Consider the following 144,179-nt stretch of genomic DNA (forward strand, 5'->3'; position numbering starts at 1 on the left):
GGTGCCCAGGCCCTGGTGCCCTGGGGGATAAGGCATTCTACTCCCGGAAACCCACACGGCCGTTCTAGCCTGTCGCCTGGCGTCACTCTATGTCAGAATTAACTTGATGGCAGTGAGTTTCGGAGGGTAAGAGGAGTCCTGCTTTCATGGGGCTTATTTTTCGAGGGGCAGGGATAAGCAGTATAAAAAAGAGTGAAATTCTCTTGACAAAGAGGACACACGGTTAACACTGGGCGGGAAACTGATGGGCAGCAAAGACCGCAGGAAAAAGGGGCCATTGAAGCAGGTTTCCAGATGACGGAGGAGCAAGCCAGGGCTGGTGTCTGAGAGGAGAGCTCTCAGCAGAGGGAATAGGAATTACAAAGGCCCTAACTAAGTCAGTGGTTCTCAACCTTCGTAATGCCACCACCCTTCCTTACAGTTCCTCAGGTTGTGGTGACCCCCAACCATAACATTATTTTCGTTGCTACTTCAAAACTGTAATTTTGCTACTGTTGTGAATCATAATGTAAATATCTGATATGCAGGATATATTTTCATTTTTACAAATTGAACATAATTATAGCATAGTGATTAAACACAAAACAATATGTAATTATATATTGTTAAATGTATGTGTTTTCCGATGGTCGTACGTTGAGAACCACTGCCCTAAGCGGACCCATGGCTGGAGTGTTCAAGAAACACTGTAGCCTCTGCAGGCTTCTAAGAGCCAGAAGTATTTGGCATGGTTAGTTAGTCTCTGAAGAACTTTGGTGTGTTCATCCAATTGTTTTTTTTTTTTAATTTCCACCCAGAAAAGTACGTGTAAACATAGTATCTGACAAAACTGGGAACTAAAGTTATTTTTAGAAACTATGGTAATAGTAAAAATAAAGTAGCCCTTCTCAGCTACAAATATGTTGGCATAAAATGCTACATCCTTGCCTGAACCCATTCTATAATCCACAGCCCCATAAACAAACACACAAACAAACCCATCAAGTAGACACCGAGACAGGGCAGTGCCCATGGCCATTTTAAATTGCACAAAACCTTGAGCTCGTTAAAGAAGTTGGGTAATTAGTAATTCCTCTCTTGTGCCATAGTTTGCAACTAATAATTATGTTCTACACTTCAAAGTGATCAAAACCACTGACTGGACACAATGAAACTTGAGGAATTCCCAAAAACTATTGCTTGGAAACAACGTTTGAAACTTGGGTCAAAATCATCCCACAAAATTACCTTAGAAATTACCTTAGTTTATTAAGTAAAGGCAGCCTTTGAGAACTGCCCCTACTGAAGTTACCTGTAGGAAATTTAAAAGAAAACCCAAACCAAACTCATGCTATCGAATCAATGGTGACTCATAATGCTCTTATAGGACCGGGTAGAACAACTCCTGTGGGTTTCTAAGACTCTTTATGAAGAGTTAAAGAAAAGAAAAAAATCAACCGTCTTCATTCAGTTGGTGGCTTTGAACTGCTGACTTTCCAGTTAGCAGTCCAATGTGTAACCACTTTGGCACCTGGGCTCTGAAAAAGATAACTGTAAACTACAGCTAAGAATATTAAGGGACTCAGCATGTTAACAGTAGTGAGACAAGGGCAAAGACAGTGAGAATGGAACCCGATGTGACCCTCGGTAACCACTTGAACTCGACATATGAAAATTGCATTTTATTGTGCCAAAAAAAGGTCTAAATTATTTTAAATTGTATTGCTAATAAAAACCTGTAAAATTCAGTGGAAAACTAAAGCAAGTCAGAGTTAAGTAATGTCAGTACTGGCTAGATACCCAGTTGGTCCAAACACTGCCTGGCCCTGCACCATCCTCAGTCGCTGGTGTCTGAGCCCATTGTTGCAGCCACTGTGCCAGCCCATCTGGCTGAGGACCTTCCTCAGTTCTACTGACTCCCTGCTTATGTCCTTCTTAAAAACACATCCAAAGTATGAGAGATGATGTCCAGCCATCATTACTTCTCTTGAGCATTCTTGGCTATACTTCTTCCAAGACAATAATGCTCATTGTTCTGACAGTCCATGACATCTTCAGTATTGGGGGCCAGTATATTACTCAAATACATCAATTCTTTGGTCTACCTGACTGATTGTCCAGGTTTTCCTGCACACCTAAAAAAATTATAAACCATGACTTGGGTCAGCCTAATCTTATCTTTCATGGTCACGTTTGCTTTTTAACACACTTTGAAGAGGTCGTTTTAACGGGTCTGCCCAATGTGATAAATGTGATTTCTAGTCTGTTGTTTCCATGAGATTTGGTTGTTGTCCAAGTAAAATGAAATCCTTGACGACGTCAACCGTTTATCAAGATGTTGTGCTTATTAGTCCAGATGTGAGTAGTTTTACTTCCTTTATGTTGAGGTAAAATACTTAAGGACGTAGTCTTTGATCTTCATCAACAACTTCAAAAGTCCTCTTTGCTTTCAGCAAGCACGGCTGTTTCTATACATCAAAGGTTGTTATTGAATTTTCCTCCAATTCTGATGTCACATTCTTCATAGTCCAACCTCGCAGATTATTTGCTCAGTATACAGACTAAGTATCATTACAGGATACAACGCTGACACAAACGTTCTCTGGTTTTGAACCATGTAGTAGCCCTTGCTCTGTTCAAATGCCTGCATCCTGGTCTGTGTAGAGGTTCCGTGTGAGCACCACGATGTGTTCTGGAACTCTCATTCTCTGCGATGCTCTTCATCGTTTGTTATATCCACACAGTTGAATGCCTTTGCACAGTCAAAAAAACACAGGGTCCACATCGTTCTTCTATCCTCTTTCCGCCAAGACCGATGTGACATCAGCAATGATACCCCTCATTCCATGGCCCCTTTTAAATCCATCTTCACTTTCTGGCAATTCCCTGCGACTGTACTGCCACAATCATTTGAGTTATCGTCAGTAAAAGTTTACATGCATGTAACATCCTGTAATCTGTCCGATAATTTTTGCATTCGATTGCAATCATCTTTATTTGAAATAGGTCCACACATGGATCTCTTCCAGTTGGCTGGCCAGACAGCTATCTTCCAAATATTTTGACCTAGGTGAGTTGGTTCCAGCATTGCAGCTGTTTGCTGTAACATGTCAGTTGGTACTTCAACACCCAGAGCCATCTTTTATGGCATATATTTTCACAGTGCAGCTTGGACTTCTTTTTCTTACTACTCCTGGCCTGTGATCATAAGCTCCCCCCCCCCCCGCATTAGTGCAATGGAGACCCCTTCTTGGCACGGTGGCTCTGGGTCCCTCCCAGGTCCTTCTGATGCTTCCTGCTTTGTGCACGCCTTGTCCAAAGAAGCCTTTAATGTTGCAGGTGGAGGCTGGAACATGCTCTTAATTTCTTTCAGTCTAAGAAATGTCCAGTGTTCTCTTCTGGGTTTCTAACTCCGGGCTTTGCACGCTTTACTAGAATATTTACTTCTGCCTTCTCAAGCCACCTTTTGAAACACTCTTTCATTCCATCATCTGTTCCATTTGTTTTGGTTACTTTACATTTTAAGACCAGGTGCCATTGTCTCTTGCGATAATCATTTGTCTGTTCTTTCCTACCTCTATAACAACTTTTTGCTCTCTTCATGTATTACGTTCTTAATGTCATCCCACAACTCATCTGGTTGTATTGTTTTTGAGATAATACCATTACAAACATTAAATTAGCAACAACAACAACATAAGTGTTTTCTTGAATTCAAAGGAAAGGCAAGCCATTTCCCCAAAATGTTATGTAGAAGTGCACAATATCAGCATTAAAAGGTTAAATTTGATATTGTCTTTACCACTTTGGATCTTCTGAACAATTTTATTGAGCAAAATAAGATAAAAGATTACATGTTTATTTTATATTCAGGAATGTAAAGGTCTAATTATTCAAACAGTTTTTATTATAAAACTAAACTCTGAAGTTGTCTACAGAGTTGGCTTTATTTTTATCTCTTTAAATCAGTAGTCTAACAAGGATTAGAAAAGACAAAACTCTGTTCAGTGTTTCTGACAAAGTAGAAAGGGTGAAAACATAAATAAGGCTTTAATTTGGCAAAATATAATACAATGCCTTCTGTTATCCTTGAACGAACAGTTTCCCAATTACTTCATTCTGTAAAAGATCAGAAAGAAAGACATTCATTCAACAAAAGTACATATTACATTTGCTCTAACAAGGCCCAATTCCAACTAGGTTTAAAGCAACTAATAGAAATGATAAATCAAAAACATGAGAAACATCTCCAGAGTCAGAAGAGGCCAGATTTTTAAAATTTAGCTCAAGCACACACAAAAAAACTGAGAATTATGTAGAGACTGTTTTATATCTTATTAGAAAATATTTAAAAGCATGGTATTAGATTTTTATTTCCCTTACTACTAGTCAAGAGAACATGAAATAAAGTAGTACTTGCCAGGAATCAATAACTTTTACATTTCAGACATTCAGTTTCTAAGGCATATGATGCTTTCCAAGTCAGAGAAAGACTAAAAATATTGAACTTCAAAAGCAATTAGACTAAACGGGCTTAAGTAAATGCAAAATGTGAATAGTAATTGGATCCTTGGTCAGAAAAATAGTTGAGAGGTATTTTTGATACTACCAGGAGTAATTTAAATATGGAATATCAAATGATACTAGAGAACTCTAATTGTTTTGGATGTGCTAATGTTATTATATATTTATAAAAGAATAATATTATTTTTAAACAGTTACAGGAGTAAACAGCCTCATCTTTCTCCCTTGGAGCAGCAAGTGGGTTTGAACTGGCAACCTGTGGTTAGCAACCCAACATCTATCTACCCCATAGTGCTGCCAGGGCTCCTTATTAATAAAGTGTGAGGGGAAATGAATGAGGTGGGAAAAGAAACAAGTAGGCAGAATTCCTCCAGTTATACAACATGGAGCCCAACAAGTTAATAATGTAAAGCTGAAAAGAATCACATAACTGAGGCAAAGAACGAAGTGATCATCCTATCAGTTAGTGTGACCGCTCTTGATTCCCAGGGGAAGAGGACTGGTGTTACACAGTGGAGATAAAAGTACAGTACCTCTGGACTACAGGGGACCCCACAGGAACTCTTAGTACTCTCATGCCCTGGGATGAACGGCAATCAGAAACCACAGCCAGGCAATTGCAACATGACTACAGATGGCCCAGACTATTCAAAATGGTTTGGGTTTCCCTATCAAGCAAAGAACCATTGTCACCTGAGGGCAAAGGGAAGAACCAATGGACGGATGTAAAAGGTACTTCCAAGTACCAGTTGTAGAAATGAGCAATATAATTGTTTTTGAGTATTTCTTCCTTGCTTTGTGGTTGGTGTGTACGTGCCTATATGAAAGAGTTCATTTTCATCTCTCATTCTATTACCTATTACAAAACATAAGCTAGTATGTTTTCAGTTATATGCATGTTAGTTGTGTAGTTAGATCAGAAGCTCTCAAACTTTATCTGGCCTACTTTCCTCTTTTCAGGAAAAAAGAAAATGACTTAGTTCCCCTCTGCCAATTAAAAGCTTTTGTACTATAGCTGATTATCCAGGATAAAGTGTAGGCATCTCCTTCCAGCATCCCCCAGGAGACAGTATCACACATTTTCAGCAACCCTGACATCCGGAACAAGGATGACTTTATAATTGCCCTTGCTTAAAGATAATGTACGCAGGCACCAAGCGGACAAGAGGTAGAATGTGCTGGTTCATCTTATGTGTCACCTTGGTCTGGATATAATTCACAGGGTCTTGGCAGGTATCACAAAAAGGCAGTTCCTGATGTAAAAACAAGTCCGATTCCTGAATCTTTCCGTGGAATCTGTGCTCAATTCACAACCGTTAGAAACCGTTCATTGCCAACCATCAGTGAATCAGCATTTGTCTTACTATATAGGATACAGCATACCTTTTGATGCATAAAAAATTTTAAAATCCCTTCTCGGTCTTTTGGCTAAGATCAAGTGTAAAAAATTTTAAAGACACACTTCCTGATACACTAAAACATCTCTAACATAATACAGGAGTTTGGATGTGTCACAAAGTAGTGCATATTTGTTATTAAAACCACAGTATATGCCTCAAAATTTCAAGATATAGGCTTTTTTTGGGAGGGTTCATAATTATGGGTTAAAAGTAAATCAAACTTTCTTTTTCAAACTTTCATAACTCAAGGATTGCCTTTATAATCATCCTCTGCTTTATGATCTGATAGAAGCAGCAAATCAATTGAAAGGGGTTTTCTTTCTTTTTTCTTTTTTTTTGGTTGGGGAAGAGGGAGGGTTTGGCCAGGCTACCTACAGGGGTGTTTCAAAAGTTCATGGGGAAAAACGAAGGATTCTCTTATGTGGGTCTTCTGACAAAGCTCGCCCTTCTCGTGCTGTGATCCTGTAGCCGCTCATCCTCTGACCTCTGGTTCTTGAGATGTGAGCCAGCAGCCTGCTGGCTGACCTGCAAATTTCGAGGCACCAGCTCCCACAACCTGCTGAGCCAGCATCTTCTGCCTGCCCTGATAGTTTAGGGGTCATCAGTTATGCCAATCACAAGTTGGCAGATGCCTCCAGCCTGCTGCCTACCTATAGCTTTGGGACTTGCCAGCCCCTAAACTATGGGAGCCATTTCCTTGAAATGAATTTATATATTAAAGTGAGTCCGAAATTATTGCTCTACTTCATATTCACACAGGCTTATTCCAAAGAGGAGCCCTGGTAGCCCAGTGGTTATACATTGGGCTCCAATCTGCAAGGTCAGTATTTGAAATCGCCAGCCCCTCTGAGGAAGAAAAACAGAGCTTTCTACTCCTGTAAGTTACAATCTGGGAAACCTACAGGGACAGCTCTCCCTGTCCTACAGGGTTGCTATAGGTAGGCATCGACTCAATGGCAATCAGTTTTTCATATTCCAAACAAAATGTGCTACGCACGCATGTCTCTGTGATTGGTGGGCAGCTGTATACAAGTTTTCTCAACAATACACTTAGTGTTAGTCTTGTTAATGTGACTCTCTCCCACCCGCAACCCCCCAGAAAAAAACAAACCCTAATGGTTCAATCAAAACAGTAGCTTTCCAAGAGGATCTACTGAGTCACTTAAATTCAAGGCAGAGGGGTCAACTCAAAAGATTCCAGTAACTACTTTCTGGCACTTCAAATGAGTTGTATCTTGATAGTTTTCTTGAATGACACAGGATGATCGCAGGCACTTATTAGGGGCACGTTTAAGAAAACTGAAAACTGCACTGGTGAGGAGAAAGCTGTGTAGAATGGTCTCATCAGGACAAGGCACCTACTCATTCTTTGCAGGAGACAAGGGCTGGCCTACAAAAATGTTAGCCCTCATCTTGCTCCTTGAGACTTCCTTTTGTTCTTAAAACTCAAGGAATGTTTAAAAAGGAAAACCATATGAGCTATTCACGGATACCCCACACTGCTGTTTTAATGGGGTATGAAATTTAAGAGTGCAGGGTAAGAGAGATGGATAAACCACCTTCGGAAGCACCTATGGACCTGTGGGGAGGATATGTTGGCAAATAGTAGCTTCATGTTTTGATATTTGTAATAAGGCTCCTATGAATTTGTAGAAATATTTTTTGAGTTGCTCTCATCAATTCACACATATGCTTTGCCGGTTCAGCTCCCTGAGAGAAGGAAGTGCAATGGTTAAATCCGGCAATGTGCACAAGAGGGTATGAGGAGAGAAAGGGATTGAAGTGAAAAAACTGTACTAAAGCGACACAGAACATCCTTGTAACACCTTAACTCCCCACATAAGGCACCTGGGGGTGGTAAGCATTTAGATCTTGGGCTGTGCTAACCACAAAGTCTGAGACAAAGATAAGGCTTCTGTTCCCTTACTTACAAGTCTCAGGACCTTCAAAAGACGTACACATACAGATATAAACACAGCCGGCACAGAGGCAACGGCCCTTGTACAGACGGCAATCCTTCAACGGCCCTTACCCAGTATCTGATCGTGTTCTTGCTCCTTCGTGAGTTGTTGGTTCACGACCTGCAGCAGCTGCTGTAGCTGTGTGACAGTCTGGTGGAGACTGACAGACACGGTCTCCTTCTCAGAAGACTGCCAAAAAGAAGACAGAAGTGATTGAAGAACTCCTAGCCATGAGGAAAAGGCATTTAGACCAAACCTAGAACATATTTTGTATTTTAAATATAAATACAGAAAGATCTGAAAAGTGGAATAGAAATCAACAAAAAAAAAAACCATAAAGAGAAATAGTGTATGTTAATTAATGGGGCAAACTAGACAGAACTCAAAACAGGTAAGTGATACATACAGTCACTGGACTACAAAAGGAAAAAAACCTAGAGTCCATAAATATCAGAAATATTTTTCCGCCTTGTAGGAAAAAGTTTATTGACCCAGAACCAAAAGAGAGCACACTCACAACAGAAACAGTAGAGAGCATCATTAACACTCATTGCATCTTATAAACTGGCACAGGCTGTGGAGTAGCGCAACCCCACTATTCTAAGGGTTTCAGGTGTTTGCTCATTTTATTTCTTTCAACAACCCTAAAGGATAGGCAACATAAGCACTGCCTCTTACAGAGGAGGGAACTAAGTAAGACAGAGAGAGGCCAAGGAGCGGGACCTGTCAGTCTCATGGCAACCACATGATGGCCAGGGTTCCAACAGCTTGCTCCAGTCTATATTTGTAACCAGTGACCATGCCGCCTCTACACACGTCTTCATTAACGAATCCCCTCGCCAAGCTAAAGGTAAAAACAAAATCCCCACCCACCCACCCCACCGCCCTTTTCCTCAGGGCAAAGGAAGGCACTGCATTCCAGAGGTAAGATATTGCTAATAAAAAATTATCGTCAGTTACAAGTGAGACAGAGCTGACGCAACGCATTGCATAGGCATCTTTCCAGGGAGAGACAAGTCTTGCACAATTTTATTCTTTGCATAATTTACATTACTCCGGAGGTTCTAGGTTAAAGAGAATACATACCGATTCTGGAGAAACATCACTATTCTCAATAACAGTGGTATCTCCAGCAGCTTTTACTATTTTTGATTGGATAAGATCCAATGACTGTTGCGCCTAAAAGAAAAATAATATGGTAATAATGAATAAATTAATGAATACATGAAAGAATACATTAACATGAGGGAAAATAATGAGAAATTTTGGTGCATATTTTGGACAAATCAAAGTTATTCTTAAAATACAATGTAAAGCTAACCTATGTATTCAAAGTTGTTTCCACCACCCCCCACCCCCCGAAAATTGCTTTTCTGCTTCAGGTTATAATGTAGAATAGAGACAATGAACTAGTATATTTATTCCAAGGCTCAGAAAAAGAAAATAATTGCTGACCCTCTTCTAAGTCAATCTCTCACCTGCACGTGCTTGCAGAAACTGGTCATGCACACAAAAAGAGAGATCACACAAATATGCCTGAACACAGAAGGGCCAGTCAAAATATCATAGAAACCTCCGTTACACAAAAATATCAAAGCTTGAAGCTGTGGTCTTTCAAATATATTTAGGGCATTGTTTCCACCTAACCCTTCCCAAAAGATTCTATATTCCTCCATTTACATCCTGTCAGGAGAGCAGTTTTGGCATCCTACAATGAGACGGTCTTGCTCCGTTTCAATGCTCTTTTGAGTTGCAGGAACAGAGAGCAGCCTTCAGAGCGGTGGGGGGGATGAGCTAAGGCTTCTGAAAGAAATTCTCATACTACCCTGAAGAAGAAGGAACATTGTCCTGATAGGGAAAAAAATCCCTCAGCTCAATTTTCCTGGCCTTTTTCTCACCAACAAAAATTCTATTTCCTTAAAACTTCATCAAACTTAACACTCATGATTGTCTTGTATCCCATGAGAAAATCCCCTTTGTGAACGCAAAAATACAGTTATCAACTCTGGCTTGAATTGGCTTAGCAGATCCCCTCGGCATTCAGTTTTGATTTGATCTTGTCCTCTGGATCATATTGGTAAACTCAAACTAGTTCCTGGTTATGATTCATTCCATGAAATTGTCTTCCTTAAAGAGGGGCCAGACTTCAACCCAGTGCTCCAAGATGTGAATGCAACATGCCGGCATGGAGTAGGGAACCAGTGGAGACGTCTGGGAGGCTGGCCCCAATCCCAACTACTAAGTGGACACCTGCCCCTCTACCCAGAAGAATTTATTTCAAAAGACAGCATTGAATCTGCAGCTCCGGGAGAGGGACATATCTGATCAGAGCACATGGGAGCAGATGAAGGGGAGGTGAGGAGAGTGGAGCACATCCTGGGCCACCAGGCCTTGAGGACGATGATCCCAATTTTAGCAGCCAGTGCACAGAGAAGACCACATGGCCTGGGCCACTGAGACATGGCACCCCTCACTCACCCATAGCCCTACAGGGGACAACACCAGAGACACAATGTGGGAATTGCACCCAATCGGATCCCGCAAAACACTAAGGGGGTACAACAGAACAGCAAAGGAATGGAGCAGCGAGGTCCCCAGGGAATGCTGAAGTGGACTTTGAGGCCAGGGAGTGGTGCCCCAACAGACTGGACTGGAAAACACTCCTAAAGGCCAACAAGCGATCCTTGAACTAACTACAAGCTTTTCTTTCTTGTTTTGTTTTGTTTGGTTTTTTGTCATTGGTTTCTTGTTGTTTTGTTTATATTGTTACTTGGTTTTGCTCTGTCTTGTTTTTTGAGCATGTTATTATCTCCGTAGGTCTGTCTAAATAAGATAGGCTGGATGAACAATCTGGAGGAGAAAACAACAGGCCCAACAGTTCCGGGGGGACATGAGAGAGGGGATTGGGGGAAGGAAGCGGCCTTAACAAGCCCAGGGACAAGGGAACAACAAGTGATCCAAACTGGTGGTGAGGGCGGTGTGGGAGGCCTGGTAGGGCATGATCAAGGGTAATGTAGCCAAGAGGAATTTCTGAATCCCTGGTGGGGACTGAGCATGATAATGGGACAGGAGGGAGGTCAAGGGAAATAGAGGAAAGACCTGGGAGGCAAAGGGCATTTATAGAGGTCTAGATAAAGACATGTACATATGCAAATATATTTATGTATGAGAAAGGGGAAATAGATCTATATGCATATGCTTATAGGTTTAGTATTAAGGTAGCAGAAGGACATTGGGCCTCCACTCAAGTACTCCCTCAATGCAAGAATACTTTCTTCTATTAAATTGGCATTCTATGATGCTCACCTTCCTGATACAACCGCTGAAGACAAAGCGGGTGAACAAGTAAATGTGGTGAAGAAAGCTGATGGTGCCTGGCTATCAAAAGATACAGCATCTGGGGTCTTAAAGGCTTGAAGGTAAACAAGCGGCCATCTAGTTCAGAAGCAACAAAGCCCACATGGAAGAAGCACAACAGCCTGTGCAATCACGAGGCGTCGAAGGGATCAGGTATCAGGCATCATCAGAAAAAAAAAATCTTACCATAGTGAATGAGGGGGGAGTGCAGAGTTGAGACCCAAAGCCCATTTGCAGGCCACTGGAGATCCCCTGGCAGAGGGGTCTCGGGGAGGAGACAAACCAGTCAGGGTGCGCTGTAGCAATGATGAAAACTACAACTTTCCTCTAGTTCCTAAATGCTTCTTCTCCCCCACCCCCCACTATCATGATCCCAATTCTATCTTACAAATCTGGCTCGACCAGAGGATGTAACCTGGCACAGATAGGAACTGGAAACACAGGGAATCCAGGGCAGATGATCTCTTCAGGACCAGTGGTGTGAGTGGCGTTACTGGGAGCGTAGAGGGAGGGTGGGTTGGAAAGGGGAACCAATTAAAAGGATCTACATGTGCTATAGTTTATTGTGCCAGCCTGGCCGATACATGTTGTAACCTCCTCCCTGGGGGACGAACAACAGAAAAGTGGGTGAAGGGAGATGTCAGACAGGGAAAGATATGACAAAATAATAATTTATAAATTATCAAGGGTTCATGAGGGAGAAGGAGCGGAGAGGGTAAAAAATGAGGAGCTGATGCCAGGGGCTTAAGTGGAGAGCAAATGTTTTGAGAATGACGAGGGCAATGAATGTAGAAATGTGCTTTACACAACTGATGTATGTATGGATTGTGATAGGAGTTGTATGAGCCCCTAATAAAAACGGTTTAAAAATAAAAGAGAGGCAGGAGGAGTCCTAACCCAGAGAGGTTTCTCCCTGGAGATGTTGGACCTGCCCTTTTCCTCTGAGATTCAACCATTCTCAGTTCAAGTTAGGCACCTGAGACTGGCATGGCGGTGCCCTCGGCTGTTCTCTGAAGCTCTGTGTGCACTTGCAGTGTGCACCCTGGTTTGGACGGGTCCCAGTCGCTTCCTTGCTTTGAGCGCCTTCTCTTATTCACCCTTACCCTATGGGCTCTATTCATCACAAAGGTCACCCTCTAAATAAATTACTTGGGTTTTGAAAAAAAAAAAAAAATTGTCTTCCTTAGCTTCAATATAGCTTAAACACATGATGGGCAGATCAGCAATTTCAGCTCGCTTATTTTTGTATAACACTGTCAGCACCTATGGAGCAGAAAGCTTGCCGACGCCAAGGTTTTTGCATAAAATCGAAAAAATAGTCACGTCAGAGCCTGTGTGGACTACTGCAGCTATTGTACCAATGGTAATGAATTCTTTGGTCTTCTTCCATTAATTTTTGGACTTCAGTCCCAGTTTCTTACTTCCCTGAAGCTGACAATCTCCGCTCTCTTGGCTCATCTTAGCTCACCTTTATGGTGATCCCAACCTTTCAATAAAATGCTGGATCCATATAAAATGTTATTGTATATTGGGTAGCATTCGGACAAACTTGCCGCAAAGCTTCAATAATCTGGGATGGTGTTCACTTGAATTTGTTACAAATTTGATATTAGCAATGACCTAGAACCTTTCTTCCAGGGTACGAGCATGTCTTTTTGTGAAAGCACCCTAAGGTAATCAAGTGCACTCCTCTGCAGCTAGCCACCGACCACAGAGACATGTTTAAACACAGTTTGGGGAATCAATGTTAGCAGTATGAACTGGAGCCCTGACAGCAATATTTTGAACATACTTAGAGATGCTGCTTTCTAGTTTGTTTGCTTTCCTGGGTACTTCGCTAACTTGATTCTTGCTGGTGGGTGAGTAAGAGATTTTCAAATGAGGTGTTGCACACAATTTCCACGATATAGGCATTTCATTTAACGGCCATCGATGATTGTCATTTTTAGCTATCATAAATGATGCTTTTATAGTTGCTGTTGTTAAGCACTTACTTAATATATTCACAGTACTTTTGGAGTAATTACATTGTTAAGCCAAAGTTACACATTTTATATTTTAATCCAGGGATCAAAACCAAAGTCATGTGTGAAAATCAGATTGCTCTGCCTTGATTGTGTATCATTTATTGAAGCTTGTAGTCCTAGGATTTCCCTTAAGATCACATTTTACCTAGTGGTAATAGTGACCCAAAAATAATCTAACACAATTCTAAACTCCTAGACTTTTGCACAAAACCAAGTACAGCTACCTCTAACCATCCAACATCACTTTCAACTTAAAAAAAGTACCAAATCGAATTGTGTTGTTAATAAATGTATCTCCCAGAAACAGTACCAAAGCTCTAGTGCAACTTTGATTAAAGACATATATGAATTATACTACTATAAAAATCCCAAAGCAAAACTGTAATATCAACTTAACACAAAAACTACGTCTTTGGTTTTATCCAAAAAAAGAAACTATGATGTATTTTTTAAATGACTACATAAGCAAATTCTAATGGGGGAATTTGGGTTGAATTTTCTTCAACCCCACCTAAAGATTTAACACCAATTAAACTTAAAATTTTACATTATATCTCATAAAAATAAGTATATAAATATAAAATGATTATGCAAATTTGACTCAGAAACCAAACTGAATGTTTAGTTTCAAAATAGTAACTTTAAGTAATGAAACTTAAATTTTTAAGCAAATTAATATACTGGTACAAGACCACATATCCAGAATCAGCAGCTTGCTAGAGCTTCATGAGAGGTAGCATCACAATATTGCATCTTCGACAAGGGTCTTCTTACCTTATGCAAGTCACCAGCTACCTTCTGTCTTTCATTTTGTTCAGTTCTAAGTTTTGTGAGCGTTTCGTTTAACTGCGCCTTTAACTGTAAAAATAAATCAACACTCTTGTCAGCTTACTATGCACCTTTTCAATTCTGCTGACACCTCTAGGGCTAAGAATGAACGAATGAGAAAGAATGAGTTTGCTAACAGAAGACACAGCGGGTTAGCCAGTATGCTGTACCGATGTATAGAAAAGCGAAGCAGTGGAAATCCCCATCTGCAAAGCTAAATGTGAGTCACAGAAATGAACTAGCATTTAGGGTGGGAGTGTCTATGCCCCAAAAACCCAGCACATGCTAGTGAAGCGCCTAAGGGAAGTACTTTCATTCAGTGCTCATAAAACACTTTATATTTACATTCTTCCAAACAAAACCAGCAAAATCTTGTAAAGCGCATTCGAAAATATCATTCATTACATGTAGAGCATTTTATAGTCATATTCTTCCAAATAGAAATCAGAATAAAAATTTTAATTTACTAACCCGTCTTTAAAGGCTCTCTGATCTACTGTTTAGCTAAAAAAGCCAACTGTTAATGTTTTAAAAGACATTGAACAGATTATATATTCAGTAAAATGAAAACGTCACACATTTATATGTTGCTGGTCCTGATTTCCAGAATACCACATTGTATAGACTAGTTGGAATCATACCAGCCAAAATGCCCTTAGGTGCACATTTCCCAACAGCCAACTCACTAAAGCACGTATAAAATTCTATCACACTGTTGTGTCCACTCCAACAAATTTTCTGCTTAAACGTGAGTGAAGTAAATGGACTATATTTGACAAACAATACATTTCTTACTAAACTTATCCAGTTAATCGTTTTAGGAATCATTGTTTTAGAGAAGAAAAAAAACTCCCAGCCCTAGGTATAACTTTTCAAATCATCCAGAAACCCAAAAGGAGGAAATACGCTGACAATTCACACTGAGCGAATTAGTGGAGAGTATTTCATTTGGAAATGTTTCTTTTAGGAATGCTATTTAAACACCCATATGATACAGAATTTGCTCTGTTACTTCAACTCTTTGAGTTTACTGTTTTACATTAGAGGCTTATTCATTTGGCCCGTAAACACACAAAATGCATATATGTATATAAAATTGCTTTATAATGTAGTGATTGTTAGCCTGAACAAAAAAAATTAACAAAGATTACAAACTCCAGGCATCATTTATTTAAAAAATCATATACCTCTCAAAATGGTCCCATAAAAGAAATAAAGCGGTAAAAAAAAAAAAATTCAGAGCACAGCAGGCTGACTAGAGATATCACTATAATCAGTGAGCTTGAAACTACTATGGGAACCTGCCACTGATTCCGAGTTCAAAGTCAAATCCTCCAGCAAAAGACATCTGGAAAAGACTTTTCCAAACATACATATAACTGGTCTTGGGTTGCAAAGAGCGTGGATTCAATTAAATAAAGTGAGAGGTAAATAAAACAAAGGGTAAAATACATACATCTTCTGTGGGTTTATTTCCAAGTGCCCTACTCTAGAACTGATACCCATTAACCATTGCCATTGCATAGAAGACCAATTACAAATGAATGGATCAAAGTTTTCCTTGGCCTATGTACCAAAGGCAATGAGAAGATTCCATTCACTACACAAGGTTAATGGGTAAGGAGAAAATATTTTTGGTCATTTTCTTGAGTTTAGTCTCAATTCTTTTAAAATGACCCAATTCTGTGTTATAATTTTAAGTAATGGGAGACATAACTATTGTCATTCAAAACAGAATAAGATAGTTATATGTGTCTGACAACTACTCCTGTCATCACCAGTCTGAGGGAGCAGGAAAACACGAGCACGGGCATGCTGCTGCTGCTGCTGCTGTGGAGCCGATGCTGATGCACAGCGACCCCTCCACATCAGAGCACCGCAGTCCCACAGGGGGTGAAGGTGCCAGTTTTTCAGAAGCCAATGCCCAGGTTTACCTTCCAAGGTACCTGCAGGGGGGTTGCGAATATCGAACAAGCTAGTAAGCTATTTGTATAGCGCCAAAGTTATAGTTTTCGTTACTATGCTCATAAATAATATGTTGCTGATAAAGAATTTCACAAACTTTTAAAATCTCTAATCATTTTTTTTAAGTTAAAATAAGAAACTGGATTGGATCATTGCCTTTGAATGAAGGCTATACATCTTCAAACATGAAGACTCTTATCTAGGGTTAGAAAATAGGAGATACAGTAACTCTGAGAGCCTGAGAAGAAATCTGTATCTGCTTTATTTCATTAGTCACTGAAAATAATGCTGAAATGTTCTGAAAAACAGTTGGAAGCCAAGCATGCCATTATTAAGAGCTAAGAAAAGGAGGACTGTCGTAGGAGTCAAGAAAAGAAAGGTCATCTTAGGAGCCATCAGAATATGAAGATTATCATAAACTTGCAAAAAATGCCAAGCTAAAGAGGTTAGCAAGAAGGAAAAAGTTTGGGTGGTTTCTCCACATGTCAACACAAGTGTTTTCAGAGCCTACTTGACACTCAGTGGAGAATAAGCTTCTTACCAAATTTAGCTCTTCATTCTGTCTTACTGCTTCAGAATATGAATCATCAAGTTTTTTCTGCAATTCAGTCAACAGATCTTTCAGCTGCAATGAAGTTTAGAGTTTAAGGTTGATCTCCTTTTGATAGCTCATGTTTTGTATGCTACCCAGAAGCTCTGCAGCAAACCACTTCAATTGAACATTTTATCACTGTTAATAAATGTAACTTGAATTGAGAATTTGGGGGTGAGGGAGGATTAGTCATATGTACCTCTCTGACTTCAGTAACATAAGTAGATCGTTCCATTTCTGCCTTCTCTAGCTCCACTTCCAAATGCTCTCGTTCTCTTCTCAACTAGCAAAGCAACCCAGAAGGAAGAGTTAACAACATACACGATTCCCTTTCATGATGCTTCCCCCACAGTGCAAAGTTATCACACTTCCCAAAAAAAAGCTATCATTTCAAACACTCTCCCAGATACGTTCTGAACAGCTCAGCAACTATATTATTAGATAAATCTTAAGACAAAGATCTTGGGATGTCCCTTAATCCTAGGCTACAAATCAAATAGCCAAATAACTTACATTTTCAATATCTTTATTTTCTCTTCTTAATCGTTCTAGCTCTTGTTCTGAAGAACTGAATGACAACTGCATCTGAAATGTTAAAAAGATGTAAGACCGAAGTAGACAACAAAGGTTTAAGCCTCAAGTTTTTCACGTGTAGTTAACTGGATACACCCAAGGTTTAGAACTACATCCTATTTAAAGTCAGTCTGAATTTTAAGAGACCTTTAAAAAGTCATATTTCACTTGACTAAAATTGTGATCTGCACCTACTCCATTTCCATGATTTAGTCCAACGAACAGTGCTTACGTTTCCCTTAACCATTTCATAATCATTTATGTGTAAGTCCCAGATGCATGCACACACAGTTCCTCAATTCTACAGTCTGAGCCAGAAAAGTTAAGTGGGCAACAGAGTCTTGATTAATTTCCCTTTTGACACACCATGAAAATTGAGAGAAAAACTAAGACTGCAATAACCTTCAGGTTCCAAGAACAACAGAATAATCTAATACCCCCCCCCCCAATTCATGGATTAAACATGAATGGTTTTAAAACCAGAATTTATCTGACATTATTATCACATAATATTTCAATAATCTCCAAAGCACTTAATATACTTCCTGGTGGTATAGGGGTTGTCAGTGGTTCAAGCCCACTAGCTGCTCTGAGGAAGGAGAAAGCTGGCGTTATCTACTACTTAGACTTATAATATCAGAACCCAAGACAGCTCCACTCTATCCCATGGGAAACCCAAAGAAGTCGTCGTCTGTCCTACCGGCATCAAGTCCAGGGCAATGGGATTTCTTGTCCTACAAGCTATATCATGATCTTTAGTCGTATTCTAAACCAGCTGAAACCTGAGTGGGCCATCAGGATTACCTGAAGGCCGGACTGAAGCACAGGCTGCTGGGTTCCATTCCAGTTTCAGACTAAGGACATCGGGGTGGGGCATTTCGCTCAGGTGCTTAGGTACACGGTTCTCAACCAGTGGGTCAAGGCCCCTCTGGTGGTCAAATGACCCTTTCATAGGGGTTGCCCGATTCATAACAGTAGCAAAATTACAGTTATGAAGTAGCAACAAAAATAATGTGATGGTTGGGGGATCACCACACCATGAGAAACTGTATGAAAGGGTCACGGTGTTAGGAAGGTCAAGAACCACTCTGTAGTACATGGAGCTGACAACCAGGTTAGCCCTTCTGCTCGCCGTGAGCAGGGTCTCCACCCACAGATTTTAGAGAAAGTTACTTGTTCTTCACACCCTTTAGCTGTATGTGTTCCTATCTCCATGGGAACACTTCCCTGATTATTTACTTTTATACACTATTAAGAACACTTAATGACAAATTTATGGATTTATTGTCTTTGTTCTTCTGCTTAGGGCACCTGCCAGGTCTTTGGTTCTGGCTGTACGACCTGTTATTCAGGTATTTCAACTATTGGCTGCATTTCTGTGTCTTTTATGTAGAAGCTAGGGGAATGGGACAGGGGGTCCGAGTTACTATTTTTGGAATGTACAATGATCTACTTATGTCAAGTGAAAAACACCAAGTGACAGATTTGCCTTTGCCTGGACTGCCTGGGAGCTACTTTTGGTTTTTCCAGTATTTTCTCATTGGCCAATTTCAACTTCCTTTACCCACTTTATGATGTGAGGTGTTTGGAGACAAAGTTTTTTTATGTCATCCTTCTTCCAGAGGCATGTCTTCACAGGTCCTCATGAAGCCCAAAGCTGCAGGAGCAGAATGAACCCCGGGGCCACGGTTGCATAGAGTGAGACTGCTCTGACCCTTCCGCGAGTGTCCTCCTGCCTGAGTAGTGCCCTCACACGTGAAGAAAGGGAAAGGCAGTGGAAAGAGCTCCAGAGCGGGGATTTTCATGGTTTGAAATACTACCATCTCTGCTAAGGATAGGAAATGTCATCTTGAGTTCCTTTACAAAGTTTTATCTTATGAATCTCATATTGTTCCGAGATGTGTTGGAAAAGAATATGGCTTTTAGAGTCTATTATACTACCAGAAACCTTAATCTCCAGGCAAGATGAGAGGTTCTTCTGCTAACCATTGAATAGCAGAGTGCTTTGATTGGTGGAATTAATGACTTTTTAAGTGCCAGTGTGAATAGAATGAGTTTTTGAACTGAAAAATGGTGTTGAAGATCCATGGATTGGATTGACATGGGCATTTAGTAAGGCTTCTGGTAGGGGCAGGAATGGGAATCCTAAGCCCACAATGTTGTATTTGAGAGAACAGTGATTAGCAGCTACCGCTTTTAGAATAACTCAATCCTATCTCAATCCTCTTGATCAGTGGTTCTCAACCTGTGGGTCACAACCCCTTTGATGGTCGAACGCCCCTTTCACTGGGGTCGCCCGATTCATAACAGTAGCAAAATGACCGTGATGAAGTAGCAACGAAAATAATGTTATGGTTGGGGGGTCACCACCACACGAGGCACTATCTGAAAGGTGGTGGCGTGAGGAAGGTGGAGAGCCCCTGTCCTAAGTGACGCTGGTGCTCCAAGTCCAGGACCCACACTCACAACCACTGCTCTACGCATTTCAGTTTAAATACCTGTTTAATAGTCCTCTGTGATTCATCAACCTTAACTTTCCACTTGTTTTCTTCTTGCTCTACACTTCTCTGTAGCTTCTGTAAAATTCCCTCCTACAGACAAAAATAGGGTTACTTTGAAAATTCCATGTGTAAATGCCAACATAAACTAGGTCACTAGGGAATATGTTAAAGATTTTTAAATAAAGCTAAAACTCAGATTAGAATCATCTCTCACTGTTTCTGCAAGGACAGACTTGTATTTTTCACACTCTAACTGTAACAAGGTGTGCATTTCATCAGCCTCTTTCAACTTGTGCTCTAGAACCTGCAAAAAATGAAATAAGAAAAAGTTCCCATTTAATTTCACCAGAAAACTTTGTACTTCAAATTTGTTTCAATGTTTAATGGCATAATATGATAACTGGTTTCAAAATATTTTATAATGAAACACTACATTACTACATCCTATGTGACAATGAAGTTCAATGGCCTTTGGTTTTTATTGCTGTTGTTGGCGTTATAATGAAACTGATTAACTCCGCTTACTAAAAAATGTATCACATCACTGTGTAATAGGTTTTCACTCTAGCTGGATAGTAAAATCAGAGGATACAAGTGAAGTAAGATCACAGTGCCTACACTACACAAATGGGAAAGAATATTATTTATGCTACTCTCAATTTAAAAAGTAAAATCTCCCAAACCTCAGTTGGCAACTCAAAAAAAACAACCACACACACAATTTCTAAACACTCCTAATGATGGTATTTTTGGATGTTTCAGCAAACTAATCAGGTTCTACAAACCTATCTTAACAGATCTTTACTTTTTAAACTTAGGCTAAAAGGATATTAGCATATAACTACATACTCAGTTTTAAAACTGATTAAGACACAGAGTAAAGGAGTGTTGACCATTAGTATTATATACAAATCAAATTGCAAGGAAGACTTAACAGGATGTATTTCCACTTTTTCACAAGATAAACTATATTACACCTGACCAAAAGATCATTATTCTTCTCACATCAACCCTGTATCTTCCCCAACTTCATAAAGACAAACCGAGTTACTTCTTTTTTCCATGTTTGATTAAAATACAGACCCTTCACTTCTTGAACTAACCTTAACTTCCTCTGAACTTGAAGTTTGAGTCACACATTCTTTTGCCTTCTTTTCAAATCCATGTAACCATTCACTATAACTCTGGCAGGGGGAGAAAAGTCAAAATAATCAATTTCCAAAAATATTTCAATGAGAACTGTATGTAGACACAGCACAGTCTGAGAGAGCAAGTAGCTAAGGCTCACACTCTACACAGATCAGGCCACTCTGTTTGATTAACAGGTCATTCCCCACCCCTTCCCTGTCACTCAGTCCAAGGAACCTGAGCTCTTCAGAGAATGGTCAAGTCCAAATTTGTGGCAGGACATGAATACCAAAAAAAAAAACACCAAAAAAAAAACAGTAAGAAACACCTTGTCCTACTACAAAACAAAGACATGATCAGAGTTTCATGTCAAAAAATACCCACAGCCAGCCTAAAAAATTCCAACTGTGCAACACCCAAACAAAACCCAGACCAGCTGCCATCTGGTCGATGCCCATTCCTGACACCCCACAGGCTGCATTCCATTGCGCTCTCAATGGCTGCAACCCTTTCTTCCAAGGTGTCTCTGGATGCGCCCCACCCTGTAAACTTTTAGAGAGCAGCCAAATGCTACCCATCTGTGTGACGTCTCGGAGCTCCTGCTGCCACCCAGCCAACCCCAACAGTGAACTTGAGTAGGATCGAAACTTCTACATTCAACTTCTAATGGATGAGCTATGCACAGGAGAAGATTCCCTGAACCACTGGTAGACAGTCAGCTAAATCCACACTATGGGAAACCCTAGGTCAAAAGAGGGTGCTGTGGGTGGGGAGCAGGGGGTGTTTTGGGAGGGAGAGTCTGAGGGAAAGCAAGGAAGACCTAAGAAATATCTTAAACCAATCACAACACAGTGACGATATTTGGATCCTGATTAAAACAAACCATAACTATTATTTAGTTAAAACAAAATAGACAATTTATGTAAGTATGAAATGTGAACACCAAGTCATTATTAAGGATTTAAAATTTTGGTGGTTTGGGTTATATTTTGCTTGTTGAAAGGAAATCCGTATCTTTTAAAAATGCATACTGAAAATAATTGCAGGTGAAACCTTCTGCCATCTGATGCTTACAACAAGTCATCTCAGATGTGTGGGGTGAGAGGTAAAACTCACGTGTGTATTGACGCATGCCACATGCTGATAACTGCTAGGCTGGGAGACTGGGTACACCGGGCTTATTCTGCTACTCCGTATTCTAGAATACGTGTAACAATTTTCCAGTCAAGTACTTGAAGGGCTATACCATCAGGTACGGAAACAAGCGTTTCCTTCCTGCAACTAGTTGCTTGATGAGTTCTCTGAACCGAGGTAACTTTTCTCTCAATGAAAATACACAGAACCTCAAGTAAATGCAGGTGTTCTACATGAACTTCAAGAATTGTGCTTGGTAAGTCAATGGTTGATAAGGCTTTGAAATACCAAAAAATCTGGCTCATAGTATTTAATACATTTAATGTGAAAATACGGTGTTCCTAAAAAAATTTTTTTAAAGCAATCTCTTAAACCTACCTTCTTTTCCTATTGAGAACTTTACTGATATAACGTTAATGAAATATTGTTCTTAAATATATTTATAATCCTCCAAGTAATGTCTCATGCATAATGTTTTCACAATAAAATATTAGTATCAGTGGAGGAAATGAGAAATAGTTTGGAGCCAAGTTACTGACACGAGGTACTCAAACGCACTCAGGGTAGCAGGAGGGCCGGTGAAGGAGTGCAGGCACCATCAAAACCACGTGCAGAGTCCGAACGCGGCTGGTCCCAGGTCGCTGACCCAGCTCACAGACTCATGGGGAAGACTTCATAAATCTTACCAAATGAGAAGGGACAGACACCTTCGGAAATAATTTTTTCAGAACTTCTTTAGCTTCCAACTCCACCGCTTCTAAATGTTGTTGTCTTTCCTAAAGCAGATGATAAACCAAATCATGTTTCCAAAATTACAGAATTTAAAGAGGCAGGTGCTAGTCTTTTAAACCTCGAGAGGTGAAAAGGTCATAGTATTTAAAGCACTGATTTCAATACTGACAAATGTCTAACATTTCCCATTTTAATGTGTCAAAACGACTTCTTAAGAGAAATATTTGCATGCAACTAACATTATAAAACAAGATGTTTATAAACTGCAGGGTGAAAAACTGTATCTGCTCTGTAAATTTTCATCCAAACAGTAATTTTAAAAAAAACTGAAAAAATCTATAAAGTATCTTTAAAAATTGTCATATCCACTAGATTAAAATAAATCTGATAATATGGACATTTTTATTTTCCTTGCACTAGAAATCAAGTAATTTTCAGGCCCAGGATTAACACATTTAAAAATGAAAGCATTTCTTACAGCTAAATGTCAAACTGCATGAACTAAAAAAAAAATCTGCACAACACAACAGTGGCTCACCGGCTGGCAGATATCTCAACAACAACAACAAAACCGCCCACAATACTGAGGGACCATATGCTATGGGGACTTTGTAGTCACTATGCATTCACTGTTGGGCTGCTAACCGCAAGGTCAGCAGTTTGACACCACCAGCTGCTCTGAGGGAGAAAGATGGGATTGTCTACTCCCTATAGAATTACCCTGGCCTATAGGTTTGCTGTGAGTCGGTATCAACTCGATGACAGGGAGTTTGGGTTTGGGATTTGGGGGTGTTTGGTTTTTGTTTTTCACTTTTATTCATATTCAGCACCACAGACATTTGAAGTTGTTTACGCTGCTGAAATGACGCAAGAATCAGCCACAATTTGATCAGTGGCACATATGGAAAACAAAGGCAGAGGATTAAGTTGATGGTACATTATTTCACCAATGCCAGGCAGCATTTTGAGTATGGCCTCTCTCAGTTGTAAATCCAAAGAGCGATAACACAGATGTATATACAAGGGAAGCGTCAAAAAGTTTAAAGAAAAATGTCACTGTCTCTTCATTTCACTTCCTACCAATTTTTTAAAGTCCCCTCATGTCTAAATTTGGTTAATTTAAATTCAAGCCTAACAGAGATCCATGATAAATTCCAAACCATAGTTTGTCAAAATTAGGGTAATGATTTAATCACACACCAAAAACCAAACTACCTCTACCAGAAAAAAGCATACATTTTATGAAAATGTACATCTAAACAAATCACAAAAATCATCTCAAAATAATACTTGACAAGTTCAACAATTAGATCTCAAGCCTATCTTTCTCCTCTATAAATGTGATCTTTGAAATCGATTACCGATTAAGATGTACATGCCTCAACTTAAGCAAATCCAACCACATGAAAATCTAAATTTATAGAAAAAAAGGCATAAGTATTTTCTACAAACACATAAACTGTCATTTAATTAAAAACCAGTGAAAAAAATAAAAATAAACAAACAAAAAAAACAGTGGCAACATTTTCTAATTGGAAGTTTTAATTGAGTCATTTTAATAATTCAATAAAGACCATTATTTTCCAGGAATACATTTATCTGTATTCAAAACAGTAATTAGCTGCTATTTCACAGATAACAAATAGGTCGCTTTTAGCATTTGCTCACAGAAGAGGGAGAGCAATCTTTTAAAATAATGAGTTTAAAAAGAGAGAGAGACCTGGAATAGAAGACAAAAAGTGTCTAACTTATGAGTTGTTTTTTATGGCTGTTTTAATATATAAGTTATAAATTTTTGATTTGACATAATAGCAATTTCCATTGAACTTTAAGCCCTGGGCAATATTAACAGTTGCTTTATTCTATTTCTTTACCGTCTTTAAGTTTAATATACAGTCGTGCTTTGGCACCTGTGGGGATTCGTTTCAGGGCCCCCTCAGACACCCAAATCTACAGATGCTCAAGTCCTTTTATAAAATGTTGTCATATTGGGCTATCTATTAGGCACATTCTCTGGCGTACTTTATTATCTAGATCAGCGGTTCTCAACCTGTGGGTCGCAACCACTTTGGAGGTCGAATGACCCTTTCACAGGGGTTGCCTGACTCATAACAGTAGCAAAATGACAGTTATGAAGTAGCAATGAAAATAATGTTATGGATGGGGGGTCACACCATGAGGAACTGTATGAAAGGGTTGCGACACGAGGAAGGTAGAGAAGCACTGATCTAGATTATATAATACCTAATATAATTAAGTAGTGTGTAAATAGCACTGTATACTCCTCCTAAGACTTTGAGGGACTGCCTGGGCCACTTTGCCCCCACTTTCCCCTCCAATATTTTCATTCTGGCTGCTTAAATCCACAGATAGAGAACCCACAGATACATGTAAAGTATCGCTCAGTTAGCCTGTCAGCTACGACAGCTTCTCAAGACTATTTCTACTGACAACCAATCCTGAAAGTCGGTATATATCATGTTAGCTAGGATGACTCTTCTTTCTCTGCCCATAGTGCTCCTCCTTACTGCAGCTTGTGGCACGAGGGCAATCACCAACACTCTACACTGAAGGTATTTGAAGAATGGCTAAAATCCCACTGAAACACAGAGGATGGAGAATCTCGTCTCCAGAGATCCTTAGCTATCAAGGCAGCTCAATGGTGAGTTCTGAGATATGGCTACATTCCAGTTTTCTGTTAGAATTTTAAAATACGTAAGAATGCATATACACAGGTGGCAGATAGCTGCTTGCAGGATTGGTAATATTAAATAAGAGATAAGCACCTACTACTGGATGTAGGCTAGCTCATTGGCAAAATAAATGCTAAAAGGCAGCTTTTGATAGTGAAAAGCAAAGGTGTAGAAACAAACTACACGAGGCCTCTCATTGCTATTAGAATTGATCGTGCAATTACAGCCACTCACAAAATATTAATCCCCTAGTAGGTCCAGATTTCTCTGACCCTAATACCTGTCCACATTCACTAATAGAGAAAATTAGGACTAGGTGAGTAGTATTTAAAATCCAGTAATTACCTTAGCTCAATAAATGCTTCTAGAATGCTGAACCAAATCACAGTTTCTTTCATTCTGGTCATGGACATTTGATTTTTAGAAGAACTTTTTTTTTTTTTTAGGGCGCCAGGACCAACGATCACTAGCAGCCCAGGTAGCAAAAATTACGCTTCCGAAATCTCTTGATGTCGATTCCGCACGTAGAGCAATAGAGATGCCGTACGTGTGCCACTTAACGACAGAAGCCCCCTTTTTTTTTTTTTAGAAGAACTTTTCAATGATCAATCATTAGAAACTGCCACAACTATGAAACAACTAGATCCCAGAGAGAGTACCCGTCCTCATTTTGAAGACAGAGGGGAACGAACATATAGCTCCAGAGTACTTTAAGTACTCTGGTCAAGAGAAGTATCACTTGATATTGCAATTTCATACAGCACAAACACAGGTGATTCACTGCTGTCCAGCTGCCTCAATCCCAAAAGTTCAAGTCTGTCTCATCTGGAAAACCATCTCGAATAACACACCCAGAAGTGATCCCTTTCCTGAGGCTTTTAACTCTTCCTACCTCTGCAGAGGTCTGCTGGTGTGCTCCAAAGAAACTAGGTGAGCTTGTTGCACATTGTAGGTATATCTTAGGTATTGATTGTGCTTATAACTGGTTTAGGTTTTTGAGGGTTTTTTTGGGGGGGTGGGGGGGATTCAGGGATTTCATCAAAGTTCTTTCTTAAACAACCTAGCAGGCACACATACACTCTGACAAGAGCTCATATGGGTAGCACACAGGTGGTCTTCTGGGATTCTCCAGGTTAAAGTAGTACTCAGCAAAACTTAAACAATTAGGGAACCCCAACACATAGGCATGCCCAAACGTAAAGCTGCAAGGAGCAGATGAGAAAAAGCAGAGATGATAAATGTGGGTGGCAAGATGTGGTATTTAAATTGCAGTAAGACTGAATCATTTCGTCTGAGTGTCAGACGGCTGCAGATTTCCTCTGAGCAAAGGACGGTTTCTAGGAGCGAGCATTACAACCTTGGCAGTCTTGTTCACTTTGTCCTGCAGCATTTTTTCAGTTGATGCCAATGCTTCCATTGCTTCCCAGTTTTTCTCCCGAAGGTCCTAGTCATTTTTAGAAAGAATGATTTCAGTTTATCCATTATTGAAAGATTTTTGTTTTTACTTCATCAGTGTTTCACACTGCATTTAAATGATGGTTACTGCAAAATTATTCCAATGGGAAAGTATGTATATTAGCAAAAAATAAAAATAAAAGCCATTTTTAGAAGTTTGAATGAGGAAATAAAGAAGTCCACTTCCCTTGTATTAATATACACAGCACATGCCAGCCTTAAGGAAATTATTGTGTACATGTGACAGAGCAGAGAGCATTCAAAGGTAAACTCACAAATGAAGATTACAGGTACATTCGCAGTAGAGGATTAAAAAGAAAGTTAAGCACTCAAGTATTGCAAAAAGTTTTACATGTAACTTCCAGACAAGGCTCATTATCATTCATGGGACTTAACACAACATATTTTTCTCTCTAAATATGGTTTAATAAAGTTAATACATTTTAAATCTACCTAGGAATAGCATACTAGCTCACTGTTGCGTCTACATCTATCTGACCATGGTCACATGTGTGTGCCCTAAAGTACCGTATGTACTCGGGTATAAGCCGAGTTTCCCAACACATTTTTAATACAGTTTTTGTGGTAAAGTAGGTGCCTCGGTGGATATTCGGGTTGGTTTATACTCAAGTATATATGGTAGCCCGACTCAAATTGCATTAAATAATTGACTAAGTCAAACAGGGAGACTGAAAAGCTCTAACACATTCTCTTGAAAGAGAAACACAAGGCACACATTTCAGTCTTTCTTCAGTTAGAAATAACACAAAAAACAAAAACAAAAAAAGCAACCCACAAACTCACTGCCATCATGTTAATACTGACTAACAGCGACCGATTATGGGTTGCTGAGACAGTTGTTTATGGGAGTATATGGCCCAGTCTGTCTCCCACGGAGCTACTAGTGGTTTTGAACTGCCGACCATGTGGATCTCAGACCAACATGGTACCACTACACCACCAGGGCTCCTCCAAGAAATAAAAGTAACGCAAAAATAAAACGCCAACAATCGCCATCAAATGATTGCTTACTCATGTGCCAGACAAGATACTTGGCACTTCACATCAATTCTCATTAATCTTCCTGACAACCTTTTCTTTTCCCGTTTTTACAATGGGCAGCCCACAGCTCGAGTAGGTTCAGAAATCTGGCCAACTACATTCAGCAAATCAGGTGATGAGAATGGACTGGCACTGCAACCCGTGAAGGTTGAGGCAGCTTCTCCCACACTTGCAGGCCTGCAGCCCGGCCACTGCATTCGACAGCCAGGACCATGCACCCTCATCTCAGAATCCAATAAAGAAACACAGTCACAATGTTAGCAGTACACTGGCAAGTTCACCTCAAGTTCTGTGAATAAGCTGTCCTGTTAGTAATGTTACACAAGCACACACAAAGGGCTGTTCACATACCTAATTTTGACAAACTCAGGGTGCAGGAAAATGCCAATTTGTCAAATTAATGACTTAGTACAAACTTTGAATGTTTTAACTTGCATTAGGAAAATGTACATTGATTATTATCAATATCCCTTTATATTAGCCTTCCTTAAAACTCCTTCTCTACAAAGAAAGCATGGATTCTACTCAATCAATTATCTATTTGATCAGAACCTTAGGATTCATAGTTTTTAAAGCACTAGCATATGATTCGAATTCTGAGTCCCCTAAGACACATATGTGAGAGGAAAGAGGGAGGCTCTCAGAGCCGTGGAAGACTCATTTCAGTGTTGGGTAGCTGCGTGGGAATACTAGCATTACTTTTCATTTACAAAAATCCAGCCCATTCAGTGTAAGAGGAAATACCTTGATTTTAAAACATTGGGTTAATAAAAGTTCTTTTCCTAAAGAGTTCAATAGCAATTCTACTATCTTTTTGTTTTAAAAAACATGCAAAATCAGCTAAATCTGTAATTATATCTTCCAAATTTAAAACAATATTGACAAGTTAAGTTCTTTTCATTTATTCATGTAAAAATAAGCGTTCTAATAAAATTACCCTCAAGTAGTCCACCCTTCCCCCAAAAAAGGCTACACACAGAAAAATAACAGACCTCCCCTAAAACGATTTAACAAGTCTGAAGTAAAAGCAGTTTCAATAAATAAATGTCCTGATTTCAAAGTTCAAGTAATAAAAATAAACACACTGTGCAGATAAATATTTGCTTACATTGTTCTTCTTCCTCTGGTGTTCAACAGCATCCTTCAAAGAATCTAACTCACTCTGGAGACCAATTATTTCTCTCTCTCTCTCTGAAATTCTAAACCAAAACATGAATACATACAGCAAGATCTTCAGGCAAATAGTGAATGCAACTTAAATACTCACATATCAACATTGGTAACTGCAAAATCAAATCACCGTGTGGATGGTGCTTCACTAATGCTGTCTCAGAAAGCCTAGCCTATGAATTCTTCTTTTCAGAAATCTCTCTTCAAATAGGTTTTTCACACACAATCTGACATGCTGAGGGTTGTGCTCGAGAGAAAAGAACACCATCTCCTAGGAACAGCTCATGAACACAAGCACCGCTCCAGCTGGTCAACTGCAGGAGCTACTGTCAGGGGAGATAGATGGCAAGGAACTCAGGTATGACTCTGTGAGGCTGACCCACAAGAAAAGCCTCATTTCAAAGTCGGCTGTGGAGTCTTACTCTCTAACAACCAAAGAACTCACAATTTTCTCGTCCAGTCTAATGAGTTAGTTATTTTTCAGAAATGCGAAAAGGACAGCAGCAAAAATGTGCAATTCTAGCTTACAATAGTGGAGAGAGGATTGGGTAGCAGGCTAGATTACAATAGCTCTTCCCTAAGACTGGGTTCTATACAGACGGAGTTGTGAAAATAGGGCCAGTCCACAGCCAAAGCCGAAACTATTTACTAGCAGGCTCTTTACTGAAAAAGTTGGCCACCCCCCTCTACATGGTCTAACCTACGACTCAATGTAACAATAAGTAACGCTATCCTTGTCAATCACCAATCTGTAAAGACGTCAGGGTAGGAGAAGAGCTAGGTCACTTATATTACTAATTTAACTCACATTTAACGTGTTGAAACATGCTATCTTAACTGAAATGATCAAAATTGTAGTCTGTTAGGAGAAAATAACAGCCTGGCACAAATAAGAAAAATATAAAATGCTTTTTAACAAATTACCTTCATAAAAAAGAGGAGTCATAGATGACTGTTGAGTTTAAAATAGTAAGACAGTACACCAAAATCTGTATCATTCAATTCCAGAATGAGATCAGGGTTGAGATAACTTATAAAAGTAATTTAATAGTTTCTGAATGCTTGGAAGAGAAAAATAAATTCAAGCATCTTTCTCATCAAAATATTCAGACATCCAAATACTCAACTCTCCCCTAGCTCCAGAAGTAGAATTAAGCTCTACTGACCCACATGCAACTGTAACAATTAAATGGCCATCTGCAGTTACATTTAATGGCTTACTGAAAAACTGTAATTTATAGCACCTAAGAATAGTTGTCACTTTCCAAGTTGTGAAAAGAACGTGTTACTCACATTTTTAACAGTTCTTCCTGAGGGAAGGGGGGAGACACCTGTTAAAGAGTTAAAAGTACTTTCAAAACACAGCTTTCTAGGAGTCTTCACACAGTTGCTTTTCAGATCTCTATTAAGACAACAACAGAGGGGTAGGGACACCAGCCACTCCGGAAGTGCGAGCCCTCGGTGCTGGGCGCCCGGGACCCAGTCCCATGGCCACCTAGTACAACCCTGGGGGCTCTAACCAGTGACCTCAGTGAGGCACGTACAAGCTGGTACAACATTACGGAGTGGTAAGTCCCATCTTCACTGTCACAACATACTTACACAAACTTTTCATGGACCATTTGTCAATTTCCTACAATGGGCAAACACCTAGCAGACACCTTAAATTTTCATACTCTAAATTCAACTGTGTGAACGATAACACTCTATAAACAGCGTAGCGAAGAACAGAAAATTCCAGAACACTTCATTGTGCTCAGGCAGACCTCCTATATGTGGGTCCAAGGGAAGCCATTCAAGCAGAACAAGGGAATACAATACTGCTATGGTTTGAAATCAAGAAGGGGTGTGTCCGGGTTTCCCCTCTCACCACGCGGATTGAATCTGTGTGTTGAGCAAATGGCCTCAGGAGCTGGGTCACATGAGGAAGAATGCTGCATCAGGATCGGAGGAAGGTTTATTAACAACCTTCGATGTGTACATAACATGACTTGCTTGCTCAAATTGAGGAGGACGTGAAGCACTTGCTAATAAAGATCAAGGATTGTAGCACTGCGACTCAAATACAAAGAATTGCAACTCAAATAGAAAGAAAACAAAAATTCGCACAACTGAACCAACAGTAACATCAAGACAATCCTGTCGCTGTCAAGGATTCTGTGTTGTTGTATCCATGGAAGCAGAATGCGAGAGATCAAAGGACATGTTACATTGGATAAAGCTGCCACACAAGACCTCTTCCAAGTGTTGAAGAGCAACGATGTCACTGAGGATTGAGACGCACCTAACAAAAAAGCCATGGTATTTTCAATCGCTTCATATGCATATGAAAGTTGAGTAAGAAAGACCGAAGAAAAATCAATGCATTTGAACTATGGTATTGGTGAAGAATACTCAAAGTCCCATGAACTGCCAAAAGAACAAACAGATCTGTCTTGAAGAAGTACAACCAGAATGCTCCTGAGATATGAGGATGCTGAGATTTCATCTCACATACTTTGAACATGTTATCAGGAGAGACCAGTCTCTGGAAAAGGGCATTGAACAGCAAAAAGATAGCACGATCCTTGATGGGATGGACTGACACAATGGGTACAACAATGGGCTCAAACATTTGTGATGATTGTGCAGGTCTAGACAGCCTTTCATTCTGTTTTCTGTGGGGTCACGGTGAGTCAGAACCACCTTGATGGCACCTAACAGCTGTTCAGTGTGAAATGAATTCATTCGACTGTGTGAAAACGCCAATCTCCCCGTGGCCCCTTGCCCCAGGGGGGAAAAAAGCCACCACTAATCATAAAAGAAAAATCCATCACTCATTGCATGGATTGAATTATGCAGCCCAAAAATATGTGCTGTGAATCTTAACCTCTCTGCCTGTGGCTATAACTCCATTTCCTAAATGGGTTGTCTTTGTTATGTTAATGAGAACAAATTAGCTCTGTCTGTGTGTCCCCCTTAAATCAATCTCTTTTGAGATATAAAAGAGATTAAGTAAGAGAGAGAAAAAGACTTGGGGGATAAGTGATGTCAAGTCACCAGAAGATCAATCACCCAGGAGCAGAAGCTCAGAAAGATAAGGACCTGCCTCCAGAGACAATGGAAAGTATTCCTCTACTGCCAGGACCCTGGGTTCAGTAGGAAATGAATTTTTGTTTGTTAAAACCAGCCTTTTGGGGTATTTGGGTTAGAGCAGCACTACACACTTAACATAATTAAAGGATATAGGTTCTTCACTTTGGCATTTCTCATTAATGTCTCTCAAAAATATTTATTATTTATATGGATATATTCACAAAATAAATTAATTGAATCAAAGTTTTGGTAGCATCTTCAAAAATGTTTTGTATTTTGTTTTTTTTGTTTTTACCAAGGTAATGTAAATAGTGTTAATCTTACAATCCTCAGGTTTTCTCTAATAATTCATATTTGAGCAAGGAAGCAGAAATTTAGAGAACACACTGGTTTAAACTAACTTTTATAGGACATTACCGGGCTTGCTAAGAAAAACACTGGAGAGGACCAGGACATGCACACAGACACACAACAGATTTGGACTACAACAAGTAACACTATTTGTGTTTGTACACAATTGGACATGGATATGACATAGCAAAATTTCACCTTGGATATGGCATAGTAAATTGCTTTTTTTTTTTTTTTAGGAAACAAAATAAATGCTTGTAAATAAAAGAACACACTATGCTTTCAATGCAAAGTAAAAATAGCAAGATCAGCAAGGGTATTGGTGATATATAATTCAGTGTCCCAGAAATAAAAGACAAGACATCCAATAAAAGTACCAACCTCTCGGTAGTTCTGATGTGTAAGCTGTTCAATTTGCGATTTCAACAATTTGTTTTCATCTTGCACCTCCTGTTGAAATAAAAATTACACATGAATACCTGAATAGGAATTTTTTATTTTTCATGTAAACCTTTGGAACATATGAAATAAACTATGAAAATTCAAAATAATTTTGAGTTGAATAATTCCTGTTCTAGACTGAGACTTGCTATGACAGTGCAGCAATACAGTTATCTCTTTAGCACTAGAGCCATTTCTTAATGGAACAAAACAGAACATAGAAAGAGACCCAAATAAAGACTTAGGATAGGGTGATTTTTCAAACCAGTGTGGCAAGATTTCCTAATCATGACCCTCGTGGCATTTGGGGGACATGTCTTTGTTGGGGGTGGGGGTGTTTGTCTGTCCTGTGTACTCTCAGATGTTTGGTCACATCTGTGGCCTCTAGACCACAAGATTAGTTAGACTGGCAGCCCTCCACCAGCTGTTACAAACAGAAGAGTCTCCAGCTACTGCCAAATGCCACATGGGGAACAGGACCACTGCAGTCAGGTAAGGTAACGAGGTGATTTAACAGAATGGTTAGCAATTGCCCTCCCTAAACGCCAGACTGCTAATATCACAACCAATCCTGAAAAGAATTATATATGAATACAAAATTCTAGGTGACAAATATATTGCAAATGAACTGGAAGCAAACATCTGAAAATTAGTTTAATGATCACAGCTTTGTTGAAGGCCATTAAGACTCAGCCTTGAAACGGCTGAGAAGTCTCATGACCTATGTGTCAGTGTTTGCTAATTTCTTCTGTGACTTTACGTTTTGAACAGACTGTCAAGGACAAGAATGCAGGCAAGGTCTGGGAAAAACAGGTGGTTTCATTTTCTCAAGGATGTCTGGCTTGGCGGAAGACAGAGTTGCTATGTGTATCAAATGTGCTTGCTTAACAATGAGATAATTAACCCCGGGTTGTTTCTGCATGGATAGAAGGAGCCTGTAGAACAAACTCGGGGGCTTCAGTCCATCAGACTGCTGCCCTCCCAATACTTTGTCTCTCTTTTTTTCCTTAATCCTCACTCCCCCTCTCAGGACTGTTCGACTCGTCAGCTGGCTCCGACACAGCCTGGGAGATAGATACCGTTCTTCTCAAGACGTAAAATTTAGGAAATTATTCAAATTTGGATGGATGCAAGCTTTAGCCCTCCAAAAGAAGAGAAAAAGCACAAATATTATAAAAATAGAACAAAAATCAATTCACAGAATAAGGGCCTATTCTTTATCAGGTAAATGAGATATTTGTCTTTTCAAGGGGAGAAAACTCAAAGAAAAAATGTGGAGACTAAAGGAGAAATTCATATTAAAAAAGTCTTAAAATTTTGAATGAACCTTAATTTCTCTCACAATTAAACGCACATTAAAGTTATACAGCCATCTTTGATAATATAATATCAAATGTTTTCAGATTAGTGTGGGAAAGGATGAAGGAAAAACTGTGCGGATGGGAGTGGAAAATGGTTTTTACATCCCTGGCGCATGTGGGGACGCAACAGACTCGATCTTCAGAGCATGGTATGCGGCAGCACTGGCCTGAGGCAATGTAGGAACCTACACATCTACGGGCATTTCAAATGAACTATCTGTAAGTAATTTCAGCATTAATGACAGATACAGATCCTACACTTTATGTTTTTTCTTTGAGACAATTAAAGAAACTTCACCCAGAAATTTCACTACTTGTAATTTATGAGTAGGCTTCAAAAAGTTCATGCAAAAATTTAATTAAAACACAATCGAATTTGTCCACAAACCATTTAAAGCTCCCTAATATGCCTACTATTTACACAAATATTCAAAATGTGTGCAACATAGTTCCTAACAGGAAAAACAACTCTAAGCAATACAGCACCCATTGGTCGTACATATGATCACACACATGATACAACAATACAGTAAGGTAGAGCATGTGCTTACATGGAAAGAACTAAAATTCTGTACATTGGAAGCGGAGGGATCAAGAAATCAAAAGCGTATACACTTAAATATGCCCACTACCCAATGCTGTTACCTCTTTCAACTCATAGTGCTCCTATAGATAAGAGTAGAACTGCCCCCCATAGGGCTCCCAAAGCTCTAATCCTACCACATTTGCCTCCTGCGGGGTGACTGGTGGGTTGTTTGAACGATTCCCTCTCTGCCTATGTACAAGGTCCACATGATCACAATGAAGTGTTCTGGAATTCCCACTCTTTAGAATGCTAGTCACAGTTTCTGATCTACACAGCTCATTGCCTTTGCACAGTCAACACACACACACGTAAACATCATCCCGCTATCCCTACTTTCAACCAAAGTCCATCTGTCATCAGCAATCATAGCCCGCATGTCACGTTCTCTTCGGAATCTGGCTTAATTTAGCTGGCAGTTCACTGTTGATGCACTGGTGCAACCATTAATATTCTTCAGCAAAATTTTAGTAGCAATACTGCTCAATAATTTCCACATTCTGTTGGGTCACCTGTCTTTGGGATGGGTACAAATATTTTACTCTTCCAGTTGGTTGGCCAGGGGCAGACTTCCAATTTTTTTGCCAGAGGCAAAAAAAAAAAAAAGTCAACCTGAAATCAGTTTTTTAAAACATTTCCATTGGTACTGTTGGTTCCTGAAGTCGCATTTTCTACTATTGCCGTCACTACAGCTTGGACATGATCCGATGCTGCTTGCAACGGCGGAATGTCAACCAATTCTATTTGGACAGCACCTCTGGATTTCTTCCATCTTCTGATGTTTCCTGCATCACTCAACACTTACCCATAGAATCTTTCAATACTGCAGCTCAAACCTTGAGGTTTTTTACTCATTTCCTTCTGCCTGAGCTACGCCAAGTGTGTTCTCTTTGATTTTCGAACTCCAGGTCTTTGCACATTTCTGTTCAACTCTTACTTCATTCATCATTTCTTCCAAATGATTTAGTTGCTCTATGCTCAAAAACAAGTTTCGGAGCCTCTCCTGAAACCCACTTTGGTCTTTTGCCTTTCTCATGACATTTTACTTTCTTCATGCGGGATGGTCTTGCGCTAATCCTATGATGTTCTTGCTGTGATCACCTGGTCTTCTGTCATTAGTGGTCGATGCACCAAATCTGTTCTCTAGATGCTCTCTAAATTGATTACTCTGTTCTATCTGGCAAGTTTCACATGTACAGTCACCATTTGTTATCAAAAAAGCATAGTTGCAAAAAAGAAGTTGCTGTTAATTGTAAAAATCTATTAGGCGGTCTCTAGCCTTGTCTCTATCACCAACTGCTACTGCTCCTTCCTCTTTGTTTCCAACTTTCTTTTTCTAGGCGATCTCTAGTCTTGTCTCTATCACAGTGCAAAAACTGACACAGTATGCCTTAAGATGAGTGTATATGTTTTTATATACAAATATACATATGAACACAAAGACATACATATGTAGGCGTATTCTCAAAAGAAGTTGATTTGAGGACTACAACCTAGTGTCTGAGTGGGAAAAAAAAACTCATTTCGCATTCTACTCCACCAAGTAGTAGTTAATCTTTTAAAAATATATAAAGATAATAATATAAACACAAATTTTAAGTAATAATAATACTCACCTGTAGCAGCTTTGTTTTGGTGGAAAGATCAACCTCCCTCTCTTTCAGTGTTTCTTCTACTTTCTTCATTTCATTTTCCTTTGTTTTCAATCTGGAATTTTCAGAGACCATATGTTTAGTTATGTATATAAAAAAGACCCCAGTAACATCTCTAAGACCAAAAAAAAGTCTGCTTGCTCTTTCCTTCTATATTATAGCAACTGATAAATTTGTTTTAAAAGACAGTATTTCCATAATCACTAGACTCACACTACATCCTAAATCCACTACGAATTTTAATACTTAACATTTATTTAATATTTAACATTTTTTATATAAGTATGCTTTAACTAGGAGGAAAATCTAAAATAAAGTCTTTTATCAACACACAATAAAGAGTGTCGTTTAAGAAGAAATGAGTTTTTACTCCCAAGAATCTTAGGCACAATTAGTGGACCCCTAAAATTACAATTTGCCCAACTCTTATGCTGAAGAGCTGCTATATATAACTTAATTTGGTTTTTCCGTATCTAACTGAAATATATCTAGTCCAAGTAAATCCCAATTGCTTTCAGGAGCTTGTGCAATAGACCTCTGGTATAACATATCATACTATAAAAATGATCTGTTTTACTATCTATTGCCCGACTCCTGTTCCCAGCGGCAAGTAAAAGACCAGGGGGCATAGAGAGAGCTAGTCAGACAGGTGTTGAATTGAACCTTTTCATTTCAACGTAACTATACAAAGAGTCTCACGATGTTCACAAATCTACATGAAAAATGCACAAACAAGGAGTGAAATGAAAGAACGAACAGGGCAAAGAGAGTATGAGGCAGAAGTAAACCTAAAATTACATACTTCAATGGTCTACATTCCTAAACAGACCACAAACGAAACTAAGTTTTCTATTATGCATGCAAAAAACACCCTGACAGTTAGAATGCCCACAAATAAAAATTTGTCATATAACTGAGCAACCGCCGAGCCAAGCAAAGATTATCCCTCGGCTTCATGAAGACACAGGCAGACAGGCCCTGTGTTACCACTGTCCACTTACAAACAACTTTGACGTGCCCTTTGACTGCGTGTGAATTTGCCCTCACTTTTAAACAGCTGAACAAACGCTACTCAAAGCAAATTTCCCTCACAATCACCTTCACTTGGTGCTTGTGCAACTTTCAAATCTTCCACTAAGGCTACCAAGAACAAGGCGCACCAGTTTGGGCTGACCAACAAATTCTTAAGGACACAGGCAAGGATCCAACTGCCTATTAAATACCCTGCATGTCTCCCTTACAGGGAGTTTCAAAGGACCATTATTTTAACAAGCATCAGTAAAGACTGATGGCATCATATGAAAGCAAAATTCCTTAAAAGTAATTCTGAGGTCAGAGACTCCACTCATTCACACTGCAGCCTAAACTTTAAACTTCAGAAGACAAACTTTTTCAGCCCGATAGAAATTATCCAGAATTAGCAACTATAAACAAAGAATGATACTTAGCAGACTCAATTTTTTTTATATTCAACAATCAGGTAACTGCCATTACAAATACTATTTATAAATATGCAAGTTATTATTATAAAATGATGCCATATTCCAGATAAATATCGTGAATAAGACTATCTTCTGATTAACTTAATGTTTACGCTTCAAACTATTAAATGAGTTTAAGATAAATTAACTTCCCTTTATAATAACTGTGCTTTGCTAAAAAAAATAATAAAGGAATGGAAAGATAAATAAAATCAGTCTACATATGCAGAAAGAATATTTGAACATTCAGGAGGGTCCTGGGTGTCAGAAATAAATCGTGAACCACCCCCCCAAAAAAAATTTGAACAAATGGGTATTAAGAGAATAGTGTAGTATTTCAAAGCATATAAAAGGCCTCTGTTTTATTGTGCCAAATAGAGATGCAATCTCTGAAGTGTAATTCCTACTTAAAAACAGAGCTAATGATTTTGAGAAAAATCCATCATAATATTCAAGGCACATTCTAGAGAGTAATTCAAGTTCTTGTTCAAAATACTGACTAAAAACATACTTACACAGTCTCAAGTTCTTTAAATTGTGATGCAGAATATGCCTAAGAAAGATTTACATAATTAATTCTAAACCAAATGGATAAGTTCCTATTAGCATGTATACAGTATCTACCAGTACAATGTAAACATAATAATCTGAAGTAAATTTAAAGGTTGGGCTACTTAAAACAGAACAACAGAATGAATTTTCTTTATTAAGCTTAATCTCTAATATTCATTTCATAAAAGAATAACACAGTTAAGAAAAGAGTTTTAAGAATTCCATCTGAAATAATAAAGCAAAGGAAATGCTTTTGTGTTCAAGATTTACAGATCAGACAGTAAGTTAAACAACAACAAAAAAATCAAATCTATGGTACAGCAAATGTTTATAGGAAGTAAACTGAGACCATATTAACTTCCTCACTTTTGAAGCAATAAAGATTTCTTATTGCCTAGGTATAGTCAGTGATATGTTGGGCTGCAAACGGCAAGGTCACTATTTCAAAACCCCCAGCCACGTCACAGAAGATGAGGCTTTCTACTCCCATGAAGATTTACAGCCTCAGAAACCTACACAGGCTGCTCTACTCTGTCCTGTCGGGTCACTATGAGTCAGCACTGACTTGGTGGCAGGGAGTTTGTTTGGTTTGGAATACACTAGTAATTGATCTGTACTCCACCTCTTTCAAGTTATGCTGTGCTTCCTCTTGGACCGCAGCTTTAAAAGATTTGTTTTCTTCTTGAAGATCCTTAAAAAGAGTAGGTATAAATTTAATTTGATATTCAGGTATCAAAAAAAAGTTTTTATTTTGTTTTCACTTTTAAGGTTTCACCTGTAAGCATTTCACCCTGTTTGCTAGGTCCTGCTCCTTTTCTTCTAAAACAGCCTTCATAATAGTCATCTGTTCCTCCTTTCCTTTTAATCTGATAACAAATTAAGGAGAAATGAAAACTGTTACATGTCCATAAAAAGCAAAAGTACCATATACTGAAAAAAAGATACTTAAAGTAATACTCAGAGCCCAAAGGGATTAAAAGGAACTATGTTTTGACATTATTTCAGTGGTGTCAACTTCCACTGAAAGCTATCCTAAGTATAAAAGGCATACAAGGCTTTGGCGAATAAATCACACTAAGAATTACAAGATGACACAGTTAAGCAGTTTCACAATAAATACAAAAATGAACAAAGAGCAACATCTTATTTAGTTTAAGGTCAGGCACAGATTATAAATCATAAAAAATAAGATTTCTCTGGGTGAGAGGAGGGAGAATTATAGGTTAAATCACTATAAAAACTTGTTAAGATGTCCCTCAGTCTTCTGAGATACACTTTGATATTCTCTAAAACACTACTTGGGAATCAAATGAAAAGAAGGTATGATTTTGTAATTGCATTTAACTTTTAGCAAAGCATTATTAAAAGACAATGAAAGAAATGGTATTTACAATTTCTGAAGCTCCTGAACTTGAGAAGTGATGGATAACTAAAATATAAAGAACAGAAAGAACAGCTCATCGTGCATTCAGACTTATGACAATTCTTGAAAATGCACACACTTCAAATTACCAATAGCCTAATTAAATTATTCATTCCGAATGAGATATGTTTTGGTTTCTCCTTCCCTTGACAGTGAGAGTAATATATTAAGTACATAAAGGGGAATGACAGTGCAAGGAGGAGGGTAATAAATGTCTAAAATAAGTGATAGCTCTAAAACTTGTTAAAATTGAAAGTTAACTGTCCACGTATCTAACACGCATAACACCTTTTCTCTATCAACAGTATTCAAAGCCAATTACTTTTCAATAAACAAATTTTACAAACCACACCCACTGCCATTCATTCACACTCATAATGACTCTATAGAGCAGAATAAAACCGTTCCCCCGTTTCCAAGACAATAAACCGTCCTGAGAACTGACCGCCTTCTCTTTCTCCTCCTGTTTAAATACACTGGGCTTCTTTACATCTCATCATGCACAGCCCACAGTCCTTCGACCCCACACTCCCTTCACAGTCCTTCTTCAGACCTGGGCTTACATGTCAGTTCTTCAGGACCACCCTTTCTGAAAGTCTCAATCTTATAACATCCTGCTTGGTCAACACATTACCTCCAATCACTAGCAAATGCTCGACAAGAGGACTCAACAAATTATTGCTGAATCTGTTGGATGGATGAACAAAAGAATCATTCAATGCCATCTCACCACTTTTTACCAATGAAATCTTTCCAGATTAAATTCACCAAAACCCATGTTTGAGTATGACTAGATAACATCAACCTCTGAAATCCCCAATGCAAGTTCTACTCCATTCTACAAACAGAGGTTGATTGATCCACGAGTTAATTTATTGTGCCAACCTGCCAGATAAACACATGTGGGGCTATTTGAAGGGCGGAAGAATAAATGGCTCGGTGGGCCTCGCCTTTCTAGTTCTCAGGTCTCTTGCTTTGTAATGGTCAGACCAGGGTGCGGCTGTCTTAGCAGTTCCCTGCTCCAGCTTGCAAGGCTGACTTCCTGCAAGGAGAAGCCACATGGACCTACTCTGATGCAGCCCTGGGTGCTGGAGCAGCCGTGTGGAGACCCCTGCCAGTGCTGAGATGCTTACACATTCACTGCAGGCTTCCCTCCTGCAGTCAGCATCATGGTGTGTGTTTTGTGAGATGGAGGAGGACTTTGTGGATTGGTGTTGGACATATGGGCTAATGGGTTAATGTTGGACTTGTGGGCTTGGGCATCACTGGGTTGGGATGTTTTCTTGATGCACACTTACCCTTTATATAAAACTCTCTTATACATGAGTATCTGTGGATTTGTTTCTCTAAAGTACCCAAACTAACACAGCCATATCAACCATTTTGGTCCATGCAAACAAACAAAAGAATACAGACACTAAGAAAAATGACGTCAATTACCTAAGTGTTTTGATTTTCAAGTTAGCAAACTAACATAAATCATTAATATGAGAAACATTCCAGAAAAGATTCTAAATACAAGATACAGGGATTAAAATATCAATGACGGTTTTTCAAATTAGGCAAAAACAAACAAATAGATAACACATAGTCTAATATACTGACGGCATACTACCAAGTTTTTTTCTGGGTAACAAAGGGAAAACCACGCACACTAGCAAATCTGTCATGCTACGGCTCTGATTTTTACCTGTGGAGCCTTTTCAAGCTGGATATTTCCCACTTCTTCTTTTAGAGCCTCTATTTCCTGTTTCAAATCCTTGACAATGACAAAACAGACAAGATTGGACAACGGAAACACAGAAATGACGCAAAATGCAATGCACAGACAAACACAAGAAATTAAATGGGATGAACTAAGGTTGGTAAGCAAGAAACACAGGCCTCTCTGTCCCAATACCTGAATGGTTTTTTCCTTATTAGCAACTTTGAGAAGTTCGGCTTCCAGAAGCTCTTCTACAGATTTGATCTTTCCATCTTTCTCATGGATCCTTAGATAAAGAAACATGTATTATTAACCTGAAAACACTCACCACAATCCACCACCTAGGTGTGGGCGCCTCCAAATCAACCCTTGCCGTCCGAAGCAGAAATGCAGAGAGCAAGAAAGGTAGACATACTCTCACGCTCCTCCTGAATGAGGAGCACAAAAAAGTAAAATTTATGTAAATCATGAACGATCATGTGGCTGGTGCCTATGTCTCCTGGAAGAAGTCAGTGATGCAGCTTCCACATGAGGAGCGTAAGAGTTGTACCCCAAATAACACCAAGAAAATCAAATTCCACACAGCATCTTGGCTTACAGGGCTCTGAGCCTGGGGCAGAACACAATGTATTCTGCCAAATTCCAAATACAGTGTATTCATTGTATACACAATGAATGCATAAAAGTTCATAAAAACGTTGAGGATATATAAAGAATGGCTCTCTTTAATATACATAACCTGTTAATAATTTTTACTGTACAAAAATGTACAATGCTATAAAGGAACTATACGGCATTATGAAAGTAAGTTTTGAAGGCTAAATTTTCGTGTCAGCTAACTCAAACGTGTGTGCACATGTGCGCACATGCACACACACAAACTTTAAGAGGACTAAGAAAGTAAACAAAAAGAGATAAAACAGTTTATAGTACTGTCATCACTTACACTTTCTTAAGTTCTTCAACTAGAGATGCAAAGGAAACCTGGAAACAGAAAAGGCGTTCCACTTAGTGGCTTGCTTAAACTATAAATGGGGCAGAAATATTCAAGGATATTATCCTTTTATTCATCCATTACACCAAAACCCAAACGGAGAAAACAAACCTAAGATTTGAATATTTTCTAAATATTTTAATGCCATTATGATGCAAATAACTGGCATTTTGGAAGTAAGCAGCTTTAACGTTACTTGTAGGTTTAAGCCAAAAGAAAAATCTTTAGCTATTTGTCAAGATTATGAAGTGAGAACTAATTTATGTAGAGACACTTTGTAAATTGCCTAGTGCAGGCAGCTTTTTTCACTATGATGTATAGCCTTGTGTTCGTGTTCTCAAGCCATCTTTAGAGCTGTCGTAGAAACAGCAGCAATGGCTGTAGCCACACAATGCATGGCTATCAATATTGCAACAACTCCCACATCACAAACACTGACATCAATACTTACTGATAAATTAAAACTATCAATGATAAATCTCATTTTGGAATTTTTTGATAAACAGATATGGTATGTCTACACATGATCGTTTACACAGTATTTATTAAAAAAAAGAGAACTGGTTGTAAGCTCGACTGGATACATTACCTGATCATTTTGCTTAGCCTTTAAGTCTTGAACTTCCTTTGTCAGAGACGAGTTTTCTTTTCTTAATACCTTTTTCACAGAAACAGAAGCACAAAATACTTAAGTCTTTTTTTTTCCTTGATAAACTATTAGGTACCTTCTCAAAATACATTCATTTTGGAGGGGGTGGTGCAGGGCAGGGAGGAAGTTTGGCATTTCTGTTTCACTCTGGGTCAGAAATCCCACTTCTCCACTGATTTACAAGGTGGTAGCTTATACTGTTAAGACACATTAATTTTCCTTTAATATCCCCACAAATGGTTCTACTCATATGTCCAGAACCTCAAAAATACATAGTATAACACTGCCAATTACATCATTTCCTCTCTACATTCATATATGTACTTTAACGTGTTTCTTTTATTCTGTCCATACCAAGTTAGTTAAGGCAAATGAAAATCATAATACTGAAGTGTTTCCTTTCTACTCTACTCTCTTTTCATGAGAAAGTCTGTTGGCTATTGTTCTGGGGGGGGGGACACAAGATGGGAAAGTACATGAGAGGGCTTCAAAAAGTTCAGTAAAAATTCCATCGTCTCTTAATTCCATTTTTCTAAAAATGTTTTTTAATTTCCTCATATATTACAAAGTTTAACCATAATAACAACATCATTAAGACAGTGGATGCTATAGCCAACTACCCTAAATATAATGAAGAGACATAATAGAAATTTCTAAAATGCAAATCCTTAATAACAAGGTTAGAATCTTTGGGTAACCCAGGTACCCATTACAATGAAACCCCTCTTCTGTTCACTGAATTAACCACCAGAAAAACAAATCTACAAAATGTGTCACCTTTAATTCATCCTCTTTAGTGGCCACCTGAATTAGTCCAGTTTCAAGTAATTCTTCTACAGTCTTTAACTTCTCATCTTTTTCTTGGATGCTGAAATTAAAGACATTTTTAGCATATTTTTCCCCAAGAGAAATGAAATAATTCCAAAATGCTTGTCCACCAGCCCAATACAACTTCTCATTCTAGGCAAGTTTCTCAGGATTTCTGATCACGGTGTAAAGGTATGTCCATCATTTCAAAAGGAAGTAATGCGTGCTGATTTAGTACACGTTTGCCTGCTAACCTCAACCAGCACATTGGTGCCACACGTAACACCCCAAATCCAAAGATCAATAGCATACTGCTCTTGTCCATCACAAAGCACAAAGGCCACTTTGAAAATCTAGACTAATGTAGCTCCTTATTCCATTATCTCAGATCTGTGAGAAATGGGTAATTAAAACATACAGAGAGAATTTTAGTCTTACCATTTTTCCATTTGTTCCACAACATCTTTATTAGGCTAAAAAGAAAAAAATCCAATAAAAGTTTAATTTTATCCAGTTTTCATTAAGTAAAACAGTTTATTAGGAAAATAGTTCTGTAAAAATTCTGTAAGATTTTAATTAGACACAAAACATTGCTAGTCCTCAGAGAATATTTACGTAATTCAAAAAAAGACACGAAGATAGATGAGGAATACAAGACACAAAACAATGATGAGGTACACAATCAGCAGTCAAAATGAATTCCTGTATTAGGGGTAATTTTTCAATATAACATCCGGGGACTTAAAGGCTTGAAAGTAAACAAGCGGCCATCTAGCCCAGAAGCAACAAAGCCCACACGGAGGCAGCACACCAACATGTGTGATCATGAAGGGCCAAGGGGACCAGCTCTCAAACAACAAAGGCAGGAGGGTAAAAATCACATCACCGTGAATGAGGGGGAGTGCGTGAGGGGACCCAGTGCCCATCTGTAGACAGCTGGACATCCCTTGCAGAGGGGTAGTGGGGAGGAGATGGGGCACTCAGGGTTCAGTGTAGCAACAATGAAACTCAAAACCTTCCTCTAGTTCCTGAACGCTTCCTCCCCTCCCAATTATCATGATCCCAAGTCTACCTGGCGGACCTGGTTAGAGCAGAGGATGCACAGCAGTGCAGTAGGGATCTGGAAACACAGGGAATCTAGGACGGACAAACCCCTCAGGACCAGCGGTGGGAGTGGCGACACCGGGAGGGAAGGGGGTGTAGAAAGGGAGAACTGATCTTGGGGATCTATGTGTAACCTCCTCTCTGGGAGATGGGCAATGGGAAGGTGGGTGAGGGGAGATGCCGGGCAGTGTAAGATAAGATAAAATAATTATTTATAAACTATTAAGGGTGCAGGGGGAAGGAGGGAGCTGGGAGGTAGGGAGAGGGAAAAAAAAGGAAATCGAGCTGATTCCAGGAACCCAAGTGGAAGGCAAATGTTTAGAATGACGAGGGCAACGAATACATACGGGTGCTTTGCTCAATTGATGTATGTATGGATTGTGATAAGAGTTTTATGAGCCCCAATAAAAAGATTTATTAAATTAAAAAAATAAAATATTATTCCAAAAAAAGCCCCTTAACTTAAGGATAAGAATCTGTCCTGAAGAGCAGCTGGTAGATGCAAACATGGACCATTTCTGTTAGCAGACAAGTACTTGACCCTTAAGCTCCCCAGGGCTCTGTAAACTCTTGATTCTAAAGACCTCACCCATTGTGATCAAGTTGATTCCAACTCAATAGTGACCTGCCCCATGGGTTTCCAAGGCTGTAAATCTTGAAGGAGGCAGACTGCCACATCTTTTACATATCGACGCTGGTGAGATCAAAGTGACAACTGTTTGGCCAACAGTCCAGTACTTAGCCAGTGGTTCCCTAAATTCATGATCACACTATAGCAAATGTTCCTCTAGTCCTATGCACTTTGCTTTATGCATGAGCATATCTTACTAATTCTCTGAATACACCAATTTTGCAACACATTACCCCGGCTGTGAAGACTGTAGCTATGTGGGGAATTCATGGACATTTTCCCAAATCCTTCATAGTCATCCATCCTTTCTTTCAAACAGAATTCATTACTTCATCCTATATACATATTTTAATAATTTTATTCATCACATTCTTCTATTTTTCCATACTAAGCCATACCCAGAGGACAGGAACCAAGTTTCATTCACCCCCATAGCCTTTATCAGGAACTGAATTTCTTTAGTGAGCTTACAGTGGGTTAAGTGTTAGGCTGGTTAGACAAGGTTGGTTGTTCAAAGACATCAGCCACTCCCCATAAGAAAGATGAGGGGAGGTGCAAGTTATTATCACTTCATCCAATATTCAATTGCCCAAAATTAACTCAACTTAACACCCAACAATTTTACTTCACATTTTATGGATCTCAAATATCCAACCCTATTGCTTCCTCTCTGGATGATTTTCAAGGCTAGGCCTTCAGCAATACAATCAGGAAACAGTATAAAGAGATGAAACGTCTTACTCGTGTAGTTTTCTAATCATCCTAACTATTGAATCCTAAACATCTACAAGAAAAACAATGTTTTTTCCTTTGATAAAGTCATTATATTAAAAAAAGTAGGCCAACTTACAATCCCTCCTCCCCTAAAAAAAAAAAAAAGAGGGGGGAAGGGGTGTTTTACATTAAATAAATATATGACATCTTAAATAACTGATTTATTTGCATCATCTGACCATTTACAGGGCTACACACAAATGAAATCTGCCCTTTAGTACATACACAGGTTACCTTACCTGCTTCTGCCTCCTACACCTGAAGAAACAACGACCTGGCATCATCACTGGTTTCCACTTTCATACGCTCAGTCTATTCCCCCAGAATAAAAACAGTAATCCATGGGGGCAAAGAGACTGAGGGTTTTACATAACTAAACTGTTTACCTCTCAACTGCCACTTGGAATTCTGACTCCTGGGTAGGAAGGAGTTAAAGAAAGGTGGACATGAGAGAAATTAAAACCATACAAATCTTTAATTCTTTCACTAGTAATACCAATAAAAATGAATACCAAAAAAACAGAAAATAGGTTCCTTTGGTCTGCTAAGTTTAAAGAAATAACAACTATACCCCAAAACATATAATCAAATGCTTTCCTGACTATAAAAGGGGGAGGGGAGAGGGCTTTCAGAACTAGAAACACCATTCTAAGAATTATCTAATGGTAGATCATTAATTGGTGTCACAAAATAATGACTTTCCCATTGCAAAAGTATTCTTTTAAATAAATCCAAGAATGTGACTATGGATTGTATTGACTTTTTTATTCTACAGATTATATTAACTATTTTTCGTTCTTAAAAAAAATCCATGGCAAACTGAAACTGTTATGTTACTGTAATAGCTACAATACATAGAAACTTTACAGTAAGTAAAGGGCTACTCAGTAAGAAATAAATCTTTATAAAATGTTAACTTTGACATGTGATAGGAATTTTATATAAGATATTAAATTAATAATTCTTAAAGATATTATCTTTAAGGCACATAAAATGCTAAAGTTGTTGAGTTTACTACTGTGTAATAATGGAAAATAATAACCTATCACAAAATAACTGTTAAAAGATTGATTTTTAAAGTTCTAAGGTTTTTTGTTTAAACCTAAGTTTGAGTTACCAGCACTAAATTACTAGAATTCTAACGACAGATTCAGAAATTTCTAAGCATTTGTTTTAAACTCCACAAAGTTAATTCTAGAAAGTTTAAGACTTTATAGATGCGATAGAAATATGGATCAGAATCTCTGGTAACCAACAGAAAAACAGCACTGGATCTTCCAAGTAAGAATTGGCACAGTGAAAAATATCTGCCATATTTATCAAATTCAAACCACACGTGTGCATTTTATGTGTATCACAACAAATTTTACTTTTTTATTTTTAATTAAAAGATCATCTTATTGGGTTATAACTCTTTTTTTTCTTTTTAAAATCATTTTTTTGGGGTTTGTACAACTCGTATCACGATACATACATGCATCCATTGTGTCAAGCACATTTGTTGCCATCGTCATTCTCAAAACAGTTTCTTTCTACTTGAACCCTTGGAATCAGCTCCTCATTTTCCCCCTCCCCACCCCACCCCTCATGAACCCTCGATAATTTGTAATTATTATTTTTCCATGTCTTACACTGTCTGACATCTCCCTTCACCCACTTTTCTGTTGTCCGTGCATCACAACAAATTTTAAATGCTGCTAACTAAACTGCAACTACAGACCCTAAGACACATCCAGATTTTAGATGTGAGGAAGGGAAGGGAAAGTTTAGAGGTGATGAATATTCTTTATAAAATTATTATTAATCATTTTATTGGGAGCTCTTACAGATATTTTAACAATCCATAAATTCAATCAGATCAAGCATAATTGTACAACTGCTGCCACCATCAGTTTCAAAATATTTTCTTTCTGCTTGAACTCTTTGCTATCAGCTCGCTTCCCTTTATCCCCTCCCTTCCCCACCCAAAGCCCCAGGAACCCTTATTTATATTATTGTAATTATTGTTCTTGATTTTTGCCATATCTTACACCATCCAAAATATCCATTCATTTGTCATTTTGTTATTTGTTCCCCTCAAGTGAGGTTATACATTCATCATTGCTATCAGCTCCATTCCACCCCCCCACCCCCATCTCCTCCCATACCCTCAGGGAATCATTATTCCCATCACTGTTTCTGAAGGGTTAGCTATCTTAGCTTTCATGTATCAAACGATCTTGATTATACAAAAGAACATATGAAGGTCCAACAATATTAATGAGGTAAAACAAAGACCATAAGAGTAAGGGGAGGACATACTGAAGAATTAGAAGATAGTTATGTGTTTCATCAGTGCTATCCGGCTCCCTAGATTTATCATCCTGTCCACGTGGCCCATCTGTAAGGGACTGTCCAACTATCTTACAGGTGGGTTTTGAGTCTCTGCTTTGGCCATGCTCCTTCACATCAATTTGAATGCTTATTTTTGATCTTGATACCTATTCCTGTCGACACCTCATGATTGTACAGGCTGGTGCGCTTCTTCTATGTATGCTTTGTTGCTTCCATGCTAGGTGGCCACTTGTTTATTAACTCCAAGACTTTAAGACCCTGGATGCTATATCTTGTCTTGCCAGGCACCGTCAGCTCTCTTCACCACATTAGCTTATGCACCCACTTTGTCTTCAGGGATCATGTAGGGAAGGTGAGGATCATACATTGCCACATCATTAGCACAAGCTCTTCTTGTACCGAGGTAAAGTTTAAGAAGAGGCTCAAAGTCCATCTGTTTCCTTGTTGTATTTATACACACACACACCCCAACCTATGTTTATAACTTATGTTTATATATATAGATCTATATTTATACTTATATAAATCATTTTTACTTTCTTCTTCTCTCTCCTTTTTCTTTTCTCCTACCCCACTGTTTTATTTACCCATTGTTCACCTCTCATTAATTCCTCTCGGATACATTTCAATTGATAAAACATAACCAGGATGCTACAATCTCCTCACCATCAATTTTAGAGCCCTTGCTATTCCCCTGTCTGTCATTATTGGCTCACTGCTCCTTTCCCCTAGCTTCCTCCCCTCTCATAAGGAGTAGAGGGCGGGGAGAGGGGGCTCATACAAATAGTCCCAAGTCTAACTCTTATCCTGACCCAGAGTGGATGAGTATCTCTATTAAATAGCTGGACCAAGGCAACATTCTTTTTTATAAACTAGTCTACAACAAAGAAAAATAAGAGTATGATTTATGAATCAGACTTATATCATGTCCCTGAACTGAATATCTCACAACATTTTCTCCTGTTATCTTTAGTTTGCAAGGGTAACGATATGCAAAGTGATCATTAAAGAGGCATAAAACTTCATATGCAAAATATTTCTTGATTAGTAAACAATTTATATAAATTCAAAGTCTGCATAAATATGAAGTTTAAAGTAAAAGAAAAAGAATGCATATATCTGCTAAATGAAATTTATCACATAATAATTTGCATTCCAGTTTCTTTAAAAAAATGTATCACAAAAACAACAGGATTAGAGAAACCCGCAGCTTATGTTGTAATGTGTCATCTAGAGTCAAGAGTTAGAAACTGGGATTTGAAGAGTTTTATAGAGAACAGTATGACGCAGACACTTAGGAACAGCCAAAGCACAGCCGCCAGCTGGGCTCTGGTTTCCATCCCCATACCTAGTCAGGCTGCTATAGTTTTAACAGCTTGGTGTCATTAGAAACCGAAGGGTGGCAAGGGTAGGAGGGTACAAATGATGGAAAAACATCAATGTTCTAAGGACTAGGAATTAAATCTTAATGCCTGCTATATGCAGGGCACTAGGCTAAGCACTTTACACAAAGTCCCTTTTTAAATCTAACAACCTCTGATGTAAGAGAAGTCTCAGAAGAAACATGAAACACCATGATCAGCATCAATCTGCTTTTAAGTCCTGGCAGTAGGTTTCACCTCGATTGGTCTTAATACACCGTGCTACTGAACAGGAAGGATGGGGCAACAAAGGTCTAGGCTAGCACTTTATCCTTAAGGTAAAAATGCATCATAATAGTTCAATAAAATATATTAATGCACCTTGTCGCATGGGGTGGGAGTGGAGTGTTCCTATGAATAAATTAGCACTGACTTCACCTCAGAGAGGAAACTTTATTTTTCAAAATTTATATACTTGATAAATAAAAAGAAGAACAAAAATGCAATTAAAAGACAAACATAAGCTGATGCAAATTTTTTCAAAATCAGGGAGATGGCTAGTATTTAAGACCCAGATTTTATATATTGGCTATTTCTGCCTCATAATTCACGAACGCCTTACCTGCTCAGAAACAAGGGTCTGCAGCTTCTGAACTTCTAGTTTTAATGATTTGTTTTGGTCATTTAAAATCTGGAAGAAAGAATCTCAACTTAGTGTTTTATAATAGAACAAGTAAAAAGTGTGAATATTTAAATGGATTTTTTTAAAAAACAGACCCAGATTATTGCTCAGAGTGCTCGTCAAGTGGGTCATTGCCCACAGAAGCGTGCTCGGATGATGAGCGTGCTTAGGGATACTCAAACTGCTGGCTCTAACCAGAGATCACTACTGTCACACAGTGAAGGCAAATGCCAGTCACAAGACAGAGAGAAATTGCAGAGGAAAATGGGACAAAGGGTACATCAAATGTCTACTGAAAGAACAAGCACGATTGAGTTAGTCAAAGTCCATGACCACATTCAATTGTTTATAAGCCCCTAAATAAACTTTAAAAGCATTGTGTCAGAGTGCCTTCATATAAGTAGTGCTTCTAAAGTCATTTCAGCAATTATACAAGGCTGCTTTAAGAAAACTATCACTCATCAAAATAAGTTTACGTGCTTTATCACGCACCTTAAATTCTCCCATTTTGTTTGAAATTTCACATTGTAGCTTATCTTCAAGCAGTCTTATTTTATCATCCTTAACATGAACACTGTGTGAAAGAAAACCATGAATGAAAACACATTCAAATAGTTTACACTGATTACACACAACTATCACTTCTAAACGACAATATTTTCAGCAATATAATCACCTCTTTTGCATCTTCTCCAGTTCGTGTGCAGCAGCAGCCTGTAGTTGGAATCAGATGAAAATTTTATGTTTCCCAAGAAACATTCAAACCCATGGTTTCATTTATGCTTTATAAACTGAAGTTATATTTCCATGCATTGAAGTAAAATAAAGGTATAGCAACATTGTGTATTTCTGTAGGTTTTTTGATGTTAAATATTTTTGACTTGTCACTGATCAACATTTGTCCTCATGAAAGTTACACAGCCTCACTGGATTTAACAACACAAAACAAAAAAGACCACACAAACATTAAGATAATTTTAACTGATTCTTTTGATATCCTACGAGTGATCAATGGCTTGAACATCTACTTTCAACATGAAAACAGTAACATCTGGGTAGGCGGGTCAATAGACATGGTCACATAGCACATCATGCAGACAAACACAAGCAACCTTTATATTTATCATCTCCATGGATAAAACTAGGAGGCACAATAAACCCAACTGAAAAAAGTACAGGAAAACTGAAATTTTGAGTTTAATTCTCAAAAGAAATAAAGATCTACCTGCTCATTGGTGAGGGCCTGTAATTTTTGTACTTCAGCTTTTAATAAGAAATTCATGTTCTGTATATCCTAGAACAAGGAAGAATTGCATTAGTGATATTTAATATAACTGACACTAGAGATTGTAAAGTGTTTCTTCTACAACAAAATTTAAGCAAAGATCTCAAGTGACATTTCTTAAGTTAAATTAGAAAGCAAAACCATCAACTGCTAGTTCTCAGTGTATCTCTCAATTGCATTACGGTGAATAAGGTCACATGGGGAAAGTCCTTGCAGCTTTCCTTCTGACGAGGCTGAGAGAATTTGAGTTTATAAAGAGATGGACAATTTTCAAGTGTGTTCTAGATATTTTCCATTTTTCACAATCATACTCAATACAAAATTCAATGGAGTCCTACAAAATGCTAGAGTCATTTATAAGAATAACTATACCTTAAGTTCCTCCTGTTTGCTTGTTAAATGATCAAGTTCATTTGCTAAAGAGTCTTCAGTTTGTTTTATCTGCTTATCTTTTTCTGCAATCCTTTAACAAGAAATACATTTGCTAAATAAACTCTTAGAAGTCAAATCACAAACCAAAGAGTGAAACTCTTAACTAGGGTTATCCTTCCTGCAGAAGTCTCTCGGGCTGCACCTTCCATTCCCACAACACTTTGTTCACTGACCTATGCATTACTATAACCCTTTACACCCCATATACCTCTAGTTTCAAAATTCAAGGTCAAGGAAGTTAGGTAAAGGTAGCCCCGAACTTATGATGATGCATCTGAGTTACATCAAAGTGCACTTTAAGACCATCTGGGAGTTTTAGTTTATCTGTACAGGTGGGTTTGGGGTTGTTTTGCTGTTTCTCATCATTAGTAATATGTACTGTGAAGGGGCTTCCAAAAGCAGAATTAAAAGACAATGAAAGTTTTCCACAAAAGTTTCAAAGGTCCCTTGTACATAAAATGTTGCAGCACATATTTTGTTAATGTTCACTCACAGATGGTCAAAGTTTCATGACTTACTGTCCAAAGCACTGCCACATAGCTTGCTACAGAAAAAACATTTTAAAGAGGCATTTGACTAAAGTCAGAACCAGTTTACGACAGAGTCAATGTAACAGAACCCCGTCATAAATCTAGGACTGCCTGTAATTAGTTTAAGCTCACAGAACTAGCCATGTCAAGGTCAGATTTCAGATCTTGTGAACTTGAATGACCCGTGTCCACACAAAATTATAGAAATACAAAGTCCCAGAACTTTTAGGTATGCCTCTGTATAGCCTTATTAGATATAAAAACTGACTTCCCACAACTCCCAGACCATAATTACTTCTCCCATAATTGCTAAATCTCAAATGAGAGAAAGCTTCCCCATATCTTTTTTACAGCAAAGATATTAAACACACAAATATCTAATGTTTAAGAGGCAAAATTAATTTCTAGAAAAGAGACTAAATTGTTCAAACTCGAGTTAATGAACATTTTCTCAACAAGTCAGCGAATAGAGTTAATCGTAAGGGATCAGTTATTGATGACTGAGCAAATATAACACAAGGGTGGAAAGGCAGGCTTACACTTTATGCAGCTCTTCTAGAACTGAAGCAGAGGTCTAAGGAAGAAAAAATGGTGTCAACATAAAAGCACTCATGAAAACGTTTAAAAGCTATATAATCATCACAACAGAGTTAAAAATTAGGAGAAATTAATGTATATAGTTAAGCAGTATCTGGCACGTGGCTGAGTGCGCAATAAACAATAGCTATTATGCAAAAAGCAAGTTTGATCACCAACAGCCAGTACTAGGAAACTGCCCATTAACCTATTACCTACATTGCAAATGAAGTAATTTGGTACCACCTGGACACTGATAATCAACAAATAAATAGCAATAAACCTTATTTTACTTCCCTGTGCTTCTTTTCTTTTGTAACAACTTTTAGTAATGAAATTACCCACTTCATGATTAAGGTAACCATTCCTTGATAATACGCATATTGTGTTTCCATTTTTACAAGGTACTTAACTTTGAGCATTTTTAAGTGCTTAATTCCAAATACATTTCTAAGACTTATCTCGTAGCTAACAATTACGATTTCAATCAAATCTGAATTGATATTTTACACATATATAGGCACTCACTCACTTACAAATACCTTTTCCTATATTAAATAATTCTTTCCCAATTAATTGTACACTATAACTTCAACAACAAAAAACAATATGGCTGTGGGGGAGAGTTTGCCTGTTCTAAACTTGAGGAGCTAAACTCATCTGAACCATAAAAATGTTTTTTAACAATAACACCACTTTATTATTTTTATAAGTAATATTCACAGTTTAATATGAACATATATAGTACACAATAATTCTACTTAAATAATATAATTTTTCTTTTCATTTTAAAAATTTTCCAATTACTCCATGTTTACCTAGAAAAGTTAGCACGTGGCATATGTGTGCTGTCTGGGGATTTTGACCTTAGTTCTTTATTTTTTATAATCATTTTATTGAGGGCTCTCAAAACTCTTATTACAACCCATATATCAATTGTGTCCGACATATTAGTGCATATATTCTATCATTCTTTTCTAGACATTTACTTTCCATTGAGCCCTTGAGAACGGCTCCTCCATTTTTCCCTCCCGCAACCCGCCAACCCTCATGGCCCCTTGAATTATTTTCAAATCTCACACTGATGGCCGTCACCCTTCCCCTCGAGTTCCTGTTGTTCTTCCCCCCGGATGGGGGTGTGTGGTTATGAGCATTCACTGTGATCGGTAATGACACCACTTTACACACGGAAAATTCAGGTTTCTAGTAAACTAATACTTGTTTTCCACAAACAACTTTTAGAATTTTAACACTGCAAAACAAAAATTGAAGTGTACAGTACCTACAGCAACAAATGTTTGGAGATTTTTACCTTTTCTTAGTATTATTTTTGCTCGGAAACACATAAGATATAAAGTAATGTTGCTAAAAGGTTTAGTACCACCTGGCAAATGTTCATAATTTCTCATTTACTGAACGTAAGTTCAGATTTAAAAGGATTCTTTTTCAAACGTAATCTGAAAACAATAGCTGACTACCAACTGCTACCTCCTGCGGCTACCAGGCTTTCTCCCACGTCAGCTCCATAAACCAATATTCTAAAGAGTGTTTGGCCAATTCCTCTCATGTAACACTACTCTAGACATGTTTCCCACCCCATTGTGGTAAAACCACTCTAACCCACCTACCAATTAATCATATTTGGAATTCTCTCTTCGTGTAATTAGTAATACGCATAATTACCTGAGTGCTTAGCACATGGATGATCGTTGCTGATTCACTGGACTAGAATTCTGACAACTAGCCCGGTCCTCGGCACTCAGGGGCACTCAGATGTTTACTCCCATGGGTTGGAAGCTACAGCTACTGATAAGAAATTTTAAAACACATTACCTGGGCCGCTATCTGAGAATGGAATTGCTGGATTTGAACTTTCAAGGCCTCATTCTGCTCCAAAATATCCTTTCAAAATTAAAAAAGGGATGGAGGGGATATGCCATTAATAAATATAATGAATTAGAACACAGCAATTGACTACATTTATCTTTAGAAAGGCATTATATTTTCAACAATGATGTCGCATTTAAATTTCAGAGACAGTTTATAAGGTAAGGATGAAGAATATGTTGTGCTATTCCTAATCTACCATATAAACTCGAGTATACGCCAAGTTTTTTCGGCACATTTTTTAGGCAGTTTTTGTGGCAAATATGGTGCCTAGGTTGATACTCAGGTAGGCTTATACTTGAGTATATTGAGGACCTCAAAGGGTCCGTGACTCTGGGTGACTACATCTTCAAACATACTGAACTGATTGCCAGGTTTTGAAAATTGCTTAAAAGTTAAGGTACAATTTCTCATCAACACTTCAGACATAAGATAAGGCAGACAGTTCTCTCTTGTCTATCTGCGCTCTCTCTCTCTCTCTCTCTCTCTCACACACACACACACACACACACACACACACAATTTATTTTAAGGCAAATTTAGATACCTGGATTTGCATTTGTAGAGATTCCTCTTTGTTCACCCTTTTCTGTTCTGATTCCATTAACTGCATTAGTCTTTGCTCCAGGTGTTGTTTGGACATCAACGTCTCTGTCAGCTTACTATGCAGGCTCTGTACTTCATTTTCTTTGGCCACAAATTTGCCCTGTAAATCTGTAAGCAACATTACATTTAAAAATGTCTCTCCTTCATTTGGCTACTCACGCTCATCTTTAGTATGGTTTCCTTTAGAAGACATTTCTGCTCCTGGTTACTTGCCCTGCTCATAGCGGCGACCAGAAAAAAAGCTTTGGGAGGTCAAAGAGTGCCTTTTCTCTTTAACTGTGTTCAAGGCCTGATGCTCAGAATACACTCAATGAAAGTAGTTTATCAGTGTGTTAAAGACTGCATTCTAATTTATTGAACAAATTCCTTATTTCATCTAGGGCATTTTAATAAGGTACATGGTAAATTCCTTATGAATTTAATGTACTCTCTTGCCCCACGAACACAGAAAGATGATGAAGAAATCTATCTGAAGAGTGGCAAGCATCCTGTTTTAAATGATGAAGTAAAACTTTTCTGCCTCTCTTCCTAGAATGGGAAACAAAAAGGAATCTTCACCATGACCAGGAAATAAATGTAACTCCATTTATGAAGAATATAAATACAGAAAGACAACTTGAGTAGGGGATCACTAATTCTGAGAAGCGGGATTGGAACATTTTCGAGAAGGCCCCAGAAACACAAGTCATCAGAGCTGGATTTAAATTCTCAAAGCCTTATCCTGTCCCAAAATACTTTTCATACATAGCACCCAACAAGACGAGCGGGGGAAAGTGTTAGTAACAAACATACACTCTCGTAGGACACAGTGAGGTACACACACCAAGAGAAAACACCTCTCCCCTACCCCACAAACAAGTCCAAATCAGAAGTAAATAAATATGTGTGTTTCAGGAACTGTAAATATTACTTTACTAAAGGAATTCTATTAACAGGCCAGCATTCAAGCAAAAGCTCTTTAAAAATTGAAGATGTAATGGTCACAGGTAAGATGACAACAAAGAATACAGTTTACCAACAAGACTAGAAGTTAAAGCAGTAAATTTAAGGCCTTCACAATTCTGTGAGCTTATTATATCCAAACTCTACATCCACTCACACTACCAATCACATATCGAAGTAACAAAAAGGTATTTTTAGGCATACAAAGATTCCAAAAAGATGCTCAAGACACGTCCCATGATGCTACTGAGACAGGCTCTACTAACTGAGGGTGGCGAAGGCAGCACGGTGACAGCAGTCGGGATTCAGAAAGAGAGAGAGGACAGTCTCAGAAGAAAGCAAGGAGTCCAGGAGAAAGTCAACACTGCACAGGGACAGGCCTTACCGAGGAAATCAGAATTTAGAGATGCAGTCAGAGATGTGAGCTTGGGAGACTGCAGGGAGGGAGGAAGAGGGCATTTAGCCACAGATAAAATAAGAAACTAACAATAAAACAAAAGCCCCTCCTCCTGGCCCGTGTCCCGTGCTGCCGTTCTTCCCGCCGTGGCTTCCACGGCCCGTCCCTGGCGAGGCCGCGTTCTCCTTAGGACTACAGACAGTAGAGGTAAGAACATAGTGCGCGGCACGGACCCCCACCTCTCGTTTAAGAACGCAAGCTCTTCCTGAGGATTCAGTCCGTTCAGGCCCCTCTCTGAGGTTAAACATGAGTTTAAAGTACTTTAAGGGTTTTTAGTCATCTTTTACCTTGCTGAAGCAAACCTCTAGAAAATTACTCTTTTGATAAATTTTTATAATAGGAAAAAAAAAAGACCCAGCAAATAAAAAATAAGGCAATAAGCAGCTTCGGGAAACACGCACACAAAAAAAGGTTGTCCAAGAAGAGAATTGCAGCTTTTAAAACAGAATGGGCTTCAAACGTTCATGGAACGATGAAATGAAAGACAATGGAATTTTCCCAAACTCTCTGAAGCTCCCTCACAGACTTAGCTCAGCACTGAGTAGCACAGTCATAATAGCACACCATTTGACTGTTGAAACCATGGACAAGTGCTCATGGTTCCGTGTCCTGAGACTAAGGGTCAGTTAGGAGCAATGTCATGGTAGTGTTAAATCTCTCACATTATGAACAAGTTACAGATATTTGAAGTGATTGATCAAAGGAGAGTAGTATAAACAAAGTGCTCATTTAGAAATATGAAAGGAAATACTAAAAATACTAAGATGGCTCAAAAGCACTGCCTCTGGTCAGAGTACAATGTAAGATTACTGTTTATTGTTACAAGTCTTTTAGCAAGATTTCTATTGTTGAATATTGACGAAACATAAAAGACTAACTTAAAAGGTAAACTAATGTACTTTAACATAAATCCCAATGTTAAATGACAAATGCACAGAAACAAGCCTTCAAGTACCTTGAGTGTATTTAATATTGAGACGGAGGTAAATCTTGAGGGGAAGAAAATCAAGGAGCCAGAGACAAAACACTGCGTGATGATGAATCAGTCCTTAGAACTCTTATTTTATTAGCTTGAAAGGGTTGCCAAGATTAAAAAACAGTAAGAAACTTCAAAAATGTGTGGAAAAATGAAATTAAAAGAGAATAGAAATTTGTGTAAATTACTAAAAGTGAAAATAATGATCCACTCTATAAACCTTCACCAAGGTTCAAAACAAAAACTTTTTTAAAAAGACTTTAATAATGATTTAATGTCAAAAACAATTCAGAGGAACTGGATTCAAAGGTGAAGAATCTTTAAGAATAGTTAGCTAATTCACTGCAGATATATTTTCCTTTTCATATCTGTACAAACAAGACCTAAACTAGTAACTCTGATAGAAAACTTAAAGAGTTTTCTCAATAATTATCAAATTTTTAAAATCAAGTGATTAAAAAAGAGTGGGATTTTTTTTCAATGAGCATTTTGAAGCCGACTTAACCATAGGACATCAGCTCCATTTTCACCAAGTAGCTCTATCAAAATCAGAATAGATGAGCACGACAAGCGAGCATTTATTAAGTAGGCAAACAATTTAGATGATAATGCCTTCACTGTTCTCCCCTTCAAATTAAAGAAAATGGATCATTTCTCAACAAAGAGAAATAAAATAAAGAGTTTATCAAAGAGGCAAAGGGAATAACTACAGAAAGGAAATTCTACTCTCATTATCTTGTTATTGGTGTCAGGTGCTATTTATTGAGTCAGTTCCGCCCCATAGCAACCCGATGTAAACGGAAGGCCCCAGTGCCCTGTTGTCCACCATCTTTCACAACTGTTCCTATGCTTGCACCCACTGTTGCAGGAACCTTGGCCATCCTTCTACTTAAGGACCCTACCTCTTTGTCACTGCCTTTCTACTTTACCAAACATAACTGTCCTCCTGGGACTGGCCTTTCCTGACAACATGTCCGAAGTATGTGAGCCTCAATCTCACCATTCTTGCATTTAAAGAGCATGCTGGCTGTATTTCTTCCAAGACAGATTTGTTTATCCTTTTGCGGTCCGTGGTATTTTCAATATTCTTCTCCAGCACCACCATTCAAACCAGTCAATTCTTTAGTTTTCCTTATTTGATGTAAAATATGCATGTGCAGATGAGGCAACTGAAAATACCGGTCAGGCACACCTTAAGTCCTCAAAGTAACATCCTTGCTTTTCAAAAGCCTAATGAGTTCTTGGGCAGCAGACTTCCCCACTGCAGTGTGCTGTCTGATCGCTTGACTGCTGTTCCATGAGCATTCATTGTGCATCCAAGATAAAATCCGTGACAACTTCAGTCTTTTCACCATTTAGCGTGAGGTTACCTTTCGGTACAGTTGTAAGGGGTTTGGTCGTCGTTAAATTGAGTTGTAATCTATACTGAAAGCTACAATCCTTCATCTTCATCACAAATGCTGCAAGTACCCCTTACTTTCAGCACGCAAGATTGTGTCATTTCATACTGCACGTTAATAAGGCTTCCCCCAAAACTTGATGCCACGTTCTTCTTCAGAGAATCCCACTTCTCTGATGGATTTGCTCAGCATACAGATTGAGGTAAGTGAGAGACCACCACCCTAAAGCACACCTTTCCTGATTTTAAATGATGCAGTATGACCTTGCTCTTTTGGAAAAACTGCCTCTGGATCCATGTACAAGTTCCCTGCGAGCACAATGAAGTGTCTGGAAGTCCCACTCTTCTCAAGGCTGTCCATAGCTTGTTATAATCCACTTAGTCAAATGCTTTGGCAAAGCATTAAACATAAATAAAACATGAGTAAGCATCGTGGTATTCTCTGCTGCCAGCTAAGATCCAGCTGACATCAGCAATGGCATTCCTTGTTCTACAACCTCTTCAGAATATGGCTTGAACCTCCGACAGCTCTCTATCAATGTACTGCTGCAACTATTGGATAAGCAGCAAAATTTTATTTGCATGGAATGTCAATGACACTGTTATATAATTTGAGCATTCTGCTGGGTCTTTCTTTGGAACTGATACAAATATGAATTTCTTGCAGTCAATTGGCCAAGTAGCTGTCTTCCAAATCACCTGGCATAGATGAGTGACTGCTTCCAGTGCTGCACCAGCTTGTTGAATCATTTCAATTAGTATTCCATCAATTCCTGGAGCCTTGATTTTGGATAATGCTTTCAAAACAGCTTGTACTGCTTCCTCCACTTCCATTCCATGTTGTACCTCTTGAAATGGTGGAGTGTCACCTAGCTCTTTTTGGTACAGTGACTCAGTGTGTTCTCTCCATCTTCTCTCAATGCTTCCTCCACCTTCAATATTTTGCCCATTTTCCAACTCACAATTTGGTTTTTTTCTTGCGTTCTTTCAGTTTAAGATTTGCAGACAGCGTTCTTCCTTTTTAGTTTTCTAGCTCTAGGGTTGTGTGTGTTTCATTATATTTGACTTTGTCTTCTTCAGCTGACCTGTAATTTTCTATTTAGGCTCTGACTTTATCATCCTTTCCATTTGCCTGAGGCACATTTAGGAACAAGTTTCGGAATCTCTGATGACATCCACATTGACATTTTTTTTCTCTTTCTTGTCCCTTTGACCTTTGGCTTTCTTCACAAGTGATGTTCTTGATGGTATTCTGTCATCACCGTTCAATGCGTCTAATCAGTTCTTGAGATGTTCTCAAAATTCAGGTGGGATGGACTCCAAGTCATATTTTGGCTCTTGTGGACTTGGCTTAATTTTCTTCAGCTTCATCTCGAACATCCATGAGTAATTGATAGTCTGAACCACAGTCAGTCCCTGGCTTGGTTTTACCTGCTGATACTGAGATTCTCAATGGTTTCTTCCCACAGATGTAGCCAATTTGATTTCCGTTTATACCATCTAGAGAAGTGGGTAAGTGTGTGTGCACGCGCGCACATGTGTGTGTGCGCGCGTGTGTGTAATCACTGTGTTGTTGAATAAAGGTATTTGATCAATTTCAGGTTGAAGACATTGGTAGAATTCTTCTATTTCTTCATCATTAGTTTTCCTGGTTGGTGCATAAATTTGAATAATAGTTGTTTTGATGGGATTTAATCAGAGGATAGATTTAATCCTGTCACTGACTAATTTTGAAATGTAGTTTTGACAACGAATGAAATGCCTGTTCCTCTTGTGTCATTCCCAGCATAGATCATATGATTTTCTGATTCAAACAGGTCGATATAAGTCCATTTTAGTTCACTGAACCTAGAATATTGATCTTATGTGTTCCATTTCATTTTTGACGACTTCCAATTTTCATAGATTTATACTTTGTATACTCTATTCAATTTTTGTAGCTTTTTCTTCTCAATTTGAGTTGAGTCCTTAACGGTAAATGAACACCCCAAAGGCTCATTCCCACAGGCTCACTCCAATCACATCACCATGGTCCACTCTACTTTGAGAAACCAGCTCTTCCTCAGTCACATTTCAAGTACCTTCTCGCCCAGGGGCCCATCCTCCAGCACTATCTCCAACAATGTTCGGCTTCCATTCAGTAGCCGTTCAGTATCTGACTGTTTCTATGCTATGCATTAAGATTTTCAGCAGTTACTTTCTCCAAAGTGGCCAGCAGATTCTTTCTTCGTAGCGTGCCCTTCTTAGTCCGGAAGCTCCGTTGAAATCTGTTCACTTTGTATGACCCCTGCTTGCATTTGAAATACCAGTGACACAGCTTCCAGCATCACAGCAACAAACAAGCCCCCCCAGTGTGACACACTGGTGGCATTACCCAATTAAGAATTATAACTTTGCCTGGAAGCTACAGCTTTGGTAAAGCTAGTAGAAAGCTTATTTTTAGAACTTTAGCTAATGTCAAAGAAATGTACTATCAAAGTATAAAAGCTATTTTTAATTTAGAGCTATTTTTACTGAGCTTTTAACAAAATGTGATTATATTTTCTTCATGATGTAGAAAGGAGGATATTTTACCCAAAATCAGATCCAAGCATACGTTGGAGCTATTGTGGGTGTGATTCCAGACCATTTCAGAAAAGCAAATATTACCATAGACTGAGCTGTCTGAATTCCTTTTTCCCCCCAATGTGCATGAAAGTTATGTTAGTGCTATCGTGGAGTCTATCTCAAGTGCATTATGAAAACCTCTGAAATATTGTGAAAGCCAAAATGTGACAGAGAAAGCTAGGAGGTGAGCACATGCTGTTGGGAAAATGGCACCCGCAGCCTTGCTGGAGGCTTGCCACCAACCCTCAATGTACATGCCGTCACGCAGTGGCTGAGGGGAGAAACAAAAGCAAGCACATCACGCCGAGGTGGGCCTGTACCTTGTTGTGCTGCCTCATGTTCTGCTGTTCTCTTCCTGATGTAGCTCTGGACGTCTTCCCACCTCCGCTCAGCTTCTTGTAGTTGAACCTTGACATTTAGAAAGTAAGGATGAGCAAAAACAAGAACAGAATTCAATCACCTTTTTTTTTTCAACGTGTCATCCTCTATCTTTACTGCTACATCATAAAAATGCTTGTTCTAACTAGACTACTCTTGCATTGTAATTAAGATTAGCACATGCACTCACTCTGAAAGCTGTGTTCTTATCAGTCACAGCCGCCCAACAGGATTTACTCACTCGCTCGCTCACTCACTCACTGCCATCTAGTCAATGCTGACTCTCTTGGGGGTTTTTCCAACATTGTAACTGTTTATGGGAATAGAAAGCCCAGTCTTTCTTCTGCAGAGCTGCTGGTGGTTTCCAACTGCCGACCATGCGGATCCCAGCCCGATGCATAACCACTACCCTAGCAGGGCCCCTATAGGATTACCTAATTGGAGATCATTTCAAAATCTCAATTTTGGTGCAGTTGGATCAAGACGGCTACTACTATATCTATCTCTATTTGATCTACTTAGCTATGACCCAACAACTGGATGATATCTTTATTGCTAATTCTCAGGGACCCAAAAACCAAACCTGGGAATCAAGTGGATTCCAATTTATAGTGACCTAAAAGTCAAAGTAGATCTGCTCCAGAGGGTTTTCAAGGAGATAAATCTCTCTCAAGAAATATCTTCAGTTTACAGCTAAATGCTTCAACCTGTGTCCCAAATTTATAAGGTTCATATACTTATAGCAGAGCACCTCCCTTGTGACTATCATCTTTAATGTCATATACCCATTTATCTACATCTATAGAGAACAGACTTCTTAACCCAGAAATGCAAACAGTAAACCCACCTGCAAGACTGAGCTTAGACAGAAGGACAAAGAGAACCAGGAAGACTTCAGAAGAACAAAGCCTCTCACCATTGTTCCCACTTTCAACTTTCTCACGGACCGGTTTCCCTCTACTAGCCTGGGCCTGCTATCAAGAGACAACGGCAGCTAGGGTCTACGTGGGAGGCTGCTGAACATTGTGAGGTTGCACTTAACTTACACAAATTGAACTGCATTTTCAGCCAACCTTCTCCCCAATGAAAAGAACAGGTGATTCTTCTAAGGATTCCACTGAATGTACCTAACAGTCTAAGGTGTATAGAAAGGAACAAGAGGAGGGAGGGGGGAAAGGGGAGGGAGGGGGAAAAAAAAGAGGACCTGATGCAAGGGGCTTAAGTGGAGAGCAAATGCTTTGAGAATGATTGGGGCAGGGAATGTATGGATGTGCTTTATACAATTGATGTATGTATATGTATGGATGGTGATAAGAGTTGTATGGGTCCCTAATAAAATGTAAAAAAAGAAAAGAGGAGAAAAAAATGATTAGGGCAGGGACTGTACAGATGTGCTTTATACAATTGATGTATGTATATGTATGAACTGTGATAAGAATTGTATGAGCCCCTAATAAATTGTTAAAATTTAAAAAAAAAAAAAAGAAAGGAACAAGAGAAAAGTGGCTACCTCCTCAGTCAGTCTGAGCATCAGCAGCTCATGGCTTTGTGACTCAAGGAAAAGAAACGTCAAAGAAACACAAGTTCAGTGGGCTCCCTGAGAAATTCTAGGTTATGAGCAAGAAATATAAATTTATACATGGCTTCTGTCTCACACATGTAGACCTTGATGCCTCCCATATAAAATTTTATTTATACATGTCAATCAGCCAATTTTATTTTTCTGTCTTCCAACACCTTAACTTCGAACTCAAGCCTATACACCATTGCTTCACCAGGGCCGGGGCAGCCCTGTGGCAGAACACTTGGACTACAGGTACCAATCAGCCTCAAGACATTTCTCAAGCCTACATACACACTTAGGTCACTGGGCTGAGTAGCATCATTATTCATAAAGCAACAGAGAGGGGGGGGGGGGAGAAATCACCTTCAGCTGAGTAACTGCTTGCTCTGCGTTCTTCTTTTGGCCTTCCTCTTGTTGTAGCTTTCCTGTTTTCTCAGTCAGCTCATTCACTAGCCTCGCATAATCCTGGCGGAGTTTATTCAGTTCAGCGGACTGCCTGAAAGCAGTAACTGGATTAAGAACCTTCTATTATTATAAATGCATATAGGCCAAAAACCAAACCTATTTTATATTCATTTTCATAGCTTCTAATTTCACTTAAAGCTAACTGAAAAGTAATACTAATAAATTACTGCAAATAATGAAGTTTGGTGACTGTAACGCCCACATAATTGGATTCTGATGACAATTACACAAATTCCAAAACCACAATGAAATACCAAGGGAAATGGAAGGTCACAGCTTTTGGGCATGGAAACACAGTGGCACCCTCAAGTTGGCCTGACAACCTTTGGAAAGCAAGCCGCTGGAGAGGTTCTTCCCTCTGTGCGTTTCTCAAAGTGTGGCTGCCGAGTCACTGACATCACATTGCAGGAATGTGTCTGAGCACACAGATCCCTGGGCTCCACCTCGGAGCTCCTGAATCATAACCTTCCCAGGGTCACAGGCAGGGCTGTTATCGCTAACGATCTGCCAGAACAAGATCGTAATCACACAGAGCATGTCCATTCAGTCACACACAGCTACAGGCTGTCTCGCTGGTGGCGCAAGCACTCCTTGTAGAGCAATTTAACTGCAGAGGCTCTTTAGGGAGGCAAGGGAATGTATTTTGAAAATTAACTCCATTTAGAAACAAGCGTCTAACCAATTGCTATTACCCACCATTTTGATGATTCAAGAAAATACTCTGCCATTTAAATGAAATAAAGCATTTGGAAACATACTTGCTTTCCAGTTGGTTTGTAGTATTGCTGACAGCATCTCTCAGTATACCATTTTCCTGCTTCAAACGAGCTCTCTCTTCCTCCATCTCCTCACGAAATTGCTGAAACTAAAATTATTTTATACAAATAAGACTTAGAAAACAATGATTGCCAAGACCATCTTAAAACAGAAATGCTATAATAATAAGAACACAAAAAATACCAGGTAAAGAAAATATGAACCATTCTTTGGCAATAAATAAAAACAAATCTTGAGAAACTAATTTTTAATGGTGATGAACGCAAAGAAAAGGTGCCATGTCACAGTGTGTAACATTATAAACCAACTTGGAAACAGACCTAGGCCAAGTTCATAAATAACTTCTTAATTAGTAATAACCATGATGCGATGTCTTTAAAAGAAACAAGTAAAAACAAGTCCTCCTCACTGGTCCAGACCTAACGAAAATCATGAGAGCGGGTGATAGATGGGAAAGACAGCCCGTCAGAACTGTGCCTTATGGGATGTTGAGAGCAGAAAGCACTAACAAAGACAGGTCACCTATGCCAAAGCCTTGGTAGTCATCTGCCACACTATCGCCCCTCTTCTGTCACCTAACGCACGCAATGCGTCACCACCATTGCCAATATCTGATTTCAGGCCCTTCGAGTCCCGAAAAGGCTTTCTCACGAGCCTTGTTCTATTCCCTACCCTCTGTCTGGGCAGTCATTACAAATACTAATATGAAGAGAGAAAAGCAGGGCAGAATATCCAGTTCTCATGGACTCAAGAGGCATGGAGAGTGCTTAAACCCCTGAAAACTTTTACCCAGAGCTAATCTTTTAAACTGTAAACAAAAAATATCCCCTGACATCTTCTTAAAAAACAAATAATAGCTGACCTAGCAAAAATAAAAGATGTGCTTTTAGCATTATGCTCTTTCAAACATTATCTATGTGAGATCAAACTGACACCCAAACTCACTGCCATTAACAAACTGCCAATTCACAGTGACCCTACAGGACAACATAAAACTGCCCCTGGGGTTTCTGAGGCTCTGTCAATCCTTACTGGAGTCGAAAGCCTCGTAGAAACCTTAGAACAGCAGTTCTCAACCTGTAGGGAGTGACCCCTTGGGGGGCAAATGGCCCTTTCACAGGGGTCGCCTGATTCATTACAGTAGCAAAATTATAGTTAAGAAGTAGCAACAAAAATAATGTTATGGTGGGGAGAAGGGGAGGTACCACAACATGAGGTACTGTATTAAAAGGTCGCGGCATTAGGAAGGTTGAAACCACTGCCTTAGAATGTTTAGGTTAATCAGGGAAGAACCATTCAGGAAAAGAAGGTAAAAATGGTTCCAGGATTCAAAGACTGTTACTGTTGCCACTGCAGTACACATGTGGCAACTGTTGAATTGGCATGTGTTTGGCTGTATGCATTCTCCTAGCTCCTCCCCACCTCGTCCTCTTCTAAGACAAACTGTTTACCACCCACTAAGAAGAGAGAGAGAACAAGGTGACCTGGTCACTATACCCTGGATGGCCCAACAGCTGGCCACGCACAGACCATGCAAATGCAAAGACTTCCCTTTGCTTTCAGAGGAGAACATACCTTCATCTGCATCTGCTGGGTCTCCTGATAACTGACATGCATTTTGTTTTGAAACACATTGTGCTCTTTTTCTAGTGTTCCAATCCGATCTTTCATCCTTGCTATAGCCACGTTGCTTCTCTCTTTCTCTGTCATCATTTCCTAGGAGAGTAAAGCCAAAAAGAAATGACTAGAAATCATAGTACTAAAAACAAGTTCAATAACTTCAGCAAATTAGTCCTGCATTCTGAAACAAGAAGTACTTGAAAATCAAAGGGACTTTAAAAAGTCATTCTTGGGAAACAGCAAGACAGTGTAAGACATGACAAAAGAATAATGATTTATAAATTATCAAGGGTTCATTAGGGAGGGGTAACGGGAAGGGAGGGAAAGAATGAGGAGCTCATACCAAGGGCTCAAGTAGAAAGAAAATGTTTTGAGAACGATGATGGCAACAAATGTACAAGTGTGCTCAACACAATGGATGGATGTATGGATTGTGATTAGAGCTGTGTGAGCCCCCAATAAAATGATTTTTTTTTTAAAGTCATTCTTCCAGACAGCCTGGTGGGTTGAACCACTGACCTCGCAGTTAGCAGTTGAACATTGCTTAACAGGGCCCCTTCAGCACATCCACCACACACAACTGCACTGAGGTTTCTACTACTAGGGAAGCAGGCTTGTTTATTTAGTAACTTTTGTCACAGAACTTTTCCTTATGATGCTATAGAGGATTTATATTCCAACAAGGCCATTCATTCTCACAGTGGCATCAAGCAGCACGATGAGGGGTTCATAAACACATTTTACTCTACTGAATCTAATCCCATAAAGGAGAAACAAGCACTTCCCAGGAGAATGACACCACATTTTCGACAGTTTCAATTCTGCTCTCTCATCCAGGTGATGTCTTTAAGTTCTTCTATACCTCTCATGCTAAAATGTCTGGACTTAATGCTTCTCATTAATTAAATATACATGTGACAAGAGCCTCAATAAACAAATCACTTATGTAAGGGCCTTGCATGTATCCTATACATTGAATTCAGATGATATTACAGCAAGTTCTGCCCTTCTAAAGAGGATAATTCTGCCAGACCCAACTAGAGCAGGCTCACAATGTCCAAATGCTTCTTCTATTCAGAGACTAACTCAAAAAACCAAACCCACTGAAACCCGAGATAGGGTGGGTTTCTGAGGCTTTAACTCTTTACGGGAGAAGAGAGCCTCATCTTTCTCCCTCTAAGTAACTGGTAGGGTTGACTCTTTGACCTTGTGGTTAGCAGTCTAATGTTTAACCAAAACTATAGGGATAGCTATCAGTGCTGTTATTTTTAAATTCATAACTCAAATGTCGAGTATAACTCCAGGAAAGACAGAAAAATACCTATATCAGAAAATAACTTTTTTGCTGGGAGTAAACGTGTTGCATAAACAAGTGAATCAGAAATTATGGGCAATCTCTAAAATGTTTCTTATATAGTCTTCTATATCCTTTGAACATAAGAATGTCTTCACCTGGGTTAACTGCTTGCACCGATCCTTGGTAACAGCAGCATCTTCCTTTGCAGCAACAAGGAGTTTCTCTTTTTCTTGAAGCTGATGGACGAGTGCAGTCAATTCTCCTTTACTAGACTACAATACACAAGTCAATAGAGAATTAATAACAACTCACGTGTGTCATGAAAATGAAGACTCTCTAAGTGTTTCTGAGTCAATGCAGAGTTCTCTGTTACATATAAAAACAGACCAACTGCCAAATACCGGTCAGTGAAATAATAATCAGAAACCACAATGATAGATCTACCCAGTGCTAATTTGTAAACATAACTCGCTTGAGACATCTTTCCAAAGAATTACAGAATAGTCGTATTAAACCCAAAAAAAAGGATCAAGAAAACTACTCTGAAACGAAAATAGAAATCTCCAATGAAACAGTCATCGGTGATCCCAACGCACACTATTCGGAAATAATGCCAAAAGCAGTGACGACCAAACACAAGTACTTAAAACAATGACACAATAAATGTGTACACCTATGGCTACAGAAATACCATGACACACAACTCTCCACAGTTAACAGAAGAACACAAAACCAACAATTCCCCACCGAACTCCAAGAACACGTGCAAAGACAAGAGGCGGGAAGTGCCCTGAAAGGCAGAGTGGAGAAACAGAAGAATGAGAAGCTCTCACAAACGTCGCCCCAACGAGAGGTGGTGAAAAAGGTGAGTGTGAGAGGGAAGTGCACAGGGCACTCACACACGCACAGGTTGTGCCAGACAAAATGTCCTACACATGTATTAGCGGACATGCTTACTACAGATCTAAACCTCTATGACTGTGGACACATTCGTTCAGTAATACACTTGTCTCTGTCTTCAAAGAGGGCTTTGAAAAAAAGAAAAAGGTCCATCGAAACAGTAGCTTCAGAAGGAATCTTCTGGCCCAATTAAATTCAAGGCAGAGAGGTCAGCTCACAAAGTTATAGTGACTGTTGTCTGATTTCCAAGGGGTAAACTTCATAGATTTTCTTGATGGACACAGGACAATCAAAGGAGCATATTGGAAAGAAGTTTTAAGAAAATGGAAACCTGTATTGAGGAGAAAAGAGTCAGAAAAATGGCACCACATTTTTTTTTTCAGGCACAATGTGGCAGGCACCTAATCTGGGGTCAATTTAAGAATTAAGACTGTAGGAGTGGAATCTAGGCTGCCAATCTGGAGATAGCCAATGAGACTTCTATGTGGGCATGGCCTTCTGAAAATTCAGTGTCTCTCTCTCTCTCTCTCTCTCTCTCTGCAAAGGAACACAATTTGAGTTCAAGGATGCCAAAACTGCCATTGTGACATGGCGTAAATCTAAGAGCACAGAGTTCTTCAAGGAAGAGCTAGCGAGATGGAAATACCACTTTCAGAAGTGCATAGGCCAAGGTGGAAGACATGTCAATAAACAACAGCTTTACATTTTGGCATTTTTTATTTAATTTATTTTTATTTAATGAAAGTTTGTAGCATTTTGTTGCAATACTTTTGAACTAACCTTCATAAGCCAAAAAGAAATAGTCTATAAACATACAAGAAGAGGAAAATGATGTGGAAACCATGACAAGTAAAAATCCATCAACATGAAAAAGTTGTCAAAACAGACAAAAGGTATGAGTATAAACACCAACATGGTTTCTAAAAATCTAATCTCTGGAAAGCAAGAGCAAAAAGCAGACACACAAGAGAGACCTCAGAGAAGAAATGATATAAGAGCACAGAATGCGGTGAAATATTAGCTGGCAAAACCCAAAGTAGAAAAGTTAATACCATTCTAGAAATATAACCCAATGTGAAACAGCAAAAAGTTAAGGCTGAGTGAAGGTCACAGAAACCAAGGTTGATAAAAGTACAAAGAGATAAAGATAAAACCGCTTTGTGTATTTGTTTGTTTTGTAGAGAACTGAAATCCCAAAGATAGAGACTGACAAAGGAAATCCAACATAGGTTTCACTATGACCCCTAAGAGAAGTAACATGTTATCTATTACGTAAGAACTCACTGGTCATGCACTTGATCTAGACTACTCATAGCAACCGAGGAGGACAGGGTTCTGTGGGTTTCCCAGCCTCTAACTCAGGCATCCTCAAACTGTGGCCTGCGGGCCACATGCGGCCCGCCAGGTGTTTTTGCCCCGTTTGTTTTTAACTTCAAAATAAGATATGTGCAGTGTGCATAGCAATTTGTTCTTAAGTCTTTTTAAAATTATAGTCAGGCCCTCCAATGGGTCTGAGGTCAGACAGTGATCTGGCCCCGTTTAAAAAGTTTGAGGACCCCTGCTCTAACACTTTCTGGGAGTAGAAAAGCGCATCTTTCTCCCAGAGTGGCTGGTGGTTTTGAACTGCTGACCTTTTAATGCAACCCAATTCATAACCACCTCACCACCAGAAATTAAACTTGATTTGATCTAATAATGAAGACACATGTTATATTCAAAGGAAAATTTGCCGAGTATTGACTATAGCACAGTTTACTGAATTTCATAGAAACTGAATCCCATCATATTTGTACAGTAGGGTAAACACTGGCTAAACCCAATAAATAATAAGCATCAGATTGATTACCCAAAATATGTTTTTACTTGAGAGCACAGTTTGAAAAAATACATGAAAGAGAATAATATTCAGGCTGTGCACAGGTTATACCCAGCAATACGAATGTAAAACATAACAAAGCAGTGTCATCAACAAAATGCTTAAGACAATGAAGCATTATACCCCACCACAAAAATCCTTAAAGTACAGAGTGACAATGGAACATTTCCACTTGCCAAGAATTTAGGTCTTCATCGATCCTTCTTGAAAACACCTCAGCCAATCAAGAAATAAATACATCAGATACAGCAAAAGAACTGGCACTGAGATTTGAACCTATTAAACTGCAGAACTATGACTAAATTAAGATAGGTTTGACATACCACAACTATATGATAGATGAAAAATGCTGTATTTAATAAAAATGGAAAGGGGAAGGATGTTGAAAAGTGTAACATAAAGCTTAAAGAAAATCATATCATTGAGGCAGAGTTCACTTAAAAGCCAACAGTGAAAAACAGTCAAATGTTAGTATTTTCTTTTTAGCTGCAGTACAGAGAATGACTTCTATGGCCCTCTTAGTACAGTCTTTCTAACTGCCACCAAATGACCGGGTGGGACCATACAAGGAGACAGGATGGTTTGCTAATTGAGTACAGTAAGGAGCAAGGTATCATGGTGGGGGTGGACCTGCTCCAATCAAGTGACTAGCATAAGGTGACCAGATGTCCCAATTTTTAACAATTTGTCCTGTGTCCCGCGGCATTATTTTAAAAGTTCCAATTTTTGGAAAGAATGCACGAATAAGCTAGGGAGGGACGGGAGAACAGGAAGGGAATATACATAATATATAACGCCACTCAAACAGCTGCTGATTTGTTGCCCGTAGATGTGGAAAATACTGTGATTAAAATACATTCTTATTTCTATATGTACACTGTGCGCGTTGAAATGCTTAAAGAATTTTGTGAAACTGCAGAAGTCAAATATCAGAAAATACTTGGATACAGTGAAACGCGCTGGTTAGCTCTTTTGCCAGCTGTCAAAAGAATTTTGAAACTATACAATCCTTTGAAATCCTACTTTCTATCACAGGATAAATGTCCTAAAATTTTAGAAGAAGTTTTTAGAAAAAGAATCTTCAAAAATTTGGCTAGAGTTGTACACAATCAAACAGCTCTTTTTCAAAATGCTGTAAAACTTAGTGAAGGTGACAAAATTTCGGTAATCGATGTAGCAAATGAAGTTAATAATTTAAAATTTCAGTGTCAGGAGCGATTAGAAAATAATTTTCTTCCGTTAACTATTCGTAATAGTATAAGCCAGCTAGAACAAGGTGCAATAAATCGTGCAGATATCATGAATCACGTTAAAAGTTCTTTAGTAACTGCACAGATTATTTAGAAGAGTGGACGGTACATTATAATGATACTCAACATATTCACTTGGTTACATTGAAACAAGAACTTAGTTGGAATGATGTGCAAAAATCATTCGATCATATTACTCAAAATTTCCCATAATAGTAATATTTCTGAAAATGATCTTTTTAATGAGGAATCATTAGTAAAAATATATATTGATAAGGAAAAGGTTAAATCTTGGGCATCCGCAAAAATCACAATAGAGAACAAATGGTTAGAAATATTTCATCATTTTGAAACACACCATGTTCCATACAATAATGCACTGAAAATTGTGGAATGCACGCAGTCCTTACCAGGAACTAATGGTGCAACTAAACGTGTTTTTTCTATGGTAAATCAAGTGTGGACATCAGAAAAATCACAATTAAGTGTTGAGACTTTGAAAGCCATTTTGTGTGAAATATAATTTAACAAAATCTTGTGAAAAATTTCATGACCTTTTAAATGACAGAAATCCACTAAAAAAATTCAAATGAGAAATATGCCAAAGAATAAAATACTATACATAATTTTCATGTATATTTGTAAATTATACTTACGTTGAAAATTTTAAAATATATTACTTTTGTGTTCTATGAAAATTTTTGTTGCTCCATATAGACCAAATTTTTAATCAAGAACACACACACACACACACACACACATCAATGGTGTCCTGCTTTACCAATATTAAAATTTGGTCACCTTAGTACAGCATGCTATCAAGTAGACTGGTCAGCTTTGCCACCCCACCAGGCTTTTAAAAGAATTCCAAAACAAAGCCTAGCAAGACAAAGCGACAAAAGAGAACACAACGATGACAACAAAAAAGAAAATCAATGTCCCAGAAAAGAATAAATTAATTTTTAAAAAGAAAAAAATTTTAATTTCAAAAATAAAGAAAAACCTGAAAATAGATCAAAGTCTGATTTTTGACCTCTATACCTGACTGTGTAACCACGACGTGTCGAAGGAATCAGGTATCCAGCATCAAAGAACAAAAAATCATATCATTTTAAATGAGGGTGAGTGCAGAGTGGAGACCCAAAGCTCATCTGTAGGCAACTGGACAGCCCTTACAAAAGGGTCACAGGGAGGAGACCAGCCAGTCAGGATGCAAGGTAGCAGTGATTATACACAACTTTCCTCTAGTTCCTAAATGCTTCCTCCTCTCCCATTATCATCATCTCAATTCTACCTTACAAATCTGGCTAGACCAGAGGATGCACACTGGTACAGATAGGAACTGGAAACGCAGGGAATCCAGGGCAGATGATCCCTTCAAGACCAGTGGTGTGAGTGGCGATACTAGGAGGGTAGAGGGAAGGTGGGTTGGAAAGGAGGAACTGATTACAAGGATCTACATGTGACCACCTCCCAGGGGGACAGAAAAGTGGGTCAAGGGAGACATCAGACAGTGTAAGATATGACAAAAATTTTTTTAATTTTAAAAAGGTATGACAAAATAATAATAATTTACAAATTATCAAGGGTTCATGAGGGAGGGGGACCGAAGGAGGGGAAAAATGAGGAGCTGATATCAAGGGCTCACGTGGAAAGCAAATGTTTTGAGAATGATGGTGGCAACAAATGTACACATGTGCTTGACACAATGCATATATATGTATGGATTGTGATAAGAATTGTACGAGCCCCCAATAAAATGATTAAAACAAAACAAAACAGAGTTCCAGTCCCAGATCCCAGGAGATAGGTACGGAGCATGTCCTTTGGACCTAGGACCCCTCCACCAGGAACGTCCTAGACATAGGAGTCAGATATTTGTAATACTAAAGACAGTGAAAGGTGGCAAGTAGCAGAAACAGCAGCAGAGAAATGGCAACAGCAGAACCAAAGACCAGCAGAGTGGCTACCAGCACATGGAACATTCTGGCAGGAGGCTTGCTGGTGGGGTACCACCCTGCCTCAGGCAGGCACTCATCACCTGGGCAGGGCAGTAGCTGGCCCAGAATTGTAGCCTGTTGCTTCCTTCATAAACCCTGTATTCATGACTATGTTCTAAGGTGTGTGACCCCTGCAACATATTATCACACCCATCAGAGCAGGAGGGTGTGCCCTGTGAGGGACAGATGGTCTAAAACTTGGTGAGACAAATAGGATCCACGTCTGACCTTCACCACAGAGCCAGCAGTCTGCTGGTGCTGATCCTTCTTCCTTCCCCACCACCACCTTTTGTGAAGCTAGAGGCAGTCAGACACCCTCCCCAACAAGTCATTTCCAGGCTCCCCATTTCAGAGATACAGGAGAGGGAGAACCAGGGCACTGTGAGGTTAAGTAACTTATCTGTGGCTACACAGCTCCAAATGATAGAGCTCAAGATTTAAATCCAGGAGATCTGGCTTCCAGCAGCTCAGGATCTTAACCTGCACTCCACAAAGCAGAACGTGGGTGCCTTCTGGCTAAAACACCAAGGTGAGAACACCTGTGTGCCCACACACAGACACAGGTGTAACATCTCTCTAACTTTTCAATTTGTGCTAGCTTTTCCTATTTTCTTTCCCATGTAAGGTAATCACAATTCATATGCTGTGACTTCTCAAAAGTCTGTCGCTGCTGCCTTCCCCTCCTCTATCCCAGAACCTGCTATCATCTGGACGCATGTAATTCCACGCTGCTGCACCGAGCACTCTCCACTCCTCTTCAGTGTCCTTTGTAACAACGTGCCTGTCCTTCACATGCCCACATGTCTCTGGGCTCCCCCGTGAGCGTCCTCATCACTCCTGCCATCCTCCCTGGCCTACCATCTATTGACCATATGTATTAGCGAACTATTGCCAAAAAACATATACATTGTATCCTTTCTTCAATTCCAGAGAAACATATATCCAAATGTGAAGTTACTGTTTCCACATAAAACAGCTTCCTTTTTTTTTTTAAACAATGTCCCCCAATTCTTTCTTCCCCCAGGAAGTGTTCGCAAATTCCATCCCCACCACAATCTATTCAGTTAGTCCGCAGCATCCACAAGTAGACTAGTCACCAAGTCATCAACTCCTCTGCCTGTCCTTAGCCTATGCTGGTCAGTGCCACTCCATTTAGTTCCTGCCCATCTCTGAACTGGTCTTACCAGGTGTGAGGAATTATTTGCATCTGAGACCTGGCACTCTATTAAAAAGGATGACCAAGACGCAGTCTGTAGGCAGGTAAAGGGGGAAAATAAAACTTCTCAAGTCTTTCCAGGGTGCAGGGCACTGGCTGAGGGCCTAGTCTCTGCAGTTGAGAACAGCCTGACCAGAAGAGTAATCAACAAACATTTTTTAACCCAGAGCCAAATGGCTCAAGGGAAGGATTTTGTTTTGTTTTAATGAAAACAATTTCAAAACATGTACTCTGTTTCAAACCACATCCTCAACTTGCTCCTTAGCCTGTCTAAAATACAGGGGAGCAAGATTTACCACGCAGGCTCTACAGCATGAAGCCATCTCGCCGTACACTGACTGCGCTTTGTCCTTCACAAGCATGACACTTTAGCAATGATTTCTATTTGTAACAGCAACTGACTATGAGCAGCTCAGGGCTTTTACCTGCTGGGTACTTCTCCCAACCCCTAAGAACAATTAAGAACCCTTTTTAAATAGACACTCACCCACAGACAATAAATAAATCAAAGGAAAAATTTATCAACAAAGAAGTTCCTGGCAAGAGAATAATTTGACAATTCATCCAAAGTCACTTACTCCACTGACTACCCTTCTAACGCACTGTTTCCTCACAGTGATTGCTTGCACCACATAGACTGTGAAACAGGCATACGACATTGTGAACTGCCAGGTAAAATACACTGTCACTGCACACCTGGAAGTAAAAACAAGCTTATTAAGCAAGCACATGCATGCCTGATATGGCAGCTATCAAGGTCATACTAATAGACAAGATGTCTTCATATAACCTTCTACTTGAAGCTTATAGTGTGTGAGAAAAATAGACATTAGAATTAGACACGTGTTTCTGTTTGAGATAATGATAAATGTGGTTTTTTTTTAAGTACAGCTAATCTCTGAGAAAAATTTTAAATTGGGCATTCAGGTTAGTCCTATAGGAGAGAATGATATTTAAGCTGAGACTTGCAGGGGAAGAGTTTGGAGGGCAAAGGGAGGTTCGAAGAAGAGTTCAGGCAGAACAGCCAACTTTCATACTGGAAGAACAAAAGATCTAGTCCAGGTAGACTGTATTGAGGAACGACCTGAAAAGAGGCTGCAGACAGAGGCACAACACAGGCCTCTGAAGGCAATTAGATTATGTTCTAGGTGCAAAGTAAATGCAATGAAGGTTTTTTAAAGCAAGAGTAACATAACCTGATTTACTTATTAAAGGTCACCCTGCAGCTGTGTGGAAAAGTAGATTAGAGGGCCAAGAGGGGAAGGGGAAGCAGAAGCAGCAATTAGGAAACTTCAGCCAGAGCTGGAGTGAGAAGTGAAGATGCAACAAGGGAGATTTTTACCATAAGAACAAATGGAAAGCACTACAGGTTTAAACTCAGACCGCTGGGTCAGATAAGTCCAGAATCTGACATGGAATCTCAGATTCTGCATGAGTTATCTTATGTAAGCAATACTTGAAACCTGTTTGACACAGTGCACATATCAATAGGAAATCCATTCGGGGGAGGGGAGTGCTTTACACAAAATGTACTAAGCCATGTGAAAACAGCAATGATTCTCTCAGATCCAAATCATTTTAGGAGTGTCAGCATACAAACACCAGAAACAATAAAAAAGATTCCCCGGGACTTTGGTGCCAAGTTTATCGGATGGAAAAACAAATTCTTTATATGCTATTCCGAAGTCACCTGGCACTGGTTGCAATAAAATAAGGCCAAAGCAAGGTATAACTTCACTTAAGGCTTATTTCACTTAAGAAATTAACTTATTTCAAATTATCACAACTGAATCAACAGTCTTAAAAATATACATATTCATTAGTATGAACAAATTAAATCATTTCTGAAGACATTCCACAACATTTCGATGCAACTGCGTTCTGAGATGTGAAGGGTGGGAACAGATTACAATTCATGATTCAGGAAGCAATTTGGCAGACTCTTAATTACTGCCCCCAAATGGGCCTCAAAAGCGAAAGCCTATTTACCTTCTTGAAAGCATCCTGTATCACACCCGACTTCTCCTTTAGCAGGTCCACAACACAGAGGGCTTCATCTTCCGAAAACAGCATGGTCTTCAACAACAGGAGAAAATCTTTAAACTTCACTTCAGCATTTTCTTTAAAAAACAGAAAAAGAAAAAGGGGTTGATTTTTTACAGACACAGGTGATAATGTTAACAAAGGTAAGCAGCAAAGTTTCTGGCCGAAAGTCCATCACCAAGAGCAGACAAAGATTGACATGTTAGGCTAAATAACAATAGATGCTTCAGTCAAGTGGGAAAATTCTCCTCATCTCAAATGTACTGAGATTGTTATACTAAAATAAACAAACTGCATAATACTAAATGCCTTCACGCTAGCCATCAATTGTGTAAGTACTTAACATAAACTTTCTGTACTATGTTCACTAATATTCTCACTTAATTTTAGTAATCCTGAGATACACAAACCCAGTTCTACAAAAAGAAATTCAGATTTACAAAATGAGCTCTAAGACAATTATCAAAAGATCAATTATATACAAGCAAATTCTGACATTAAAAAAAAGCCTGTGCGTCCAACACCTCTCTCATGCGCCCCGTTCTTAACAGGGCTCTACGTTGAGTACCAACACACTTTTCCTAAGAGAAACTACCACCCATCAGGCTCTGAGCCCCAAAGGAGGGTAGAACTTTTACTGCTCCACCCACACTGGAACTTAAAAAGGCTACTGTGAATTAGCCCAGAAAGCTAATGGGAAACAGCTGTGGGGGAGAACAGAGGCCCAAATAGCTGTGGGAAGTGGACTAGGCCCATTTGAGAGCCCAGGTCTACGAAATTACAACGAAAGAAGCTGGACTCGAAGACTACCACTAATCCTTTCCCCAGAAGAATTACCAATATTCTACAATGCATTGTTTCCATAAGAAAAGTCAATCCCTTGAGATATCAAAAATGTTTTACAATCAATGTTTATACAATTGACAGTAACATTTGACACATTACCTTTGTCCGTTTCAGTCTTCAGTTTTTTAGCCCCCATTTTCTGGGTCCCTTCTACTTGGTCAGGCGTGATCAGATCAACAACCTCTCTCTTATCCACCAGAGGATTTGAATCAACATTATCCATCAAAGAAATATAAGTTGCATGAATGTGCGGATCATCTACCAGTACTGCAATTAATTTCAACAAAACTATAATTACTCAAGATTTTAAAAAACAATATTAGATAACATTAAAGTGCATTTAAATTTAATAATAAGTGAAGTTATTTTCACATCTCCAATGCAGGCTCAATTTGGCTTTAAATATTTATTTTATCATTGAGCAAGTGAAGTTAAGCAGTATCAGTGCAGAACTTTATTTTATAGTATATCATTGATTTTAAATAAATCATTTATTTAGCTTTAAGGATACTAATAGTATCTAAACCTCTTTTCTTATACATTTCTACTTAGTTCTCGTTTTTCTCCTGCTTTTCTTAAGAATCCATTCATACCTAATTACTGCTTAAGTAAAATGTAATTTTTATTTCTGTAGATAATTTACTGAATTCTTTTTGCAACTGGTAGTTTTTAATTGAGCCCCTTTAACTTGATAGCTACAGAATCACGCATGGTCCTTACAGATAATTCATTTCTAATAGTGATCCCTCTACATTGTACCACACTAGTCAACATTAAAGTTGGAGAAAAGAAGTGTCCTCACTTGGTTCCTTCTCTTAACAGCAACAACTCTACAAGATTAACTATTAACTGCAAAGTTTCTTGATTAGAGATAAACACTGACCTTTTAAAAAGTCTTTTTTTCCTTTTATTTAAAATCCATAATACATTGATCAAATCTCTTAACATCTACTAGGAAAATATTTTCCTCATTTGATTGTGTGCATGTCATTTTAACTCAAACAAATGATTTGGGGAATTAAGTTAATGTTGGAACTAGCTAATGTCCTCGAGTATAATCTTTAAGTGATTTTTGTCAATGAAGAATCTAGCTTTTGAAAAGTACAGATATTAAGGTAGTATTGTCCCTCAACAGAGTGCCTGGCTATTTATTCTTCACAGAACTATGACCGTTTAGAACTGTGTTGGTCCTTTTAAATTTTCAGATACACTTCATCAGAAGTCCACTACAAAACAACTAAAGAGACTCCAGGACGTGTCCTGGCATTGCAGTCTTAAATGATACACTACACTGGAACTAAAGAACATCCCGGGTCTCTCTGGCTTGTACCTTAGTGTGCTTTTCTAGAGTGATGTACAGTACTTATCAAATGCATTATCTACACATTTTACCAATATCGGTCTTTTGTTTCTTTGACGAAACTTTCTTCTTTCCTGGCCCACTTTCCTGTTTAGTGTCTTGGTGGAGGAGTAAGAATTCTTGCTTTTTGGAAGGTGCCACAGGCGTTTCCACCTTTTTATCCTGGTCATCTGTGTTAAAATAAACAATCATCATGTCACATGAACACATCAGAAAGAAATAAAAATTTTAATACATCATTTCCAATGTATCACCACTAAAATCTTAATATAATATACTGCTTCTTCACCAATAACATCATTCTGGCCATCCTACTGCACTATATCTGCTTTTTAACTTTATCAAACTTTTCTATGCTAAGCCCCTTTATTTCAGATCCCCCTTCCTCAACCACTCCCAACCATGCTCAGCCTGTACCAAGTATTTATCATTGCAAAATCCATAAAACCCATTGTAATCCCCAGCCTCCCACACTCATTTCTTCCTCATCTGATACAAAACATAGCCTGTATTTCCTTATCTACCAAGTACTTCTCAACTGATTGCAACTAATTGCAACTTGCAACTCCTCAAAAAGTTGCAACAAAAAGCAACTTTTGATTGCTTCCATTCCATGACAAATGGCTTTAACTCAGGTCCTTAGGGTCCCCAAAGCCATGGTCTACTAAGTTTCTGACAGCTCCAGCCTTTCATACTATTGGTCTCTAGCTCGAGACTTTCTATTACTCCCAAACTTCTTATCTACACTCAAAATAGTCTTTAGTAGTTGGTCTCCTAGTGAACTGCTTCCAGTACTGCATCCTAAATTACTCTCTCCGTACAAGGCCCTTACAGATACCTGAAACACAAACTGAAATTGTCCTCTTGACCACACACACCCAACTCTTCTTCCCATTATTCCTATTTCGATGTTTCCAACCAGGAAACTTTTTCAGTAAATCTTTTAAGCTTTGCAAGTCATACAGGCTCTGTCGCTACTTAACTCTTGTTATTAAAATGCAAAAGTCGGTCATAGAAAATAAAAAGCCATATGAGGGAGGGGGGGATGGGGAGGGAGGGGGGGAATAAAAGAGGACCTGATGCAAGGGGCTTAAGTGGAGAGCAAATACCTTGAGAATGATTGGGGCAGGGAATGTATGGATGTGCTTTATACAATTGATGTATGTATATGTATGGATTGTGGTAAGAGTTGAGTCCCTAATAAAATGTAAAAGAAGAAAAGAGAAAAAAATGATTAGGGCAAAGACTGTACAGATGTGCTTTATACAATTGATGTATGTATATGTATGAACTGTGAAAAGAATTGTATCAGCCCCAATAAATTGTTAAAAAAAAGAAAAGAAAAAGCCAAGTGTGACTGTTTATTTATGGGCACTGAGGTTTGAATTTCATATAACTAACTTTCACACATCTCAAAATATTAATCCACTCTGGATTCCCCTCCACCCCTCCCCAGCCCAATCATTTAAAATGTAAAAACCATCCTTAGCTCATGGTCTAAAAACTAGGAAGAACGGTAGTTTATCCATTCTAACCCAAGCGAGGATTTGGGAACTCAGCTTTGTTCCTGCCTTCCTTTTGCCTGTCACTGTTGTTGGCTGCCACAGAGGGGCTGCGTCAGAGAAGAACTATGTTCTTCTACGAGGTTTTCAAAGCTGTGACCTTTTGAAAGCCAGCCATCTTCTGAGGAATCTCCGTGTGGCCTTTCAGCTAGTAGCTGTTTACCCGTTTGCTCTACACAGGGACTTATCTGTCATGCTTCTTCCCAGTAGGACGCACTCTGAATCAGTCATGTCAGTTTTACTTTGTAGATCTATCTATTTCTATGTCACCAGTGTTTCATGCCTCTATCTTACCTTTAGAAAATTACCTCTCAAACTACCTGTATCAAATTCTGTCTCATGAAATCAGCCCTCCCAAGTTCTAACAAAGAAGAAATCTTTCTAAATTGTAAATCTGATCACATGACTACTAGCCTTCTTGAAAAGAAAGCTTCTATAAATTTCAAAAATCTGGGTAAACCTCCAAGTCTCTATTCCTTAACATCACAGGGGAAGACCATCATCATCTAGACCAGTGGTTCTCAACCTGTGGGTCGCAACCCCTTTGGAGGTCGAATGACCTTCTCACAGGGGTCACCCACTTCCTAACAGTAGCAAAATTACAGTTATGAAGTACCAACAAAAATAAATTTATGGTTGGGGGGGTCACATGAGAGACTGTATTAAAGGGGCACGGCATTAAGAAGGTTGAGAACCACTGATTTAGACCTTGCCTATCATCTCAATAGTGTTACCTAGCACTCACAGTTCAGCGATATGTATACTCTCATCCCTCTGTACCTTTATACTTTTAAAATTGCCAATGAACCCCACTATTTGCTTGCAGTAACTTCTTCCTGAAGACCCCAATCGGGTACTGCCTTCCCTGACCGATACACTAATCCCCACTAGCAGTGAGCATGGCTTCTTCAATTTTCCTATATGCTGTATATTCCTTCATGAATCACACCGGGTTTTATGGGCACATGTGACCTACCCACTAAAAAAGGAGTGGCTTACTCCATTTCCTAATGGTACCCCTTGATCAAACAGCTAAAGCAGCATTTAAAACCCAATGTCACAAATTAAGATAAAATTTGCTGGTACACAGGAATCTTTTCATATATGGAAAATCATTTGTAGATCCACACATCATCTCATCATATCCCCTCCGCTGCACCTGTTAACTACAGTGCATAGCCTACCCACCCCGCCCCCCAAAAAGCATACCTTGCATTGACTCAACCTTTAAAATTAATTTGAGGCATTATTTGCCCTAAGTAGCCTACCTTAAAACTCCTACACCAGTTTGGACATTCCAATTTTACTAGACATTTTTTCCATTAACTACCAGCTATACTATTCCCCATTTACAGTGGTACTTTTCCCTCCACAAGCCATGCAACTACCTCATACTTTAGTCTCCTACACTCACTATGCAGGTTACGTTCATAAACACGTTACTGGTGTGGCTGTGTTATTTGGGAGGAGGTCTCCACAGGTAACGTATAGCTATTATGAGAAAAGGAGCCTGAGTGGCATAGTGGCTACACACTGGACTGTGATGTGCATGGTCGGCAGTTCAAAACCACCAGCAGGGGGACAGGAGAAAGTAAATTACGCTTTCTATTCCCGTAAACAGATACAGTCTTGGAAACCCACAGGGGCATCACTAAGTCCACGCTGACTTGATGGCAGTGAATTTGGGTTTGGTCATTATGAAAATACGCTATTCATTTCTGTCAAGTTGCACCTAGCACAAACTCCATGTAATGATATACTTGCAAAATGATTCTGGAAAAGTTTGTTCATTCCTCAAAAAGTTAAGGTATAATTATCATAGGTCCCCACAATCCCAAAAGACCTGACAACAGGAATTCAAACAGATACTTGTACACCACTGTTCACAGCAGCAGTATTCATGGTAGTCAAAAGATGGGTATTATGCAAGCATTCAGCAGGTGAATGGATGTGTGTGCTATGTCCAAAAGAAAGAATATGATTTAGTCCTACAAGAGAATACTGACCGAATGTATGCATGGAACTTGAAACAGGCTAAATGAAAGAAGACACACACCAGAGAATAAACAATGACCCTACTTCTATGAAATACCCCAGAACAAGCACATACATGGAGACAGACGTGGACTAGTTGCTACCAGGGGCTGGGCAGAGGGAAGAACGAAGCTCTAGTGCTCAAAGGGTGCAGGTTCGGTTTGGAATGACGGGGGGAAAGGAACTGGAGAGTGATAATGACAATGGCTGCACAGCACTGTGAATGTTCCCACTGCTACTTACTTACAAACTTACCATGGCCAAAATGGCCAGTTTAAGGTAAGTGTTATCGTAATAATTATTTTTAAATAGAGAAAAAGTTAGTCAAGTAAGGGCAATGAACAGTGTCTGATATCTCTTTTTATCTTAAATGTCTCTCACACGCATTAGGAAAGCGTTGGCTCCAGCAAAGTTCCTGAAAAAGAAAACACAACTTAACTGCCATCAAGTTAATGCTGACTCATGGGGACCCTCTAGCACAGGGTAGACCTGCCCCTGTGGGTTTTCTGCCCTGGCTTTCTCCCCGAGTGCAGGTGGTTTCAAACTGCCACCCTGGTGGGTCGCAGTCCAACTCGTCACCACTCTGCCACCAGGGCCCCTTCAAAGTTCCTACTTGCTGATAAATTCTAGGTCCTTACTACTGATTTCGGGGGGAATGCCCAAAGGTGAGTTTTATGCATTTCATTAAGAGTTTTTTCCCTATTTCTAAGGGTGTCCATTATGCATGCTCCATGAAGAGTGATACACTGCATATGCTCAAAGGTTCAGGTTTCCCGCCCAAAAGGGGAGGTACACCTGGGGCCGGGGGAGGGGGGTGGGCGCCTGAACCTGGATTGACCCACCTAAGCCAGTAAATCCAATTCAGCCAATGGGGTCGACCAGTATTGTCAACCACGCCTCCCAACAAGGCCCCTGAAAAGGCCAGAGGTTTTGCTCTGGGCTGGGTCTTTCCCAGCGGCTGCTACATGATGTAGCACAGCCAGGCTGCGGTTCCAGCAACCGTGCCGCGGACTCTGTCTGGCTCGAGTTCCATCGACTGTAGAACCTGAGACTGCTACTATTCTCTATAACCCACTTGGATCACAAACCAGGCTTTGCCATGAATTCTTTCTTGTGAGGAGCCAAGGACCCAGGTAAATCTCTCCCCAAAGATCTAACAGGTTCAGTTCTAAATGATGTCCTATGAAAGGATGTTGTTACCCTCTGCAGCTACCTTACTCAAGACAAGCGCAGGGAGAAACATGCTGCGATCCTGGTTGCAGATTCAGTATTTCACATGGTGTGTGCAGCTAAGAATGTTACTGGATCTTAAAGCCCCAAGGTTATTACAACATCAGGTGATAAAGTTGAATAAATTACAATACCGCTTCCATTTTTAGACTTCTTCTGCCCTGGTTTCTTCCTTGCGACAGCTGCTTCAGGTGGGGAGGCTGGCTGGGTAGTAACTGGAACAGGTTCTGCTTTTTTGCCAGGAATCTTGGGCATGTCACTTTCCTTGGGGACCTGCTCTTCAAGTGCAGGTTTGTGCTTCCTTTCCCTCTTCTTCCTTTCCCTCACACTACTGGATGACTCACTCACGTTCAGAGGGATAACCTGCTCCTCTTCTGCGGCCAAGACAGCCGATAGTTTGAAATCCCGAGGGATAATTTCAGAATCCGATTCAGGAAGGTTCCCGTTCTGGATTTCTTTCTTCTTATTTTTTTTCTTTTCTGCCTTCTTCTTATCTATTTTTGTAGGAATGAGCTTTTGTTCTCGTTTCTGTTTTGCAAGAACTTCATCATATAATGTTTCTTTCATAAAAAGCCAGAAGAAGAGGAAAATTGCTATAATAACTATTGAAGGAATAAGGACAATAAAATAGGTTGACTCATAGAACTCCATGGTGCTTTTCTTGTTATTGTTATCCTACAAATCCTAAATGGGAGAGGGGGGGAAAAAACACTATTAGTCTTTAAAAAGTAAACACACAAACCCCTTTTTATTTTGCCAACCACAGGCAAAAAACACCACAGTAAATCCAAGAATATTGCTCCACCAAAAAACCAGAAACTTTTATTAAACAAAGTGTCAAGAGTGAATCTGGTGTTCCCACACTTCCCAAAGCTCAAATTCCATCCCTCCAGCTCCTCCCCAATGAGTTCTGCTCTCTTTGATTTTCACATTGAAATGTTAGTTTTACATTATCTTCTCTTTCAAATTTTGAGTTTGGAAGGGGAAAAAAGAAGTATTCAATGACAGGAAAATGTGTATTAATTATAATTAGTCTTTGTAACACATCCTATTTTTAAAGCAGGTTAAACAGATCCTGATGGAAAGGAGACACAAGATGTCCAGTTTCACTTTCTCCCAATTTGATTCACTTTTGATAATTCACTAGTTCACTCTTTCTCATTACTGTACAATTCAGATAAACACTATTGAAAATAATTTTGAGACAGCCTACATATAAATTCATAATGATAGTATCTCAAGGAATTAAGAATATTGCTTTCTGAGAGTGGCAATTTTTCAATCATTTAACATACATCTTGATTTGTTTTTGTTTGTAATTTTGTAGATTACTGAATTTTGTTACTCAAATATCTGACACTCGTGTAACCAGAGATATTTACAATATTAATTTCTCTCTAGAGTTGAGGCGAATCTGGCACATGGAAACCGTGTGTGTGTGTGTGTGTGTGTGTGTACTAAAGTTCTCATTCCTTCACTTAAAGCATAAATTCCCAAATTTATTTAGCCTACAGCCCCATTTTCAGGAGAAAAAAAATTACTCAGTGTCCTAATGGCAATTAAAATTTTTTTTGTACTATAGCTCATAACCCAGGGTAAAGTGCAGGTATCTGCTTTTGTAGTCCCACCCCCATCCTTCCAGCACCCCCAGTCCCCACTTTTGTACTACTGGCCCACTGACTTAAGAGCTTGAAAATCCCATTCACAAATTGTTAGGAACTTTATTCCAGTGGATGACAAGCTCATGAGATAATGAGAAATATCAAGGACATGGAAAGATTAAGAAGGCAAACGGAAATGTTATACTGTGGCATATTTGACATTAAACTAAAAATTAGATTTTTCTTTTCTCCCTAAGGCATCTTTCAATGCATGAAGCAAGTCACATTGCAAATATAAGGTTGGTTGGCTCAAACAGGTATTGCTTCATTGATATTGAGATTAATGTTGAGGTTAATCCAGGAAAGAAACGCATTATCTGATCACCTATTACTAATCTACCTTGCATAGACATTATAGCCTTCATCTAAAGAGTCATTTCAGCTGAAATCAGACCTCAAGTTAAAAATGATCCTGTTGCTTATTCCTATAAACATGTTGAGGGCAGATAATAGTAGCTTGTATTCTTATGAGTCATCCCAATTCTGCTGTGGCAAAGGACAAGGTATGTAACACTGATACAAGTAAAGCTCAAGGCATGCTTAGGATAACATGCATTCATGGTAAGTCAATTTTTGTACTTTTAATTCACAAATACGAAAAATGTTGAAGCTCTTGAATTGGTCTGAAGTCTTAAAATAGAATGATTAAAGTTGCTAAATTTCACTAACCAAAGAAATCATTATTCTGTGAACCATTTTCACTTACTCACCACCACATCGACTCTAAGGCATCCCACCTATGGGACGGGGATGGACTGCCCCCGTGGGATTCCAAGACTGCAATCATTATGGAAGTAGCAAGCCTCGTTTTCTCCCACAGAGCAGCCGTTGGTTTTGAACTACTGAACTTGCAGTTAGGAGCCCAACTTGTAAGCCACTACACTTCAAAGCCCAACTTGTAAGCCACTACACTACCAAGGCTTCTTGAAAGCGTCTGGCTTTAAATCTGTTAAACCAATAAAATCTTAATGAATAGAAGGTTTGACCTAAGACAAAATTAAGCTAGTCAGACTTATTTGTATTAATAATTGCCAAGACAGAACTAGAAATTTTACTGATGGTATGATAATGTTGAGCTTATTAAATTTAACTTTGTCTTTCCGATAATTTACATCTTCTTGAAAAACAGGACTCATACATGATGTAGGTATGTATGCCAGCAATGAACCAAATCTGAAACTAGTCAGAAATGAAATCTGAGAATGAATGAAAGTGCATGTCCATCAGGCACACCATTAGCTGTTTTGAGTAAAATAGCATTTGTTAACGTTTCACACCTTCATAAACAGTTTTTTAAAAGCTGACCTTGAAATCTGAAAGGGAAAAGGAATCAAGTGCTAATAAAATACTAAGAAACTTTATACAGAACTGATCTTTCCCAATAAACCAAGTGAACATGAATTACCCAAATTTTAGAGGATTACGTGTATTTTCCTTAGCTAAGTGTTACTAATCCTTCAAAAGCCCTTCTAAGATACAACCATGATGCTGTTCTTGATGTAACTGCATCCATAAGATGTATGTTCAACTTGGCAGGGAAGTTGAGGGAGAAAGAAAACTAACTCAATGCTGACTCATAGCCACCCTATAAGACAGGGTAGAACTGCCGCCTCTGAGTCTCTGAGATGGTAACTCTTTATGGGTAGAAAGTCCATCTTTCTACTCACACAAAGAGGGTAAAATCTAAGCTTAGGATTTTGCTTTGGGGAAGTGAGGGAGGTTAACCCACTTAGCAGCAGCTATAGAAGCTGCAAAATAAGGTCAAGTCAAAGCCAGAAAGGTCTTGACAAGCTGCAATCAACAGCCATGTGCAAGTCTAGGTCACAGGAAAGAGGAATAGATAATTAAGGAAAGCAAGCCTGCCTGTGGAGACTAGAAAAGCAGGAGTGTTCAAGGAGAAGGGAGGTCATGAAACCACAAGGACTGAGATATAATCCCTCAAAGATTCTAATGATTTTCTAATTCCTTTTACCAAGTCTCATGGAGTTCTAAAGGAATCATGATTTCTGTTCTTGGATCCCTTTCACACAATTCGGTTCTCTCTCTAGAACAGTGGTTCTCAACCGTCCTAATGCCTCGACTCTTTAATACAGTTCCTCATGTTGTGATGACCATCCCCAACCATAAAATTATTTTCGTTGCTACTTAATAACTGTAATTTTGCTAGTTATTAATTGTAATGTAAATATCTGGTATGCAGGATGTATTTTCATTGTTACAAATTGAATGTAATTAAAGCAGTGATTAATCACAAAATAATATGTAATTATATATTGTGAAATATTTGTCTTTTACGATGGTCTTATTAAATTTGACTTTTAAAGGGGCGACCCCTTTAGAAGGGTCGTTCAATCTCCCAAAAGGGTCGCGACCCACAGGTTGAGAACTGCTGCTCTAGAGGGTCCTATCAAGAATACCAAGACCTATGAAGAATCAAGGACATATCTCCATTTCTTTAACCCAACAATTCTGATTCTTTATCCTAAGAGATGTGTTTGAAAGAAAAAGCATATAAACATGTTCACTTAACATATAAAATGAAAAAGTAGACAAGTAAAACATCCCACATTAGAATGAGCTAAATTAGCAAATATCAACTCAATAAAATATTGAGATTAACACATCACAGTTGTATGTATATGATCACAATATTTTTAGTAGGCTCAGCCGCTAAACAGGAATATATAGTTGTGCCAGAAACATGTAACACTTGCCTTAATGTTTTTTTTAATTTATTAGTTTAAAATAACTCTATTTAAGATGTTCAATTCCTTGTTTTTAAAGCTGGCAAAATGAGTACTTAATGAATAAAATACTACATGTCATTTAATATACCTGTTTCACATTATACCCATAGGAGTTATGTGCACTACAGAATCAATTTCTGACTCACAGTGATCCAGTAAAACTGCCCCCAGGGGATTTCTTGACTGTAATCTTTAAGGAAACACATAGTCAGATCTTTCTTTCATGAACCCCTGGGTAGGTTTGAATCACCAACCATTTGGTTAGCAGCTGAGCACTTAACTGTTGGGTCATCAGGATTCCATAGGGGGATTGGGAGAGGGGGGAGTGGAAGCAAAAGGGAACTGGGAAAAGAGGTGAATGCAGAGGAGCACAAATTCAGGAAGGGATTTCAAATTTTAAAAAGTCAAGAGAGAAAAAGGGCAGGAGAGGAGAAATTTGAGATAATGTTCATTTAGCTCTAAGTGAGAGGGCCCCCACTGCAATTGAATCCATTCCGGCTCTTAGCAGTCCTACATAGGGATTGAGACTGTCAATCTTCACAGGAATAGACAGCCTCATCTTTCTCTCATGAAGGGGCTGGTAGATTTGAACTGCTGACTTTGTGGATCTTAGCCCAATGCTTATCCCACAGCACCACAACCCTATGAGACGGTTCAATGTGGTCTCAGGGGATGGCTATGACTCAAAATCTAACTAGATGGCACCTCACAACAACAAACCCAAAGTAGTAGGAAGCAAGAATAAGCAGAGAAAGGAAATAAGGAAAGTGGGAAGAAGGGAATTCGGACAATAGAATTCTTAATAGAATGGTCGGGAGAATGTCACTTGGGAAAACAAACAAACAAACAAAAACCCCAAAGACGGGAACAAAAAACTAAAAGACATGAGACACAAAGTCATGTCACTAACTGAGTGAAAACCAGGAGGGATAGCAGGAAGAGCAGGCACAGAGGTCCTGAAAAGGGAGACTGTCTTATTTAAGGAAGATGGAAGCAGGTAGGTCAATGTTGTCCCAAGAAAATTAACTGGAGGGCTAAGCAGATGAAGACAGAGATTATGTGAAAGGGAAGAAGGATAACAACTCACGTAGTTGCTTCCCAGCAGTAGGAAGAACTTGCACTCTGATAAGTCAGCCTCCGTAGAGAAAGGATGTAATGTGACTCATAGTTTACAAGAATCACTGATTGCTATAGTGAGAATCATGCAGGGGAAATGTGAAAGCAGAGAAAATTGGCCACAACTGAAGTAATCCAGTTCGAGAGATGATGACAGCTTTGAGCAAGTTGCTAACAGGTGAGGTGATGGGTAGTCATCAACTTCTACATACATGATGGTCATTCCAAGAGGTTGTGCTGAAAGAATGCACAATGCTTTTCAGCTAACTCAAAATTAAGTGGGCTTTGGGAGAAGAACTTGATGGTGCCGGGCTACTACTACCACGAACATTCTAAAAAGGGGCACAACAAAGGGTCAGCAGTTCAAACTCAGCAGCCACCCTCATGAGAGAAAAGATGAACTTTTTTATATCACAAAGATACAGTCTCAGAAACCCACGGGGCATTTTTACCTTGTTCAAAAGGGTGGCTATGAATTGGCATCGACTTTATGGCAGTAAATTTTGAAGAGTAGAAGTCTTCCAAAAGTATGGCCCTGAGATACTCTTTAGACTTTGAATGGAGATTCCTTCCTGAGGTCACCTTTTAACTAAATAATAGACTGGCTCATAAATATAAAACATCACCTGTGAGTTTTGTACTCCTTTTGAAACATAATCCACTCTAAAGCAAAAATGAGCAGGCAGAGGGATAATAAGATAATCCAGTAGATTACTGGAAGCACAACTACCAGAGCAGAAAATAACGTGTAGACTGAAAAACGCAGCCAATGTCACTGAACAATTTGTGTATAAAATTTCTCAATGGGAACCTAATTTGCTGTGCAAACTTTTACTAAAAACACCATAAATTATCAAAGAACAGGTAAGGATAACTTGAGATTAAAAAAAAAAAGTTTGGTCTGGTGAAAAGTGCAAGCATGAGATATAAAATTGGAACTACTTATCATATACTCGCTGAGAGTATTTAAAGTGATAGGATGAGATAAAGTCATCAAGGGGATGGGTAAAGATAAGACTCAAGTCCCTGGAATGAGCCCCTTGGACAATTCAATATTAATAGATCAGAAAGATGAAGAGGAATCTGCAAAAGAGAATGAGAAGTACAAAAATATTAGTAAGAACTTTCTACTGCATGCTAAATTAATCAAGTATATCAGGTTGGAGAAAATGATCAACAATGTCAAATTGTGTTGGTAGGTTTATCTGACTGTTGATTTTAAAACACACGAGTCATTACTGACTGTGACCAAAGCAGAAGATGGTGGTAAAGCCTGAATGAAACTGATGCAAGAGTGAGAAGCGTTCTGGACAGCTCTTCTGTGTTTGCCTATGGTAGATGTAAGCAGGAAAATGGGATGGGAGCTGAAGCAGGTTGACACTTTGGTTTTTAAAGATGGGAGAGAATACAGCATGTTTATAAGCTGACAAAATAACCCCACAGAAAAACAGGATAGGGTGGAAAAGCGGAAGAGACATTGTTTTCTAAAAGTAAGAAAGAATAGAATTTGGCACACATAGCTGATGTCTTAAAACACAAGTACAAATAAAGAAGTAGATATGTTATAGAAGTTTGTGAAAATTCCAGATGTCACTTTTTCTTACCGAAATAGAAGGAATATCATTAGCTGAGAATAAGGGGTGAATAAGGTAGAGCTGGAGGTCCTAAACTATTCTTGAATTTTTAAGTTTTCATTTTTTTATAAGTTGTGATTATTTTGATTCTTAATTTTTGAATGCATAATGCAATATGTTTAGAAGGTTTGTACAAAAAGATCTGCTGACTTCATGACAACTTTATGCTACACTGAAAAGATAAATGGTAAAGGCCTCAGTGTCACTGTGATCCGAACCCCTCTGGTTCAAGTTCTACAATTGTAGCTCAAGCTACAATTAGTTCTCCTTCTCCTAAGATCCTACAGCACTTACTCTCTATCTACATCTTCAAAAAATTCTGAGACAGCCTAGTATTTACTGTGAACCACTAACATGTTGCAGTGCGGTAAAGGTAAAAGAAACCAAGAAATGCAAAATCTAAGTAGACCCAAAGAGATTCAAAAATTCAGTTTATTATAAAGTTATTTCAGATCATTCAGCTCAAATCCAGCTACATATGGATGAATTAAAAGCAATAAATACCATATATACCAGGCGTACTCAAACTAGGGCCCGCGGGCCACCTGTGGCCCGCCGAGGACATTTATCGGGCCCGCCATGTGTTTTTGCCCCGTTTGTTTTTTTACTTCAAAATAAGATATGTGCAGTGTGCATAGGAATTTGTTCATAGTTTTCTTTTAAACTATAGTCGAGCCCTCCAATGGGCCTGAGGGACAGTGAACTGGCCCCGTTTAAAAACCTTGAAGACCCCTGGTATATACTCTAGGATAAGCATAGTTTATTCAGCATATTTTTATGCAGTTTTTATGGTAAAATTAGGTGCCTGAGAAGATATTCAGGTTGGCGTATATTCGAGTATATATGGTACATGAAAAAGTATGAAGTACTTGAAGAAAACACAAGAAAATAACCTGTCTCAATTTATTTCCATTATGTTTAAATGCTTACAAGTATAATAACCCCTACAATATTTTTAAAAGACAACCTGCAGCATACAGATAAAACTAATTCCGTGCGAAAAAACATTAAGATTAGTTAACTACGTTTTGAGACTGTCATCAAAGCACAAAAACTTCTGAGTTTCCATTCTCCTAGTCAGTCACTATGCCTAGACACTACAACACAATCATAAGATTAGTTAAAATCAGAGAGGAAAGATTCTAAATTATCAAGACAAAAAATAATCTAGTAAATCAATCATTAAGTCTTTTGACATAGGACTATACAACAGCTTTTCAAAAATTAGTTTTATAAACTACACTGAAATCTCAAAGCTATGGTACAACTTCTTCTTTTAAACTGTAACAATTAGTTAAAGGACTAACATCTTTTTAACACACCCATCGTGCTACTTCAGCACTACTCAATCTAAAGTACTGCCAGCCCAGTCTGAAATGAATCCAACTAATGCCAAAGATGAGTAATGAAATTTAACTTCTCCATTACGTATCATGTCACAACACTTGAAACTGGTTGTTTTAATCAAATTTACTTCATTTTAATATTAAAAAAAGATAAACTGGTTTTAACAGCTTCTCCAAGAAGCTAACAGGATCTGCAGGCAGCTGCTGAAAGTTACACCCATATCTTTCAAACTTCTGCTTACCCAACAATCCTGACCAGGAAAAGGCAGTGCTCATTTTAAAACACCTTGATAAGAGATCATCTGGATAAAAATGTAGTCTATAAAGAGACTAAAACTAATGTAATGATAAGTTGAATACTTTAAAATCAAAGAAACAATGCTTTTTAAAAATTCAAAATTTCAAAGTTTCCAAAAAGAACATAAATCATGAAATTTGTTCAAAAATTAACATCATAGCATGTTAACACTAGAACTGCTCATTTTATTTAATTTTTTATTTTAATAGTTTTATTAGGGGCTCATACAACTCTTATCACAACCCATACATACATCAATTGTGTAAAGCACATTTGTACATTCTTTGCCCTCATCATTCTCAAAACATTTGCTCTCCACCTAAGCCCCAGGCATCAACTCCTCATTTTCCCCCTCCCTCCCCGCTCCCTAGAACTGCTCATTTTAAACAGAGCAGCTGTACCACAGACAAAGGAGCCAGCTTGGGGCATGGTTATTAAGTGGGAAAGGTGGGGCTGCTACACAAAAGGTTGGCAGCCACCACAAAGGTCCCACACTGACATCTCAGAAAGCCTAAGCCGGGGCACTCATGCTAAAGGCTTGCTAGGAGTTAAGTTTGGTTAGGTTTAATACAAGGAGATCTGGTGGTGCACTGGTTAAAGCAATCAGCTGTGAGCCCCAAAGTCAGTCTTTTGAACCCAGCATGGCAGGACAAGTGGCAGCCTGCTTCTGTACAGATGGACAGGAAATCTCATGGGGCAGTGCTTGCTAGTCTGCTGAATAGGGTTGATCGGAGTAAGAATGGACTCAGGGACAATGGGTTATAACATGCGCAGTAGCCTTTCTCCCCCTACATTGATAATCTTGACCTGCCTTTCCTTCTCCCAATTTCATGAGTGGATAAATCCACTCGCTGAGTAAATCTGAACCACTAACCTTTCAGTTAAGCTGTACCACGCAGAACCATCCTGTGTACCTTCTAACCCAACTTAGCATTCTAATACTGAACCCAGTCCAATGGTCAGTGAATCCACGCTAAAAAAAAAAAAAAAGAGGGATAAGCACCATCCCCAGCCATCCTCTCCCAGTTTTTATCTCTTCAGAAAGATGCTAAAGTTCTTCCTAGTTTTGATCCAAATCCATTGTTCTTGACTTGTTCCTGTGGTTCTCAAGTCTGCCCATTTTAACTTCCAGCATAAGTACCACTACAAGAAAATCCAAAAAAAAAAAAAGAAAAGAAAAATCCAACCACTATGCCTGTTCCCAAACATACCTGCAAGCATAATGCCTACCACAAAATCTGTCATCCACAATGCCCTGACATCCTTAGAAAAGTTTAGCTAGGGTGTGTAAGTTGAACATACCAAGATGAAATTTATCTCTTAGATACATTATCCTTAGGTTACCCGATACTGTTAGTACCAAAAAGAGAATGTTACTCACCCAGAAATGCCACCTCCTGAAATGGTTCAGCCATTTCAGAATTTAATCAAGAATCGAAGGAACTGATGAAGTTCTAGCTGTGCTGAAGATTTTGGTAAATAGCAAGGCTACAGGAATTAATAGGATACTAACTGAAATGTGTCAAAAAACTAATAAAACTGAAGAACTCACTGGAAGCACTCCTTTATTAGACAACATTTGGAAGACAGCTATATGACCATATTTGGAAGAGATCCATATTTGTGCCCCTTACAAAGAAAGGTGGCACAAAGGAATACAGAAACTATCAATTAATATCATTAATATCACGTGAAAGTAAAATTTTGCTAAAGATTATTCAAAATGGCTACAGTCAAGGAGAAATACTGTTATAGAGGCACAATCTTGCACCAACTGTGATCAACAAGTGGATGCACACAGACATGGTCTACACAAGTATGAGAGGGAAAGTGAGGATATATTCACGGATACATGTGTTTAACAGAGGATATGCACACATGTGTATTTGCTGCAAATATATTTAAGAATGTGGTGGAGCATACCAGGTACAAACAGGTAAAAACATCTTAGACATAAACAAACAACTTGAGGGATAGAGTTACTCGGCGTGGGGTCTCAGAGTCTACTAAGATCAAATAGCAAAACACAGCTCAAAGAGACAAGGTTCTACACCCTGCTTTGGTAAGTAATGACTGGGGCTGTAAAAGCGCCTGCATGATAAAGATGCGTGATTAAGATGATTAACTATTAGTCTCTCCTTATGCAAAGTTAAGAAGAAAAATCAATTTTGCATGAAACAATTCATGCAATATGTTAATGAAGCACCTGAAGATCAGTTTCCATGAATGACCCTGAAACCAGAAAAACTGCTGTGAAAGGAAAAGGTGGAACAAAACTCAAAGTCACAGAAAAGGATCAATCTTGCTGGTCAAATACAGGCTGGTAGAACTCTCAAAAGTGTGACCCCGGGTCTCTCTTCAGGTCTGAAAATGAATTTACCACCACGGCTCACCTTTCAGCCAAACCAAAGGCAGATCTGTAAGAACAGAAACACCAGTGAGGTACACATACCTTCAAATAATGGACCCTTTGAGATCAAAAGGGCAGCATTTAGGCAAGGACAGAGTTCAGAAAGGTTAAGAAAGGAAAGACTAGAAAAAAGAAACACAGGAGGAAATGGGATATGATATTACATTGTGGGGACTCCAATCAATGACATGAAACAAAATGTGCATGAATTATTGAATGAAAAACAGATCTGTTCTGTAAACCTTAAACAACCAAGCAAACAAAGAACAGGGAATACTTGACAGGGAGCTGCCAGAAATTCAAGCTAGATTAGAAGAGGGCCATGCAGGTCACTGCTGATGTCAGATAGCTGTTGGCTGAAAGCACAGACTGCCAGGAAGGTCTTTATTAGCACTGTTCTGACAACGGGAAGACATCCAGCTGTGTAGCGAACAACTATGGACAACTTTGTAAAGCATGAGAATCCCAAAGCACTTATTTTACTCATGAAAAACCTACACATGGATCAAGAGGCAGTTGTTTGAACAGAAGAGGGAAATACTGCATGGTTTAAGATCAGGACAGCAGTGCATCTTGTTAGTTTCCTTTCACCAGACTTACTCAATCTGCATGCAGAACAAACAAACCAACAAGTTGGATTATAACCAGAATGTAGCACAAGGACTGGAGAAAGCTTGTTAACAACCTTTGTGGTGCAGATGACACAATCTTGACTGCTAAAGCTTAAGAGAACTTGAAATATTTCCAATGAAGATCAAATAATAGAGTCTTCAGTATGGATTACAACTCAAAAGAAATGAATAATATTCATAATCGGGGCGATGCACAACATCTTTAATAAAGAAAGAAAATGTTGAAATTGTCAACTACCATACTTCACTTTATTTGGATCCACAACCAACACTCATAGAAGCAGCAGTCAAGAAATGTAAATAAATAAATAAATGGATGGATGGATGGATAGATAGATAGATAGAGATATATATTGCACTGGGAAAATATGCACACAAAAACTCTTCAAAGTGTTACAGTGTAAAGATGTCACTTTGAGAAATATATAAATATGAATAAATGAAAACATTATCGCCCAGATCATGATATTTTCAATCACCAGAAGAAGTGATACATTTGACTTATGATGCTGGCAAAGCAAGATGAAAGTACACTGGACTGCCAAGAGAACAAACAAAACTTAGAAGTACAGCCAGAAAGGACAGCTACAATCCTCAGACACTGGCATATTATCAGGCGCGACTAGTCCAATCTGCAAAATGAAAATCCAAGGAGAAAAGAAAGGTAATATCTATTCAGCTAATGGAAGACTTTTCAGGGATATGAATCCTCCAATTTAGGAAAGGCAACAAAACCTGGACAGTATAAAAAGAACCCTATCTAAATATAGCTGTAATACAACTGTAAAATTCAAAAGATGAAGCCAATATCCAGTTGCTATCAGTTCTGGACTCACAAAAAAATCGGGATCTTAAAAGGTAACACAAAAGATGACCAATAAAAGTATAAAATTATACTTACATATTCCTCAGCAAAAGAAGCCAGTGGATAATGGAATAAGGTTTCCATAGAAATAAATATCCATTAACAGAATTCCAGACCCAACTAAACATTGGAATATTGTTTTCAGAAGAAATAAAAAGCCTATTTTGTATAATACAACTAATTTTTAATTTTAGCAAATAATTTCATCTGAAGTTTAATTATGTGAAATATAGGACTTTTTCTTTTTTCTTTTTTAATAGTAATTGCCTCTGCCCATTTGAAGATGATTGAGAGTGCTCCAGTTCTCTTCCATTGAGGAGTACAGCTAACCTTTTTAATAATAAACCTTTTCAGGAGACAAGGGAAAAACTGTCAGCAGAAAACTGTCCCTCTCTAGCCCCTCAATTACAGTAGCTTAGAGCCCTACAAAAGTAGACCAACGCTTCACAGCATTTGCAATCATGCAAAACTATGCAATTAAATAGTGAAAGCCTTTTTTAAAACCTTACAAACTGCTCTGTAGTCCATTTCAATTTCTACACTTATACAGCTTACACCTCTGTATTTCAATACACATTTTACAGTCATTTCACAAGCAAATTCCTATCACCACCATAGAAGAGAAAACAAATACAGTCAACACAAGACTGAAACTGCAAATAAACAGTGATCATACAATTACTCTAAAGAACCAAGACAGCAGAAATGACTATTTTTACAGACTTTTGCTGTTGATGTTGCTGCTGTGACTCATAGTAACCCAGAGTAGAGCGGCCCCAAAGCGTTCCGTAGGCTGTAATCTTACGGAAGCATAGCAACAAGTCTTTCTCCCAAGGGGTGGTTCAAGCTATCAACCTTCAGTTAGCAGTCACTGAGCCATTAGGACTCCTTTTGGGGAGAGCATTACTCTTATTAATAAAGAAATCATTAATCCACGATGAAGTTAAAGAAAAAAAATCAAAAAGAGTTCTCCACTCATTCACTAATGTTAAAAAGCATTTACTTTTAAGTCTGAAAAAATATTTAAGACAAGTAAACATCTTTCTAGTTAGTATTCTCTGCTTTCAGCCAAGGTCCTTCAGGTATCAGCAATGATATCCCTAGTCTCACGTCCTCTGAATCTGCTTGAATTTCTGACAGCTTCCTGTCAATGTACTGCTGTCACCGCTTTTTAAATTATCTTCAGCAAAATTTTACTTGCATGTGATATTAATGATATTATTTGATAACCTCATTGATAACAGTGTGGAACCCTGTTAGGGGAGAAGGGTGGCACCTTTCTTTGGAATACACAAACATGAAGCTCTTCCAGTAGGTTAGCCAGATATTTGTCTCCCTAATTTCTTAGCACAGACTACTACTTCCAGAACTTCATCAGCTTGTTGAAACATTTCAATTAGTACTCCATTAACTACTATAAATCTTTATAGGAGTAGACACCTTATTTCTCTCCCATGGAGTAGCTGGCGTGTTTGAATCCCTAACCTTGTAATTAGCAGTTCAATACCTAACTCACAGTAACACCAGGGTTCCCCTGTTACAACTGTCTTAAAAAAACAACCCTGTATCAATACCAGGCTAGGCTAAGCAAAGCAAGGTTGCTACCTTGCTAACCAGGGCAGGGTTGCTAACCAAAATTCTCAAGCCTCAAGAACTTGTTTTTGATACTGGATTTCCAGATGTAACGCCCAAATCAGAACACAACAATAGAAAAATAGATCTATTTTTTAAGACTTCATATGACTTTATCAAGAAATGAAGAGAATCGACTCACTCACTCACTCACTCTAACTCACTCACCCTCCCACTAACTCACTCACTCACTTACTCTTTCACTCACTCTCTCACTCTCACTAACTCACTCACCCTCCCACTAACTCCCTAACTCACTCACTCACTCACTCTCACTCACTCACCCTCCCACTAACTCACTCACTCACTCACTTACTCTTTCACTCACTCACTCTCTCACTCTCACTAACTCACTCACCCTCCCACTAACTCCCTAACTCACTCACTCACTCACTCACTCTCTCACTCTCACTAACTCACTCACCCTCCCACTAACTCCCTAACTCACTCACTCACTCTCACTCACTCACTCACTCACTCTCTCACTCTCTCTCACTCACTCACTCTCTCACTCTCTCTCTCACTCACTCACTCTCTCACTCTCTCTCACTCACTCACTCGCTCTCTCACTCACTCACTCACTCACTCTCACTCACTCACTCTCACTCTCTCACTCACTCTCTCACTCACTCTCTCTCTCTCACTCACTCACTCTCACTCTCTCACTCACTCTCTCACTCACTCTCTCTCTCTCACTCACTCACTCTCACTCTTTCACTCACTCACTCTCTCACTCTCTCTCACTCACTCATTCTCTCACTCACTCACTCACTCTCACTCACTCACTCACTCTCTCTCACTCACTCACTCTCTCACTCACTCACTCTCACTCACTCACTCTCACTCACTCACTCTCTCACTCACTCACTCACTCTCTCACTCTCTCACTCTCACTAACTCACTCACCCTCCCACTAACTCACTCACTCACTCACTCACTCTCACTCACTCACTCTCTCACTCACTCACTCTCTTTCACTCACTCTCTCACTCTCACTAACTCACTCACCCACCCACTAACTCACTCACTCACTCACTCACTCACTCTCACTCACTCACTCTCTCACACAAAAAAAAAGAAATGAAGAGAATCTACAAAATTGGAGAAAATACTTGAAAATCATATAAGGGAGCTTCAAAAAGTATACAGAAAATTCCACTACCTTTTCATTCCATTTTGCCACGAATTTTGGAAGCCCCTCAGACACTCAAAAGAATGGAAAACAAGGACTCAAACAGATACATGCAGCATTACCCACAACAGCTGGAGGCAAAAACTACCCAAATGTCTACCACAGTGAATGAATCCACAAAATGTTAAATTATCTACACATTAGATTATGCAGCCATGTAAAAAATGAGGTTCAGATACATGCTGCAACATGGATCGACACTAAAACAATCATGCTGATGGGGAAATAGATCTATGTGCATATATTTATAAGTTTAGTATTAAGGTAGCAGATGGACATTGGACCTCCAATCAAGTACTCCCTCAATGCAAGAACACTTTGTTCTATTAAACTAGCATTCCATGATGCTCACCTTCGCAACACAATCACTGAAGACAAAGTGGGTGCATAGGCAAATGTGGTGGAGAAAGCTGATGGTACCCAGCTACCAAAAGATAAAGCATATGAGGTCTTAAAGGCTTGAAGATACACAAGTAGCCATCTAGCTGAGAAGCAACAAAACCTACATGGAAGAAGCACACCAGCTTGTGTGATCACAAGGTGTAGAAGGGATCAGGTTATCAGGCATCAAAGAACAAAAATAATCAAATTATTGTGAATGAGGAGTGCAGAGGGGAGAGACCCAAAGCTCAACTAGACATCCAGTTACAGAAAGGTCTCAGGGAGATGAGCCAGTCAGGGTGCGGTATAGCAACAATGAACCATACAACTTTCCTCTAGTTCTTAAATGTTTCCTCCACGCCACTATCATGATCCCAATTCTACCTTACAAATCCAGCTAGACCAGAGGATGTACACTGGTACAGATAGGAACTGGAAACACAGGGAATCCAGGACAGATGAACCCCTCAGGACCAGTGGTGAGAGTGGTGATACCAGGAGGATGGAAGGAAGGTCCAGTAGAAAGGGAGAGCTGATCACAAGGACTTAGATATAACCCCCTCCCAGGGGGACAGACAACAGAAAATTGGGTGAAGGGAGACATCAGACAGTGTAAGGTATGACAAAATAATAATACTTTATAAATTATCAAGGGTTCGTGGGGAGAGGCGGATGAAGAACTGAAACCAAGGGCGCAAGTAGAAACAAGATGTTTTGAGAATGATGAGGGCAACAAATGTACAAATGAGCTTGACACAATGGATGGATGGATGGATTGTGGTAAGAGTTATATAAGCCCCCAAGAAAATTATTTTTAAAATAAAACAATCTGCTGAGTGAAATAGATTAGACACAATAGGTCAAATATTGTGGGATCCCACTTGATGTCTAGAGTAGGCAAATGCACAGAGACAAAGAAGTTCCTTAGTGGTTACCAGGGACTGAAAGAAGAGGCGAGTGGCGAGTCATTTCTTAAGGAAAATGGGTTGTTTCGGATGATGAAAAACATCTATCTGGAAATTAGTGGTAATGGTTACATGCTGAGCTAATGCCACTGAATCATACATGAGACCGTACCGTATGTATGGTCTATATATAATAAAATTACTGTGTTAAAATTATTTAGCATAGTGTCCACCAAATGAACACAAATAAGGTTCACTTGTTTCATTTTATGTCATACTTTTAGAGTTATCTGTTTTTAAATTATGTAAAGTAGTTGTTAGCTACCGACTTGACTCCATACTACTGGCAGCTCCCCCTTCTCCCCCATAGCTAAAGAACAGATTTGCTCTACAGGGTATTTATAGATGCAGTCAGCCAGGCTTCCACTGAATCCAACCACTGCTACAGAACTGTCCCTGTGTGTTTCTGACACTGTATATCTCTACAGAAGCAGAGACTCAACATGGAAACTCCACTCAATGAACTGGGGTCTACCTCAAAATTACCTGTAGCCCTTGAACTTAAGGCTGAAATTCCCTGGTGAAATGTGGGAAACACAAAGATTTCTCCCAAGTTACTTAGTGGCTTGCTACACACATGGCAAATGACTATACACCAGGAAGTCCACGAAAGTCGATCACAGGTTATTCTCCCTAAGGGTTATCTGCCTTCTAGAGCAATCAAACTGTATATAGTCTGTCCCACCCTAAGTAGGGCCCACTCCCTTCTGATAAGGATAGTAGTAGAATGTTTCCCTGTAGGAGAACCCAGGAGGTCAAGCCCTCTCAAGGTGACCAAGGTTAGGTCTCCATCATGAATCTAGGGTCTACCCTTCTTGTCACATGTATACCCCTAGACCCTCCCTTTCCTATTACACCCCTAGCTCATGCCCCTTCTTGTTATGCTTATGCCTCCTATTGCTTGTCTCGCCTATTTGTACAACCCCTTCCTGGGAAGTATGTCCTTATCTGTAATTAGGGGCATTCATGCCCCTAATGATATATAATCCTTGGTTAGCAATAAATGGCTCTCGCCCTCTCCTCTCTCTCCTGCCCTCTTGTCTTCCATCTCCATGTGTACCACGCCAACAAGGAGCTGAGGTGAGCATGCTACCATGAAATGTGTCTGACTCCTTTACTTTACTCTCTCTCCCATCTCTCCCTCTTACTTTATGACTTTACTATAACCTTTACTTATTATCACTGTACAATTGTGCCTGCCAGGCCGGTGATTTGTTAGGCTGGCTCCCGTGACAGTGAAAGAAGAAACAAATGACAGCCACCCCAAGACTGTGGAACTGGCCGTCATTAGACCTTGGTTAGAATCCCTGGCTTAGTGGGTAAGGTGACACAGAACCGCCATGTTTTCTATCTTAGTGCCCTCCATGCTCTAACCTGACATGTGTTCATCTGATAGGCAGAAATCTGCCCTTGTAAAGGAATGCTACTGGAAATTTTCTCTCAGCACCAACCCCTATTGTCATTGTAAACAGAGATCAATTATTTAAGAATTCAATCTGTACAAAGCAACTCATGGATTCCAGTTCAAAGCTGGGCTATACTTGTATAACCTCCTTTTCTCAACAGTATCTTAAATTATAAGCAATTGGATAAATTATTGATGCTATTAATACAATTACTTTATGTCCTAGGGGAATGACCACCGAGTTTTTTATTTGGAGTCAGACGCGCTATCGTTGCTCCACGAGGCCCGTACAAACCACCGAGTTTTTCCAGCACATTTTTAATGCAGTTTTTGTGGCAAAATTAGGTGCCTCAGCTGATATTTGGGTCACCTTATACTCGAGTATATATGGTAGTGATTTTCTTTGTTATAAAGTAATTAGAACACTAGAGTAAACCAGAGTCATACATAATCTGTGGGAACATGAATGGATTCTGACTTAATTCGTCCCAATCTAAGAACAGTTCATTTTTATGAGATGGACCTGCTCCATTCTCGCCATCACGAAGAGATAGCTGAAGATACAGGAGATAAGAGTGCTACAGCAAAGTGGGGTGAAGAAAGCAGATGGTGCCCAGCTACCATTGAGAATAGTGTCAAAAAATGAGAAGCTGCTGTCAAGGGCTCAAGTAGAAAGAAAATGTTTTGAAAAGGAACACAATAAATGTACAGATGTGGAAGGATGGATGGATGGATGGATGGATGGATGGATGGATGGATGGTGATGAGTTGTACAAGCCCCCAATAAAATGATTTTTTAAAAAGAATAGGGTCTGGGGTCTTAAAGGCTTTTATTCAAACAAGCATCAACTAAGTCCACGTTGAAGAAGCACATCAGTCTGTATGATCCCACAGTGACAAAGAACAAAATCCAAATATGATGGAGAAAAGTATGAGCTGGAATAGTGAACATCCAAATTTGTAAAAGGCTATGGAGGGCAGTGGGAGCCCAATATCTATCTGCAGAGTCCCTATTCAGATTAATGTTTTGGCAGATCCCCTCTGACCACAGTTGAACTTGAATAGCCTTACTATCAGGCATGTTGTAAACTTGATTATGGTGGATGGAGCTACAGTATAGTAAGATACCTAGTCAGTTGATCTCCCTCTTGACTCATTCTGGATTTGTTCTAGGTTTAAATAGTCTCCCTGGTTTCCAACAGAGGTTTTCTCTGGCTTATTTTTATACCGCCTGCCCTATGGTCTTTTTTTTTTTCTCTTTTAAAATATATATGCAGTTTTTGTTCTTTTTTCTTTGTTGTTGCTTTTGGCATAAGTATGTTCCCCAGTTTATGAAGCACAGCAATAACCTATGCAAAAGCTTATCAGGGATGAGGGAGAGATTGATAGGAATTAGCAGATAATACAGGAGGCGGGCAGATTCATTAGAAATGATTCTGATGATGTAATACAATTCTTTTAAAATGACTAAACTTTATACATGTATGATATGTGCATTTTATCTCAATAAAACTACTGGGAGAAAAAAAAGTACCATCTTTCTCCCTTAGAGCATATCATGGTTTTGAACTGTTGACCTTGCAGTTGACAGTCCAAAGGATAATCAGCTCCTTGTAAATTTACAAAGCTCTAAAGTCTAAAGATGACCCAACAGAATGCTCAAACTATAGAACGGTACAATTGATATCACATGCAAGTGAAATTTTACTGAAGATCATCCAACAACGACTGCATTGACAGGGAGTGGCAAGAGGAGCAGGTCAGAGTCAGAAAAGGATGTGAAACAAGGGATATATCATTGTTGGTACCAGATGAATGTTGGCTAAAAGCAGAGCACACGAGAAAGATATTTGTGTTTTACTGATAATGCCAAGGTGTTCAACTGTATGGATCATAACAAGCTATGGAAAATACTGAGAATATTGAGCTATGGTTAATACTGAGAATGCTCATGAACTGGTACATGGATCAAGAGGCAGTTGTATGAATAGTACAAGGATTAAATTCAGGAAAGGTATACATCAAGGTTGTGTCATCTCACCATAGATATTCAATCTATATGATGAACAAATAATCATGAAGAAGATAGTGGCATCAGGATTGGAGGAAGCCTTAGTAAAAGCCTGCAATGTGCAGATGGCACAACCTTGTTTGCTGAAAGCAAGGAAGACTTGAAGCACTTGCTAAAGATCAAGGTCTACAGCCTTCAATTTGGATTACAACTCAATGTAAAGACCAAAATCCTCACCAGTGGACCAACAAGTAACATCATGATACACGGAGAAAAGGCTGAAGTTGACATGGGTTTTGTCTTACTTGGAGCCACAATCACTGCTCACTGAAGCAGCTATCAATAGATCAAAAGATGATTTGCATTAAGTATATCTGCTGCACAGCCCTCTTTAAAGTAATAAAAATCAAGGATGTACTTTTTTTTCTTTCTTTTTTTTTAAACATTTTATTAGGGGCTCGTACAACTCATCACAATCCATACATATACATACATCAATTGTATAAAGCACATCTGTACATTCTTTGCCCTAATCATTTTCAAAGCATTTGCTCTCCACTTAAGCCCTTTGCATCAAGTCTTCTTTTTTTTCCCCTCCCTCCCCGCTCCCCCTCCCTCATGAGCCCTTGATAATTTATAGATCATTATTTTGTCATATCTTGCCCTATCCGGCGTCTCCCTTCACCCCCTTTTCTGTTGTCCGTCCCCCAGGGAGGAGGTCGCATGTAGATCCTTGTAATAAGTTCCCCCTTTCCAACCCACTCACCCTCTACCCTCCCAGTATCGCCCCTCACACCCCTGGTCCTGAAGGGATCATCCACCCTGGATTCCCTTTGTCTCCAGCTCCTATATGCACCAGTGTACAACCTCTGCTCTATCCAGACTTACAAGGTAGAATTCGGATCCTGGTAGTGGGGGGGAGGAAGTGAGGATGTACTCTGAGGTCTAAGGTACGCCTGAGTCAGACCGTGCTATTTTCCAGTGCCTCCTATGTATGTGAAAGTTAGACACGGAATAAAGAGGACTGAAGAAAAGCCAGCGCACTTGAATTGTGGTGCTGAGAACACTGACTCTAGCATGCAACTGCGGAAAGGACAAACTGTTGGAAGAAGTGCGGCAGAGGCAAGGATGGTGAGAATTCATCTCACATACTTTGACATGTTGTTAGGAGACCAGTCCCTGGAGGACTCAAGTTTAGTAAAGTACGAGGGCAGTGAAAAAGAGGAAGGCCCTCAAGGAGACGGATTGACATCATGGTTGCAACGGGCTCTGACACAGGAACAAACGTGAGGACAGCACAGTACCAGGCAAGAACTATCTTGATGGTACTTAACAACGACATAGGAAAGTGAAGTCTAAGGAAAGAGGTAATTAGGAAGTACAGATTCTACTTCTGTGCTCTCTGCCCTATACTTTTCTCCCCAGTAAGAAAACGTCATTTTTTTTCATTGAAATCCCCCTTTCTTTAAAATCATTTTACTGGGAGCTCTTACAGCTCTTATAATATTCTGTACAACAATTGTATCAAGCATATTTGTACATTTGTTGCCATGATCATTTCCAAAACATTTTCTTTCTACTTAAGCTGATACCAAGGGGTATCAGCTCCTCTTTTTCCCCTTCCCTCCCACTCTCGTGAACCTTTGATCAATTATATATTATTATTATTTTGTATCTTTCACTGTCCATTGTTATATCCAATCTTTCTACTCTCATCTCCCTCTCCTTTAAATGAATGATTATATGTTATAAACTTTCTTTCTCTCTCTCTCGCTCTCTCTCTCTCTCTTTCTTTCTTATACTGTTTCCAGAACAGATCTAGTTTGTGACCAGTAATCTAGCAAGTCAAGTAGAAGTAGCTAAAAGAATAAAATACCAATAATTGATAAGGGGGGAGGGGATTGAGTACTGGAAAGATAAAGTTCCTCCACTCAAAATGAACCTAACAAGCCAGTAACACAAACCATTGGAAGAAATCTAATGCTGAGCAAAAACAAATCACTAATAAAAACATGGATTCATTTTTCCCAGACTTTTACCCAGATGACTAGATGACATCTAATAAAGATGTTCAAATTTGAGACGATGATGTCATGAAGCAAAGTTTAAGAAACAAAAACAGAAAGAACTGAAACACACAAGTAGTTGTGAAAAAGTAACTAAAAATCTAAGAAGTGGAAATATAGTTACTGGCATACAAACTCCATAGATGAATCAAATCTAGACTGGAGTAAAATAATTAATAAACTGTCAATATCAAATTAACCTAGTATGAGACATAGAAAAAGAAAAATAGATTGTTAAAAGACACAAATGATAATGATTTCAACAGAGGGCTACAGTACGAGAAATAACATAAATAAAATAACAGAAGCAATATTTAAAGAGCTGAGGGTTTCTCAAAACTGAAGATCTGACTTTCTGACTCCTCAGATTATAATTACACTTTGAGTACCAAATATGCATATATACAGAAGTTCATCTACACCTACAGAACTCAAAAAAGAAGACTCAAACGCAATGTCACCACATCGATTGCAAATCACAGTGACCCCATATGGGCAGGGGAGAATTGCCCCTATGGGTTTCTTAGACTGTGAACTCTTCAGGAGTCGAAACCTCTTTCTTCCACAGAACACCTTGCAGTTAGCAGCCCAACTTATAAGCACTATGCCACCAGGGCTCCTCGGCTCTGTAACTGGTGAAAGGATAACCAGTTAATCAAGATAACCATTTACATTGATGATAAGATAAATGATTATCAAGCACAAAGAATTGCTATGTGAAGAAAAAGCACATCACAAATATGTAACAACTTTAAGAACTGTAGACAAACACTACTATCACTGAATAAGGTTTACCATCTCTTACAATGGGGCACGTGGAGGAGCCCACCCTTGTAACAACAGTACATAATTATTTACTTATGACTCTAAAAGCAAAATGTGGACAACACATAAAATAACTCAAAGAATTATTCCAATCTACTAAATTCACACTTTTTAGTCTGTTAAAAAAAACCCTGAAATAATACACAGCCATGGAATTTTGGAGAAAGTAAAATTGTAGCATTAAAAAGGAACAAAAAAATAAGTAATTTTTAAAAAGGAAAAACCAAAACTCAATCCTAGGGTAAGAATTGTGAAAGGCAAAATAAACCAGTCAAAAGGCAACTTGCAAGATTATCTTCATAAGCTTGAAGGAGCATTTCTTAAGACACAAAGTAGAAATCATAAAAGGAAAATACTGATAACTTCAACTACATTGAGACTTATTCATGAAAGCTTCTTAATAAAATGAGAGGACAAGCCATGAAGTGCAAGAAGACACTGATACATCATCACAGAGAGTTACTATCAGAACATATCTAGAATCCTACCCAGCAAAAAGGCAAACAATGGAACAAAAATGAGCAGCCATTCCACAGAAATGGAGACCGAAGTGGCCAGCCAACACCTGAAACGCTGCTCTCTGTAATTAAATTACAGAGTAATTAAAGAAATGCAGCTCCTTTATCCATGTATATCCAGGAAGCTCACTTCCACTTTTGCCAAGATCACAGATGAGCAAGAACATGCAGCCATCACAAGACATGTAAGAGTGGATGCTGGTACGCTCACTCTGGGAAACACTCTGGCATCATCTGCAAACTACAATCCAGAAATTGTACTCCTCTAAAACATATATTCAAACCGCAAGTCTCAAAACTCATTAGTGAGTAGCCAAAATCAACTTTATAGGTTTGAGCTAGCATTTTTGTTTTCAATGGAACAGTACTACCACATCTAAGGAAGACTGGCAGTTGCTGGGTGGTACAAACAGTGGATAAGCTTGGCCAGGAACCATAACATAAGGTTGGCAGTTCATGTCCACCTAGAGGCCCTCAAAGGCCCAGCAATCTACTTCCAAAAAGTTAATCCCTGATAAGTCAAGCCACACATTTCTACATGGAGTTGCCAAACATCTGCACTGACTCAACAGCCACTCGTTTTATACTTCAAAAAATGCTTTTTGAGTATGAACTGGGCCATAATATACAATGTATTTCCCATTGAGTGCTAACGAAAAGTTTTAACGTTATCCCAGAGAAACTTGCACAAATGCACCCATAGACCTCTACAAGGTCTTCAATCCAATACTGCTGACAATAAACTCAACACTGGAAACCCAAATGCCAATCAGCAGACTATAAACTGTAAAATATCCACAAAATGAAATGTCATAAAGTAATCAAAGTACAAGGAGCCCTGGCAGCACAGTGGATTAAGCACTGTGCTGCTAACCAGAAGGCTGACAGTTAACTCACCTGTGTTGCTTGCAGGAGAAAGAGGTAGCTGTCTGATTCTGCAGTTTACCATCTCAGCAACCATATAAAAAAGTTCTATTCCATGCTATCCACTGCCATTGAGTCGATTCCTACACACAGCCAGTCGAGACAAGCTTTCTGAGGCTGTTCATCATTAGGGGAGAAGATAACCTCATCTTTCTTCAAGAGCTGCTGTTGGGTTTGAACCACCAACATTGCCATTAGGGGGAGAAGATAACCTCATCTTTCTTCCAGAGTGGCTGTTGGGTTTGAACCACCAACATTACCATTAGCATTTCAACACTTGTGATCTTTACATAATCTGTTTTCAATTTGAGATTAAGAGTGAGGGGGTGGAGTTTAGCCTGTCAATCAGGTCACAGCTTGATGACCTCATTTGGAGGCGCTAAGGAGAACAAATAGCTCGCTGGAGGAAGGACACAGACTCACTTCCTGTGAGACATTACTGACAATGAGCCTGATGGAGCTAAGCTGATGTGGCCAGAGCCCTGGAGCAGGAGGAGCCAGGTAGAGACCCACAACCAGGACAGAGATGTTTCTACGCCACTGGATCCACTAGACATTCCACCCACTGGCCTGTGATCTTCCTGCATTGACTCACTACATGTGTTTCATAAGTCTGAAGAGGAATTTATAGATTGGTATCAGACATATGGCCTAATATTGGACTTATGGGCTTGATCTGGACTGGGCTGGGATGTTTTCTCAATATTCAATTGTTCTTATTTATAAAGCTCTCTCTTATACACGAGTCTCCCTGGATTTGTTTCCCTAGTCTACCTGAACACAGCACTTATATATGATTGCTGTGGGTCAGAATCAACCAGATGACGGTGTTTGTAAACATAAATGAAAGCTATGTACAAAATGGAAGGATATCAGGACCATAAAGTTGAGGAGAAAAGGAAATTGCAAATAAAACTCACAGGCACAGATCTTATTAAGTGTTCCAATAAGAAACAACAACAAAAGTCAAGATACAGATACTGTTTGCTGCTGGTGCTGCTAGTGTGTTGCAGAGTCGATCCCAAGTCCTAACAACCCTAGCCCACTAGGAGGATACAAGATGGGACCCAGCTAAAGAAGGTTAACACGACAGTGACTGCTTCCCAACAAGTAGAAGCACGTGAAGGAATCAAACAGATTAATGCTTGGGTTCCGGAACTGGGTGTAGGGCTGGTCTTTACTCCCTATCTTACACTTAATTTTTATTCTTTTATCATTTTATTATGATTTTATGTGGACTTAATTTTAAGTTTGTAAAAAATGTCAAGTTGAATAAAAGGTACATAGGTATTCAGTACAGATACACATAGATTTAATCTTTAAATTGTATGTACACAGTTTTGTACATCATTGAACAAGTATTTGTCCCACCAAGTAGCAAAACAATTAACGTGACAATTAAGTGGAACGCAATACATGTTCAACAGAAAAGCAACCAAGTACAACAAGTCAAAACTGACTCAGCAGCAGTGAGTTTAGTTTTAGTTTCTTAAACTTATACAACTGCAATTATACAAAAAAATTATTTCAAAAACTTATAACTGAATACCTCTAGAAAGTTATACTTTAGACCAAATTTTCCCAAAAAGAAAACTAAGACATTTACTTCTAAATTAAAAATTTCTAAATACTTTTTAAACAGAAAATACTCAAACTTTTCTTGACTGCGTAAATCTGTCTTAAGGCATCATAAAACACAGTAACCAAGAATAGCTAAAGCTTTACCCAAAGCACTGTTATTTTAAAGCAGTGGCTTTTTGCTTAACGAAGGTTACACAAAACTGAAAGGATATAAGACAGAGTAACTCACCTATTCTTGCTAAGCATATAATCTTAGAAGAGTAGACAAAAATTCAATTTGCTTCATTTTGCAACTAATTATAATTATGAACTCTTTCTCTTCCTACTTCCATTAGACAAGATAATTGAATGGATGGCATTTTATGTAAAATTTCAAAGCTAATCTTAAGTGTATATTTTAACTGTTGCCTCCAAGTTAAAATCAAATGCAGTTTGGGGGATGGAGGGGTGGGGAGATGGGAAGGGAAGCATTCATGAGGAGGGGAAACTAAGACCATTTTCTCAAAGGATCCAATTTAAACTTCGATTAAAACTGCAGTCATTTAAGAAATGATTTCCCGCTCATCAACAATGGAGTACTAGCCACAAGCAATCCACATGAAACTATACCCCAAAATAAAAGCACCAAAAATACCACTAGCTTGAAATTTTCACTCTACAAAAATAGTATTAGTCACTTCACACATCCAGGTAATGATGATTAGGTAAAATTATCAGACACATTTTAAGGGAATACAACTTCCAAAAAAAATCAGGCAAGTGTAGGACACAAGTACTCAATGAATTCCACCAGTATAGCTCTGACAATATGAGAAAATGCCTTCAATGTTCTACAACATAGCATTCAGAATAAACGCAGGGAGCTGTCAGCGTAGAGCTCAGCTTGGCCAAGTTGATGTGAAAGCTAACTGGATCTAAACATGAGCCATCACTAAATTATTTATTTATGTGCAGATTTCACACTGGACACTGAAATCACCAACCAACAACATTCTTTCTAAGCACAGCAATATTTGGTTGAAGTCTGTATTCTAAAGTTTCGCTTTCCCAAGAGTAGCCCTGAAGCTGTAATATTCTCGGAGTCCCTGTAAGTGGCATCCCCAACACCACTCCATGAGTCATGCTAAGGGCAGAGAAAAGAGCAAACAAGTAAAGCAAACAATGATCCCCAATTCTCTTCAATCAGGTTATTCACTCCTTTATTCAAAGGGATCTAAGAATTCCATTCACACAGATTATCAGAATACAAGGCTAAATCAACAAGTATTGTTACAAAATTGTAGGGAAAGTATAGTAAACAAAAATATCAAAATGTAAAGCTATTGTTTCTCAACGTATCCTCCATGGGGTCCACACAAGTCGGTAAGCAGTGTTTCCATCTGTAGCTCTAGCCAGCCCAAATGTCATGCTCTTTCATTTATACCATGTCAAAACAATGGCTTTGGCATCCTCAAGAGGCTCCCATTTAGTTTTGAGAACAAAAGGACTTTTGAAAAGGCAAGATCAGGGTTGTAGGGGTTGGGGGCCCGGTTTCCCAAGAAAATACAGCCTTTGCTGTCCTCAAAGAATGAAAAGGTGCACTGTAGTAACAGGGAAAGTTTGCTCAGTGCTCACCAATGCAGTTTTCTATTTTACTGAAACCTCTTTAAAGGAGCTCCTGGGATAGTCTTGTATTCAAGAAAAATTATCAAAATTACACTGTTGGGAATGTCCACAAAACAGAATCACCCTGTGAGATAACCTGCCTTGAACATAACTGGCCTAGCAGATGCCCTCAGAAGCCAAACTTCAGAGCGGACCTTATGTGAAGGCATCCTGATGAGACTAAAGGAGCCCTGGCAGAGTAATGGGGTGTGTGTCTGGCTGCTACGCCCATCAGCATGCCAGTAAAGACTTGGGAACCCAGAGTTGGGATGACTTGGAACCAACTCCATGGCGGGGATTTGGTTGTGGAGTTTTGTAAGACTAAGTGTATTACAAAGAGAACTGATCTACAGCCATCTCCTGATCACAGACTGTGTAAGCACATTTTGTTTGGAATGAACCAATGAATGTATGCACTAGAATTCAGGTAGCAATACTTTGACTTTACCCACAAAGAGTTCACATTTCCTGCCACCTCGTATTGCTATGGATTGCATTGTGGGCCCCCCCCCCCAAAAAAATACATATCAGGTAGGCACGTGACAATTCCAGTACTGTGAGACTGCTCTATCTTGTGACCCGCTGTAATTATCCCATGTGCTGTAAGGGATAACTAGTGGATTCCAGCCTATCAGCGCCAGACTAGACTGTTTCCTTGGTAACTTAATTCATATGAAATGTTCCAATAAGAGTACAAAACAACAGGTCTCTTAACAGACAACAAAATTCCTGAAAATCATACAAATTTTGATAATAGATGGTTCCTCAGAGCCAAATAAAGAAATACAGGAAAATGACGTTCTTCCCCAATACAGCAAGCAGCTCTGCTCCTGGGACCCCTTGGAAGTCTTTTCAGTATGAGTGCTACCCTGCAGGGCCTCAGTGGTCCCTGTCATGCTCCTTGGAAAAACAGACACTGGTGACCACAGAAATTAAATGTTTCTGTCCAGCATTCTACTATTAGCAATATTTGTTAATTTCTATAAATCTATTAAATATGAGAATACAGTTAAAAGAATTTCTATTTCTATGAAAACTAAGCTAAATGTTTCAGAAAGCCTTGAAGAAGGATTGAAACTACTTAGGAAAAATCTACACTTAGATATATTCCTCAGTCTCTAAAAGAACCTGGCAAGAAAGGCTTTTAATCCCACTTTAAATAAACTGAAATTAAATATTAAATAGTATTTTTATTAGGGTACAGTGTGTGAAGAAAATCCTCTTACAAAAAAAAAGTTTGGTTCAAACCAAAAGGTAAGTAAACAAACGTAAATGTGAATGCTTTTAAGTTTTAAAATGGACATACAGGACACAGAACTGCCCCCTTTGGGTTTCTGAGGCTGTAAATCTCAACAAGCGCAGAAAGCCTAACGTCGCTCCCATGGAGCCAACTCACTGGTGGATTCGAACTGCTGACTTTGCAAAACCCTACACCACACCAAGGCTCCTTAGTAGCTAAGTATGAGAAGTCATCTGAGGGAAGACAAGGATGAGCCCCCATATTCTGCAAGACATCAAAAGCCATAGAGACTGGTTTTTACTCTGCAGAATAGGAAGTCACTGCCGAATTTCTGTAAGTGGTGTGATCTGGTTGCTGTGTTTAAGACCGCTAGAAGCTAGGGCAGAAGCAGGAAAGCCAGTGAAGAGGCTAACTACAGACATCCATGTAAGAGTGATGAGTCAGAATCAACTAGATGGCAGCTGGGGTTGAGAAAGGAGATGAGAATGGCTTCTGGGCAGTGGAGACGATTTGAGATAGGATTCCGTGTATTTTCAAGATTCGGCCAAGCCAAGAATGCCAAGTGTGGATGAGTAAGTCAGGATGACTCCAACAAAACGTGGCCTGAATAGTAGATGCAAACTACCATCAGAAGAAATGAGTTAAGAGGCTGCACCAGAGGCAGGTTTAAAAATTAATATCCAAAAAAAAAATTAATATCCAAGTTTGCTCCAAGTTGACTACTGCACATCCCAGTGACCGTTTCAAACAGACTGTATGGCGTGCAGAAGGGGCATCTGGGCTGAAGCTGTAAATATGGGCACCTTCAGCATCTAGATCTTCAAAGTCCTGAGCCTGGATGAGATCACCAGGGGAGTGGAGAAAGAAAATTAACTGGACACTTCAGCTCTAGGCAGAAAGGACCAGTCATAAAGAGAAAATGAGGAAAGCAATCAGTGAAGAGGAGAGAAACACAAAATCACATCTCGGAAGGCGGAGCATGCAAGTACAAACCACTTTGCTGAAACCAAATTTCACATATAGTTGCAAGTTAGTAGAGTCCAACAGCTGAAATAGTTCAATGAAATGAGCAAGGCATTTCATTGTACTTCAGATACTGCATTTTTTACAAACTAAAGGTTCGTGGCAGTTTTACTCTATGCTATAGGGTTACTATGAGTCAGAATTGATTTGATGATGGCAAGTTTGATTTTTTAGGTTTATAGGACAGAGAAAACCTGCTTATTGGGGTTCCCAAGACTATATCTTTATGGGAGCAGACAGCCTCATCTTTTTCCCACAGAGCAGCTGGTGATTTTGAACCACCAGCTTTGCAGTTTGCAGCCTGTTACTTAACCCACTGTGCCAGCAGGACCCCTTAAATACACTGCGGTATCATCATGTAAGATAAGCATAACTTAAAAACCAAACTCACTGGCATGAATTCAATCCCAATTGTTATAAGCACAGAGAGAAATTTTTAAAGGGTGGCTACTTTTATGGCATTTGCTTTATTAGGGTGAGCTAGAACCAGAACCACCCTATCTCCGAGGAATAATTATGCATTTCCTACCTTACTACTATTTTCTCTGAATCCCTACTAAAAACCATTCTTACTAGTAAAAGTACATTTTGCCTATTTCAACATAAACCCAATTCAAAGCCTATACCATTAAAAAAAGAAAAAGCCTAAATAACTTACACTGGCATTGCTCTCAAAGGCAGAAAATATACTTAAAACATCAATGCATTGCCCTGGTACACAGTTATAAACTATTCCCACCCACCACCCACCCACAGTCTCAGGCACAGGTGGTTAAGTTAACCAAACATCTTAGTTCATGACACTAAGGCTTTCTGTTTAGCTTCTGATTGCAGGAGAAAACTGCTCATGTTCTTAACTACATCAGTGTTTCCCTGGGATTTGCACACCCATTACACTTTTAAGATCAGAACACCCAAATTCATGTTCCCACAAAATGAAAGAGGAAGCAAAGAAACTCCAATCTCTGTAAGTATAAGATTGATCCTCAATGTCATTTCCAGAGAAATAGTTCCTTCCTTCTAGCCTCTGAAGGTACTCTGGATTTATCGTCAAAGTTACTAAGAACATGAAATGGCAAAACATGTGCTTTTAAGAGGTTATCCTCATGTATTTAAATATTCTTATAAAGCAGAGTTTTCCTGCCCTTCTTTTATTACACATTAGGTCAAATTCCTAAGAAGCCTAAAATGTTGCTGGAACCATTAAGTTTATTAATAATTTCACATTTTTACAAAGTACTGGGAGATCTTTTGAATTAAAGCTTCATTTGCTTAAAGAAATATTATGAGTCTGCTATTAAAGCTACTTCTTTGATATAAAGTAAAATTTGAGATAAGAACTTATAACCTCAAAAAAAACGTTCCCTGTGGCTTTCTGCTCCCATAAAAGTTTACAGTCTCAGAAACCCAGAGGCAGGCCTACTGTCCTTTAGGGTCACTCTGCGTCAGAGCCCACCTGAAGACAGTAAATTTGGGTTGGGTGGTTTTGGCTTTCAGGCCTTCAGAAAAGCCCTACTGTCTCATATATAACATGTTATCTGATTTGCCTACAAAAAGCAGACGACCAATTAACCCACTGCACTCACATCAATCCCGACTCATTGTGAGTCTATAGGACACTGTCTCCGGAGATTTCTCAAGCTGCAATTTCTACAGAAGCAGACTGCCACCCCTTTCTCCTGGAGTGCTGGTGGTTTTGAATCAGCACCTTTCGCTTTTAAACCTAGGCATTTTCCACTATACCGCCAGGGCTCCTTCCACAGCAGATCCTAGCACTCGAGGAGGCTCCAAGTGAGATGCTGAGTGAAGATTAGCTATTATGCAGAAGAGCATAGTGGATTAAGGGAGAATACACACAAAACTAAACGGGTAGCAAAACTGTAAAATAATGGCTCTTCATAATGTTGTCCATGAGCCTCTTAAAGGAAGGTTCAATAATATTCTGTATTCTTTTGCTCTGCAAGTGAAAGTCAGCGCTTTCTACTCCCATAAAGATTTACAGCCTCAGAAACGCCTAAGGACAGTTCTACCCTGCCCTACAGGGTCGCTATGAGTCAGCATCAACTCCATTGACTGTGGGTTTGGTTTGGGGTTTTTTAACTTGTGTGTTGACATGGCTAACAAATTTAAGAAAGAATTTCATTTAGCCTTGCTGCCTTTCCGGTTTTTAAATGTCTGTCAGAAAGACAAAGTCCGCTTAAGTAGAACACACCTCATTTACTAAGCACTCCGATCACTGAGAAATTACTACGAGTTTCTCTGACAATGCAAAATGGAAAAGGCCAAGCCTAACATGTCTTCTCACAACCAGCCAACAAGGAGCCCAGTTATTTCGCGTTAGGTCCTTGAACGAAAGAAGAAAAGCAAGCTTTCTCAGGAAATACATCAAATATGTCAACTGCACGCATATCTATCCAAAACACAGGCAAACTCAAGAGGACTCGGTGGTTTTCCCTGGAAAGAGCGGATCTATCAGCAACTGCTGCAAGCCAAACTGGAGACACTGTAGCCGGTTGCCTGTAGTGAAGTCAGGAGATCGAGTCTAACCTAATTTATCCAAACTTCCAAGTCTATGCATCCTATACTCCCGATGTGTCGTTTCGTTGGCTGCCTATGTGGCTTTCTCAAGACTTGCCACAAAGCATCCCCCCCCCCCCAAAAAAAAAACAAACCCCAGAGCCCAACGACTTGTGTCCCTCTGACCAATAGCTCTTTTTGAAGTAGAGCTGATTCAAATAGCTGCTAAGGAGCCCCGGTTCCGACACAGGCCCGACTGCACTCAGGAACTTACAAGAGGTCCCCCCCTCCCCTCCTACAAGGCATGTTTCCAACTCGCGAACCGAGTGCTGGCTGCAGCCGCACGGGGGGCTCCGGCTGCCCGCACGCAGGCCCCTCTCCTGCCCAACGTGCGGGCGGCACACGCCGCCCGAGGAGCGGGGTGCCGGCGGGCCGGCGAGCGACGCCGGTTTCCGCGGCGATCCCCCACCACCCACCATCTCATTGTTGGAACTCGAGGGGGGAGGGGGCGGCGAAGAAGACACACCCCTCGGGGACAGGAAGGGAGAACTTCGCCCGTCCCAAGTGCGGGTCCGCGGATTTCCAGAAACTCTCTCCCAGCCCCAACCGCCCCGGCTCCGGCCGCAGGGAGGGGGCGCCGCCGCGCTGGGCCCCCAAGTACCCGGAGGGCGCGGCGGGGGCTGGAATTCCAGCATGGCGCAAGCGTGGCCCAGCTCGGGCCCAGGGACGCCGCCGAAGGCATGCTCCCTCAGCCCAGCGGCCCCGGCGCCGGGAACCCGCCTTTCCTCCCGGGGGCCCTCGGGCCCGGCTAAAAATAGGCGTCCCGGTCACCCCGGGGCCCGCCCGCCGCCCTCGCCCTCGCCCTCGGGAGGCGGCCCTGGGGGCGTCCTCCGCCGCCCTGCGAGGCGCCGCGGCCGAGGCGGCTCGGGACCCGGCGGCCCGCCAAGGCCGCCCCCGAGGGCTGCCCGGCTGGGTCCCGACCGGAGGCCTAGCGGGCGGGCGGGCGGCGTCCCGGCCCCGCGGCCGCGCCCCCAGCCCGCCCCGGAACCCCGCGGCCAGCGCCGCCCTCGCCCGCGGCCGGCGCCCGGGCCCGGCGCGGCCTGCTCGCCCTCACCCTGCGCAGCCGGCGCGGCGCCGTGCGGCCCCTGAAGGAGACGGAGGCGCGACGGCCGCCCGCAGCACTGCAGCCCGGCCCGCCCGCCCGCTCCGAGGCGCCGCCGCCGCCGCCGCCGCCGCCGCAGTCGCTCAGGTGCCGTCGCGCCGCCCGGCAGGAAACGGGCGGCTTCGGGGCGGGGCGGCCCCGGCACGTCCCGGCGTCTGGGCCGGCGGGGCCCTGAGACCGGCCCCTTAAAGGGACAGGCGCCCGGGCCGCGCCGCCGGGTCGCACGGCCGCCGGCGCCCGCCGAGCTTGGCATCGGAGGGTTTCCTGCCGAGAGAACGCCCCGCAGCCGGGCGCAGGATGGGCGCTCAGACTTTGGGGCCGGGTTGGCGACCTCCCCTTCATGCAAGGCCCTGCTCTCTGCGTCCCCCGCCGACCTGGTGTGGTCCTGCCTGGTCCTCCTCGCTCAGCACCGCCGGTTTTTGTTTTTGTTTTGCATTGTACTGAAGGTCCTAGGTTTCATCCTCCCAGTCCCCGCGCCCGCTGCAGAAAGCCCAGAGAAACGAAATAATCTCTTGGTCCCTCTGTCTCCAAGACTTTCTCTCTTCGACTTTTCTAGCTCCAACTGCAGGGCGAACTTAGAGCGGAAGAAAGGACAGGCAATTACTAAGACGCGGTTGTGTCTGTCTCGGGAAATACGTAACTGGAAGCTGCACAGGAGAGATCGGTCAGGATCCCTGCTCATTCGTTTGCTCTTTGCTAAAAAGGATGGCCGCGGACCGCCCTGGTCAGCCAGCGAATGGGATGTGTGGATGATCAGCCTTTCCTATCAGTCTCTCACTGCCCAGGCCCTAGACAGCGCTCTCCACGCTCTCTTCAGTCCGCACAGGGGGTCACAACTCAAACCGATCCAAAGGTCTCCAGGGGGTGGGCAGCCACGGGCGTCTCGCCGCGAATCCCCGAAGGGGGAAGAAATGAGCAATCTCTAAGGAATGAAGGGCAAGCACAGACAGAATTTTCTCCACAGGTCGGCTAGTTGAAATCCATTTGTATTCAAGTTGTATGCGTTTGTTTTGTTTGGAGTTTTGTTGGTTTTTTTAGGGCATTTCCAAAATACAAGCAGAAAGTGAGCTCGATGTAATAGGCTGCGATATTCAGAATTCTGCCAGTCTTCAGTCACCCTGTTCTCTTAGTTTAATTTCAGAAATGTCCTCCCTTTCCTTTCTCGTAGGATTACTCGGGCCCTCTGTGACCCCAATGCCCTGAAATTCCCAACGTCCTGAAAGCCGGACCCACTGGCTGCCTTCCGAAGTCCTTGGTTTCCTCATACAAGGGGGAAAATGCATTATTTCTGTTCAGGAGCTTAAGAGCTCTTGATTAACTTACAGCGAACCCGCCTGCTTTCCTCCGGTTAGTGGGGACATTTTCCAGACTTTAATAAATGCACGGTGACATTGTAGAAAGAGTCCCAGTGAGATACACTGGTAAGTCAGCAGTGAGGGAGGGCATGTTTCCCCTTTCTACAAGTCAGCCCTTGGTTCTGCGTGCAGCTATCTGAAACGAAGACCCATAAATGTCTTGTCAGCTTTTCTAAGTGGGTGAACTTTGTATGACTTCCTGCAAAGGGAAGTACTTCATTCTTTATAAGTTTTCCATTTCATCATATTAACACAAAAGAAAAAAAAATTACTAGAAAGGCTATGCCTGCCAAGCCCTATTAGAAATTTAGAACAACCCCTTAAGTTTTGGATTTGAATGTCATAGAATATAATTAACTATCATTAAGCATAGAGTTAACCCCCACTGCTTACTCCCATCAATGACATTGAAGCCAACAACCAACTTACAAAAAAAGAACGAACACATCCCCTTTCTGAGGTCCCACTTGTAACAACTTGAAGATTAAGTTTTATTTTCTTTTTTATTTAATGTAAGACAAAGCGGGCGCATAAGCAAATGTGGTGAAGAAAGCTGTTGGAGGCTGGCTATCAAAAGATATAGCATCTAGGGTCTTAAAGGCTCGAAGGTAAATCAGCAGCTATCTAGCTGAGAAGCAACAAAGTCCACATGGAAGAAGCTCACCAGTCTGCGATCACGAGGTGTCGAAGGGATCAGGTGTCAGGCATCATCAGAACAAAAAAATCATATCACTGTAAATGAGGATGAGTGCAGAGTGGAGACCAAAAGCCCATCTGTAAGCCACTGGACATCACCTTACAGAAGGGTCTTGGGGAGGAGATGAGCCAGTCAGGGTGAAGTGTAGCACTGATAAAACATACAACTTTCCTCTGGTTCCTAAATGCTTCCACCACCACACACCCCCCCCACTATCATGATCCCAATTCTACCTTACAAATCAGGCTAGACCAGAGGATGTACACTGGTACAGATAGGAACTGAAAACACTGGGAATCCAGGACAGATGATCCCTTTAGGACCATTGCTGAGAGTAGTGATACCGGGAGGGTAGGATGGAAAGAGGGAAACGATTACAGGGATTTACATATAACCTCCTCCCTGGAGGATGGACAACAGAAAAGGGTGTGAAGGGAGATGCTGGACAGTGTAAGATATGACAAAATAATTTATAAATTATCAAGGGTTCTTGGAGTGGGGAGCAGGGAAGGGGGGAAAGTGAGCTGATGCCAAGGGCTTAAATAGAGAGCAAATGTTTTAAGAATGATGAGGGCAATGAGTGTACAAATGTGCTTGACACGATTGATGTATGTATGGATTGTGATAAGAGTTGTATGAGCCCCCAATAAATGATTTTTAAAAGAAAATACAGAAAAATTTTAATGTTACACTGCTACCCACCGTGAATAATAAACATCATTAGTTTTTAATATAACGAGTGCAGTTTATTGGGTACTGCCTTCTAATTTACAATTTAATAGACCTATTTTTTTCCCTGAGTTTTAAGAGTTTTAAACACACCGAGCGCAACTCTTTCTAGCAGAGAGATCTAGCTATTCCTGTTTTGCCTAAAGAAGGCTTCCCAGAAGTGGTGAGTTACACAGAGATTTGAATAACCTATGAGTAACAGATTCTATCTCCTGACTCCACCAGAATCGAGATGGAAGCAATGAAAGTATATTGACTGCCATTAACCATAAGTGAAAGTTGCACTGGGCAACTGTGCTACAAATGACCCCTTTATCATATGTGTGAGTTTCTGTATATGAAATCAGGATAGACATATCTATAGAGACAGTAGCTGGATTAATAATCACCTAGAGGCATGGCGGAGGAGGTGGGGGAGGGCCAGGGAATGGGGAGCCAACAACAATGAGAACCAGAAAGAAGAAAATATTGTGAAATATATGGTAGCGATGATGGCACAATTCTTCTTACTATGATCGAATGATTATGTATGTGAATTATATGCCACTGACACTCTTTAAAAGTGAAATGAATGCTGTCAGTGATAGGATAATATCCGGCTCCCCACAAGGAAGACCAGTTACAGCAGCTATTATCCAAAGTTGCACACCAACCACTGAAGACAACAGTGAATAAACTAAAGATGACTACCAACGTGTGCGGTCTGAAACTGATCAAAAGTACAATCGAGATGCATTGATTATTCCAGCATGTTTGGAATGCAACAGTTGGAAATCAAGAAAACAGATCCATATATGCAAAATGTGACCTGGGCGACAGAAATTATGCTGGAAGTCCGTGGTCTAGTCACGGCATCCTCAAACTGCGGCCCACGGGCCACATGCGGCCCACCGAGGACATTTATCTGGCCAGCCAGGTGTTTTTGCCTCATTTGTTCTTTACTTCAAAATAAGATATGTACAGTGTCCATAGGAATTTGCTCATAGTTTTTTTTTTAAAACGATAGTCCGGCCCTCCAACAGGTCTGAGGGACAGTAACTGGCCCCCTGTTTAAAAAATTTGAGGACCTCTGGTCTAGTCAATATTCTTTGCCAACCATAATTCAATGACATCAGTTCTTCCCCGGCCTGCCTTAGCCATTGTTCAGCTTTCATATGCATATGAGGCGACTGAAAAGACCATGGCATGGATCAGACACAGCTTAGTCCTCAGAGTGACATCTTTGCTCATTAGCACTTTGAAGCGTCCTTTGCAGCAGATCTGCCCTTCAGCACTTCATTTGATTTCCTGACTGCTGCTTCTGTGGGCATTGACTGTGGATCTGAAAATGAAGTCCTTGACAACATCGATCTTTTCATAACGTTGACTGGTCCACTTGTGAGCATTTTTGTTTTCTTTACATTGAGGTGTCATCCATAGTAACGGCTGTAGTCCTTGATCTTCATCGCTGAGTGCTCCGGGTCCTCACCTTTCAACAAGCAAGGTTCTGTTAGCTGCTTATTGCCTTCCTCCAGTCTTGATGCCCTGTGCTTCAGCTAGTCCAGCTTCTCGGGTGATTTGCTCTGCATTTTGATCAAATGAGTGTGCTGAAAAGATACAAGGCCATTGCACACCTTTCCTGATGTAAAACCACTCCGGATCCCCTTCCTCGGTCTGATTGATTGCTTCCTGGCCCACGTCCAGGCTCCAGATGAGAAAAACCAAGTGTGCTGGGATTCGCATTCTTCACGGAGGTGTCCATAGTTTGTTATGATTCACACAGTCAGATTCCTGCATAATTAATAAAACAAGTAAAATTCTTGTGCATATTCCCGCTTTCAGCTGATGGCAGCAATGATACCTCATTCCACACCCTGAATCAGTTGGACTCGTGGCGTCTCCCTGTCCATGGCAATCATTGTTGCACACAAACTTTTTAAAGCCCCCTCCCTCATTTTTGTCCACAGACTCCTTCAAGGTTGCAAGTCAGGGGTTGAACTCAGTAGCTTCAGTTCTTTCCTCTTGAAAAACAACACCTAGTGTGGTCTTCTCTTTAGACTTTCTAACTCCAGTCCTTTGCACTTCTCACTAAACTACCTCTGTCTTCTCGAGCTGCCCTTCAGAATATTTTGTTCAGCTCTTTCGCTTCATTATTTCTTCCTGCCGCTTGGACTTCTCTATGTTCTAAAACAAGTGCCAGAGTGTCTTCAAACATCCATTTTGATCTTTTCTTCCTAAGCTGTATTTTTAATGACTTTTTGCTTTCTTCGTGTATCGTGTTCTAGAGATTACCGCATAACTTGTCTGGTGCGGGGTCCGTGGTGTTCAATGCATCCTATCTGTTCTTGAGATACCTCTAAATCATATCGAATATACTCAAGGTGCTAGTTTGGTCCTTGTGCACGTATTCTAATTTCTTCAGCTTCAACCTTGAACTTGCATATGAACAATTAATGGTATGTTCCCAGTCAGCCTGTTGGATGAATTGTTTCCGTATTATTTCAGTTTTCATCATTCTTCTTTCTTCTGGACAGAGACTGGTAGTTACACATTAGATGGCCACTCATGTGTTTCTAAGACCCCAGTAGCTACTTACTAAAGCAGGATGACGATTTTTGGACTATGTGATGCCAGTTGACTTTGGTGCCCCACAGCTCATTCCAAGGTGCCTGTTCTGGCCACAGATTTTCCATCCTTTTGTCCCCTTGTATGTACCACCATATCCGTGGATACAGTTGCAGCAAAGGTAAATTCCACGGTGCAAATACCCGCCATCAAACCTGCTCAGCCTGCATGTCTACACTTGTATCCCTTGATGGAGCTCTATTATTGCAGGATTGTGAAAATCACAGTATTTCCCTCTGTTGCCTTTAACTTTTGCACTTCTCCCAATGTCCTCTCTGCCTCCATCATTCTTTACCAATTTTCCTCTTACTTTCTACACCCTCCCTCTCACCTAGTTCTTGATATCTACTTGGCTTCCTCTCCATCTGAAAGTTCTGTAGCAACAATAGTCCCTCTTTTTACTTTGTAACTGTCTTCGGTACAAATTGATATCCTTATTTGCAGCCTTGTCTCAGGATACCAGGGTTTTCATGCATTTCTGCTTTATTTGGTCTTTCAAGTCTTTGTAAGAGAGGGTCTGTATAGCATGTCTGACTAGTTTGACATCTTTGGTAAGAAGACCAGGACTGTAAATCTTAACAGTAGAAGACAACCTCATCTTTCTCCCTCCGAATTTCTGGTGGGTTTGAACTGCTGACCTTACAGATAGCAACCAAATGTCTAACCCTCAGCACCACCTGGGCTCCTTAACCAACTTATTATAGCTTCTAAATATAAATATCTTTAAAGGCCATGAACCAAAACCAAACACTCCACCATCAAGTTGATTCTTTTCCCCCCCCCCACGAAGTATACATCATCCACTACATGGATGATATCTTTATTTTTTTAATTAAATACTCTTATTGGGGGCTCTTACACCTCATCATAATCCATACATTCATCCAGTGTGTCAAGCACAATTGCACATATGCTGCCATCATTGTTTTCAAAGCATTCTCTTCCCACTTGAGCCCCTGACATCAGCTCCCCATTTCTTCCCTTTCCCTCCCCCAACCACCCTCCCTCACGAACCCTTGATAAGTTGTAGATTATTATTTTCATATCTTACATCGTCTTCCGGTGCTCCTCACCCACTTTTCCGTTATTCATCCCCCTGGGAGGGGGTTATAGATTGAGTCTTGTAATTGATTCCCCTTTCTTCCCACCCCCACCCCCCGACAATCCTCCTGCTAGATCTACTCTCCTTGTTGGCCCTAAGGGGTTGATCTATCCTGGATTCCCTGTGTCACCAGCTTTTAGCTGTAGCAGTGTGCATGCTCTGGTCTAATCCGATTTGTAAGGTAGAATTGAGGTCAGGATAGTGCGGGAAAGAAAGCACCAAAGAGCTACAGGAAAGTTGTGTGTTTCATTGGTGCTATACTGCACCCTGACTGGCTCATCCCTTCCCTGTGGCCCCTCTGTGAGGGGATGTCCAATTGTCTACAGATGGGCATTGGGTCTCACTCCATGCCCCGGACCCACCACCATTCACATTGGACATGATTTTGTTCTGGGTCTTAGATGCCTGATACCTGATCCCATCAACACCGCATGATCACACAGGCTGGTGTGCGTCTGTGTGGGCTTTGTTGTTTCTCAGCTAGATGGCACCTTGTTTATATTCAAGCCTTTACAACCCCAGATGCTATCAATTGATTCTTACTCATACTGACACTACGTAGGACTTCTAAGACTGTAAATATCCTTAAAGACGAAAGCAGCCTCATCTTTCTCAAGCAGAGCAGCTGATTGGGCTGAACCACCTTGTACTGAGCAGCCCAGCACCACCCAGACTCCTCAAAAGGCATCCGTTAACCTGTGGTATGCGTGAGTCCCACCCACTGCCACATTTGCTCCTTCACATGTCCTGCACATCATTGCTCATGCTGCCCAACCGCCCTGGGAGAGGTCATGATGTCCATGTTAGCGGAGGAGAAAGCAGACTCAGAAAATCTAGTATCTTGCCCAAGGTCAGATAGTTAGGAAGTGGCAGAGCTGGGACTGGAGGTCCTAAGTCCAGCCTCTTCCTCCCTACCGGACTAGCCGCACGTGACAACAAGCTGGTGCGGCATGCTCGTCTGAGCGTGCCCAGGGAGGGCCACCATCTTCCCTCCCGCTTTGAGAGCCAGCCACGTCTTAGCCCCATGAAGTCACTCTGAATCACTTTTACTTCTTCACATTGCGTCTGTAAATCAACAGCCACGTCATGGTTGAGATGTTCAATGCCTCTCGTGATCCTGTAACTTTTCTACTGTTTCAGCCTAAACCTTGAACACATTTTGAAATTGCACATTCTTTGGAGCAAATTTATGAGGAAGTGAAAAAGAACAACACTGTAATCTCACTACAAGTGATAAGCTCCAGTAGAGTTGTTTTTATTTCTTCCAGTTTTGTTTTGTTTAGGCAGTGCATATTTTTATTATCATTATGACTGTATATACCAAGTGAGGCAAAACACATAAAAATTTTAGATAATGTTCTATTTCAGATGTTTCTTTTTTCAGCCTGCAAGATTAACTCAGGAATGTGGGAGAATTGTTACATAGTTAAAGATGCCAAATTGGGGGGAAAAGAAACTGTGACAAATTATCTTAGATTATATCAGCATTCATAATAGATCTAAAACATATTTTGTTTACAAATGAAGGATCATTGAATATGAACTGGGTACTAGAGAATATTAAAAGATTATTATTTTTTTAGATGTGATAATTCATCTGATTACAACACCTATTATTTTAGGGTACAAAAGCGACCCTAAATCTCAAATACAAGAAAAGTTATTAAGTCCTAAGCAGGAGAAGACAAGAGAAAGAGCCATGGGGTGACCATCAGCATGAGGGTGAATTGGAATCCAAGGGTTTATGGAGAACCAGCGGCTTCGTTGGGACTTAGAAAGACAAAGGAAACCGTCCCAGGTCACAACAGCTACGTCATGTCGGACAGAAGAGTTGCAAGGTTGGCCCAGGCAGCCAGGACATGACTGTGACTACACAACCCCAGTATGGAAATGCAGTCAAGCCCCAAGGGAGATTCCCCCTCCCTGGGCTGGTTAGGGTGATGGTAATATCCATCTGCCTGAGAGCAAGACTGGTCATCTTCCTGGTTAGTCAGAGGAATTCAATGAAGGTTTAATCCACACGGGGACTCTGCAAGTGGGTTTGGGGCTTTCATTGTTATCTGTGGCCTTCTGCAAACCTGCTCAGAACTTAAGCTCTTATCTTGTGTCAAGAATACTCTTACTTTTCAGACTTGCCCACGGAAATGCATATTCAGGGAAAAGGTTATCATGTGTATAACTTACTTTCAAATAATTCAGCAAAAATGTACATTATTTTTAAAAACCTTGCCACTGAGTTGAAATTGACACATAGTGACCTAATAGGATAGAATAAAACCCATCGGGTTTCCTAGGCTGCCCCATCTGTCTCCTGTGGAGCAGCTGGTGAGTTTGAACTGCCAACCTTCCAGTTAGCAGCTGAGCTCTTAGTTGGTGTACCTTCAAGGCTCCTTAAGTATATATATATATATATATATATATGTAGATATAGAGGGGGGATGAAATGGCAAAATGTCAACAACTGCTGAGTCTCAATGTATTAAGGATTGAATTGTGTGTCAATTTGGCTTGACCATGATTCTCAGGATTATATAATTATCCTCCATTTTGCACTCTGATGCAATTATCCTATGTGTTGTGTATCTTCACACCTATGAGGCAGGACTGGAGGCAGTTATGTTAATGAGGAAATACGTCACGAATGAAGTTAAGCTGTAGCTTGAGTCACTCTCCTGTGATGTCTAAAAGGGATTAACAAGCAGAGAGCAGCAGGACTGCCCACCACCAAGAAAGAAGGGCCAGGAGCGACCATGCCTTTTGCACACCAGGTCTCTACGCTGAGACATTCCCAGACCCAAGGGAACAGAGATGGCCAGGGCGTTCCTGCAGAGCTGACACAGAGAGAGAGAAAGCCTTGCCCCGGAGCCTCCTGACTGAGCACTACTCGCTTCCCGAACCACGAGTTATCCCTGTGTGGGGTTTCTGTTATGCAACCACGAAGACACAGTGGTGGGTATGCAATTGTACTGCTTTGCATCACCTCTGCCGACACATACTTCATCCTGACCAGCCACGCTGTAGGGCCGAGCCAAGATCTGAGCAATCAGGCACGAGGATGTGGAAATTCCAGTGCAAACCATCACCAGTGCAGGACAAGTAACTTTTAAGCACATGACCTGTTAAGGGCTGATTAGTGGCAACAAATCAAAACAAGTCAGCACATAGTAACACTATTTACCGCACCATGTAAGGAGTTTTGAGTACAAACCTACTTTTACTCCAAAAATGGTGCTCACTTTTTGAATCACACCTCTTTTTGCTGGCTTCTAGTTAGCCCCTCCAGGATAACTCTTGAATTCCAGTCTGTTCTTTCCTTGTCTTTTTCCTTCCCATAATATGATACCCTGGAATTAACATTCGCTGGCTTTATTCCATTTACTTCTGCCTGCTTTCCCAATTTTTAAGAATCACCTTTAAGTACTTTCCTCTCCTGTGACACTGTATATTTATGAAAAAACATAAACAGATTCCAAGATCCATTACAAATCATTATTCCGAATGTGAAGAAGTAATTTCACCTGATGCTGACACATGCCACAGAGGATGCCAGCCCTTTGCATCTCCTTGAGCAACTTATTCCATGAGCCATGCCCTTTGTCTGTCCTCAGTCTCTCCTCTCCCTCCTCAGCAGCATCCAGGGCTCTGTCTACTTAAAAGGAAGTAACACAGTTCCTTCCAACTTCACACCACTTCTTACCTCCCCCCCCCCCTTTCAGGTTTGGTTGGTTGGTTAGCTAATTAGTTGGTTAAGAGGGGCACAGCTCACTTGACTGTGGATTCTCACTTGACCTTCATTCTTCATTCTACTGCAATCTGCCCCTGCACCCACAACGTCTTCTGAAACAACTCTCACCAAGTCACCAGTGACATCTTTCTAACTCCTTTGGAGCATCTCGTCTTTCCTGATAGAACCTCTCTGCCACATAAGACACAGGTGACTTCTCCCAACTTCAAGTGCTCTTTCCTTGCCTTCAGCCTTAAGGAGCTGCTGACACGGAGGGCTCCCCGCTGAGCTGTTGGAACCCACCAGCTGCTTGGAACCCACCAGCTGCTCCAGAGGGGAAACATGGGGCTGTCTCCTCCCATAACGATGTAAAGGCTTTGGAAACCCCAAAGGGAAGCTGTATCCTGTCCTAGAGGGCTGCTATGCGTAAGAAAGGACTTGGTGGCTGTGAATTTGGGTTTGATTTTGCTTTGTTGGGGGTGGGGGGTGGGGTAAGGGCCTTATGTTCCTTCTCAGTCACTTGACTTTTCCGTCACACTTGCATTCCAGGATTTCCCTTTATTTTCTCATGTTATAGTCCCTGGTCTCCTATTAACATCTTTATCTCCAGGCAAAGCCAAGGTGTTGCCCTTTGCACTCCCAACCAACAAGGTAACTTTGACTTTTGAAGGCAACATTTGCCCTGTCTGTGTCATTTATTCTAGTCTTTTTCTGAGTAATTAGTTAAGCTGCTGATTTTGAGCGAGGTGCCGAGGAAGAAAGAGCTCTGTCTCAGGGCCAGAAATGGAGGGTCTTATTGCCAACTGAGCTTTGTAACCCAGCAGATGCAGTGGTCCTGGAGGTATCAGTGGGGGATAAGAACACTGTGCAGAACTTCTAGTAAGACCTCTATGTTTGGGGAACGCAGCTGGGCCCTGGTAGAGATCAAATAATTGACCCGGGGCGCCCAGGGACCTGATGGCCGGAGCTGCTCATGATGATCTGTGTTGTCTGATGTATGAAGCAAAAAATGTAGCAGAGGGAGAGCAGCTTCGTGATCAAACGGTGTGACTTATCCCAGATCTAGCTAGCAAGGTTCTGAAGGCACAAAGAGTTAAATAAACAGGTGACTGATCACCAGGAGAACTATCCCTACTTCTTCTCTACCACCTCTGCTGCACCCTGACCTGATGGTCTCATAAGGAATGCCACTTGACCAAGAAATAAAAATGTTGGTTCTAAAACTGAGTGTGGTGATGATTGTACAATGCTTCTTGGTGTGATTGAACTATTAAATTATATGATATGTGGATTATATGCCAATAAAGCTTGAAAAAAATTGAACCAGGCTTGGCAATGCACATATTCAATGTATAGACACTTATTAAATATAAACTGCTATAGAATCCCAATCACCAGGATGACCAGAAGAGCTACAAGGAAGATATATATATATATTTTTAAGGAAGATATATTTTCCAAGTGTGCAAAACATCAAGCCACACGTGGTTGTTCACTTTGTCTGGAATGAGAGATGATGTATTACACCGATATACGGCCTGAGAACTGAGAAGATTGGAGAGCTGATGACAAGGAGATTTGGGACAAAGAGTCATTGGTGTGCTCACTTAGAAGGGACATGGAATGTTTACTTCTTCCCCTGTGAATGCTCATGTGAGAACATAAAATAGAAATGCTCTATAATCAGATGATATTGTGGACTAAATTGAGTGTCCCCCAAAAGATATATGGATATCCTAACATCTGGTACCTGTGAACATGACTTTTATAGGGTCTTTGAAGATGCTATCAACTAATATAAGGTCATATTGCTGCAGAGTATGTCCGAATCCCATCTAAGTGGCCCCTTATAAAAAAGGAGTACAGGGAGCCACAGGACTGAGATAGGAAAACGAGAGTCACATAATGATGGAGGTAGACAAAGCTGCAAGCCGAGGAGTTCCAAGCATTTCTGGAAAGCCACCAGAAGCTAGGAGAGAGGCACAAGGAGTTCGCTTTTCGGAGCCCTCAGAGAACATCCACACGGCTGACACGCTGGCTGAAATTTGTAGCCTTCAGAACTGTCAGATAATAATTGTTGTTTTTCAAAAGCCACCTACTTTGTGGTATATGTTACAATAACCGTAAAAATAATAATAATACAGAAGAAGAGAGAGAGAGAGAGAGTGTGTGTGTGTGTGTGTGTGAGTGAAGTCAACCTCTTTCCTCTTACCCTGCAATCTGTTTAATGGGGTCATGAGCACAGTGGCCACAGCAGAAATGATGGCTATGTTTGGTTCACCGAGCCTCATCCAGCTACCACCATGTCGAAATGCCCAACCTGCCAACAGCAGAAACCTACGTATATTCTGGGGGAGCATCAGCCATTGGGTGGCAGGTTAATGATATGAAACATTTCCCATCATGGAAAGAACAGTGATTGATCCTCACCGAAACAGACACGCATTCTAGATAAAGATTTTCTTTCCCTTCCTACAAAGCTTCTGCCAGTACAACCATCTGTGGACTTACCGAATGCCTAGTCACTGGCATGGAATCCCGCACAGCATGATTCTCACAGAGGAATCCATTCCACTGCCAAAATAGGAAGATGGTCCGAAAGATTCACCATAAGCAGATTCACCATAAGCACTATAGAATGACTGGAGTGTCTATCCGTCCCAATGTAGGCACCAAACATGGCACAACACCTTGCCACATTCGGGTGCTGCCCTAGAACACGCAATATATGCTAGAAACCACCTACCACTATGTTCAGCGCCTTTTAACCAACTTTCTGAGGCAGATAGAGAGGAGTTGAGACCCGAGGCAGGGAGCGAGCGCCGCCCTGCTCATTATTCTACCTCATGATCTGCTTACAAAACTGCTGAACCTGGGCTCTGCAACTTTGGAGATCTTAAATGAAGGCTTGTCTACTAATTATGATCTCTGAGTTTCAAAACTGAAAAAAAAAAAGGCTCACTGTTCTCTCGAATCTCATAAAAAAAACTCTGCTCAATGAGGGTTTGTTGATGAAGGACTTTGGTCTGTCAAGCATTGACCATCGGTTTCATTTTCTATTGTGTCTTGGAAATGACATCAGTAATTGTCCACAGATCGGTTTCCAGATGGACTTGCCTTACAGCGCCAACCGCAGCATAGAACTCAAAAAGCAAGATTCAGGTTTGTTTCATTTTATATTCGAACCAACGAAGGAAAACAATACCCACTCATAACCCTCCGCTGGTGCCACGGGCGCACAGATCGCTAGTCTTGTGTTATGTTCGTCTGAATCCAGTCTTCTTGTTTCCGCAGGACAACAGGACAGAAGAGCAGGAATTAGAGGCAGCTAGTTCTCTCTGCATTGAAATACTAACCTAGAAATATTCATTCTGCTTAGCAACCCCGGCCCAGGGTTATCTGAGGCCACCTCCTCAACACTGACAGAAGAGAAAGGCCATGTCATTAGCTTGAAGCCAACAGAGGATTTTTTAAAAAGACATGTTTTTTCATCTTTGATTCTTAAAATTCATTTTTTTTGCGTGTGATTTTCCTTGTTTCCTCTAGAGCAGGGGTTCTCAACCCTTTCATACAGTTCCTCGTGTTGTGGTGACCCCCCCCAACCATAAAATTATATTTGTTGCTACTTCATAACGGTAATTTTGCTACTGTTATGAATCGGGTGACCCCTGTGAAAGGGTCATTTGACCTCCCAAAGGGGTCGTGACCCACAGGTTGAGAACCACTGCTTTAGAGTCTGTTGGGCTGCTATGGGAGATCTCAGTTCCAACTGGTTCTGATCAAAAAGAACCAAAAAGTCTGTAGCATACAAAGACCTACAGCAACAAACTCTTTTCATCTCCCAGCCTGGGAGTAAAGGACATAATGCCAAGATTCTCTACAAGAAAGAAAGAAAATTATAAGCAGGATGGTCCACCAAGAAGTTCCACAAGCGCTTTTGGCAAAAGTCATTTAGCCTTGGAAAACACAAATAAGTATGATCCAAGCAAAAACCAGGTTTGATTAAAAGCGTTCAGATCGACAGCTGACCCACTACACAAAGTTTCAGGTTTGGATTATCCCGAAACTATTTTTCCCAACTTCTTTTCACAAACCCTTTGGTTAATCTCACCCCTCAATTCAAGTGGCAAACAATAAATTCTGCAATAAAACTGTAAGCTCCTTGATGGCAATTTCAGGGGGCTGGAGGGTGTTGGCCCACAGACCCTTGCAGCTAGACCAAAGGCCTAAGACAGGATTTTGCATGCTTCCTCTGTTTAAACTTCAGGGCTTCCAATAATCTTAAGGACATTATCTCACATATTATTCCACAAAGTATCTGAATAGACTAGTAACAAGTAAGAAAATTAATCCATAAGAAGACTCCTCCCCTCCCCCCCCGCACCAAAGAAAATTTCAGACCCAAATGTCTTCACTGGAAAGTCACTATCAAGCGCTTAAAGAGCTAACGCCAATCCTTCTCAAACTCTTCAAATAAAATTCATTCAGTCAACAGAAGGTCAGGAAACACTTCCTGAGTCACCCTCTGAGGCCAACATTACACTGACCACAGATCCAGACAGAGACATCGCCGGAAAAGAAACCAGGCTAATAGCCCCTATGAAAATAGCTGCAACAATCCTCGACAAAACATGGGCCAACCAAATCCAGGAGCACATCGAAATGATATACAGTGACGAGATGAGAATTAGCCCAGGAATGCAAATACGGTTCAACATACAAAAATCAATCCATGTAATACACAACAGTAATAGAATGAAGAAGAACAAAGCACCATGATCACTTCGACGGGTACCGAAAAAGCATTAGAGGAAATCATGAATCCTTTCACAATAAAAGCACTGAATAGAAGGGAACTTCCTCCGCACGATAAAGGGGATTTATGAACAACCCTATCTAAGAGCAACTCAATGATGAAAGACTCAAATCCTGTCCCCTAAGACAGGGAACAAGAAAACACCGTCCGCTTCTAACACTGCTGGTCAGCTTGGTACCAAGCGTCTAGCTAGCACATGAGGCAAGCAGAAGAAATGAAATGGAGGTAAACTGAAAAGGAGGAGTAAAACTATCTCTATCTGCATATGACACGATCCTATATATTGAAAATCTAAACACACACATACCCGTTAATTGTTAGAACTAATAAATAATTTCAGTAAAATTGCAGGAGACAAGGTTAACGTGCAGAAGTCACTTGTCTTTCTATAAACTAGTCTGACTAAAGCGATGGTATTTTCAATCACCTCATGTGCTTGTGAAACTTGGACGACGAATAAGGAAGACCTGATAACTTGTGCACATGAATTATGGTTTGGGTGGAGAAAGTTGAAAGGATCATGGACTGCCCGAAGAATAAACACGTCTGTCTTGTAAGCAGTTTAGGAGTGAGTGAGGGTGGTGAGACTTGTGTCATGTACTGTGACATGTTATTAGGAGACACCAGTCCCTGGAGAAGGATAATGCTTGGTAAAGGTGAGGGCCCGTGAAAAAGAGGAAGGGCCACATTAAGCTAGATGGCTGCCACCTAACAGCAATGCCGAGCATGCTGCAGGCGCTGGCAGGTTCTGTCCTGTTGCTCATGGGTCGCTATAGGCCAGAACCCACTGGATGGCACCTACCGACACCCACACCAGCCGCGACCAATACAGAACATAATTAAGAAACTCATTGCACTCATAACAGCCTCAAAAATGATTTAATACTTAAGAATTAATTTAACCGAGGAGATGGAAGGCTTGTACACTAAACTGCAGAATATTGCTGAAAAAAGCTGGACACAATTGATCATTTTCTTTAATCACGAACACAATTTAAATCAATAGAGATCCATGTCCGTGAGCTGGAAACGTTAATATTGTTAAGAGAGCAATACTCCCAAAGCAATCAATAGGCTTCATGTAAAATCTAAAAACCTCTGTGTTCCTGCAAAAATGGAAATGTACATTTTCGAACTCAATTCCAATTCCAAAATTCCAACAGCCAAAACAATCTTGACAAAGAAGTCCAAACTCTGAAGGTTCAAATTTCCCAATTCTAAAACTTGCTATAAAATGACAGTAATCCAAACAGTACGGTGCTGATATCGGGACAGATATATAAGGGTAAGTGTACAGGTGTTGTAGGACGGTTCCAGTGCGTATGTGCGTGGGTCTAATCCAAACAAGGACTGTCCTAAGAGAATTCCGTTGGGAAACCTCACCCCATCCACACGACGGCCCTGACCTTGCCCCTTCAGACTTCTTTTTCGTTTCCCAAATTCAAAAAACATTGAAAAGGAGCACAATGGGTATCCCTGCAGGATGCCCAAATTCTGCCATTTTGACATGGTATAGATCAAAGAGCGAAGAATCCTTTGGAGAAGGGTTAGAGCGACGGAGACATTCTCTTTGGAAGCAGATAGACTGAAGGTGCAAGATGTGTCAAAAAGAATAGCTTCACATGTGAATGGTTTCACTTCATGAAGGTTCCTGTTATTTTGTAGCGGCACATTTCTATTCACCTTCCATAGGACAGAGTTGACAGTCCAAATATAAGTCCATAAATCCAACTGGTTTTTCACAAGAGTAACAAGATCGTTCATTTGGGGGGGGGAAATAGCTTCTTCCACAAATGGATCTGTGTCACTGGAGACCCACCCATGTGTAAAAGAATGATGTTGGATCCTTACAACCCACTAGGTACTAAATAAACTCAAAACTGGACAAGGACTTATATATGAGTCAAAGATAACGAAGTCTTAAAGGAAAGCATAGGACTAAATCTCAGTGACCTTGGATTTGGTAATAGTTTCTTAGATATGACATCAGAAGCGTGAGCCACAAATGAGAAAGATAAACTGGGCTTCCTCACAATTAAAGGTTTCCACGTGTCAGAGGATGTGCCATCAAGAGCGTGAAAAGACATCTCACAGAATGGGAGAAAACATTTGAAAACCAGGTATCTGGTAAGGGTCTACTATCCACATATACAGAGAGAATGCTTCCAACTCAACAACAGAAGATAACCCAATGAAAACATCAGCGAAGGTCTTGAGTAGAAATCTCTCTTCAAAAAGAGAAAGCAATGCCCCGGGAGCACAGGAAAAGATGCTCCACATCAGGGCAACGCAAATCCTCACCACAGGGGGATCGCGCCTCACACCCACTAAGACGGCTTTAAGCAAGATTACGGAAAATAACAGGTGCTGGTGAGGAAGCAGAAAATGTGGGGTCCTCATTCATTGCTGGTGATAATGTAAAATGGGGCAGCTGTGGCGGAAAACAGTTTGGCAGTTCTCACACAGCTAAACATAGAATTGTCATGTGACCCAGTAATTCCTCTTCTAGGTATGCAACCAAGGGAATTGAAAATAGGCCTTAAATTAAAAAAAGAAAAAAAATCAAAAAAAATTTTTAAAAAGAAAAAACCTTGAACACGAATGTTCAGAGCAGCATTATTCACAGGATTCACTTTGGAGAAAGATCTCAAATGTTTGCCAACAAGTAAATGATAAAATGTCCATACAAGGATATATTTTTCATCCATGAAGCAATGAGGTGCTGATACAAGAAGGAACCCTGAAAACCTTATGCTGAACGAAAGAAGCCAGACACTAAAGGCTGCCTGAGTCCAATCACCTGAACTGCTGAGCAGAGGCAAGTAAGCAGTTGTCAGGGACCCAGGGGACGTGAGAGAAGTCCTGGGGGCATCGTGACTTAGGCATTGGGCTGCTAACCACAAAACCAACCGTTTGAAACCTCCAGCTGCTCCATGGACGAAAGATGGTGCTTTCTACTCCCAAGAAGAGTTTCAGTCTCAGAAACCCACAGGGGCAGTTCTTCTTCTGACTCTGCAGATGCAGCGAGTTTGGGTGGGAGGGAGTGGGGGTTGGGAGTTTTACTTGATGAGTAGGAGGTGAAGGGGTGATGGTCCCACAATAAGCATGAGCGCACTTAGTACCATTGAGTTGTACACTTTAACATGGTTAAATAATAACATCATTTTAGTGTATGTGCTGCCGAAGCAAACACAAATAAAGCATAATTTTTCAATGTTTAAAGCATAAATAAAAAATGGAAGAAGCCGGGTACAAAAGGATATGGTAAGGAAAGATTACAAGAATATGACATTCTGAAAAAGACAGAACTCCAGGAGACCAGTGGTTTCCTTGGGATCCAGAAGGAAGAAGGGGCTTCACTTCCAAAAGGCGCAAGGGACATGTAATGTCATGGTACTTGTGCAACTATTTGTCAAAACTCATCAACCAATACACCCGAAAAAGGATGAACTTCACTGTTTGTAAATGAACTTGACTTAAAAAAATTAAACCTCTGTTGATGACGTGATGAAGCTCCACAGTAAACATAGATGTCTGATTAAAAAACAAACAAAAATGGACAATGAAGACAGTGGTGGCCACTATGCCTCCACCAGCAGAGCTGAAAGACTAACTAACAGCACTGAGGCTGGGAAGGAGGTGGAGCAACGGAAAGAACTGCCTGACCTCGCTCCTGAGAGGGTAAATTGGTACAAACATGTGAGGAAACTTGCAATAACTCAAAGCGAAACATCTGTGTACAGAAATTGCATTCCTAAATTCAGAAAACAGAACGTACATCCACCAAGAGGCATGCATGAGAATTCATAGTGAAAAACTGGAATCAACCCATATACCCATAAACAATAAAAGACATGGTACGGTGGGCTGCTGACCTTAAGGTGGGTGATTTGAAACCAACCAGTCCCTGCATAAAATAAAGATGAGCCTGTCTCCACCCATAAAGGTGTATCATCTCAGAAACGCTCTATAAGATCACAGTGAGTCAAAATGGGCTCGATCGTGTATGTTTGGGTATAGTGGACTATTACAAAGCAAACAAACATTGCATTGTTAAATCTATCTCAATGACAAGACATTGAGTGAAAAAATTAGTTAGACATAACAGAATACATACTATGTGGTCCCATTTACAAGAACCAGGAAAACTAAATTCTGATGACACACGTCAGAAAAGTGGCTGCCTTTTAGGGTTGGGGTAGCACTTATTAGAGGGGGGATGTAGGGGAGCCTTCTGACAAGCTGGAAACACCCTATATCTTGATTTAGGCGGCAGTCTTACTGGTACTTACATATGTAAAAATTGATTGAGTTGTATGCTGAAGATGGGTGTTATGCTGTATGTAAGTTCTACCTCCACCACTTGGCCCAGCATAGGAACAATTGTGAGGATGACAGTGTGACAGTGTTTTGTTCTGTGGCACATAGGATTGCTATGGGCCACAACGGACACCTAACAATGACAACAAGTTCTACCTCAATCTAAAGAAAAGCAAAACAAACAAATATCTTTCTCATCTTTTGGGTAGGGTGAGGGAAATAAATAATGTATGGATGAAACAAGATAGGTCATGGGTTAATAATTGTTGAGTGATAGATATAACAGTTATATTTTAATTTTTCCACCAAAAAATTTTTGTATCCATCCTTCCAGCTTATTTCAATCCAACTTCTGCTATGAAACAAGATGTTCACTCTTCTCGCATCGACCGCCCAAAGCATTTTGCCTAATCAGTGAAAGCTCTTTTAACCAGCCTCCACTTAGCTGCTTCTCAGACTAAGTAGCTGTATTCTCTCTGTGATGCCCCCTGACTGTGTGTAGGGAGCACAAAGCACGTACAACTACTGGATGCACTCGCTCCAGGACCCCCAAGGACTTCCACACCCACAGTTGAGTTTGCTTCCCCGGGGCCAGTTGTGTTTTCTCAGATATATCCTGTCAGACAGATGGTCCGTATTCAGGACCCCAGGGTACAATGACTTAGAGCAGTGATTCTCAACTTTCCTCAGGCCACGACCCTTTCATTCAGTTCCTCATGTGCTGGTGACCCCCAACCATAACATTATTTTCATTGCTACTTCCTAACTATAATTTTGCTACTGTGATGAATCATAATGTAAGTATCTGATATGCAAGATGTGTGTTCATTGTTACAAATTGAACATAATTAAAGAATAGTGATTAATCACAAAACCAATATGTAATTATCTATTGTGAATTACTTATTTCTAATGACAAATAAATGAAATTTTGTCTTGAAGCATGGTGTAGCATAGGTAACAGTCTTCACGCTAGCTACTTGTATGTGGGCATATCTGCATGTGGGCGACCCGGCTGGGGACAGATAGAGGAGCAGTGTCTCGGTTCCTAAGACCATCGGAAATAGGTGTTTTCCGATGGTCTTAGTCAACCCCTTTGAAAGGGTTGTTCAAACCCCCCAATGGGGTCACGACCCACTGGTTGAGAACCGCTGCTTTAGCACTTGGTCTCTAACTGAAAGGTTGGCATTTCAAATCCACCCAATACCTCTGCAGGAGAAAGATCTAGAAATCTACTTCCATAGAGATTGCAGCCTAGGAAACACTATGGTGCAGTTCTGTCACATGGAATCACTATAAAGCGGAAATCAGCTCAAGGACACCTAACAACAGTAACTGGGTTCAAAAAAATAACATTTTTAAATTAAAGCTCTGTGGGTTGCTTTGTAATGAGTTGATCAAAGCAAAGAGGTGGAAGCAGGCATGCCAAACTAAGTGTGTATGTGACTCCATGAACATACTGCAAGCCATTGAACTGTGCAGTTAATACATTCTATGAAAGGTGAATTCTATTGGCAAAACTGTTATTAAAAAATCTTAAATGTGGGTAGAGAAGTGCAAAAGATTATAAGGTCTTTGAGAAATATCTGGAGTTTTGCAACGAATTATTTTTTTTTTCAAGGTATATAAAGGAAATCACAGGTGATGCTTGACTGCGGTCAATGTAAGAAAAACCATGTAGAACACTACCAATCAGCACAAAGATCGTGGCCACACCTCAAAAGATGAGCACGTGAGTGCTCATTGATGTCATCATAGGGTGAACAACGGGCTTAAACGAAATGGTGTGGCTACGTGGATAGGTGGATGGAGATAGACGCATGCATGCCTCGCCCACTGTGACAGCCACGCCACCACTTCTCTGTCACTTTGCTGAACTGTGGTGGCGTGGGTGCTGCTGTGATGGTACGTCCTTGGTGTTTCAAATGCCAACAGGGCCTCTGGGGACCACGCGTCAGGGGAGCGTCCACATTCAGAACGGAACACAAGGAACAAGCTGCCCAGCGCTGAGGGATTAGTCACGGGAAACCCTCTGCCTCGCGTGGAACCGTGTCAGACACGGTGCTGAAAGATGGGCCCGTCAGGCTGGAAGGCACTAAAACCAGAACTGAGGAAGACTGGCTTCTCTCAGAGTCAAGCCGACCAGAGTGACGTGGACGGAGGAAGATGTTTGAGACCTTCACTTGCTGCGGGGGTATGACTCCAAAGGAGGAAAAGCAGCTGCAAGCATCCATTAACAATCGGAACGTGGAATGTACAAAGGGTCAAGCTAGGAAAAGTGGGAGTCATCAAAAATGCAGCGGAACACACGAAGATCGGCGTCCTAAGCACAGGTGAGCTGAAACAGGCTGGGGTTGGTGGTTTGGAATCAGAGCGTTCTAACCACTGCCATCAAGTCAATTCCAACTCTTGACAGCCTTGGACAAGATTCCCAGAGTGAGAAATCTTTACGTGAACACACGGCCTCATTTTTCTCCCACAGAGCAAGCAGCATGTGGGTTTGAACCACCCATCTTGAAGTCAGCAGCCCAACATTCCTTAGTCCACCTACCACAAAGCCTCCTTCCCTCCAAGTTGCTTGCGTGGTAATAGGGTTAACTCAAGGCGCCCTGGTGGCACCGTGGTTTCGCATTGAGCTGCTAGCTGCAAAGACAGCAGCTCAAAGCACCAGCCGCTCCGCAGAAGAAAGACAAGGCTTTCTAGTCCTATAAAGAGTTACAGTCTTATAGACTTGTATGATATGTAAAGTATGTGCCAGTAATACTTTGGGGGGAAAGAAAAAAGAATGACCGTCTTAGAAACCCACAGCGGCAGTTCTACCCTGTTCTATAGTGTCGCTAGGAGTTGGCATGAACTCATGCCGTCTCAGCAGTGAGATGGTAACTCAATGCTTAACCTCTGTTCAGACTGACAGACTGCTCCCATCATGTCTACACCCTTTGTATCCCCACCAGCAACATAGGACCCTTCCTTCCAATTCTGTCATATTCTCACCACGTATTTTACAATTTTTGTTTTATTTTGTTTTCATAATAGCCAGTCTAGTGAGTTTCTCTTTGGAGTTTTGATTGGCATTTCCCTGATGGCTAATGATGTTGGGCATTGTTTACATCTTAACATCTGTTTATTTGCCTGTTTTTGTAAGCCTATCTCTGCTCATCCTCGAATTGGGTCCTCTGCCTTTTTGTAATTGAGTTCGCTACATAGTCTAGATTCAAGACCCTTACCAGACAATGCATTCTAACGAAGATGCTTGACTGACTGACCAATTAATGCGAGTTTCAGCAGCCACGTCAGAAATCACTGCTTTCTGTTTGTGGTCATTACCATTTTCTAGATAGTAGTAAGAGAGCCCTCATGGTATAGTGGCTACCTGTGGGGCTGCTAACTGCAGGGCCAGGAGCTTGAGACCACCAGCGCTCCAAGGGAGAAAGAGGGGCCTTCTACCCCCATAAAGAATTACAGCCTCAGAAACCACAGGAGACGCTCTACCCTGTCTTCTAAGGGTGGCTGTGAGTCGGCATCGACTCAAGGAAACAAGTTTGAAGATATTATTGTAGTCGTTTCTGTACTTGATTTTTAAAATAAAGATTCTTGTTACGCGAATAGTTCTAGTTGTGAGTCTGGAGGTGACTACTCAACAACTCAACAATGGACAACAGAGGCACCATCACCAAAGAAGAAGAAATGGAAGCCAGGCTGCCAAGAATGGGGGACTGGGGGAACCCCGCAGCAGGAACTAAATGAATGCCATCTCCCTCATCCAGGCTCTGGAGTTCTTCCTCACTAAACTGAAAGGAAGAGGAGGAGGAGAGGAAGAAAAAGAGGAGGAGGTGGTGGAGGAGGAGGAAGAATGGAGGAGAAGGAGGAGGAGGAGGAAGTGGAGGAGGAAAAGGAGAAAGAGCAGGAAGAGAAGGAGGAAATGGTGGTAGAGGGGGTGATGGTGGAGGAGGAGGAGGAGGAGGAAAAGGGGAAGAAGGAGGTGGAGGAGGAGAAGGAAGAATGGAGGAGAAGAAGGAGGAGGAGGTGGAGGAGGAAGAGGTGGAGAAGGGGGCCGAGGAAGAGGAGGAGAGGAGGATGATGAGGAGGAGGTGGAGACGGGAGAGGAGGAAGAGGAGGTGGTAGAGAAGGAAGAGGAGGTGGAAGAGGAGGAGGAGGAGGAGGTGGTGGTGGAGGAGGAAGTGGAGAAGGGAGAGGAGGAAGAGGAGATGGTGGTAGAGAAAGAGAAGGAAGAAAAGGAGGATAAGGAGGTGGAGGAGGAGAAGGAAGAATGGAGGGGAAGAAGGAGGAGGTGGAGGAGGACGAGGAGGAAGAAGAATGGAAGAGGAGGAGGAGGAGGAGGACGAGGAGGAGGAGGTGGTGGTGGTGGTGGAGGAGGAGGACAAGGAGGAGGACGAGGAGGAGGAGGTGGTGGTGGTGGTGGTGGTGGTGGTGGTGGAGGAGGAGGAGGAGATGGAGGAGGAGGTGGAGAAGGAGGAGGAGGTGGAGAAGGAGGAGGAGGTGGTGGAGAAGGAGGAGGAGGAAGAGGATGAGGAGGAGGCAAGGAATGACTACCAGGCGGTCAGAAGGTACAGACGACCACCTCAGCAAAGAACCAAAGAAATGGTGCTCCCTTCACCAGGGAGCCTGGAAGCCTCTTCTCTGCTGGGGTTGGCCGTAAGGTGCCCCCTTCCCCACGGAGCCTGGAAGCCTCTTCTCTGCTGGGGTTGGCCATACGGCATAAATGCACAAATATCTGACCCAAACTCTGCCCGCTCTTGCTGCTCAACCCTCAGGTGAGTTTCCTGCCGTCAAGGCCCCCACATGGAAGCAGGAAGCGCATAAAGCCTACCACAGAGAGTTATCCTGAAGATTAAACCAAGTGAGCTAGCCGTACTCACGTGAACCCGACCAGGACAACCCCGGACCCACAGTTGCTCACAAGCTGTGCCTCTTTCACACGTAATTGTTCTTCTCCTTGAAGTGTCTAATGTTGAAGAGGGAGTCTAGAATGGGCACTTGCTTTGTTCAATGAAGTCCCCAGTTAGGTGCGTAGTTCTGGGCCACAGTCAGGGGAGTACAAAGAACGAAGACAAAGTCTTAGTTCAGTTTACACTGAAATGTATGATGAGTTTTCTCTGAAAGCAGAAGGGGGTAGTGAAATGTAATAGAAGGAGCAACGAGAGTCTCTAAGGGGGCCCCTTCCTGATAGCATTCCTCCCACGAGCCCAGCTTCTGAACAGTCCGAGAAATAAAACCCATCTGAGACAGATGGAGGTCAAAGCACTGCCCCAGGACTGATAACGATGAACTGATATTCAGGCAGATGGCCAGGGCAGAACTTGGCTTTCAGAGGCCAAGGCCCTGGAAAGGAGATGTGAGACCGGTCACAGCACATTACTCTGCCTTCCCAGAGGCGGCGGGTGGCCAGGACAAAGAGGGGAAGGTGTCCCCTCGAATGTTGGGCTCTGGCACCCATTAGCTGGGTGCATCACAGGCCACACTCTAAGCCCTTCACATGCAGTCATTGATTTCAGCTTGGCAGCCACACTGTGAAGGAGGTCCTGTTACATGTTATCCCATCTTAGAGGGGAGCAAAGTGAGGCTTAGGAAGGTTTATAATTTGCTCAGACCACACAGCTGCTAAGTGGTGGCCCCCAGATTCAAACATCGGATCTAACCTGCTTTCAGTGTCAGAATCAATTCAGTGACAACTGACAACAATAACTATTGCCTGTCGAACAATTCCACCTCTCACATAAAGGGGGGAAAGGCCGTGCCAGGACTGGGTGCCGAGGTGTTTCTTTGAGGACCACCGCAGTGGGTTAAAGGGAGTGAAAGAAAGTCTACACTAAGGTGCTCAGGGTGGGGATGAAAATAAGGTAATTATTTTTAAAGTATT

At 40.3% G+C, this 144,179-nt stretch overlaps 1 protein-coding gene and 1 non-coding gene across 7 annotated transcripts; both read right to left on the reverse strand.

Annotated features, from left to right (window-relative positions):
• Window positions 1-3,790: 3,790 nt before the first annotated feature.
• On the reverse strand, window positions 3,791-119,526 carry KTN1 (kinectin 1). 6 transcript variants are annotated; one of them, XM_075530935.1, is made up of 44 exons: window positions 119,326-119,526; window positions 85,291-85,840; window positions 80,363-80,500; window positions 79,070-79,237; window positions 78,071-78,201; window positions 68,995-69,111; window positions 67,498-67,638; window positions 65,904-66,010; window positions 65,044-65,176; window positions 63,059-63,146; window positions 56,299-56,465; window positions 55,698-55,766; window positions 53,828-53,862; window positions 52,699-52,789; window positions 52,267-52,335; window positions 51,718-51,755; window positions 51,534-51,615; window positions 50,982-51,050; window positions 44,594-44,628; window positions 44,126-44,216; window positions 43,289-43,357; window positions 42,652-42,689; window positions 41,901-41,991; window positions 41,691-41,759; window positions 39,969-40,006; window positions 39,353-39,443; window positions 39,200-39,268; window positions 38,541-38,578; window positions 36,509-36,599; window positions 32,889-32,957; window positions 30,375-30,412; window positions 29,020-29,110; window positions 26,752-26,838; window positions 22,656-22,745; window positions 20,811-20,891; window positions 19,922-20,011; window positions 19,705-19,797; window positions 17,147-17,218; window positions 16,833-16,916; window positions 16,583-16,666; window positions 14,023-14,106; window positions 8,951-9,043; window positions 7,936-8,053; window positions 3,791-4,098 (listed from the first exon to the last, which is right to left on the reverse strand). In XM_075530935.1, the coding sequence occupies exons 2-44, from the start codon at window positions 85,805-85,807 to the stop codon at window positions 4,094-4,096; spliced, it is 4,059 nt and encodes a 1,352-aa protein (XP_075387050.1). In that variant the 5' UTR covers window positions 85,808-85,840; window positions 119,326-119,526; the 3' UTR covers window positions 3,791-4,093. The 6 variants fall into 6 exon arrangements, with proteins under 6 accessions (XP_075387050.1, XP_075387049.1, XP_075387051.1 ...); XM_075530934.1 differs by lacking the exon at window positions 119,326-119,526 and adding an exon at window positions 118,904-119,048; XM_075530936.1 differs by lacking the exon at window positions 119,326-119,526 and adding an exon at window positions 118,316-118,335.
• Window positions 25,838-25,971, reverse strand: LOC142427163 (U11 spliceosomal RNA). The gene has a single exon (XR_012779977.1). It is a non-coding gene; the product is annotated as a U11 spliceosomal RNA (small nuclear RNA).
• Window positions 119,527-144,179: the final 24,653 nt, after the last annotated feature.

Source organism: Tenrec ecaudatus, chromosome 14, assembly GCF_050624435.1.
Source record: "Tenrec ecaudatus isolate mTenEca1 chromosome 14, mTenEca1.hap1, whole genome shotgun sequence".
NCBI lineage: Eukaryota > Metazoa > Chordata > Mammalia > Afrosoricida > Tenrecidae > Tenrec > Tenrec ecaudatus.

Bases quoted from the DNA above. Each gene is read 5' to 3' on its own strand.
- KTN1 (XM_075530935.1), bottom strand. From the start codon at position 85,807: ATGGAGTTCTATGAGTCAACCTATTTTATTGTCCTTATTCCTTCAATA. The intron at 42,690-43,288 runs GTAATGTATCCA...TTCTGTTTCCAG, and splicing joins AGGCTAAGCAAAATGATCAG to GTTTCCTTTGCATCTCTAGT. The intron at 9,044-14,022 runs GTAAGAAGACCC...TTTTTCTTTTAG, and splicing joins TAGCTGGTGACTTGCATAAG to GCGCAACAGTCATTGGATCT.